The sequence below is a fragment of the Eleutherodactylus coqui genome, chromosome 13 (genome assembly GCF_035609145.1).
Source record: "Eleutherodactylus coqui strain aEleCoq1 chromosome 13, aEleCoq1.hap1, whole genome shotgun sequence".
In the NCBI taxonomy this organism is placed as follows: Eukaryota; Metazoa; Chordata; class Amphibia; order Anura; family Eleutherodactylidae; genus Eleutherodactylus; species Eleutherodactylus coqui.
Window position 1 is genome coordinate 55,779,825 of NC_089849.1, and position 144,179 is coordinate 55,924,003.

At 45.3% G+C, this 144,179-nt stretch overlaps 4 protein-coding genes across 6 annotated transcripts in view; 3 read left to right on the forward strand and 1 right to left on the reverse strand.

The window, feature by feature from the left end:
- Positions 1-6,679: 6,679 nt before the first annotated feature.
- Positions 6,680-35,507, reverse strand: ZNF341 (zinc finger protein 341). 2 transcript variants are annotated; one of them, XM_066587551.1, is made up of 16 exons: positions 35,437-35,507; positions 30,874-30,984; positions 29,569-29,753; positions 27,712-27,861; positions 25,631-25,876; positions 23,570-23,765; positions 23,278-23,362; positions 21,087-21,283; positions 20,816-21,006; positions 18,064-18,272; positions 15,583-15,679; positions 15,173-15,305; positions 12,595-12,706; positions 10,558-10,628; positions 10,066-10,253; positions 6,680-7,372 (listed from the first exon to the last, which is right to left on the reverse strand). In XM_066587551.1, exons 1-16 carry the CDS (start codon positions 35,465-35,467, stop codon positions 7,037-7,039), a joined length of 2,538 nt encoding a protein of 845 aa, XP_066443648.1. In that variant the 5' UTR covers positions 35,468-35,507; the 3' UTR covers positions 6,680-7,036. The 2 variants fall into 2 exon arrangements, with proteins under 2 accessions (XP_066443648.1, XP_066443647.1); XM_066587550.1 differs by having other exon boundaries at positions 27,712-27,864.
- Positions 35,508-35,816: 309 nt separating this feature from the next.
- On the forward strand, positions 35,817-43,911 carry PXMP4 (peroxisomal membrane protein 4). Its single transcript, XM_066587553.1, has 4 exons — positions 35,817-36,000; positions 38,919-38,981; positions 40,598-40,796; positions 42,060-43,911. The coding sequence occupies exons 1-4, from the start codon at positions 35,888-35,890 to the stop codon at positions 42,324-42,326; spliced, it is 642 nt and encodes a 213-aa protein (XP_066443650.1). The 5' UTR covers positions 35,817-35,887; the 3' UTR covers positions 42,327-43,911.
- An 8,255-nt stretch (positions 43,912-52,166) lies between these two features.
- On the forward strand, positions 52,167-68,294 carry E2F1 (E2F transcription factor 1). Its single transcript, XM_066588252.1, has 7 exons — positions 52,167-53,277; positions 59,742-59,832; positions 60,838-61,057; positions 61,274-61,426; positions 63,266-63,380; positions 63,978-64,185; positions 64,822-68,294. Exons 1-7 carry the CDS (start codon positions 53,038-53,040, stop codon positions 65,055-65,057), a joined length of 1,263 nt encoding a protein of 420 aa, XP_066444349.1. The 5' UTR covers positions 52,167-53,037; the 3' UTR covers positions 65,058-68,294.
- Positions 68,295-99,382: 31,088 nt separating this feature from the next.
- The window catches only part of NECAB3 (N-terminal EF-hand calcium binding protein 3), a 66,009-nt gene continuing 21,212 nt past the window's right edge, over positions 99,383-144,179 (forward strand). For both annotated transcript variants that reach the window (XM_066585840.1, XM_066585841.1), the window contains exons 1-5: positions 99,383-99,919; positions 108,927-108,951; positions 118,147-118,255; positions 119,520-119,545; positions 123,254-123,351. In XM_066585840.1, the coding sequence (XP_066441937.1) occupies positions 99,797-99,919; positions 108,927-108,951; positions 118,147-118,255; positions 119,520-119,545; positions 123,254-123,351 (381 nt within the window). In that variant the 5' untranslated portion in view covers positions 99,383-99,796. The remainder of the gene's footprint in view (positions 99,920-108,926; positions 108,952-118,146; positions 118,256-119,519; positions 119,546-123,253; positions 123,352-144,179) is intronic.

A 144,179-nucleotide genomic window follows, 5' to 3' on the forward strand; every position in this document is an offset into this window, starting at 1 on the left:
AGCCAGACTCCATACACAGACAGCCGTTTCGGGATGTTTGCCCCTCATCAGTGTGCAGTAGGTTTCTGGCTTGGCTATATGATACCCCTCCCGACCCACGTAATAGGCCTCTCACCAGTCAATCATTATTATAAAGACCTGTATAAAGGGTGGGACATTGGTTTGCGGGAAGGCTGACATCCAATAGGTGGCGCTGCAGAGGTATCCTTCTATCTTCCTTATTTGCATTTAGTAGATGGGAGTTACAGTTGCGAATTCCACTGCTGCCGTAATTTAACCTCTTCCTCTGGAGATTTCACAACAAATGTGGTGTCATGACATTTGTATAGTATATTCTCCCCCCGGGCAATGGGAAGTAATTGTCTCCTTTGTTGTAAGGATGCAGCAGACAAGTCGACAAGCATGGATCCTGACTGATGTGGTGCGGGAAGCTGACCTTTCTTTCCAGCCATCTTTAGTATGGAAAAGGTGAATGTGAGCCAACATGTCCCTTGGCACATGCTAGATGTTTCGGGCAAGGGAGTCAGTGTCACTGTCTATAGTGAAGTCCTGTGGTGAACAGGAGGGAAGCAACGTTTTCATTAAATTTGTGAGTAAATTCAGGGGTCGCCACGCAATTGGTACCCCCCCAATTTGATGTTATGGCGGCGAGACCTGTCTGAGGGCTACAGTTTCACCTTTCAGTTGTTGCACCTCTGCATCTAAATCACAATGTGCATCAATAAGAGTATTATGCAGAGCAGCAAGTCCCCCCATTTGTGTTTCAGCATGTTGAATTCTGGATCCAACCTTTGTAATTGCCGCATTTAACCACTCAACACTACAGGATATAAACGTATGTCCTGTGGATGGCGTGGGATCAGAAGTGAGCTTGTGTCATCCCGCAGCGGGAGTCGGCGATGACTGATAGCTGACCTCCCGATGCAACAGCGGGGATCGATAAAAACAATGATCCCTGCTGTTAAACCCCTATATGCCATGATCAATGTAGATCGCAGCATGTTAAGGGTTCACAGAAAGAGCACACTTTTAACCCGGAAATCGGACGAAAACCATGTCCATGTAGCCCCAGCCTTTGCCACCTGTAAGCGTGGCAGTTAGGGATCCAGCACTTTTCCCATTCAGGCTACTAGCACACGGACTATATTTCCATCCGATTTTTGGTCTGAAAATCAGACCACAATAGCCCCTATTCATTTGAATGGGCGTATGGATATTGTCTTTTTTTTTTTAATCACATGGAAAGTCCGAGTAAAAAGAAAAATCGCAGCAAATCCTTTTCTTGTCTGATTCTCGGATTCAGGGTGTCCGTGTGCTGTCTGATGCCAGTTGTTCCCGAGAATATCAAGCGCAACTGTAAAATCGTCTATGTGCAATAAGTGTATGGGTTTTCACATCACATTTGCATAGTGGAAGCCCCCGGGATATATTCTAACATAGAGCCCCATAATGTAGACCGATGACTCTTTACTGTATGGAATAGTGTAGACTGCGCTATCCCATGCAGAGGCAAGTAAACATCTATTTGGCTTTACACAGCCTGTGGACAACATGTGTGACTCATACTGCATCATATGTCAGAGACTTCTATCGGAGGTACTCATGGGGAAATACTCGGAAGGGAGACTAACTGGTATCGTTGCAGCACGGTCACCTTGTTGCATCATCATGTGACAAGGAAAAAGTCCTGCCAGGTGACTCATAAAGTAAGAGGAGGAAGAGGAAGTGTTCGGTTTCTAGTTTAGTTTAATATACTACTGGAAACAATGGAAACCAAGACTATGGACTGTGAAAGATGCTGAGAAAGCATTAGTCCATGTAATAAAGAGGTAAGGGAGAGCGGGCACGTGAACTAATGAGGGCACGCACATGGGATGTATTCTCCATAGCTACTCAGATGTGGACTATGTCCTACTCAGTAGATAAGAGTGTGATTGGATCTAAGTACATGATAGCAATCCTCCTTGTGCAATGTGTGTTACATATCTGGAACTACATGCCATATTATAGTATATAGAGTGGGGGGGCCATACCTCTATTACTCAGTGAAGGGCAACAAGATACCCATTGAGTCCAGCGGGCGCTAAGTAAAAGGTTCTTCTATCTAGATGGAATGATTAACGTTCAAAAAAATCACTCAAGCGAGCAATAATCGTTCAGTCTACGCGCGAGCCAACGGCAAACGAGAGTCATTCGCTTTTCATTCGTCGTTCATTTTCTACAAGCACAAATATCATTGTTGGCTCGTCTGCTTATCATTCAGTTTAAACAGCAATTGTTATACAGCGAATGTGAAAGACGGAATGATTCTCCTTCTAACGAGCCAACGATGTATCTGCCAGTATCAACAGGCTGCAAGAGTGCCAACGAGTTAAAGTTGGCATCACTGGCTCGTTCAAATAAGAATCGGCTCATCTAAAAGGACCATAAGCCTTTGTGGCCAGTGAGCGGGGCAGTTAGGGACCTGGGTACTTCTCCCACTGAGGCCTCATGTCCACAGGGAAATTCGGGCTCGCACGAATTCTCTATACAGAATCCCACAGCGGGTCCCTCCTATCCCGCAGACATGAGGCCAGAAAATCGATTATACCTCTCCGGACATTGCGGGTCTCTCCTCCGTCACAGACGGATCTTCTTTCTTCAGCCTGGCAGAAGTGCTGGGCGCGCCGGCAGCGCGGCGCGCATATTTTTTTCCTGAACTCCTGCTTTCCCACAGCACTGTGGGTGTGCAGCGGGATCGGATGGCTTCCATAGGCTTCAATGGAAGCCACGGAGCCGCCCGTGCGGGAAAATCACACGAAATTGAGCATGCTATGGGTGGTTTCCCACATGTGCGATCCATGCGCCAGGGAAAATGACATCTGCAGGTATTTAATTACCTGCGGGTGTCCAATGATTCCCTGTGGGCACGGATCACGCGTGCGGGACACCTGCGCGGATTTCTTAATTCCATTTTGCCCGTGGACATTGGGATTAAGGGTGTGATCATATCACTCTTAAACACTGTTTGCTATATGCACGGGGTATACTCTGGAAAAATCCATAGAACCCTAGCTGACCCACCCTATACCAAAGAGTGCCCTATCTGTATGCAGCAGGACGTACATGTCCATATATGTTTTTTTTCAGTTGTATGAATAGTGTAGTAGATTGTGCTATTCTATACAAAGCCATCTAATAAAACAAGAATAGTTTCTTTTTTTTTTCATGTAGGTCACTGTATGTGTATACGTAGGGTGCATTCACACGAACGTATATCGGCTCGGTTTTCACGCCGAGCCGATATACGTCGTCCTCATCTGCAGGGGGGGGGGGGGATGGAAGAGCCAGGAGCAGGAACTGAGCTCCCGCCTCCTCTCCGCCCCTCTGCACTATTTGCAAAGGGGAGAGGCGGGATGGGGGTGGGGCTAATTCTCAGAACTTAGCCATGCCCTGTCCCGCCTCCTTTCATTGCAAATAGTGCAGAGGGGTGGAGAGGAGGCAGAGAGGGGGGCGGGAGCTCAGTTTCAGCTCCTGGCTCTTCCATCCTCCCCCCCCCCCCCTGCAGATGAGGACGACGTATATTGGCTCTGCGTGAAAACTGAGCCGATATACGTTCGTGTGAATGCAGCCTTAGTCATACGTCAGAGCCTTCTATCAGAGGTAAAAATCAGGAAACACTCCTGAGTCACAAAATGTACCCCTGATGGAAGGTTCTGCCGTGATGTGAATTAGGCCTAAGCCTGCGATGCAGAACAAAATCACAGAAGCGAGAGAAGAAATGTACAAAGACATAACTCACAGAAAAGGAAGCAACGTATCAGGGGATGCATATTCAGCTTCCTTTTCTGTGAGTTATGCGATGCAGAACAGCATCAAATGAATATTAGCACATAGGGCAGGGAAGGGGTTAATGTTCTTGGTGGCCTAGGGCAGTGAAGGGGTCAATATCAATATATCTGGTGTGCTATGGCAGTAAAGGGATTAATGTTAGCATCCCTGGTGGTCTAGGGCAGTGAATGGGGTTAATGTCAATATTCCAGGTGAACTAGGTGCAACACAGTTTAAAGGTTTTTTCCAGCTCCGAATTATTGATGACTAGAGATGAGCGAACCTACTCGGCCACGAACCCTTTACGCCCGAATACCGCGATTTTCGAGTACTTCCGTACTCGGGCGAAAAGATTCGGGGGGCGCCGTGGGTGAGTGGGGGGTTGCAGCAGGGAGTGGGGAGGAGAGAGAAAGGGCTCCCCCCTGTTACCCCCCCGCGCCGCCACACCTCCCCCCGCCCCCGAATCTTTTCACCCGAGTACTGAAGTACTCGAAAATCGCGGCGCTCGATCGAGTAATTACTCGAAACGAGTAGGTTCGCTCATCTCTATTGATGACCTTTCCTCAGGACTGATTATCAACAGTTGATTGGTGGGAATCTACCACCCGTCCCCCAATAATCAGCTGATAGCCAGGCTGCTGCTATTATGTACAAAGCCAATGTGTTCCTGGAAACACAGGAGCTCCATACACCCTGCAGTGGTCGACTGGGGAATGGTATTGCAAACAAAGTTCCCAATCAGCCGAATGGGAACTTTGCCTGCAATATCAGCCGAGGCGACTGCACTGCGTATAGAGCAAGTAGAAAAACCTGCACCAGCTCGCCACCAGACCTTCATTATTATGTAAATGGCGCAGGAGTCCATCCCAGTTACTGGCAGAACTTCCAAACAGAAAACACAGGACCTTCCAGCACTCAACCTCAACATATGAGGATGGGAATCACCCGGCTTCTGTTCTCTGTCCAAAGTATCCAGATTTATTGTGATATCTCTTCACAACTTACTATATACCCATTTGTCAGACAGCCATTTCTCTAGACTCCCCTTTATATGGTTTAGAGGGGAACAAAACACTACCAGATCTTTCTGGCATCAACTTATCTCATGCAAGCATGGTTAAATGCACAATGTCATATCCTTCTTCAGACATCTGGTGGTGGTGAAGAACCAGGAGACTCCAACATGCATTACATAGGAGGGTACAGCCATCGTTAGGGTCAATAGGTGCTATAAATCAAGGAGATGGTGGTACCAAAAAGGCAGGAAGTATGCTCTGTGAAGGTTTCGGGAACAGAGGGATCTGACGGGCTCTGGTTGAACAACAGCGGAGAATGTAAATGTTAAAGTATATGGCAGATTTACAGGTTCTACTGCTTTTATCTCATATGGAGGGTACAGTGGAAGAGATTTTCATGTAAATAAAACTTTATCGGGAACCTGTCATCACTTTTGCATCCATAAAAGTGCCTAGACTGGTAAAACAGTGAAGTAATGTACTTTTCAGAACATATTTTGTTACACTTTTTGATTAATTCATAACTTTAGAAAGAAGTCTTGTGGGTGAAACAGACTACATCCCCTAATTACACCCCTCTCTGGTACTGTGATGTGGATGATGTAGGAGATGTAACATAGTATGTTAGGCTGAAGGAAGACAATGTCCATCTAGCTCAGCCTGTTTCCACCCCCCCTCCCCTTGTTGAGCCAAAGGAAGACAAAATAAAACCCAGTGGGGCAGAAGCCAATTTAGCCCGTTTAGGTAAAAAATTCTTTCCTGGCTCCATAATGGGAGACAGAAAAATCCCTGGATCAACGTTTTGAAAGTTCCTACCCAACTCCAAGACCCAGATCAACAATCCCGCTGGTCACCTAATGTCTATATCCTATGTCATAGCACTTTAGAAAGACATCTAGTCTCCTGGCAGAGAGTTCCACAGTCTCACTGCTCTTACAGTAAAGAATCCCCATCTGTGTTGGTGATGGAACCTGCTTTCCTGTAACCAAAGTGGATGCCCTCTTGTTACCGTCTCAGGCCTGTATATAAACAGATCATGGGAGAGATCCTTGTATTGTCCCCTCATGTATTTATACATAGTTATTTGGTCGCCCCTTAGCGGTCTTTATTCCAGGGTAAATAATCCTAATTTTGATAGCCTCCCTGGGTATTCCAGTCCTCCCATTACGTTTATTAGTTTAGTTGCCCTTCTTTGAACGCCCTCAAGTACTGCAACATCTTTCCTGAGCAGCGGTGACCAGAACTGTACATAGTATTCCATGTGAGGCCTGACAAGTGCCTTATATATGCACAGTTTAGTCTAGCGAGTCTGCCCACAAAAGGGCCAGATGAACAGCTCATGCACTGGTCTGGGATCTCTAGGCTCATGCATGGTCTCCTACATCCTCCATGGCAAAACGCCAGATAGGGGTGGCATTAGGGGAGATAGTTCGACCAGGAGAGCCGCAATGACACACAAAACCACTCGCTGGCAATTGCTATGCAACTTGGCAAAAGTTTAAGCCTTCTTTTTAAAGTTATGAATGTATCCAAAAGTTTAACATGTTTTGATTGGTATATGTGAATTATGGATGCAAAAGTGATGACGGGTTCCCTTCTAATGGGGATCAGTCACTATGAAGGACCCATTTAACTTAGTGCATGTAATAAACATCATAAGAAACAGGAGTCCAAAGGGGCTGCTGCTGAGCTTCCCCATATATAAGTCAATGAGGCAGCCCTGTTAGCTGATTGGCAAAAAGACCCCATATGCTCCATCCACAGCGCCCAACTAAGTGGTTCCACAAGACAAAGTAAATGAGGATGAAAACAACGATTTTGCTACATGAGGTCATTGTCCACATGGAGAAACATTCTTTGTAGAAATACATGTATGTTTAATAATTCATACAGACGCATAAAATACATCTACACATAAAGTGGACAAAAATATAAATAAAACTCCATATATACAGTATGTGCAGAAATACACTGTATAACCTTCTAGATCAGATAACACAAGCCGTTTGGCTCATTGGTTCCACGTTATGGCAGAAGAATGGTTCAGCGGGTAAGCATGGCACGGGTGGATAGAAGAAGCTGCGCTGCAGTGGAGTAGACGTCAAGTTAATGAATATTGCTTAAAGCAATCTCTTCCTTCCACACCCATTGCAAATGAGCCAGGATGGGGCAGCTCATTAGCCGTCCTATTGTCCTACCCTGTCATCTGGTCACTCTGGACTTTGTATATATATGGGCACTGCCAGCATTGAACATGAAGGGTCAGTGGCATTCTGCAGCTCAGCTAGTGTCACAGTAGTAGGGCTTGTAGTGTCTTGGCTGGAGGGCACTGCCAAGCTTTCCCTGGCAGCTGCAGATCCATCAACTACAATAGAAAGCACAGCATCAGTTTGCTGATAGTTCTCTTCAGTAGGACCCGTCTCATCGAGTTGCTCTCTACTGCTCTTCAACTCTGTCAATGTTGTCTCCTCCTCCTCCTCCTCCTCAGGACCAGTCTCGTCTTCATCTTGCTTCCCTCGTCCTCTCTTTCTTTGCCCCTTCCTGGCCTAAAAGGAAGAAATAAGAATGTAGAATAACCTGATGGTCCAGAAAATCCTAACATTTTATATACAGCACAAATAGCCCCAAAGTCCTAACAGTTCTTTAAAAAGTGGGCAATGGGACTACCATCCTCTTCCCAATGCAAACCGAAGCTCTTTTGTCACATGATCTATTACGTGTCCACAAAAATGGGATGGGGGAGCAGTCTGCTGCCAGGATGTGTTCATACACAAGCAGAATAAGGGTGCTTTTACACGGGTGGTTGTAAACGCATGATTTCTGTGCATTGCAAGATGTACAATAATTGTACGTTATAAGAACTAGAGATGAGCGAACGTGCTCGTTTGGAGCAATTACTCGAGCGAGTATCGCTTTTTTCGAGTAACTGCCTAATCGGGCGAAAAGATTCGGGGGTGAGCGGGAGGTTGCGGGGGTGAGAGAGAGCTCCCCCCCTGTTCTCCCCTTGCCCGAATCTTTTCGCCCAATTAGGCAGTTACTCGAAAAAAGCAATGCTCGTTCGTGTAATTGCCCTAAACGAGCACGTTCGCTCATCTCATAAGAACCCATAGTTTTCAATGTGTCTGTTTACATGTGCTATTTTTCTCTTGCAGCATCGCATAGGAAAATTGCAGCATGTCCTATTTACAGGCGATTCTGTTCAAGAACACCAATTCTTCCCTATGGGAGGTAAAAAAAATAGTAAATGCAAGTCTAATGCGAGCGTGATACGATTTGCTTTTTTACTATTGTAAGAAGATGCGATTTTCACAGGCGTTTTTCACATGCATGCAAATCGCAAGTGCTGCAATGCAATATGTCGCTCTTGCAAAATGCATCACACTCACATAAAGATCACGGGTTCGGAAGTGCGATAACACACTCACCCGTGTGAATGCACCCACAAGGAAACTACACAACGTCCAGCCCTTCCTGACTCTGAATGCATCTCTGAAAAGTCAGAGATTTTGGTACTAGAGGTAAAAAACAGCTAAGTTAGGAGGAACACAATACTGTCCGAGTCCAAGAAGAACCAGTATGGATTTAAGAGGAGCGATACAATATGTAGGAAGAACGCAACTTAAAATTACTGCAACACTTTTGGCACCAAGTCTCCGCTAAGTTCATAATTGTGGTTTTATCCTGTGTAATGTTGTGTAAGGATGTAGTGGGAGACTCGCTGATGAACCGCATCGCTGATTACATATATTCTGGCCTCAGTTCACTCAGAATGTTCATTTCCAAAGAGGAGAATATTTTATACATTGCTGCCGATCCATTTCCCTAAAAAGTACTGAACGGTTTTACTCTGAAATAGGGCGGCAGTGAGTTCTGCAGAGCCATGTATGGTATATACGCTGAACAGACAACTCATTACATGCATCAATCTAGCAGCACGTTGGACCTCCTTTGGCCTCTATCTATGCTATGGAACTATGAGTTGTGTGTTTTGGACACATTACTTGCCGCCCCAGCATTGTACCTGGCTGCATTTTGCTTGACTGTGTACAGCCCGCTTGTCAGAACGATTCTTGACATCCTCCGCTAACCCCTTCTGTTGACATTTTTTTTAATATCGAAAGGATCCTATTTTACTGGATGTTTTTCCTCAATCTCATTATGTAAACTCTCCACATTGCTGCTTGAGAAAATCCCAAAGTTTTTGAAACTTTGTCCGCATCTAGTCTAGCACCGATGACCAGGTCTTGTTTGACGATACTCAGATTGCTGGATTTTCCCGTGTAATGTGGATTCACACCAAAACTGATCCTCAGAAAACTTGTTCACTTGGTTTCATGCTGCACTTTGGAGTCACGGGTCTAATGTCCGTATAGAAAAGCTGCAACTATGAAAGGGTTAGGGGCTCTAACAAAGTGTCCATTCAGTGCATGTTTTACTTTATCTCTCTAATATATATATATGTCATTCATATTTTACAGTACTATTTTAAATATTTGTTCTGTAAAATATTTTGCTTAAAATAGTTATTCCAAAAATCTAATTCATAGAAAAAGTCCCAAACATTATCCACTATTTTGCATGACTTCCACCTAGAAATGTATTTTTTTTCATCTTCTCTACCTTCTCTGTGTCCCCTACAGTACTTCTGACCTATGTTATTGTAGATGGGCTGCTGCGCAGTGATTCATTTCTTGTTTCTCAGGCTTGCAGATCTTAACCCCCCTCCCCCCCTGTTTCACATGAGCACCAGTCAGTCTACTTCCCCTTCTGGCAGCCATAAATATAGTCCATAATAAATTATCCAGCAGATAGTTAATTGTACCACGGTGTCTAAAACAGTGAAGAGAAATAGCACAAGTCAATCCTCAAATGCAGTTTTCAGAGTTTTGCTGTATATTGGGGTTGTACTGCCCCAGCTCTGGTGCTTCATGGACCAAGCAGGGGAGAGGTATTTAGTACAGGCCGTTGTTCAGTGAATAGAGGATCACTATGTCCAGAATAAAAATTGTGGAAACAGCAGTGGGGGGACTGAGCATGTGTGTCCACCAGCACTCAGGTCAGTACTGTAGGTGGCCGTGCACATTGCTATACACTATGAACACCAGGTGGCATCATACTATGTTAGTCACACTGCGTGACACCGCTTGGTGGTTCTGCGACAGCAACAGAAAACAGCGCTGTGACGGAATCCCAAACATAGGTCTATCCCCAAAAAACGAGAAGCAATGGATCTGCTCACCTGTTCTTTCTCACTGTCTAGATGTAGTCGACACTTGTGTTCTTTTAGATACTTCTGACGGGTAAATCCTTTGCCACAGTTGGGGCAGCAGAACCTATAATTGCCCGTATGGCTCCGCTGATGTTCTATCATGTGGGCACGCCGACTGAATGACTTTGAGCAATATTGGCACTTGTGCATTTTCATTCCTGATGCAGAAACGGAGAAGAACAAGTACAAGCTGTAATTCCCCATGGGATAAACTAAACATTCACTGCACACCATAGGATGTGTTCATAGGTAAGTGACTGCATTGCTCAGGCTGGGTGACCCCGTACACTATACAATATGTATATGCATTCCAAGGCTAAAGTATACAACATAGCCTCTAAATATTACTAGTAAGGTGCAGGAAGCTGAGATTTAGGCAGCAGTCTGTATAGCCTTGCACCGAAGAGCTGATTTAGATATCCACATGCCACCTGATTCAGCAGCAGGTAAGTAAGTACTTACCTGAATGGGACAGAACGTGAGCCTTTAGCTTATCAGGGCGATTGAACTCCTTGTTGCATCCAGTGTGAGACCTGAGGAAAGTTATGCACCATAAGAGTTATTCTGTGACTTGATGCAACTTTTACAAAGAGGAGTGCAGTGGATATACAGGATGCGCTAGTGAAACCACAGGGACTCAATGAGCAATTAAACTTTCTGCAAGAAAAGTCGCAAGAAATTCAAATCTGCTGTGTTGCTTGCGATTGTCCAGTCACATCGCAACTACATTCATTTACATTGCATTTGAGCAGGCATGGCGACTTGGATCTTTGGCCACGCGACGTGTGCTGCCGCCATAGTTGCTGCGCAGCCCTGAGGCTAGAATGACACTCATGACCTATCCTCATCAATAGTTGATTGGTGTGGGTCCGCTGCTGTGGATCCCTACTGATCCTTCAGCCGCTATCAGTGCAGTGGGGCCGGACGTTCGCATCGGTGGCCAGGGCTGTAAGTGTAATAGATGGCTTCACTTCCGTTGAAATCACTGTGAGCGATGCCTCCTAGTATACTTCTGGCTCTGACCACAACGAGGAGCTGGAAGTGTAATAGCAGGCATCGCTCCCATTGATTTAAATGGGAGTGGAGACGGCTATTACACTTCTAGCCCTGACCACCGATGACGATGTCCATCCCGCTACACTGGCAGTGGGCCAGATGATCAGCAGACCCCCAACCGATAAACTATTGAAGACCTATCGTAAGGATGGGCCATCAAAATAAAAGTCCCAGAATGCCCCTTTAAATGAAATATCTCAGTGGACAGCTATGCTACGTATAGTTATCATTGTATTAGGATATTCTGCAGCTAGCATGTAGCACGGCCCGCCGAGGTCCATGCCGGACTTAATTAGACAGAGTCTTGCTCTGCTTGCCAGGCTTATGCCCTCACTGTGGGAGCCAACTGTATAGGATCTCTAGTGTGCTGACCCCCATACTGAAGACAGTAGCCAGGCTGCCATAGCAGGACGCTTTCTAGTGAAGTGCAGCGCTGACCTCGGCTGATCCATGCAGCAGGGTAATATCAATGTTCCCTAATAAAAGGATTCAGAAAAATTACCATATTGCAAAGTCCTGCACTAAATCTTTTTTTTTTTTTTTTGTGAAACTGAAGGAACGCTTTGAGTTTTGGGGAGGTCCTCCACTTCTGTGTTTTTGAGTCTGCAATTTCTCTTTGAGAATAACAGCATTATGTTTACACGAAACTTGTGAGGTCTGTGCAGACTCCGACTGGACCACCGGGGAACAGGTGAATCCTCCGATGGGCCTTGAGTCAGGGTAGGCCTCCCGCCCCCCGCCTGAGCTGCGAACAGGATCTGCACATATCGGGTGAATGGGAATCTACCAATTCTTGCCTGCTACATTTTCCATATACTTCAGTGGAAACGGGGCTACATGGGAACACAGCTACCTTTCTATTTCAGTATATGGAGAATGTAGCGAAGAGAAGTTTGTGAATCGGGATCACGTAATGTTTCCATGTAGCTGTACAGTGGGCCCAAGAATTCACTCTATTGTTGGGCTCTGGGAGCCCTCGTCTGACACTGGGTCTGTATACCTTGGCACTGAATGTACCCATGTGTGCCAAGCTGGTGTAGACGCTTACATCCTATATACGTAGAAGAACGATGGCAGCATAAATGGCGTAGTAATTTTCTTATACTTTTTATTCCTCCATCAAGACTGCAACGTTTCAACCCTCTTGGGGTCTTTGTCAAGCATTACATGCCGCTTACATCCTATACATTATAACATGTTCAAAAAAAAAAAAAAAACAAGACGACCCAAATGATGTAACTTTTTCCCCGCTGTCTTTTGGCAGCGAGTGTAAACCACGCAGTGAATGGACATGTAACTGCATATTTGCTGCGTTTATATGCACTCCCATTGTCTTTAATGGGTGATTTTGGTCGGTGAAGATGGACAAAAGTAGGACATCCCCTGTTTTTTTTTTCATAAGCGTAAAAGAAAAAAAAGAGCAAAGGAGAGGTAAATACATACGCAAAGGGGCACTTGTACTGTTTGTAGGGCTCATGGATCAGCATGTGTCTTTTCAGCTTGTCCTTGCGATTAAATGCAGACTCACATAGTAAACACCGGAATGGCTTTTCACCTGAAACAGCAAAGAAGAAGCTATACTGCTATAGAGGCGGGGGATAAAATAATAAATATATATTTACTCTTAGGAGTCATGTCAGATCTAGGACACTTGGATAATAATGACCATAGTCACAAAAAGGAGAAGTCAGTCCCGTCACACAGGCTGTATTGTAGCTAGAAGTTGAACAATCAGAATAAGTGCCTTGTGTGTGCGGATATAGAGAAAGTACCTATAAGTCACTGTTCCTTGGCCACAGTATATACACTCATTGTCAGAAAAAAAAGCAAAGCACCTAGGAGTTGTTGGAATCGGATGAAACTTTCTATGTGTGATGAAGGCTCTAGTACCCCGATGGCCTGCCTCTAGCTTGGATACAAGATGTGATACGGGCGGGCATGGAGGCTCTAGTACCATGTTGTACTGCCTCTAGCTTGGATACAAGATGTGATACGGACGGGCATGGAGACTCTAGTACCCTGCTGTACTGCCTCTAGCTTGGATACAAGATGTGATACGGGCGGGCATTGGGGCTCTACTATCCTGTTGTAGCGCCTCTAGCTTGGATACAAGATGTGATACAGGCGGGCATGAAGTCTCTAGTACCATGTTGTACTGCCTCTAGCTTGGACACAAGATGGGATACGGGCAGGCATGGAGGCTCTAGCACCCTGCTGTACTGCCTCTAGCTCGGATACAAGATATGATACAGATAGGCATGGAGGTTCTAGTATTCTGTTGTACCGCCACTAGCTTTGATGCAAAATGTGATACAGGTGGCCATGGAGGCTCTAGTACCCTGTTGTACTGCCTCTAGCTTCGATGCAAGATGTGATACAGGCGGGCATGGAGGCTCTAGTACCCTGTTGGGCTGAGTCTAGCCTGGATAAAAGATGTGATACGGGTGGGCATGGAGGCTCTAGTACCCTGCTGGGCCACCTCTAACATAGATACAAGATGTGATACGGGTGGGCATGGAGGCTCTGGTACCCTGCTGTACCGCCTCTAACATGGATACAAGATGTGATACGGGTGGGCATGGAGGCATACAGCTACCATATGGTATCCTGCAGCATATCGCTCCCCATTTGCAGTTACACAGCGTTTAGAACGTGCAAACTCATAGGCTGTCGAAATTGGCGTCCCAGATGATCTCATACATGTTCTATTGCTGATAAATCTGGTGACCGGGCCACCCACGGAAGTGTGACAATGTTGTGGAGACATTCCTGTGACCTCCTATTGTGTGCGCGGCTGAGCATTATCCTGCTAGAAAATGCCTCTTGGAAGCTGCCATGAGAGGAACACATGTGGCTGCAGGATGCCCTGAACATATCGCTGAGCTGTCATTGTCTCTCGTACCACTACTAGCGGTGACCGACTGTCATATGTGATGGCCCCCAGACCATCACACCAGTAGCGGTGGGCAGTGTGCTGCTCCACAGCAAAGGCAGAATTGAGGTGCTCACCCTAAGGTCTCCTGACACGAACATGGCCATTGTCAGTGCCCAAACTGTATTTGTTGCTGAAGACAACCTGGGTACACTCTGTAGCATCCAGTTTTGTTGTTCACGACACCACTGCAAATGGAGGCGATGGTGTCAAAGGCAGTACAAGTAATGGGTGCCATGAGACCAAATGTCCTTCAGCCAAGTGCCTGGAAATGGTCCCGACAGACACAGGGGCCTGTAGTGATGGTGCCAGCTGTCTCTGGATAGCTGACAACGAAACAGTTGGAGCTGCTCAAGCTTTTCGGAAGATCAGACGATCCTCTCTACTGGTGGTCTGTCAAGGGTGTCCTCAGCTCGGTCACCTTGTGTACCCTCACACATCCACTGGTCCCAACATCTCTTAAGGGGCTGTTTGTTAATACGACCATCCAGCTTCCTGCATTCCAATAATGTCCTCTCTCTCAGACTCTGGTAACGGGGTGAAATCTCTTCTCTGCATTGTAGAGGCGTCTAGTCGTCAACAAGCTCTACACAAGCAGAAGAAGAGGTCACCACACACGAGCAGCCTCCGAGAGCCTTTTATAGGCCAAGGGGGGGAACCACTTTTAGGGCCTCAGGTGGCAAGATTGTTCATCTAATCACCCAACTCTAATCATTTGTATATCTGCCTGAGATGTAACTGCATGCCTAGTTTTACAGCAAAACGACTTCTTCTTCTAGGGGCTTGAGTTTTATTTACAAAGAGTGTAAAAACTCTAGTGTAAAACTCTAATATAGAGAATCAGTTAAGGATTGTAGTAAAAGTTAGAACTATTTACTGCTGGCAGTTTTTACTAGGTTTGTGGCCACTATGCCACAATGCTATTGGCGCAGTATTGTAGATCTGGGTACACTGGGCAGTAGAGGCAATCACATACCACCTACAGATCCTGATGCAATGAGATACTATAGGTCGCACACTGTGTCCTTATAGGTTTTCTGCTATTAAAAATCCCAAATCCAAGTCTCTGATAATGACACATGACAGTACCTGAATGGATGTGACTGTGAAGTTTCAGGTAGTGTTCCCTTCTAAATAATTTCTTACAAATCTGACACTTGTAACGACCGCCTCCTCCGTGGGTGGGTAGGTGTCTCCTTAGGTATCGTTCACATGGAAACACCTGAAAACAAAAAAGTAAAGTAATAACCTTACCTTTCATTCTGGTAAAATGTTCACCAAGTGACTAGTTTATAATCAGCACCTACTTAATATTTTGTTGGGCTGGAAAGGAGTGGTGCTGCCCCTTTAAATATCACAAGCCCCCGTCATTTGCATCTTTCCCATGAGTGCCTGTCTCCGTGCTTTAGGGTATGTTCACACATAGTGAAATTAATTCCAAATTTCCGACAGATCACCCTATGCACCAGCACCCATACGAAGATGGCGGATATTCTTACCTTCTGACAATGCGGGCAGGGGTAGCTGTGCGTGGCGGTCTGCAGATGTTGCTCCAACGCCTCTGGGGTGGAGTATTTATTCATGCACTTCAAACATCTGAAATAAAAGGGAGGTGTATAGTCGTTAGATGTCCATCTAGGAAACAAGTTGTGGCAATCCCTCTACAAATACATACATTATATATAATGCTGAGCAATGCTGTTCTGCTAGATCACATGGAAAATATACTCTATATAGAAACATAGCCTGAGGCGGTACTACTACCAGGTAGGAAGAAAAAGAATCAAGAGGCTCACCTGTGCTAGGAACCCGCGCTTCACCGCTTATCGTCTATATGTACATGAGGACATATATAGTGAAACTATTCAAGTCTTTGGGGATTTGAACCCTCATAAGGGCTTAAAAGAAACCTGTCAGGTCCCTGTTGGTTCCCTAGTAGTAATGAGGGAACCGAACCAGTAGAACCCTGTTTGGGGGTCGAACTTTGCTAAAAGTTTGGTTTTGTAGGAACCTGAACAGAGCTTTCAGTGAAGTTGTACCCGAAACAGGATTCTACTGGTTTGGTTCGCTCAATACTGGTCCTGAACACTGGTGTATAACACTAAGAGCCACGGGAGCCCTGTAGAATAGTCTCCGATTGTTAGACAGGGCTTTATGCCTCTTAGTGTTATACACCAGTTTTATGGGTTTTAGTGAACTTCTGATTCAGTTCAAACTAATTTGGACAACTTTCTACAAAAGTTCGGCGAACCGGCTGAACCAAACTTTTTAAACACCATTTCCTAGCTTCAGGGAGTATGTTATAGCAACAGACACTGATTTCAGTAATCTGTCCCTCAAACAATCAGTTTAGAGCTTTTGTATTACTTGCTTTTGAAACAGTGTAACAATGGGCAGAGAGGAGTCCAATGTCGCACATTGAATTTTTGAGTTCTACCCTCTCTACCTGACCCACAGCCACTGATTGATAGGGCTCTCTGCATGGATATTAATTGTAAGAATCAGCCGTCGGAGGGCAGGAGAAGTGTGAAAATCTGAATATTAATGAGCCACATCAGACTCATCAATGCCCGGCGCTGCACTGTCTAAAAAGCAAGTTTTACAAAACTGCTGAACTGATCGGTGTAAGTGACAAACTGCTGAACTTAGCATGTTGTCACCATTCCCTTTATGCCCGCAGTTAGGGAGCCACTAAGAACCTTTCAGGTTCCTTTAAAAGGACTTTCTAGTGAAACTGACAAGGATAGGTCAACAATAGTTTATCGGCCGAGGTCCGCGCCACAATAACACAGAGGTCGGAGTGGTAGCCTCCACGCCGACCTCCTTGTAGTGGCTGGTGCATGTAACTGCAGGCACAGTTCTCATTGAAATCAATGGGAGCCGTGCCTGCAGTTACATGCACCGACCACTATAAGGAGGTCAGCGTAGAGGTTCCTGCTCCGACATCTGTGTATCTGTAGTGCAAGTCTCTGCACCGACCTCCTATCTAGTGACCAGCACTTGTAACTGCAGGCAGCACAGCTCTCATTGATTTCAATAAGAGCTGTGGCTGCAGTTACAAGCGCCGGCCCCTACATGGGAGTCAATGCGGAGGCTTCAGCTCCGACCTCTTTTGTGTTATTGCCGCGTTGACAGCATGCGCCAGCTCAGCTGATCGGTCTGGCTCCCGAGCCGATCAAATATTGATGACCTATCCTGATGATAGGTCATCAATAGTATTGCACTGGAAAACCCCTTTAAGACCCAAGTCATGTTAGGGTGCTTTTAGACAAGACGGCCGTTGGGGAGCTTAAGCATTTGACAGCGGTCCTAACGACCGGCGCTCCTGTGCTTTCACACCGGAGCGATACCGGTTCACTGAATGGATGCCGAGCGCCCGGAGATCTCTGTTCACTGTGAACAAGCAGCCATTTAAAGATGAACACCACACTGTTTATGGCGAGCGAGAAGCTGCTTAATAGTCGCTTTGTTTCGGTGAGCTTGACTAGCAACTACTAAGCAATTTCTGGCTCAGTAACCTGTTGGGTCCTGCTTCAGATAGGACGACTATCTCTGGAAATCGCTCATTTGAGTGATTTTTCGGCCAAAAGCTGGCCCATGTAAAAGTACTCCAGTGCTCTGTTCATATACCGCCCTTCTGTTTCATTATAGAAAAGAAGAACAGAAAGAAAACAGCTGCTGGATCATTCAAAATTACAGAACTCAGAAGACCCAATTGACAATAACGGGTTCTGTTATTTCACTGACCAGGCAGCTGGGCGCTATTTTATCTTGAATTTTAAAACGTAACCCCAGGATGGAACGAACTGAACAGAGACTAAGATATTAAAAATAGTTTTCACATTTGTAATGTAGATGAAACAACTCTTTTCCATTTTCTCCCTGCAGGTCTCTAAGCTCTGGCTCCCCCTAGTGGCGCTGGACAAACGTTTGCCTAAATGGCTTATTGTGTGTATTGTGTAATACATGATCTACTTTACTTGTACACAGCCATCTCCTTCTTGGGGGCGATGAGGGGCAGCAGGCTGTGAGAATACTGGTGCACGCCCATCTCATACAGAGAGGAGAAGTCTTTGTTACAGATGTGGCATCGATACGTCATCTCCTCCTGGTGAGTTTTGATGTGTTCCAAATATTGGTCAAGCTTCTGAGATGTGTGAACGCAGCCCTTGACCACACATTTGTACACCTGCAAAAACAGAACGATGACCAATGATATAATATAATAATCAGTACCATATTAGCTTATCATATACCACAGAATGAAGATTGTGGGAAACCGATGCCACAAACGGAGCAGATGCACATGGTCTCCTGCCGAAGTCAGTCTCCCGCAAATAGGAAGAACGCGCCGTTCAGCTATATATACTACATCATGTCTTCTATATATACCACATCGTGACCCGAATACTATCGGGTCTGCAAAAACTCCAATCAGACACAACAGGGGATGTACACAGTAGGCAGAGTGGAAAATGTAGGAAGCCATAGGGAGGGGCAGGGGGCATGTTGTGGGGGGGTTGGTGGATTAGGTCAGGAAATTTGGTATGCCTCTTTGAAGAGGTGCGTCTTTAAGGCATGTCTGAAGTTCCAGGCATCGGGGATTGTCCGAATATTTTGGGGTAGAGCGTTCCAGAGGATGGGTGCTGCTCTGATGAAGTCCTGGAGGTGAGCATGTGAGGTTCGTATTACAGGGGTGTTTAGTCTGAGTGTGTTAGCTGATCGGAGTATGCGGGCTGGGCCGTATACGAACAGGAGGGGAGCGATATATGGTGGCATGGCGCCATGGAGAGCATTGTGGGTGAGAGTGATGAGTTTGAATTGAGTTCTGTAGTGGATGGGAAGCCAGTACAGCGACTGGCATAGTGGAGAAGCGTCTGAGAAGCTTCTAGATAGGATGATGAGCCTAGCTACCACATTTAGTATGGGTTGAAGAGGGGAGAGTCTGGTGCGGAGAAGGCCAATGAACAGCGAGTTGCAGTAGTCGAGTCCGGAATGGATGAGCGCGACGACAAGTGTCTTTAGCGTGTATGTGGTCAGGAACGGACAGACGTTTTCAATGTTACTGAGGTGCAGGTGGCATGTTCAGGCCAGAGATTGGATATGGGGGGTAAAGGAGAGGTCTGAGTCCAGTGTGATGGTTATGATGGTGCCAGATACCGAGATGGAGATGTTGGGGAGGTCGGCTGGCAGAAGGCAGAAAGACAAGATGATCAGTTTTTGAGAGGTTAAGTCTAAGAAAAAAGGGAGGCCATGGTGTTAGAGACAGCAGATGGACAGTTGGTGATGTTTTGGAGGAATGATTCAGAGATGTCAAGGGAGGAGGTGTATGGCTGGGTATCATCAGCGTAGAGGTGATATTGGACGCCAAATCCGTGGAAAGTTCGTACGGTTGGGGCTGTGTAGAAAGAGAAGAGGAGGGGGCCGAGGACCGAGCCCTGGGGGACCCCAACAGCAAGGGGAAGCGGAGAGGAGATAGAGCCAGCGAAAGAGACACTGAAAGAGCCGTCAGAGAGGTAGGAGGAGAACCAGGAGAGAGCAGAGTCCTTTACACCAATAAAGTGGAGCATAGTGAGGAGATCATGGTCGACAGTGTCAAATGCAGCAGACAGGTCAAGGAGGATTAGTAGGGAGTAGTCACCTCTTGACTTTGCCGTCAGGAGATCGTTTGATACTTTTGTGAGGGCAGTTTCGATGGAGTCTAGAGGCCGGAAGCCAGACTGGAGGGGGTCGAGGAGAGAGTTATCAGAGAGAAAGTGTGTAAGGCAGGAGTAGACCAGGCGTTCTAGTAATTTGGAGATGAAGGGGAGGTTTGAGATGAGTCGGTAGTTGGCAGCGTCGCTTGGGTCAAGGGCCGGTTTCTTTAGCAGAGGAAATATGATGGAGTTCTTAAAAGAGGATGGGGAAATGCCTCAGGTTAGGGAAAGGTTGAAGACAGTGGTGAGGTGGGTAATAACAGCTAGGGAGAGGGACCGGAGAAGTTCTGAGAGTCGTTAGCGCAGGTGGTGGGGCGAGCGGCGGAAAGGAAGTTATCACCTATTATGGAACAACCCTTTAAACCAAACCTTTCTAACTACGCCAATTTTGCATCAAATTCAACTCATCACTTTCAATGGGAATTTGCGCTACAGTCTATACAGCATGGATCTTTTCCACATGTGGAATCCGTATGCAGGGAAAAAAAAAGTGAAAAGTCACTTCTTGATGCGGATTAAGCACGGAATCTGCCTCGGGAATTCCATACGCGGATTAGTCCATTGAAAAAAGGCTAAATCTACATGCAGATCAGCAACCAGTTATTTGCTCTGCTGCAGATTTCTATCACGGTTTTTAGAGGTGGACGTTATACGGAAAAAATCAGTGTCTGATTCCGCCGTGAAACTTAACCCTAACTGGATGCTCTTCGTTGCCCATTATGGTATCCAAGGTACTGGCTGGTTAACCCTTCATGACTGGATCATCTCTGTCAATGCCACTCTGCATGTATTGCCATAGAAAACACATCGACAAATTTCTAAAAACCCACGGGATCACTCACTAACAAATAATCTCCCGTGCCAACTACCTAGTATTCTCCCCTAGGCCATTCCAGACACAGCCTATGAATAAGTGGTACTGTTTCTGGAAGAGAGTAGCCATATGTTATAATCTTATACAACCCCTTAATAAAACAATGAGTGTGATGGATTGTTCCTGTATAAATGGAACCAAATATACGATCCCGGTTCTTACCTGTTCCTGTTTATGTTGAGTCATATGAGATTTAAGCTGGAAATAACTACTGAACTTGCCGCTGCAGAACTGGCAGTGGTAGGAGCTGTCAATCAGAACTCCTTGCTTGGCCTCTGATCCATCACAGGGTCCACTCTGAGAGGAGTCCATGTCCTGAGAAGACGCATCTTCAGGTGGGACCTGGCTGGAGACTGTCAAATATCATTATAGCAGAGAAAGAGTCCAGTGCTATGATCATTGCATGCCTGTATATCACATCCATTCCATTTACCTCCATTTTCAACACTTTCTTCTTCTGGCTGTGAAGGGTTAATCGGCACCACCTGTAAGGTCAAGGATCCTTGTGTGTTGGTGCTATTTGGAGCTCTTGGCCAGACCTTGTGCGTCTGCATATGTTTTTTGACATTGGACTTCTGTGCGAATGCCCGTCCACATACAACACACTGGAAAGGCTTCTCCCCAGTATGACTGCAAGAGGAAACAATAAAAAGAAGACATTTTACCAATTGCCATGTCATGTAAGGCTAGGCCAACATCTGCATTGGAGGCCTAGTTCCAACACTAAATCCCTGAGGAAATAGCGCACCATGCTGCTCTGTTTTGTCCAGGAAATACATAGCGGCATAATGGAAGCCAGATGGAACCCAATATAGTCAATGGGGTCTATTGGGCACCGTTCATTTCTGTCATAAGAAGGACCCGCCATTGGCTGCATGGAGTAAGAGTGCTTAACACAAGTGTGAAAAATATTCTAAAATGTTCATGTGAGTGAGGTGTAATATAATTCCGTCTGCTTTCTGGTCAGGGGAGGGGGGGGGGGGAACAACTAAAACGGAGAACTACAGAGAGCTTGTGGTTGTACATAGTACTGGTACTCAATAGAAGCAGAGAATGGGCAGCAGATTCTGTAAGGTGCCACTTCCTTGTCTACAACTATTGTATGAAGTGACATAGAGGGGGGCATCGTTTTTGCAACTTCTGCTAAACAGTAACGTGCAGCAGTAGTTGTTACTTTCTGTGGTGTTCAGCACATATCGGGGAAAATTTAGTAACAGCAGCATTTTAAATGTCAGTCTTAACCCTTTGCAATGCAATTTTGGATTTAGGGTTTCCTAGGGTGCTTTCTCTTTCTGCCATTATACAATGGCGCCATCTGCTGGCTAGAGCCAGTATTGCGGTATGGGACATGCTGCAGAGGCCCCCCAACAACAGAACGGCCAGTAATATACAGTAAGAATACCCTGCCGGACGTCTTCCGACATCGGAGCTGTACAGCCTTCAATTAGAATGTCTTCAGATGTCAGACAGTGGATTGGAAAGGGTTAATATGATTTACCCCCGGCGCATGATACACTTAATACAAAAAGAGGTGCATGTATCAGATACATCTTGGCTGCTCTGTGCACCTGCACAGAAATCCACACCAGGTCCAAACTGGCATATGTTCCTGGTATAATTTAAGCCAGTTTCTGGCCACACTCCCTCCCAACAAGCCCCACCTACTTTTTACAAAAGTCAAAGGCAATGGTAAAAGCCAAAAAGTTGGACATTTTTGCACAAATTCCCACTTACGCAAAAATGTGTGACTTCTTTACTCCAAAAACAAGGTTTATGAATACCCCCATAAATGTACGTTTCACTTTGATCTTCTCAATTTGAAACCCTCATAACTCTTGTTTAATGGCATTTATATACAAAAATGTGATAGTAATGGAAACAGAGACTCATTAAGTTTTGTTGCACAACATCAAAAATGTTTTCCACATCAGAGGTGATCAATGCGACCCCCTTTATCACTCGACACTAGAGATGAGCGAGTATACTCGCTAAGCACATTACTCGAGCGAGTAGTGCCTTAGCCGAGTATCTCCCCGCTCGTCTCTAAAGATTCGGGGGCCGGCGGCGGGCGGGGAGCGGCAGGGGAGAGCGGGAAGGAATGGAGGGGAGATCTCTCTCTCCCTCTCTCCCCCCCGCTCCCCGCCGCAACTCACCTGTCACCAGCGCTGGGCCCCCGAATCTTTAGAGACGAGCGGGGAGATACTCGGCTAAGGCACTACTCGCTCGAGTAATGTGCCTTAGGGAGTATACTCGCTCATCTCTACTCGACACACATCGAGCCTGTAGTCAAGTTCCTGCCATACACGATGTAGCGTATTGCGACTGACTGATGCAATGGCTTCTGGGATGCAACCTGGCCGATCAGGGTGGGCGGTAAGGGGGGCATATAGACTCTAACACCCCCCCAGAGAAAAAATAAATCCCAAGGCGTAAGGTCCGGGGATTTCCTGTTCTAGCTGCAGCAGAAGCCATATCTGTATGTGTCCAGGTACAAAATCCCCGGGATTGTTTCCCTCCGCCAGATTCTGACATTACATTTGTTAAATATAGATATATTTGAAATTCCCATTAAATAGCATTTAAAGTGATCTGAACTATTAAAGCTCCCGGGAAACAGGTCTTACCTTCTAATGTGTTGCTGGAGATCAAAGTTCTTCCCAAAGGCTTTATCGCAGAACGTACACTTCAGCTTAGGAGATTTCAGCTTCCCTAAATAAGAATGCAAACCAGAACGGGGGAAGTATATATGTGAAACACACTTGCATGCATGTATACTGTGAGTATATACAGTAGGTGCATTATGCATCAAAATTACAGACCACTAAAAGGGAACATAAAGTGCAGGGTCAAAAAAAACGTATTCTCCAATGCTGTTGAGCCATGGGCCGCCTGGCCGTCAGCAATGTAGTCACTCACCATTCTGACCACTGCTGTCCGTCTTTGGGTGGCGAGTCTTGTTGGGGATGGCCGGCTCCAGACTTCCCATATTTGTCCCATTGACGTCAGCGCAAGGTGAGCAGCTACTTGTAGTTTTTGATTTCAGCCCTTGTTTTCCTGGGCTGTATACTGGGGGAGTGTTATAAACTGTACTCTCAACACACTGGCTGGGAACCTGCAGATAGAATCAGCCAAGGAAATCATTACTTGCATACAATTATATACAATACAATTAATGCAATGGAGGACAAGGTACGGCTACAAACGGACCTAGATAAGCCGGGGGCTTGGGCAGAAAAATGGCAAATGAAGTTCAGTGTTGATAAATGTAAGGTTATGCACATGGGCAGGAGAAACGGATGTCACCAATATACACTAAATGGGGTACTGCTAGGGAAAAGTGATATGGAAAAGGACCTGGGGTACTAGTGGACTGTAGATTTAAGTGGAGTAACCAATGCCAGTCAGCTGCTGCAAAAGCTAATAGAATCTAGGGGTGCATTAAAAGAGGTATAGGGGTGAGGGACGAGAACATTATCCTCCCATTATATAAGGCACTAGTCAGGCCTCACATGGAATACTGCGCACAGTTCTGGTCACCGATGCTCAGGAAAGATGTTACAGTGCTGGAGGGGGTTCAAAGAAGGGCAACTAAACTGATACATGGAATGACGGGACTGGAATACCCAGAGAGGCTATCCAAACTGGGATTATTTACCCTGGAAAAAAGACGGCTAAGGGGCGACCAAATAACTATGTATAAATACATGAGGGGACGATACAAGGATCTCTTCCATGATCTGTTTACACCCAGGACTGCGACGGTAACAAGAGGACATCCACTACGTCTAGAAGAAAGCAGGTTTCATCGCCAACACAGAAAAGGGTTCTTTACTGTAAGAGCAGTGAGACTGTGGAACTCTGTCTGAGGACGTAGTGATGGCAAAATCCATAGAGGAGTTTAAAAGGGGACTTGATGTCTTTCTAGAGAGGAAGGATATTATAGGTTATAAATCTTAGGTTAATTGTTAATCCGGGTATACAGGCAGGTAGGAACTATTAGGGGTTGATCCAGGGATTAGACTGATTACCATTAGGGAGTTGGGAAGGAATTATTTCCCCAAAAGGGCTAATTGGCTTCCGCTCTTGGGTTTTTTTTGCCTTCCTCTGGATCAACAACACAGGAGGATAAACAGGCTGGACTAGATGGACATTGTCTTCATTCAGCCTTACATACTATGTTACTATGTTCCTCATCGCCCCTAATATCACATCCATCAGTCAGCCACATAGCCTGGGAGCAGCTCAGTCCCATGGAAATGAATGGGATTGAGCTACACTACTCAGCATAGCCACTATACAATGTACGGCGCTGTGCCCAGTATGGACTAAATTGACAGTGGTGATCCCCCAAGCATCGCTGTCACTTCAATCAACCGATCGGCAGGGATTTCCAGCAACGGAGCTCCTTTAATCAAATATTAATAACTTATCCTGAGCATAGCACATTTGGAAAAAAAAAGACTGCACTCTGACCGGCACTAATGTATAAAGTGGGACTTACTTGGTGTGGTGGTTCTATCCAAAATCAGACACACCATCACACTTCCAAATCTAGAGAAGCCTTGAACAACAACTAGAAATTATGATGTTAGCTTCCCTCATTCAAAACCAGGCACAGGAGGGTGCTGGGGAATATCCCAAGGGTCCAATAGGTCTTGGTTATATACAGTATCTATATCTAAATATAAAAACAAAAACGGTGCTTATACCGACCCCTGAGCTAGTGTGTATACCTTTTCTCTCTCCAGGGTCATCGGGTCCAACCCCCTACTAAATCATGGCATCAGCGGAGTCTTAGACTCCCTCTTTCTGCCACACTGGCATTGGAGGGAGGCAATACTCTGAAGTCCTAGTGAAATCCATTACTATTGCACTAGTCAATAAAGCCACTGGTGAGATTCTATTGACTTTATATCTAACGTGGCTGTTCTACCAGCGAGGGACTTTACCATAAAGGCTCTCCAGAACTGTACTTACCTCTATCTGGGTGTAGGGTGCCATACCCAAACCATGGATTTCCATGCCAGTGTTCCCTGGCATACTGATGGGAGAGCTGTAGACTTGCACCACAGTACTGCAGCTACCACTGTTTGCTTGGACTGGCACCCCCATAAGGTTCTGTCCCGGGCCTGCTGGGGCTGGCGGAGGTGGTGGATGCGGAGGTCGGGGAGGCAGAGAGGGCGCATGGAGATAAGCGCCACCAGTGTGCATGCTGAGGTTACTCTGTAAAAGACAAACGTATTGGATATGGGGATCAATCATTATTTCTTTCATCACAGATTACTATCAGAAGTCTCCAACAATATAGTATATGGGGTGTATGGAGCCGACACCCACCCGCAACAGAGAGAACTCAGATCATAGCTGTTAACTCTTTAAACGCCACTGTCAAGTCTGACAACGGCATTGAAATGTGCCGATCAATTGGGATTTAAATGTCCAGAACTGCTCTGCCGCAATAAGATGGCAGAGGTGCTGTCCGGGTGTCATAGCAGACAGGAGCCTTCTGAAGACCCCCAGAGCTGCCATGATTTTTAGCCTATTAAAACGTACCCGTGGCATGTCCTTAATAGGCAGCATGTTGAAAAACAGTATAATGCAATACCAGAGTATTGCATCATACTATATAAGTGATCAAACTATTGCAAGTTCCAGATCCCTATAAGGACTTTAAAAAAGTATAAATAAGTAAAAAAAAACAACCTAAAGTATTACAGAAATCTAAAATAAAATGGAAAAAAAAAAACTTTTCGCAGCTGTCGCATTAAAAAAAAAACAAAACAGAAAAAATGTAAAACTTGGTATCACTGCATCTGTAAAGGTCCACTTTATTAAAATATTGCATTATTAATCTTGCATAGTGAATGCTTCAAGAAATACAAATACGCAATGCCAGAACTGCGCATTTTTGGTCACCTCCAAGATCATGCAAATTATATGTCAAAATCTTCAAAACAAAAATTACAAACTCATGCCTGTACTTTATTTAAACGTAGCAAAGTAAAAAAAAAAAAAAACATTGCAAAAGATATTAAAATATAGCCGTGTATATGACGAAAAATAAAAGCAGCAAAAATAATTTTGGCAGGCCATGAACAAAAAAATAGGGGCATAAAACCACAACATGGGTAAAATTGCTAAAAAGCATCGGGTCGCCCAGCAAAAAAATCAGCCCTCACATAGCTCTTTCAACGGAAAAATAAAAAAAAGTTCTGGTGGGTTAAAATACTGCGACAGGAAGTAATTCTTTTTTAAAAAATGAAAAAAGAAGTTGTTTTTTTAAGTAGTGCTACATAAAAAAAAACTATACAAAGTTTGGTGTCACTGAAATCCTACTGAACCACAAAATACAGAAATGTCATTTTTACTGCACCATGAATGTTGTATTAACAGACCTCCCCAAAATGGTGTAACTGCCTTATTTTCCTGTTTTGCCCACTTTAAAAAATTTTTCCAATACATCACATGTTATGTTACATAGTATCATTGAAGAATACATCTCATTTCTCAAAAAACAAGCCCTCATGTAGATATAGAACCTGAGAATTTAAAAAAAGTTATAATTTTTTGAAAGTGGGAATACCAGAACTTGAGAATGTGAGCAGAACACAGGAGCATCGATAGCCATTGGTCATAAAATGGCTAAAATGGGTTATCCACCTAGAGGTAGGTCCTCTGCTCAAGACAATCCTTCAGAAGCAGAGGCGTAACTTGAAGCTTCTGGGCCCCAATGCAAAACCTGTAACAGGGCCCCCAACTATAATGCTTTATTCATAGTACTGGGCTCCCTATATGGAAAAGAGAGGCCTTATGGGCCCCCTAAGGCTCCTGGGCCGGGTGCAACCGCATCCCCTATAGTTACGCCTCTGTTCAGAAGCCAAAATGAAGAGCCGCTACAACCGGCTCTTCTTGCCCACCGGAGGACTCAGCGTGACCACACAATATGATCATCCACTGATTTCACTGATGAGTTACCATCCAGCAGTCGGCTTCAACAATCCGATCACTGTCAGCAAAGTGGCCTCACTGTTTAAAATTATTGGTCCGTTCTCTGTTACCTGCACAGGGGCTGGCGTGGGTGGCATGGGCTGATCCAGCGAGGTAAGTGCTGACATTGCAGAAAGCAGGACTTCATCATTCACCAAGACATTGCCTTGTACCAGAGTCTGGATGAGAGGTGACGGCGGAACTGCGATATAGGTGGATATCTGCTTAGAAGTGAATTAAAAAAAAATCTTCTGAAACATGTACCAGGAAGAAATGCATCAAAACCTGCGCCTATGAGATGTATAGGGCTGAACCCACAATGCCCAGAGCGTGGCCTTTACTTTAAAAACGACTTTTATGTAAAGAATTTTGGCTCTAAATTTTCACAAAGTTATCTATTTCCATTTGTAATACAATATTTCCATACAGTGCCTCTCAGTACACAGACAACACTTGACGCCTTGACTTTGGGCGGAAACTAAGCGACTAGTTAGAAAGTTCTTCCTCAGTGTAAACAGGCAGTCGTTTACAATTGAATGACTGCCTGTTCACAGTGAATGGAGGCGGGTGGTTGGAAGAGATCTCTGGTGCAATCGGCCTCCGTTCAATGAGCAGTTATTGCTCCTGTGTGAAAGCACAGGTATGATAGTCATTGGGGCGACTGTTGGGCGCTTATATGGAAAGCTTCTCTGGCCGCCAACTTCCATTCACTGTGAAGAGGCAGTCCTTCAGATGTGAACAACTGCCTGTTTACATTGAGCAAGAAGTTGCTCATTAGTCGTTTTATTTCAGTGAGCCGAAACAAAGCGTCTAGCATCTTCTAAGAGATTTCTTGCTCAGTATACTATCGGGTCTCTCTTTTAGACGGGACAACTATCACTTTTTTGAAAGTTTTTTTTTTTTCAGCCGATAGTTGTCCCGTGTAAATCCACTCTTAATCTTGTGCATTTTCTTCACATTTCTTGGTGTTAAACTATGAGCAACCTAAAACGAACCTGCACCCCCATCCTAATTACTAAAGGGGTACTCCTATCTAGGCCTGTTATGGCCAAGATGCCATTATCCCTCTGTATGTGGCAACTGAGGCTACAGAAACATCCGAGCAGGCTCTCTTACATTGTTCCTGTAACTTCTATACACAGTAAGTAAATGGGAGTTAGAAGAACAGCATAGCACAGCGAGCTCCATCATTTCCCTAACTCCCATACACTTCTATGGGAGCTATAGAAGAGCCTGAGACAGCCCGCTCAGCCGTTTCTGTACTCCCGACCACCTCTGGCCAGGTCGGGAGGATCAGATCTTGAGAGAGGTACAGGTCCCACCTCTGGGACTGGAACCTATCAAACTTTCATAGCATATCCTCTCTGAGATGGCAATACTAACACCCATTGTAAATAGGTACTAGTGATGAGCGAGCGTACTCGGTTCGGGTGTTTTTGCACTCGAGCACCGCTTTTTCCAAGTAACTGACTACTCGGACGAAAAGATTTGGGGGGCGCCGGGGGTGAGCGGGGGGTTGCAGAGGGGAGTGGGGGGGGGGGGGGGAGAGCTCGCCTTTGTTCCCTACTGCTATCCCCCGCTGCACCACGCCCCCCCCCGAATCTTTTCGTCCGAGTAGTGAGTTACTCGGAAAAAGCGGTGCTCGAGTGCAAAAACACCCGAACCGAGTAGATTCGCTCATCTCTAATAGGTACATAAAATCAGCCACATAGCCATGTACTTTTACCCAACTTTGTGGTAAGAGTTTGGAGAAGTTTCTGTTCCAACTTCACGATGCCCATGTGCACCAAGTAAGGTCCATGAAGACAAGGTGTGAGGACCATGGCATGAGGAAACTACTTGCTGGATAATATAATCTCATGTTTGCCTATAAACCCAATCTGATTCTCTGTCTGAAGGACAATCCTGAAGGCATCATATCTACTCACCTGTCTGTTAACGGGCGGCTGCTGTACAGAACTGACTGGTGGTGTATACACGCTGTGATTACCCAGGGAGACGGATGCCAGGGAAGGGGTATTGCCATGACACTGTTCCCGCTTGTGGATCATGAAAGCAGGCAAAGAGTTAAACTGCTTTTTGCACTTCCCGCACAGAAAAACATCTTCGTCATCTGCAACAAGAAGCAGCATTTTGGGATGATCTATCAGTATCCATCATGTATGTGTTTCATCACAATGTTACTCCTCTACAGATGTGATACAGATGGCCATGGAGGCTCTAGTACCCTGTTGTACCACCTCTAGCTTGGATACAAGATGTCATACAGGTGGGCATGGAGGCTCTAGTACCCTGTTGGGCCGTCTCTAGCTTGGATACAGGATGTGATACGGGCAGGAACACACGTGGCTGCAGGATGTCCTGAACATATCGTTGAGCTGTCACTGTTCCTTGTAAAGCTAGTAGGGGTGACCAACTGTCATATGTGACGGCCCCCCCAGACCATCACACCAGCAGGGAGCAGTGTGCCGCTCCACAGCAAAGGCAGGATTTTGGCGCTCACCCATGGGTCTCCAGCTGCAAAAACAGCAGTCGCCAGTGCCCAAACTAAACCTGGTTTCATAGCTGAAGACAACCAAGTTCCACTCTGTAGCATCCAGTTTCATCATTCACGAGACCTGGTCCTTCAGCGAAGCGCCTAGAAATGGTTCTAAAAGACAGAGGGGTCTGTAACGATGGTGGCACCTGTCTCTGGATGACGGCCAACAAAACAATAATAGCTGCTTGTGCTTGTCAGACGATCCTCTCTACTGGTGGTCTGTTGGGAGCGTCCTGAGCCCGGTCATCTTGTGTGACCTCACACATCCAACACCTCCTAACAGTGTTGACAGAACGGTCTGGGTGGTGGGCAATTGGTTAATATGACCAATCAGCTTCTTATAACATAGTATGTTAGGCTGAAGGAAGACCATGTCCATCTAGTTCAGCCTGTATTCCAATAATATGCCCCTCTCTAACTTTTTAACTGGATGAAATCTCTTCTTCGTGTCATAGAAGCGTCTAGTGGTAAACAAGCTCTACACAAGAGGTCACTGCACACAAGGAGCTTCCGAGAGACTTTTATAGGCCATGGGGGGAGGGGGGGGAACCACTTTTAAGGCCTCAGGTGACAAGACCGTTCATCTAATCACACAAAATGACAACTCCTTCTAGGTGTTTGATTTTTTTTTAACAAAGAGTGTGAATAAGGCGCAGCTTGAACCGCAAATAAAGCAAAAACACCATCATCATACCAAGTCCCTGGAGGGCTGCAGAGCTGCTGACATTCTGAGCTGTGGGGTCCGACACACCACCCTGTCCATCCAGCAGTGACTGAACAGCAAGGACGGTCTGGTTGTCCATGCCTAGAAAAGGGAAAAAAAGAAAGAAGAACAGGTCGGTGAGACTGAAACATCACATTAAAAAGTCAGACATTGCAACAATAGTGCCAGCCTTAGGTTAGATGGCATGATGGCACCCTTCCACCCCTCCCCCGCTTATGCATAACAAAAACTATATATATTGTACTAATAGGCACTATGTCTGTATTCTACTTGTGCAGAAAGCAACAAGATAGCAGCTTACCCAACACTAGAACAGCTCAGTGAATACGGTACCAGAACCAAGTTCAGTACATAAATACAGCACCAGAACAAAGCATCTATCAAATACAGCGCTAGAGCCAAGCTTATAATACAAATACAGCACAAGGAGCAGTAAGAACAGCAGGACAGCACAAACAACCCTCTCTCACTGCAAGGCATTTCCCCTTTGTACATTGTGACAGCTACCTTTTTATGGGTTTGGAAGGGTATCGTTTCTCCTTAGGGAGAGCACCTAGAAGGTGTGAAGAGACATATAAGGCCATCCATGCCCCTCTGGGTAATATGCAAATGGAGAGCTGGAATGCTGCCTATGGCCTTATAAGTCTTCTCACACCTTCTAGGTGCTCTCCTCAAAGGGGTTGTCCCTCGGCAGCAAGTGGGGGTATACACTTCTGTATGGCCATAATAATGCACTTTGTAATATACATCGTGCATTAATTATGAGCCATACAGAAGTTATTCACTTACCTGTTCCGTTGCTGGCGTCCTCGTCTCCATGGTGCCGTCTAATCTTCAGCGTCTAATCGCCCGATTAGACGCGCTTGCGCAGTCCGGTCTTCTCCCTTCTGAATGGGGCCGCTCGTGCCAGAGAGCGGCTCCTCGTCGCTCCGCCCCGTCACGTGTGCCGATTCCAGCCAGTCAGGAGGCTGGAATCGGCAATGGACCGCACAGAAGACCTGCGGTCCACCGAGGGTGAAGATCCCGGCGGCCATCTTCACAAGGTAAGTCAGAAGTCGCCGGAGCGCGGAGATTCGGGTAAGTACTGGACGGTTTGTTTTTTTTATGCCTGCATCGGGTTTGTCTCGCGCCGAACGGGGGGGCTATTGAAAAAAAAAAAAAAACCCGTTTCGGCGCGGGACAACCCCTATAAGGAGAAACGATACCCTTCTCGATGCACATCTATAGGCCTCTCACTGGACAATCCAGAAACCTCCTGCACACTGATGAGGAGCAATCACCCTGAAACAGCTGTCTGTGCATGGTTGGCTCTGGCTCATAATTCCCAGTCATTGTTACAAGGCTTGCTAAAAGGTCTAACATTGACTTGATGTTCACTTGGAATGTTTCCTTCCAATAGGTGGTGCTGTAGAGATATTGTTCCATCTTCTCATTTGCATATTTCACAGAGAAGCATGGATGGCTTTATAAGTCTCCTCGCACCTTCTAGGTGCTCTCCTTTGGGAGAAATGATACCCTTCTCAACCCACATCTATAGGTCTCTCATTGGACAATCCAGAAACCTACTGCACAGTGATGAGGGGCAATCACCCTGAAACAGCTGTCTGTGCATGGTTGGCTTTTGGGACGATCCTCTCTACTGATAGTTTGTCAAGAACGTACTGAACCCGGAAACCTGCATATTTATGCACAAAATGAATGTAATTTTGGGAATTCTTTTTTGCGTGCACAAATACACAGTGCATTTGCATAAACTCACCGCAGCGGGCAACATATGCAGGCATAAGCGGATTTCGGTCATGTAAATACACAAGACCCTACCACACAAGCTCTTAAGATGGGGACACAGACATCCCTATCACAGTTCCTGATAATGATCAGCTTATGTAGATGAATACAGATAGTAATGCCAGTGTCCTCCCTGTAGGTAGAGATGGTAAGGTCTCCAGGTGCTCATGTTATGCTGTGCTGATGCACTAGTAGCACAGAATAGTGAAAGCGAAAGCAGAGAGAAATCCAAACATCAAGATGCTGCCTGATAAGCATCAGATAGGGGGCTGCACTGTATGAAAGTGGATGCAATATAAAGAAGAGACCTCCAAAGTGTGCTAATCAGATGAGGAGGGTGGGATTGAAAAATGTGTTTTCACCAGTGCAGCCCTTTAAGGGTAGGTCCACAAGGGATGATTTTCCACTGTGGAAAATCTGTAACAAACCAAATGTCACATCCAACCCCCCTGTCTGAATCCAGCCTTAATAATAATTATAATAATAATAATCTTTATTTGTATAGCGCCAACTTATTCCGCAGCGCTTTAAGGGCTCATCACACGAGCACATTTAGTTTTGCTCTGTGATTGTGTAGCGTATTCACGGACCGGCACTCTGCGTATTCCTTGTGTACCTGGATGCATTTTTTTTTGGTGCGCATACTCTCTGCTTTTTGAATACATGAAAAAAAAAAAAAAAAAAACACCAAGCCCCCTGGATTTAAGGCATGGATACACAGTGAATACGCACGTATCATGCATGTTTGCACAATCCTATTGACTTCAATGGGCAATTTCAGTTCATAATACGGAATAGAATTGGACATGCTGCGGTTTTTCTTTTAAACCCATGTTAAAACACTGTTAAAGTAATCACTTAATTGAGGTGACACTCAAGGGGCATCACAGCCTTATCAATCAGGTGCGCCTATTTGATGCATTGGAGAAGAGTACTATGAGAAACACTCGAGTGATGCTTCCAAGCTCTTCTGTTCTATTGTTCCAATTCAAGAGGTTAGATTGTGTAACATCCCCATCAAGGTCAACAATTCAAAGTCTACAGCATGTGTGATACTTCTCTCTTAGGGGTTAATCAGACGGGCGTATATTTGTCCGGTTTTCACGCCCGGCTGATATATGCTGCCCCTCTCTGCAGGGGGAGGAGGCGGACCGGGGAGCAGTGCACTGAGCTCACGCCCCCTCTCTGCCCCTTACCACTGTTTGCAATGAGAGAGGGTGGGAGACGGGTAGAGCCGAGGGAATGACCAGAAAGCGGACATGCCGTGATTTTTTTCCTGCACCGCAATGCCGAAAGTTAAAAAAAAAATGATAATGGCTCCTGTATATGACCTCATTACAAGAATGGGGTTTACATTTGTGCTCACTGAGGTTCGGGCGGTTCCACAACTGCGTCGCGTTGTCCGGCCGGCGGTCCCATCGCAGATCTGGGTGAACATACTGGAAGAAAACGCATTGCATACAACGCTTTTTCTTCCGTCTAAAAGCCGGGCAGCTGGGTGGGCAGCGGGCACACCCTATTATAGTCAATGGGGTTCGTCAGGTGCGGATGGGTTCCATCTGGCGCCAGTACTGTTCGGCTGCGGGGACTCCCCGAACTAAGCAGGAAAGGGGAATCCCCAAGGCAGATGCATGACCCCCCTTATTATAACCCGCCTGATACCCTGCAGTGCGTGTCTTTCGTAGCCGCCCGCCTCGCTCTGCACACGGCACACACGACACGTCTGCATACAAGATCATTCAATATTACCACACCGCAATGCAAATACACGAGGAGTCAGCGCTGCGTAAACACGCCGTGTAAGGGGGCCCGCGGGCGCTGAAAACAAGTCTAATGTCCGCAAAAACAGCTGCTTCGTCATACGTGCGCGGCGCCTTATTCAGTCCGCGGGTCCGTTTATTTTCTGCGCTTTTCACGTTTCCTCCTAAAAAACTCAAACGCGCCAATTTTGTTTTTCCACATCAAAAAAAAAAGAGCGAACAGCATACGGACGCCATACATGCGCTGCCCAAAACACTGAAAGCCATGAGTTATTTTGCGCACTGTCCGTGTCTGCATGAAAAAACTCGCACGCGCATGTGACCACGTTGAGTAATACGGCGCTGTTTTATCCGTTTTTTGGAGTTTTTTTAAACGGACTACACGTGAATGAAAACCGCTGGCGCCGCAGCCTTGGGGGGCTTCACATCTGCAATTCTTTGCAGAAATACTCGCACTTTTTCTTCCGCAATCATGCGGCGCAGCTGAGCGGAGATCATTATAGTCTATGGGATCCGTTCGGCGCTGTTCGCGTCCGTTATATGACGGATCCATTCAGCCAGGGGGGATTCCACTTTCCAGCCCCCCAACCAGACGCAGATGTGAAAGCATCCCCAATGGCGGCCGCGGTTACAGATAACAGTCAGGATATATATATATCAGTGAGGCGTTAACAGACGCCATATACATTGTGCACTGAGGAGGGGGCGCCTGCATGGGGGACCCCCAGTAACCCCAGCATGGCCACCACATGCAGGGCAGCACCATTGTCCTCAGCGCTCTTCCAGCGGCCGCCTTCCCCCCCACACAGCAGCTTTTCCCGGAAGCCTGCTCCCCTCCGCTGCAGCCGCCCTCAGCTCTTCCCCAAGCTGCACCTCCCCCCCGCTCTAACACGAGCCGCACCGGCAGGACGCGGGTTTCAGGCCGGGCCAGCATTCTGCATGCACAGCAAAAAATATATCAATCAGTTTTATGTTTTTTTATCACCTTCAAATGCCTCAAATATTGCTTGCGCCATCTTGCAGGCTGCAGATGTCCTATGAGCAGCATTATGGGAAATGCGCCTAGGTGCAATACTGAACACGGCCAGCAGAGGGATGCAGTTTACACATAGAGAAGTAATAAAATGTCATGGACTACAAACACACACAGGGGGTCCTGCAGATGTAATTTGTACATGGCTGATGGTAACGGAGGCCGTACTAGGCAACCGAGATTTGGGGGTGAAATTTGTCATCACCGTTTTACAATATAGTGTACTCTGAATGTAATTTCCAATACATACAAAAAATCAGTGCACGTAATCTCTAAACGGAACCAAGCGCGCGAGGGCTTTTTGCTGCACGGAGATAATTTTTGGTTGCACCTGAACGCAGTGGAACGCAAGTGTTCTCTGAACCCGGAAGTGGCGAGGTACAGGTTGTCAGAAGCTGTGAGAATGGCAGGACCGGTGCTCCCGAGGTCTCTGCTCCGTGCACTCAACGAGCTACTCAGGAGGAAGAGATACCGGGCTCTGCTGGCCGTCATCAAAGGCTTCCGAAATGGAGCAGTGTGAGTGCTGACCTTATGCAGGGGAAGAGCAGGCATTATAGAGGGGGAGCAGCGGGGGGAGTGCTGACTTTATGCAGGGGGAGGAGGAGAGCAGGCATTATAGAGAGGGGCCAGCGGGTCAGTGCAGGCATTATACAGGGGGAAGAGGGGTCAGTGCAGGCGGTATACAGGGGGAGAGGGAGCAGCGGGTCAGTGCAGGCCTTATACGGGGGGAGAGGGAGCAGCAGGTCAGTGCAGGCGTTATACGGGGGGAGAGGGAGCAGCGGGTCAGTGCAGGCGTCATACGGGGGGAGAGGGAGCAGCGGGTCAGTGCAGGCGTCATACGGGGGGAGAGGGAGCAGCCGGTCAGTGCAGGCGTCATACGGGGGGAGAGGGAGCAGCGGGTCAGTGCAGGCGTCATATGGGGGGAGAGGGAGCAGCGGGTCAGTGCAGGCATTATAGGGAGTAGAGAGGGGGCAGCGGGTCAGTGCAGGCGTTATACGGGGGAGAGGGGGCAGCGGGTCAGTGCAGGTGTTATACGGGGGAGAGGGGGCAGTGGGTCAGTGCAGGCGTCATATGGGGGGAGAGGGAGCAGTGGGTCAGTGCAGGCGTTATACGGGGGAGAGGGAGCGGCGGGTCAGTGCAGGCGTTATACGGGGGAGAGGGAGCGGCGGGTCAGTGCAGGCGTTATACGGGGGAGAGGGAGCGGCGGGTCAGTGCAGGCGTTATACGGGGGAGAGGGAGCGGCGGGTCAGTGCAGGCGTTATACGGGGGAGAGGGAGCGGCGGGTCAGTGCAGGCGTTATACGGGGGAGAGGGAGCGGCGGGTCAGTGCAGGCGTTATACGGGGGAGAGGGAGCGGCGGGTCAGTGCAGGCGTTATACGGGGAGAGGGAGCAGCGGGTCAGTGCAGGCGTCATATGGGGGAGAGGGAGCAGCGGGTCAGTGCAGGCGTCATATGGGGGAGAGGGAGCGGCGGGTCAGTGCAGGCGTTATACGGGGGAGAGGGAGCGGCGGGTCAGTGCAGGCGTCATACGGGGGGAGAGGGAGCAGCGGGTCAGTGCAGGCGTCATACGGGGGGAGAGGGAGCGGCGGGTCAGTGCAGGCGTCATACGGGGGGAGAGGGAGCAGCGGGTCAGTGCAGGCGTCATACGGGGGGAGAGGGAGCAGCGGGTCAGTGCAGGCGTTATACGGGGGGAGAGGGAGCAGCGGGTCAGTGCAGGCGTTATACGGGGGAGAGGGAGTAGCAGGTCAGTGCAGGCGTCATACGGGGGGAGAGGGAGCAGCGGGTCAGTGCAGGCGTCATACGGGGGGAGAGGGAGCAGCGGGTCAGTGCAGGCGTCATACGGGGGGAGAGGGAGCAGCGGGTCAGTGCAGGCGTCATACGGGGGGAGAGGGAGCAGCGGGTCAGTGCAGGCGTCATACGGGGGGAGAGGGAGCAGCGGGTCAGTGCAGGCGTCATACGGGGGGAGAGGGAGCAGCGGGTCAGTGCAGGCGTCATACGGGGGGAGAGGGAGCAGCGGGTCAGTGCAGGCGTCATACGGGGGGAGAGGGAGCAGCGGGTCAGTGCAGGCGTCATGGGGGGAGAGGGGGCAGCGGGTCAGTGCAGGCGTTATACGGGGGAGAGGGGGCAGCGGGTCAGTGCAGGTGTTATACGGGGGAGAGGGGGCAGTGGGTCAGTGCAGGCGTCATATGGGGGGAGAGGGAGCAATGGGTCAGTGCAGGCGTTATACGGGGGAGAGGGAGCGGCGGGTCAGTGCAGGCGTTATACGGGGGAGAGGGAGCGGCGGGTCAGTGCAGGCGTTATACGGGGGAGAGGGAGCGGCGGGTCAGTGCAGGCGTTATACGGGGGAGAGGGAGCGGCGGGTCAGTGCAGGCGTTATACGGGGGAGAGGGAGCGGCGGGTCAGTGCAGGCGTTATACGGGGGAGAGGGAGCGGCGGGTCAGTGCAGGCGTTATACGGGGGAGAGGGAGCGGCGGGTCAGTGCAGGCGTTAAACGGGGGAGAGGGAGCGGCGGGTCAGTGCAGGCGTTATACGGGGGAGAGGGAGCGGCGGGTCAGTGCAGGCGTTATACGGGGGAGAGGGAGCGGCGGGTCAGTGCAGGCGTTATACGGGGGAGAGGGAGCGGCGGGTCAGTGCAGGCGTTATACGGGGGGAGGGAGCGGCGGGTCAGTGCAGGCGTTATACGCGGGAGAGGGAGCGGCGGGTCAGTGCAGGCGTTATACGGGGGAGAGGGAGCGGCGGGTCAGTGCAGGCGTTATACGGGGGAGAGGGAGCGGCGGGTCAGTGCAGGCGTTATACGGGGGAGAGGGAGCGGCGGGTCAGTGCAGGCGTTATACGGGGAGAGGGAGCAGCGGGTCAGTGCAGGCGTTATACGGGGGAGAGGGAGCGGCGGGTCAGTGCAGGCGTTATACGGGGAGAGGGAGCAGCGGGTCAGTGCAGGCTTCATATGGGGGGAGGGAGTGCTGGAATATCAGCAAGATTACTTTCCTCCAGTTGTGGTGAGCAGTGATCTTATAAACTGTGAGGAATGGAAACTATTCTAAAGCTTATACCTCTTTATTATATAGGGGGTGTTCCAGAGACGGGGGGACGGGGGGGGCGCCTTTTTTTTTTTCTTTAAAGTTCTTATCCATGCATTGGATAAGTGAAAACTAATAGATCAATGGGAGTTAACCACTGGGACCCCACAGATCCAGAGAATGGAGGGTGGGGATCTTTTTGCATCTACATAGTGTCTACTCTGATTTTTGAGGGGGTCACAGATAGGGGGCGCTCTTCTATGACATTTATAGGTCTTCATTTCAAAACTACACTCGGTGTGGAGAAGCAGAGGAGTCCCGCTCTGATGATTCGGTTCACTAGATGCAGCCTGGGTATGTTTTCAGTTGTCTTTATTAAATTATAATTAATCCACTTTTTTCTTATTTTTCTTTAAAGATATGGAGCAAAAATCCGGGCCCCCCACGCCCTGGTGATGACATTCCTGTTCAAGAGTGGAAGGTAACGTATTCTATACGTGCGATGGAGGGTAGAATGAGACAGGGCGGAATTAAAGGGCAGTGGGCAAAGCTTGTACAAATCCATCTAGGCACGTGGCCACATGGAGCAGTTGGGGGCTGACCAAGATGCATTGCGGTCCTGCACTGGAACCCAAAGTTAAACCTAGAATACAGCATCTGAGGCTCTTTTTTTAAAATTCTCTCCTCATGTCGCTGGCATAACTAGAGGGGGATGTGGTTACCCCTGGGCCCAGGCGCCTTTGGGGGCCCATAGGGCCTCTCTTCTCCATATAGGGAGCCCAGTACTATGACTAAACTATTATAGCTGATGGGCCCTGTTCCAGGTTTTGCATCGGTGCCCAGGAGCTTCACGTTACGCCTCTGCCTCATGTCTTATTAGCGGAGTATGCATAAAAGGGTATTGCATGAAGGGATGGCATATTGCTAGGATATGCCATTGTTCATGATCAGATGGGATCCCCACAGTCCTGGTAATGAAGTGGTGCAGCGCTGGTAGAGGGATTGCCTCCTTCTAAGTCTTCCTGCACAGCTCTGATCCCGGCCACAAGGCCGTGCAGGGAACTGCAGCCATCGCCACTCGCATGAATGAGGTTGTCCTGCAGTTCCCTGCTCAGCAGGTGGTCTGGGTGTCACCGTTTAGGGCAAAACAGTGGGCACAGTGGATCGTGGGGGTCCTAGAGGTTAGACCCCTGCTGATCCTAAAGGAATGCCATCACTTCATAAGATGGGAATACCCCTTATAAACGTATTGTGCCAGAATTGATTTTTATCACCCCTCCATAGGCGAGGTGATAAATGACTGATTGGTGGGAGTCTCACTCCTGAAACCTCACCTATTTTTGAGGACGGTGGTCTGTATTCCCCTCTCCTGCTCACTGCAGGATGACTGCACCCCCCGCAGTGAGGAGGGGATTGAATTGAGCGGTTGTCATGCACGTGTGGTGGCGCTCCATTCATTGCCGAAGATAGCCAATCGCTTGTACTTGGTTATTTCTATCACCCCTTATTGAAATGAATGGAGAGGCACTGTACACACGCGACCATCGCAACATTCAATCTCCGCTGTGGATGGATGGATGGATGCAGCAAGCCTGCAATCACGACAGGAGAAAGGGACACAGGATCGGTGGGGGTCTCTGCAGTGAGATCCCCCCCCCCCCCCCCAACCCACCAATCAGAATTGTATCACCTCTCCTGTAGATAGTCTATTTTGCGATACCCACTTAAGTTGTGCTCAGTAGTAACTCATAGACTTTCTATGGAGTGGCAGCCATGTGTTTGACCACCACTCCATACAAATGTACCATGTTGATGCAGGTAAAGGGAAATTGGGATTGAAGACCCTTGTTCTAGTGATCGGTGGGGGGTCCTACCATCAACTGTTTATAATGTTTCCCGTGGATAGGTGGTAAACGGTTACTGTAGGAAAACTCTTAATTCCCTTAAAGAGAAGCGGCCCCTTTTATAGGAGGATTCTGGGGGTATTGTGCCCTATTATGGTAAATGTAATGACTGCTGTGCTGTTTGAGTTAATAATTGTATAAGCTCATACTGTGAAGTCATTATATGGAGGCCGCTTCTTATTTGTGTCTCCAGTTTAAGAGAGAAGCTGCAAGCGATCCTGCAGGCGACCTTCACGCACTCGCGGAATCTGGCGTATTTCGTCTTCACCTATAAGAGTCTCTTGGCTGCTCAAGAGAAAATACATGGAAGCAAATGGCAATTCCACTCCTTCCTGGCGGCATGTGTAGGGGGGTGGCTGGTGTTCGGAGAGAATAACCACATCAATAGCCAGGTGAGGATACGCCGTTGTATAGGGGTGCATTCACATCCCATTTTAGATTAGGTTTCCGGGTTTCGTCTTGGGCCTTGGGCTTGTCTGAATCCTGTTTTTGGAACTATTGACTTTTATTGCCCAAACAGAGACAATAAGGAATCCGTTTGAGCAGCTTTCCATCATTTCCAATCCCTCATGAATGCAGCAGCCATGTTTTCTGTTCTACTTCTGCCTCTGTCGCTCATTACACGGGTTTATCGTTTTCTTGCATAAATCAATTAAAAACTCTCCCACAATTCAGCACCGCCGGGATTATCTGCTCTCGCCTCTATCTACAAGCCCACTCGGCCAATAACAAGTCTTATCCATCCTTATTACTCCTCTCACTCCCATCTGCAGGTCTTCTCTGATGCTGCACCCATTCTCTGGAATCCGCTACTCTGGACTTTTAGACTTTTTCCTAACATCCCCAGTTTTAAGTGTGCCTGAAGACCCTTTTCTTCACAGAGCCTATACCATAGTCCATTAGCCATAGATAACCTGACCTAGTCACAAGTATGTCCACTCTACCAAGTCCTCAACAAGCTCCCCTTGTCTCTTCACCCTGTACTGTATATTCCGGCCGGCTCAGATACTCGTTAGTGTATGCCAGCGTAAGGGGTGGTTCCCTGGGCACAGTTACCTATTATTCATTACTCCCGCTCCATTTAGAGGACTTGTACAAGGGACACTTGTTGGGTGCTTTAGTGTCCGACTGCCATCCCAGCGATTATCAGTTCTGTGCTTTCACACAGCAGCGGTAATCTTCACTGAATGGAGGCAGAGCCGGCCAGAGATCTCTTCCATCCACCACCTACATTCACAGTAAACAGGTAGTCGCTCATAGATGAACTGCCTGTTTAATCGGGCTGCTGGTTGCTTAGTTTTTAGCTCAGCGACGACGACAGGTGAGCGATTCTCTATCACTTGCCCTGTCGGGACCCGTATTTACCTGGGATGACAGCTACCTGAATAATCACTTAAACAAGCGACTAAATCCCCGTAGGTTGTGAGCTCTTATACACAGAGACACCATTCGTTTTGTCTTATTGGGAGCATTAACAACCACAGGGCTTATTTAGTCATATGTGATGGCTTGGCTCCAGGGCTCCCCCTGTAGGACCGTGCATGGTACGTCTGCAACAGATAGCTGATGTATTTCTCTGACCTGGACTACAACTGGACGAGTTATACTAATAAATGGCGGGTAATATTGTATTAACCCTTTTCGTTTCCTTGCAGATAAACATGTACCTGCTGTCTCGCGTCCTCTTCGGTCTCTCCAGACTTGCGGTTGAGAAAGGTTATATCGCTGAACCTAAACAGGACGTCTTTCCCTGGTTCGCCGCCTTGGTGTGGGGATTAGTGTTGTGGCTCTTTGAATACCACAGACACACTCTCCAGCCATCGTTACAGTCCTCCATGACTTACCTGTATGATGACAGCAACATCTGGCACGACATCTCCGACTTCTTGATATACAACAAATCGAAGCCGCCTGCAAAATAGCGCATTACCGTAGGCTCTCGGACTGCAAACAGCAAGGACTGGTCATGTGAATATTGGGGATTGTAGCAGTAGACCTCATTTGTTCTTGATTTACACTGATTTACTAAGATAGCATGGCATTGGTCCTATGTGCAGTAAAAGTCCTATAATCTGGCACGGTTGTGACTACAAGGTGCTGGATTATTGGAAATAATAAAGGGACATGATCAGGGTTCAGGTGCTAAAAACCTACAGGTGTAGGGTCTGAAAATAAGCCAGAAGAGATCCGGACAAGATATCCCGCATCCTCTCTGGTGTATCTCCAGGCCCTTCACTTGAGGTGTGATTCTTGTCTATGCCTTATTTTTGCTGCATGCCCTGTGGTAAAGGTATCTTTCTAGGAGGGCGATTATCGCCTTAAAAGTCGCTGGAAATGGTGATTTTTTTTGGGGGGGGGGGGGGGCGATAGTCGTTCTGTGTACTGAGACTAGTGCCTACTGAGCGAGGTCGATGTTTCAGCTCACTGAAACCTCACGACTTCTTGCTCAGTGCAAAGAGGAGTTGTTCAGTCTTTGAATGGAGGCGGACAGCCAGAAGAGATCTTCGCTACATCTCCATTCACTGAACGACTGTCGCTCCTCTGGGAATGGTGGTGGGCATGCTTTCCAGCTGTGGGTGGGCATGCTTGCTTTCCCCACTCTTTCTTCTGGATCAGTGCCATCTAACAATGTCTTGATAATCTGGTATTGAGATTACCTTTGGCCAATGTCAGGTTAGCAGAAAGTGCAGTGTTTCAGGTTCTACATAAATCAGCATTTGCCTTCTTTCCACACACACACGTCATTACTCACACATTCTGTTATTTAGATACAATACGGTTATAGAAAGTATCTACGCAGCTAAAGAATTCCCAACATGCATGCATCCGTATGGTCTGCTGTCAGAGAGGTATATAGTAATACCATGCACTTAAAGGGGGTTATTCCAAGATAGACTTTTATCGCCTATTCATGAGATGCGTGATAAGTCTGATCCGGAGATCAGAAGTCCTGTTTCTGCCTCTCCTCCTCACTGCGGTCATGTTGCACCCCCTGCAGCAAGGAGGAGATTGAATGGTGTGGCGGTCACACACGTGCGATGCTGCTCCATTCCGCTACAATGGGGCTGACGGAGATAGCTGAGTGCTTTTACTTATTAGTTATTTCTGTCAGCCCCATTGAAATGAATGTAGCAGTGCCGTGCATGCGCAACCGCCTCTCCATTCAGGGTGAGTGCAGTAAGCCTGCATGATGAGAAGGGGGGGGGGACCCCTGTTCTTGGGATTGGTGGGGACCCCACCATTCAGCCTTTTATTACCTATCCGATGCCTAGGTGAGAAGTCAGTCCTGGGAAAACCCTCTTAAGGAAATTTCTATGCATAATTTAATTTTTTGAGTAATCTGAATAATATAAAATGTTTCACTTGATTTTAATATGATTGATCTGTGAAGCCAATATGGCAGCCGGATTGGTAACGCGGTATCTTTGTACGGTTTCTATAACAGAATGTACTACAGCACACTTGTGGTATCTGTAATATACACTGCAAATGATTTTTGATTCTACTCCTCTAACCGTACAGTGTTTTTGTATTGCACTTGGCGTAGAGCTGGGGCTCAATAGCACTTTATGAGATTGTGTAATTGGGATGTAGCAGAACGGTTTCACTTGTCTCTAGTGCTCCGTGGAGCAGCATCGCTGTGCACTGGCCGGTGTGTAAAGGGGCTCTGCTCTTTGGAGAGAGCATTGCATTGACGCTATGACCATGCAGTCTCTTTATTTGACATGTAATGTTAATTAGAAAGTTTGTAGGAGTTTTCCAAGAGTTAAAAAATATATAAATATGGGCAGGGAATGGGTTAAAACTAAAGGGGGGGGGGGGGGAGAGAGAACTCACAAGCCATAATTACTACTCACATGGCTCATCCTCCCTCCTGCCTGGACTGGCACAGGCACTCCACTTCCCATCTGGAAAAAGCTACAGAGGTCGTAGGTCATTGATTGGCTAAGCAGTCACGTGCCCGATCAGCCATGAGTTTACCATGAGCGGCACATGACCGCTTCAATTCCTTCTGGTGCCGGGACTGCGGCTCCTGTGCTGGATTGGGAAAATGCTGAGTGGGGAGTACGGCTTAGTTGTTTGTTTTAACGCATTTCCTGCCCAAATATCTTCTTTCTTTTTTTTCTTTTTTTTTTAACTTCTTCTTAACTCCCAGAGAACCTTTTTAACTAGAAGTTGTTCTCCTATAAAAGGGGACTGAACACACCGCTGCAGGGAAGTAAGCCAAAACGAAAATATCGTTTTTAAAGGGCTATTTTACCCATTGAACTGTAGGAAACATCATAAATGTCTGAGGATGGAGCCCCAGTGATGGGATCACAATTCTATTAGGAGACGAGGGATTTATGGCAATTAAAGGGGTTGTCCTATTGTGAACTATTGATAGTCTATTGTTCGGCTCGGGAAGTAGTGTCTGCCGCCTAAGACCCATACTGGTCAGCTGTTCGCTAGGCCGCTGCACTCTAGCACTGAGCTGATTTCTGCAGGAAGTAGGCAGCCCTGTTATCACTGCAGTGGTCATGCTTGGTATTACAGGCAAAGTAATACGAAGTCTGACCACTACAGGAGGAACGGAGTTGTCTGCTTCCTATAGGAATCGGCTCAGTGCGAGAGTGCAGTGATGTTCTGTTCTAAGGCTTGGCCATCAGAAGTTTACAACTGGACAAACCCTTTGAGGAAACAAGAGTGTGCAAAATTTTCTGTTTCTAAAAACCTCCATAGACTAAAATGGATAGAGCAATATAAATGTTTAATACCATTAGTCATGGGTCTTGTCCCAATAGGGGGTCAGCAGGAACCCCATTCCCAGCAAGGCTCCATTTATCAGACATTTATGATGGACATTAAAGTTATTCCTTTTAAAGGGAACTTGTCATGTCAGAACAGCAACATCGACTATGTTGTTGTGCTGGTCTTGTAAGTGACTGAGTGAGGGGATGTAATTCCTCTACTCGCCTGATTCCAGTGGTGTCTGTCGGTGAAGATCACACTGAGCATGAAGAGATGACTCGTCTCTGAGTGACATGTACGCCACCTCCCACAGAAGTCTATGGGACATTCCCCGACTCCCCGTCACTTTCAGGAACGGCACCATCCTTTACTTTTAGGTTTTTATTGACACTAAAAAACATTCCATCTACTTCTGGACATGCTGGGGGTTGTAGTCTTACAACAGATGCATAGCCCCAGCTTGGGGACCACTGACATGGACGCTGTCACCACTTTTAGCTCAATGTGATAAATGTTAGTAATTTCCTGCTAAACCCAGTCTCAATATCGAATATCTACTGTAAGGCCCTGGAAAGAGACAATACTCTTCTTCCCTGCAGTTTTGGGTAGAAATGAATATTTCAGCGAACAGACTTGTTCCCACTAATGCTTTGGCTTCCGGTTTCCTTCTCTGCTATGGGAGCAGGAAAACGGAATCCACTGGCCGAACTGAACTGTGCTGAATGGTCCCCATTGACGATAATGGAATCCGAATGGATGGCCTTCCAGTATATCACAGGATGAAATGGTGTTCGGCCATAGAGTATCCGCATGGAACTGCAACACTGAAGCGAACGGGCCCTCCTGTGTGCATTGTAACTATTAATTCTTTTACTAAATCTTACTTCTATAATATTCCGTGTACTCTGTTCTTCATTTCATTATGTTCACGGTTTACTTATCCTATCTTTGTAGAAACTGCTAATATAGAGAGGGTGTCCCAAAAAGGTATATATACTTCAATATGAAAAATATGTGTAAAAGCTTTAGTACTAAATGATTACTGTAAGCCATGGTTGACTTCTGCACTCACATTGGGTGCGCAGTGGTCACCATTAACATCCCGACGCTTCTGATTTCGGCTACTTCACACACATTAGTTACAGTGTCCATAGGGATTGTTCTGCATGACACAAATGGCCAGTACAATGGATGCGTGAAGCATGGTGGGGGTACACCGACCCCGTACACTGCTCGGACCCCTGGATGACAGACCTCACCAGCACATGTAAACTGTTCCACCACCATATCCAAGGACTATTGCTATGCGACGCCTCCCACATATTTGCGCATATAGCACATGAAGTTGTAGGTGTCTAACTTATCATGAATGGGGGGGAGTGTAGGCGGTTCAGTCCCAAACTCGCATCACTATCGTCATTGTTCTTCACACACCTCAAATTTCCAATACGACTTCAAAATGGTCTTGGATTGCTCAACTGTCAAACCTGCCTCCGCCGTTTTATTTGATGGCCCCTTGGTAGCTTTAGTAATCTTACGACTACTGCCATCTTTAGAGACAACCTGATACTACGTATTGCCGCCATGATTCAGTTCAGCCAGATGTGGTAACTTGCCACTTGAAACAATGGAAACTCCAGGTGTGACCCGACAATTAGCAGGTAAGCCGCAGCAAGTGCCAACACCTGAAAGCTAAGGGATTTATCATGGCCGCTTTATCTGTGATGCTTATATGGGGATGACACTTTTTACTGGAGTATATACAATCTATCCATAAGCGGGCGGCTAAAGCAGTCGGTCAATCACTTTGCGTTAAGGGAGCTGATCACCTACTTTTAGCCCTATAACAGTGATGGCTAACTTTTTGCAGACCAAGTGCCCAAACTGCAACCCAAAACACACTTATTTATCGCAAAGTGCCAACACGTCAGGGGGCGGGGCTTATCATGATGTATCATTTACCTCCGTCGTTATAAAAGGGACAGGGCTGTTTTAAAATAGACCTGGTGAAGATTTTTTACTGCTTTTGAATGCGGATATGCTGCAGAATTTGCCACGGAAATCTTCGTTGAGGACAATTTACAGCATTTCCGCCTTGTATAAGCATATCCTAGCAGTGATAGTGACCCTCCTAGAGCGGCCCCAGCGCTGATAGTGACCCTTCCAGAGCAGCCCCAGTGGTAATAGTGACAACCCGTAGCGCGGCCCCAGTGGTAATGGTGCTCCCCCTCCCCCAGCAGCCCCCTGTAGCAATGGAGACACTCCTCGGCGGCCCCCTGTAGCAATGGAGACACTCCTTGGTGGCCCCCTGTAGCAATAGAGACACTCCTCGGCGGCCCCCTGTAGCAATGGAGGCAGCCCCCACAGCCGCCCCCTGTAGCAATGGAGACAACCCACAGCGGTCCCCAGCAGTAATTGTGCCCCCCTCAGATCCATATACTTACCCCCTCCTACTTGTGGAAGCACCGCTAGTAGCGCTGATCCCAGGCGCACACTGTGATGGCAGCCTGCTGCCAGATGCCTCCTCCCCCTGCTCTCACGGAACCTAAGAGGAGACAGTGCGCATCGGAATCAGCGCCGCCAGCAGCGCAGCTAAGTGAATACCGGCAGGGGAGCCACGGCCCCTGCCGGTATTCACTAACGTGGTGAGAGGCCGATGGCGATGCATGCCAACAGGAAGGGCTTTGCGTGCCACATCTGACACGCGATCCATAGGTTCGCCACCACTGCCCTATAAGCTGAGCTTATGAGCTGAAAATAGGTGACCCGTAGAATCCAGGGATACGTTTTATACTTGCCTTCCCCGGCATTCTTCCAGTGTCAGCTAAGTAGTGCGCCCATTCCAGTTTTATAGTGGGTGGACTACTTAGCAATAACAATCTGCATTTATCGGAAGATTCCAGCACTAACATTGGGGTATGGGGGGTGGGGTGGAGGGGGGAGGAAAAAAGGTAAAATTTACATCCCCCGAACTCCACAGGTCACCTATTCTCAGCCCATTAGCCGTGCTTACAGCGCTAAAAGTAGGAGGCAGAATCTCTTTGAGGATGTGGCTTTTTTTCTTTTTTCCATTTTTGTTTTTTGCCTCCCCACCTAAAAAAACAACACCTTTTATTTATCCATACACTTATGGGCATGGATCTACATATGGATCATACACATCTACTAGCTTGTGTTCATCTCATAATTTCTGTAATATACTTGTCTCAAATATCTTTTTACTGTAAATTAAATTTGAAGTCACAGCCACTAGGGGTCTCCCTTCCTGCTTCTCTGCAACCCACTCGCTGTCCTTGGGTACAGAACTTCAGTCATAACAAATGTTTCCATTGCAACAGGGGAAGGGCTATCTTCACAGGCAGACCCCCTGCACTTAGAGGCTGCAGGCTGACAGATCTGCAGACACTGTAATAATTATGATCTCCGCAATCTCTGCCTGTCTTGCTGTTACAGTGTGTGTCTGTGTACACATTGCACAAACATTATAGTGAGTTTACTAACCATTTGGCCAAAATATCTCTGAATGCCTGAATCATCTTGAGAAAGCTTTAACTAATTTCTAGTTTCTTTTTGAAGTAGTCGTTGGCAGTATTCCTTGACATGTACTTCTGACCGCTAGAGATCTTGAGAACTGCATCTCCAAATGCCCCTGTGAATGGAGAATGGAATAGGACTCACATGAGAACATCGTCCATGCGAATGCACTGTAGTTTCCATATACTGTGATGCACAAGGCTGCAGAAGACAAATGGTGCAAAATGTTTAATCAAACCCGATTGTAGAACTGATTGGCAGCACAAAATACAAGCATTTAAAGGGGTTGTCTCATGAAAGCAAGTGGGGTTCAGCACTTCTGTATGGCCATATTAATGCACTTTGTAATGTACATCGTGCATTAATTATGAGCCATACAGAAGTTATTCACTTACCTGCTCCGTTGCTAGCGTCCTCGTCGCCATGGATCCGTCTAATTTCGCTTTCTTCTGGCGTTTTTAGACACGCTTGCGCAGTCCGGTCTTCTCCCTGGTGAATGGGGCCGCTCGTGCCGGAGAGCTGGTCATCGTAGCTCCGCCCCGTCACGTGTGCCGATTCCAGCCAATCAGGAGGCTGGAATCGGCAATGGACCGCACAGAGCCCACGGTGCATCGTGGGTGAAGATCCCGGCGGCCATCTTGGTGAGGGAAGAAGTAGGAAGAAGGAAGACGTTGCAGAGTGGGGATTCGGTTAAGTAATATGTTTGTTTTTTTTTTAACACATCCATTGGGGTTATCCTGCGCCGAACGGGGGGGCCTATGGGGAAAAAAAAACCCATTTCGGTGCGAGACAACCCCTTTAAGTGAAAGTAAAACTTGTCCCCATAGCCTTTAACCCTTTCCAATCCTCTGTCTGATGTCTTCCTACATTCTGATTGAAGCTTGTACAGCTTCAATGTCAGAAGACATCTGACAGGGTATTCTTACCGTCTATTGCCAGCCACTCCGCTATCAGAGCCTCTCTGGCGCACACACACTGGCTTTAGCCAGCAGAGAAAGCCTTTTAGGAAACCCTGAATCTAAAATTGGAAAGGCTTAACTTCTTGAGTGTTCTCTTGCCTTCTTACACAATACAGTTTCTATAGAAGGGGTTGTACCAAAACCAACTTTTATCACTTATCCACGGGGTAGACGATAAAGAGTCTGAATGGTGGGGCTCTTGAGAATGGGGGGCTGTGTCCCTCTCCTCTCACTGTACTGCACCCCCCTCCAGTGAAGAGGAGGTTGAACACCGTAGTAGTTGTGCATGTGAGGTGTCGCTCCATCTATTTTCTATTGGACTGCTACAGACAGGTCTGACAGCTGGAGATTGCATACGTACGCCAGCGCTCCATTCGTTTCAACGGCCGCATCAGAAACTGCTGAGCACAGCAATCTGCCATTTAAATGCACAGAGCGGTGGTGCCAATGCCCGACCTCTGCTTCATTGATGTGGGACCATTTGGACCTCTGTTCTCAGGACTGCTGGTGGTCCCATTGGGTTTTCAGAATAATAAACATTGGTGGCAGTGGGGAATCATATAGATTAAAAAAACTAAACACAGTAATCCCCTCCCGCTGCCGTGCTGCTCTCCCTCTATAGCCTTCTAGTCGGTCTACAATGGTCACATGGTTGTTTACCCACATGACTGCTGTAGCCAATAGGAAGCCTGACAGGAATATTACTGATGACATCTCGTAAACCTGCTGGCAGCTTGTAGCCCATGTGATAGGCTAACGGGAGGTAACCGAGTCTTCTGGGCCGGTTACGTCAACTTTCAAATGCTGTGATGCCAGACTGCCAAAGCGGTGGTCATGTGCCACAGTTAGTATATTGATTTTATATAGTCTTAGGCACATGAGGAAAACCCCTTTAACCCTTTGCAATCCAATTTTGGATTCAGGGTTTCCTAGGGGGCTTTCTCTTTCTGCCATTATACAATGGTGCCATCTGCTGGCTAGAGCCAGTACTGCAGTATGTGACATGCTGGAGAGGCCCCCGAAAACATAGTAGCCAGTAATCTACAGTAAGAATATCCTGCCGGACGTCTTCTGACATCAGAAGCTGTACAGCCTTCAATCAGAATGTCTTCAGACGTCAGACAGTGGATTGGAAAGGGTTAACTATTTAAACCCACTTACATGTTGGTGCTCTACAAACATATAACTATTAGATATTATTTAAATAGGTAGGTAGATGATAGATATTTGATAGTTAGATCGATACTAGCTAGATAGGTGATAGATATTACATAGGTAGGTAGATCGATAATAGATCGATAGATATTTGATAGGTAGGTAGATATATGGATAGTATATAGGTAGCTAGATAAATATTAGATATATATTATATAAGGAAGGTATGTGGATGATAGATATTAGATACTCTATTGGTCAGTAGATATATATTGTATAGACAGATATGAGAGGGAGGGAGAGTTATAAAATAGAGAGAAGGATAAATATGAGGGAGAGAGTGATGAGATAGCAAAATCTTGGAGGAAGAGAGAGCGATCTATCTCACAGCTCTCTCCCTCATATCTATCCCTCACTCTTTCATACCTCTCATATCTATATGTCTACAATATCTACCTATCTATATAATCTATCTCATATCTATCTATACAATATCTACCTATGTATCTACTAATCTTTATAACTAGCTCCCTACATATCTATATAATTATCTTATATCTATCTATACAATATATATATATCTGCCTATATAATTAACTATATATGCAATATGTACCTGCCTATTTACTAACATATATCTACATAGCTATATAAATATCATCTCATATCCTATCCATAAAATATCTATCTACCTGCCTATCTATATACTATCTACCTATATTATAGCTATCTCCTATCCATCTATCTACCTCATATCTATGGTATCTATCAACAGTATTTATCTATCTCATATCTAGCTTCTCTCTAATATCTCCCTGATATCTAATATCTATCTATCTCATATTTACATCATATCTAATATCTATCTATATTCTATCTATGTCATATCTATGGTATCTATATCATATCATATCTATCTCTCTATGTCTATCAATCTTCTATCTTTATCATAGGTCCCTCTCTTCAATATTTAGCTATGAGATAGACAGACAGATACAGTCCATAGATCGATGTGTGTTTCTGCATCACTCCAGGAGCCTCTCCTATAACAGTCTCATTATAATGCACCGCCGCTCTAACTCTATGGAGCCTTCTCCGAGACAGCGAGCATCACTGCCCATTCATCGTCCCTCATACACTCTCAAACAAAACTGTGTTTTCCTGTCAGGAACCATAGGACCGCCCCCAGCCGTGCATGTAACCAATCACTGCACGTGTTTTGCCCCGTTCTCGTAACCTATTGGTCTTTGTACGCTTCAATCAAAGCCTACTTTCCCGCCCGCCCATTTCGAACGCTCGGTCAGCCAATCAGGCGCGTCTTCTCAGACCTCAGTAGCCAATAGCAAGTGAGTGATGACGCAGGCTAAAGTTTCGCGGCAAAAAAAGAATTGGCGCGCAAATGGGCGAGAACTGGGAGATCCGGGGATCAGCTGGGGGGCGACAACAATAGCCGCTCCAGGGACAACGGGCTCTGCACGGCCGCCTCCACCCCGGCTGGACACTGCGAGGGATCCGTGCCACCGAGGGACAGCGACGAGTCCGGCAGCTCTCTATGGACTGGGATGTATGTGGAACTGGCCTAAGAGTGCGAGAACTTCACTCACCAATGCGGCTCTGATCCGATCCCGCTTTGTAGCACTTGGAGTTCTGCACTGTAGGTGGACGTATCGATTAATTGGCTGCGATACTGGACTATTTGCTTTTTCCAATTGCCTTTGAATGGACCTGTACCTGCATAGAGCTGCACTATTCTCTGCGGACGGAGCTGCTCAGTAGGACCCTACAAAGGACTACAACCCCCATTATTTATGGAATCTCCCCAGATCATCTTTGTCGCTGAACGCAAATCCGAGCGTTCGCTGTTCTAGCCCTTTAAACATCCCCTTTATTGACCCCATCCATCCAGAGCTGTTGGCACGGTTGCAATCAATCGCTCTGTGCATTGGCCCGTTGTTTAGATTGTACATTGGATGGGAGGCCCCCCATTGTGTTGTCTCGTACCCCCGCCGTGGCGTCACCCCGCACGCAGAGACGCTGATGGTTCATTGGATCCGTTACGCTTTTATACGTTTCAGCTGGTGTTCTGCGCTTAATTTAGGGATTTGGTACTCGGGCGCCCGTGGTTTCCCCAACTGGTATGGATTCTGCCCGTTGACGGGTCGGTGGTTGGGTTGAGGTTTCTTCTGATGAAGCTTCCAGTTGGGGCCATGGGACGTGGACTTTCCGTAACACTGAGGGAATAACCCCTCTGATCATGTCCCAGGACTTTGGGGTGACTTATGGCTGCGTTGAAGGAGAATTAGGGACACTTTGGGAAACCGGTGGCACCATTCATGTGACGGAGCAGCAGATTGTCATTATATCCACACCAGATGTCCCCGGGGAGGCGCCCACAAACTCTGGACTCAGTGAGGCTGAGCTGATGCTGTTCACCACCCCGCAAGGATCCAGCCCAGTATGTGCCGGACAGAAGCCAACGCTCGGACGACCTCCGGTAATATATGCTTTTTATTTCTTGCACACTAGGGTCTTAAAGAGGACCACAACAAAACTCTGGGGGTCCCTTTTTAAATTTTCTGCACTTTTTAAAAACTTTTGACGTGTTAGTGACATGTGAAGTTTTGATTAGTGGGGGTCCGGCTGCTGAGACTCCCACTGATTGCTCAGATGAAGAGGCTGCAGCACTCGCCTCTTTGGGGGTCTTCACTGCCTGTTGTTCTCGCAGCTGAAATCAGACATAGTTGTCTATAGAAGTCTATGTGTCCATCTTCAGCCGATAAGCAATAAAGATTGGTGAAAGGGCAAAGTATTTAGGCGAGTGCTGCAACCCCTTCATTTGAGTGGGCAGTGAGGGTCTCGGCACCTGCAACCCCCACTATTAAAACTTTGACGTTGCTCTTGGAGCATTCCAATTGAAAGTAATGGGATGCGGAAATGGAGCGGATTCCTTGTCAAATCTGTGTGAAGATACCCGAAGTCTCTCAGCGCCGGCAAACGCCGCCATCTGTACTGCATCCGATAGCGTTTTTCAACGCACCCAATCATTGTGATGGATGAGGTGTGTTAAAAAGCGCAAAATGGAGCAGATGGCGCTCGAAAACCGCAACATTGGAAAACTCCACGTTTTATGCATGTCTGCGAGGCCATTGAAATCAATGGGAGCGTTATATGCCAATAGTTGCCCAAGAATCGCTCACTTGCCGGAGTGACTTGTTTGCAACTTTTTTTTCCTAGGCGGAAAATAAAAAAAAATCAGCCTGTATGAACAGGCAGCCGTTCATGTATAAACACCTGCCTGTTTACTCTGAATGGAGGGGGCGGCCGGAAGAGATCTCTACCGCACTCCGTCTCCATTCACTGAGTAATCATCACTCCTGTGCCTTTCGCACAGGAGCGAAGATTGTTGGGCCAGCTGTCGGGTGCGTAGGAGTCCGCCAGTCGTCCCCGCACAATAGTACAAGAAGCCTTAATGCCCTTCAGGGTGTCTTGGAGCCATAAGGTCGTATTCACAAAGGGCATTTTGTAAGTTTACACGTTTTTTTTTGCTGTTTACAGTCTGTATTTTATGCACGCGGTTTTGCCGCACCCCAACTACCCCGTGTATACGCACTGCACAGCCTGGATACTCTGCTGCTCCATGGCACTGGCCTTGGATCACCATCACTTTCTGTACTGGAGGCTCTTCCAAGTACATTGTAAACGTGGCATCATGATGATATGACGCCCTACACGCCCTGGGCTATGTCGCCCTGCCTGGCAGTGAATAGGGTTAATGTGACATTGCTGGGCACTTTCTTATCTAGGAGCGCCAGCACTAGACGAGTTAAAGGGTCAAGTTTACGACATGAGTAAGCGACACATTCTCCATCTTGTAATCTATTCCTGCATGTTGGGTAGTGTTACACTGAGGTGCCCGGGGCCCACAGCTAAAATTCATTCTAGGGGCCACCTGTACAGCTGCATGCAAATATTACCTATCTGATCCCCGTTCACAAACTCCTTGCTGTTGCCTGCTCCATATACTTCAATAGAAGGGTCTATTCTGCGTCTGGGCCTGTTCCTGCTGTACTCGATGCAGCCGCAGGAATTGGTAGACTCACTATCCCAATGCATGCAGATCTTGTACTTGGAGTCGGAGGCTGGGGGTCCAGCCCATCGGGGGATTCACCTGTCCCCCCTGTAGGCCAGTCCGAACCTGATAATAGGCCTTTAAAAGAAGTGTTGTCATAGGTGCACGTGAGTCTATTCAAGCCTTTGTTGAGGTGGCTTTGTTCTGTTTGAACCACAGTAAGTGAACTTGTATCTCTGGGGTCTTGGGTCTGTCTACGGGGTCTCTGTAGGCAAGAAGCGGATTCTCATGGTAATTGCTGCTGCCATTATCCTTCAAAGGAGTCTGTTTTAATGAAATCGCAGTGCAGATGGGTGAGGGGGTTTGCCGACTCTTTGATACTCTTATCTTGAGTATAAATCATTATCCGACCATTGGGGTCCCACTCCCAGCACCCCCACGGTCAGCTGTTTGGTTGAGTGTTGCAGCCTCTTTGGCCTCTGACATCGACTGGATGGTATTAAAAGGAACGGTCATAAACTGTTCCGGAGCCCAAAGGTGAGGGAATGGGGAGCTGTTACATACTCTCCGCTGCCCCGTTCCTGTGCTGCGTGCATGCAGGATAACTTCAGACCGCTCTGTGCATGCACTCCTATAGAGATGAATGGGAGGGCATGCGCCCAGAGCCGTCTGCAGAGTCCTGCTGTGTGCATGTAGGGACTTGGTGCAGGAATGGAGCATCCGGTGAGTATGAAGCACAGCTGATAGGTTCCCTTTAAGGTACAGTTCCAGACATGACCACTACACAATGTAGGGCGCTGTGCCTGGTATACAGCGGTGAGACCAGAGCACTCATAGGAGCGTTTGTCCCTTCAGACAGCTGATCTGCAGGGTGCCAATAGTTGGACCTCCATGAATATGAAGGGGATGACTTAAGGTCCATTTACACGCAAAGATGATCGCTCAAAATTTGTTCAAAAGTTAGAGAGATTGATAGTTTTAGCGATCATTTTGCGTAAACTGCTAATGGACACTAATGCCTGCTAGCAGCTTATTGCCTTCATTTGCATATAAATGAGCCTCCAGGATCTGTATGCAGAGAGCAGCAGGTGATCTGTTCTCTGCATACAGCTCTTTTGTTCTGCCATGGGGGTTCCAAGCTGAATACAATGTAATTCAGCGATGCCGTGGGGAACATGGCGTGAGGTCGCTGCTATCAGCTCTCCGGTCGAACTATGGATTTTATGCTAGCCTAAAAATCACAGTTCGGCTGAAAAGTAAACCATGATGGCATTTGCACACAACAATTAACACTCAAATTACATTGAGTGAATTATAGCGATAATTGTTGCGTGTAAACGGGCTTTGTATCCTTATACTGTATATGCTGGCATCGGCCCGGAGACGCGAGCGGCACAAAGCAACACTTATCTCCAGTATAATGCAGTTTTTACACGGTTGAGGAAATCGCACGAGATTTGCGCGTTTCGCAAAACACTAATCTCGCACGAATATGAACCGCATGGGGTCATACACAAGCGATTTCACTTGACGCCATTCACCTCAGAGGACTCGGTCCCTAGACTGGTGTGACACTGGAGGAAAGCAGCCATGTTTTTCTAATCCTGGTCCAGCCATCATCCAGAGCAGCATGAAAGCCATGGCGGCTGGCTGGGGCGTCTTCTCCTCTCCGGTCTGTGTAATGGGATGCATCTCCCTCTGGCAGCGAAATACTTGTTCCTCCACATCTAGGAGACGCTCCCTGCACGTACCCGACAGGTTGGTGGAAGACGCTCACCCACGCTCCTGCCCTGGGAAACCGGCATGGCGGAATGCACTGAGCAGATGTCACGAGGCGTGGCATCAGAATACACAATGTGCTTGTACGGCCATGTTGCTGCGGGTTGGATGTGCGATCCGCATCGATGTCACGGATTCAGCAAATCCACGTTCTGTTGCTCTTTAGGGCGCCTTCGCACGTGCGTATGCGTTTTTGCAGCACAAACAATGCTGTTTTTTTTTTTTTGCATGTGTATCCGTACATTTTTTCAACCACGGTATATTCATATGTGTGCAGCAAACAATGGCGCACTGCTTGAAATGACTAGAGTGGACTCACACGGCCGCAAGTGGGAAATGCTGCAGGGCTCCTGCAGCGTTTTTACAGCTGCCGTGACCCTGCGTCTGGCAGCGAATTGTACTGCATCTGACTGTGTACTCTTGCAGGCGGTCATTCGCAGCACTCTAAATTTCACGCGTAGCCAATGACGCGTATGTCTGTACCCAATGTAATTGCGTATGGGCTGCGGGTGTATACGCGACAATAGAGAACAGCGCGCTCTGTCACTTATATACGCTGCAAACTAGAACATGCTGTGCTTTAGTTTCCGCTCGCAGATTATGCTACTCCGACACACTAATATGCGTGGAATTGCGTAACCAATGCAAATGATTGCCTGCGGGCTACTGCATATCACATGAGCCCGTCCAATCCGCAATTCAAATGCGATCATGTGAGTCCGGCCCTTGTCGGAGTTCCAGATGTGTTCTTTTTCCAGTGGAATTCCGTAGTGTATTGCGCATTTCCTTGCGTATCGCGTGCACGTTTGTGCGCCCTCCATCGACTTCTGGGGGGACTCTTTGGTGGGCAAATGTGCAGAAAAGTAGAGTATGCGGCAGGGTCTTTTTATGCGTGACCGACGTGTGCGCAGAAGATGGAAATGTGAATTAACCCAATCAAATTGCTGGCTCCTATGCTCTGCGTAATGCGTGCGAATGCGCCTGTGCGAAGGAGCCCTCGCAATATATTGATGCACACGCAAATACGCATAGACTCATACGAAGCTAGCTTAAGGCCCCCTGCATACAGGAGGAAGTTCCGAGGTGGGATTTCCCGCAGAATTTCCGCCCGTGGCCGCTGTCATAGGATTGCATTAGAAAACGCAGTCCTATGCACACAGCCGCAATTCGTCCGCATGAAAACGCACGGAAAACAAACTGCAACATGTTTTATTATTTTCTGCAGAGACCCGCACAGAAACGTCAGGTAGTGACGGGCTGGCTCCGCTCTGCGCATGTGCCAGCTGGCGCATAGCAGAGATGGAAGACGCCGGGAGCGGGTGAGCCGCAGGTCTCTGCAGGGGCGCAGGACCGCAGTGGGATCCGACCTGGCCGTCTGCAGACGGCCTAATGCAGCACACTGCAAGTTTGGTATTGCACTAGATCTAGAATACTTACCTTCTGATTGGTTAGTCTTTTTTAGTACTTGTTCAGGGATAGGCAGCTGCATGCTGCGTGACCGAGAAAACGTCTGGGGCCCAATGAGTAGCCTACATGGGTCCTATTCATTCACAATAAAAGCGACAAATCCATCAAAGGGCCAACTCCATTGACTAGAATGGGTTGTTTTTACCAAAAAAATTGCATTGCCTGCTTCCTTTTTTTTTCCACGTAAATTTTGCAATCTGTGACCGAGGCGCCTACTGGAACCTCCAACACAGATGTGAACGATACTCAATTAATAATAATCTGTGTAGCGCCAACATATTCCGCAGCGCTTACATAGACGGGGGATACAGAAAGACAAAAGTACAAACATTACAGAACCACGGTTACATAGTAATCAGTTGATGGAAACAATAGGGGTGAGGGTCCTGCTCCAACGAACTTACATACTACAAGTAATGGGGTGATACAGAAGGTAAAGGGTCTGGAGATGTGCACAGTGTGGCGGAGATGTACACGGTATGGCGAGGTGGAGAGTGTGGGATGCTATGCACATAGACAATTGTCAGACATTTAGCCGTGTGATGGCTGAATCGGTATGACTGCAGGAGCGGTTTATGATGGCTAGCAGGGATTGCAGTCAGTAGGTCAGGGAGCATGTTATCAGGCGGAGTACAGAGGGGTTTGTTTAGGGAATGCGGTATGCCTCCCTGAAGAGGTGCGTTTTTAGAGCACGCCTGAAGTTCTGTGAGTCCTGGATTGCCCGGGTATCTTTTGGTAGTGCGTTCCAGAGGACCGGTGCTGCTCTGGAGAAGTCTTAACGGCGGGAATGAGAAGTTCGAATTAAAGGGGCGCTCAGTCTGGTTTCGTTAGCAGAGCGCCCGGGCTGGGTGATGGATTGAGATGAGGGAGGCGATATAGGGGGGCGCTGCACTGTGGAGGGCTTTGTGGATGAAGGCAGCGAGTTTAAATTGAATTCTGTATTTAACGGGCAGCCAGTGCAGTGACCGGCACAGGGCAGAGGCGTCTGAGTAGCGGAGGTTGAATCATTTCCTCGGCAGCTTGCCCACCTGGCATGCAGTAGTGTCTTCATGCCCCTTGTTATGAGGTAGTGTGTCTGGATAACCTCTATATAAGGGTACATTTACATGTAGCTGGAATGCTGTGCATTATCTGCCTCGGAGAATCCACTGCAAGATCCACATTACAATCCACACTACTTTCTATGGAAAGGCTGAAATCTGCTGCAGAGCTGTACCAGAAACTGTCAAAATAAGCGTAGATGCTGCGGATTTCACCAATGATTTTCCGCTGCGGACAATCCACAGCATTTCCACTACGTGTAATTGTACCCATTTAGATGCAACACATACAGCCATACCGAATAATGCCACAAGGGTCTCCCACTGGCACAGTGTTTGCTGCGCAGACTTTTGGTGTGTGCCGTCACAGGAATCAATACATGGGTATCCTACGTGGTGCAATAAATAAGGCAGCTGTCCCTTGCCCTGCAGTAGTTTCCACACCGCACCCTACTGCGCCATAGTACAGAGCCATAACGGACATCCATCTGTCATACAGCGACCCGCTGATGGCTGTCTTACTGCGTGCAACGTTTGCTTAGAAGGCCACTTGTATTCTTGCTGTATATATAACGTATCTTTGTCCCCTCCCCTATATTCCAGGTGAAGAGGAAGTTAGTTTTGGAAGCCGGACACAGAAATATCCCAGAAGGACCTCAGACTCCTCGTGGGAAGACAAGAAATCCTACCAGAGGTTTGCATATTTGATTATAGTGACCGGATGAGAGGCGATCAGCATTAACGTTTGAGCTTTGAACAATTACATTCTACTTTTATGCAATTCTTCCCTCTTGGTTGGGCCCAATGTCCATGGGTGGCATTGATGTGCGGAATCTGTGCAGGGCACCCGCACGGAAGATCTACAAATTAAGCCGCCCATACATGGGTGTCCACAAATTAAATAAAGCATGTGGACTTGATTTGCAGACCTTCTGGTCCCGAAGGGAAAAAACGAGAGCATGCTCAGTTTCAATGCGGATCCTGCACAGACGGCTTCTATTGAAGGCAATGGACGCTGTCCAATCCGTGGCTCGTCCATAATTTAAATTGGGGTGGGCCGTGGATTCCGCAGGAAAGCAGGAATTAAAAACAAAAACAAAAAAAACTCCACTGCGCATCTGTGGCGGTGGGCCGGCTGGCGCTTCTGCACACATCTGCAGTGAAGACCCAGACGGGTAAATAGAAGACCCACAGTCTCCTTGGCCGCAGGTAGGGTTGGATTCCGCTGCGGGCTCCCGCATGCGGAATGAGGTTCGCCCATGGATATGAAGCCTTAGACTGGTTTCAGAAGAGCATATTATAACCTATGCATGATACGGACCTGTAATACCAACGTGTTACAATTGGCATTACAATCGTATGTCACCAGTGTTTGATCTGGATTTGCCTCCTTATCGGTTTTCCTTCTACTGTACAAATACGGATCCGTATTTACCCAATGCAAAATAATAGCAATAAAGAGGCAAAATCAGACAAAAATAGGTCAAGCTGCGTTTTAAAGGAAAAAAAATAATAATAAAGACATGGCCATGTGACGCTCCATATTGCAAGACACGAACCAAATCCTTATAGTGCTCTTTATCCATCACCTTGCTACAGGATTGAGCTAAATACTGTGTCATGTGGAGAATTTATTTTCACTACCTCCATATTTAAGGAATTGTTCCTTTCCTCAAACGGTCACTTTTGCTTTGTCTAGGAGTGAAGTCTCCAGGAGAGAGGTCCCGTTATGAGACCTCTTTGAATCTGACAACCAAGAGGTTTCTGGAGCTGCTGAGCAAGTCCATCGATGGAGTGGTGGATCTCAACTGGGCCGCCCAGGTGCTGAATGTGCAGAAGAGAAGGATCTATGACATCACCAATGTGCTCGAAGGGATCCACCTCATCACCAAAAAGTCAAAAAACCACATTCAGTGGCTGTAAGTGATCGAAATGCCTGGCGATCACATATTAACACTATCTTAATAGTCTGTTCAGCTGTCTCTATAGTGCCAGTTCCTGAAAAGCATGGTTTTCCAATATGTTGATACTAGTGAGAGTTAATGTTTGCTGACATAGTCCATGGAGGTTTCATTACCAGATTGTTAAACATATGTCTTTGTACTACTTCTACAATGTTCTTCTTGCCCTTCCAGGGGGAACCGGTCAGTGGTGGAGTCCAGCAGTAGGTACCAGATGTTGGTGAAAGAGTGCCAGGATCTTGTGGCCAACGAGCAGCAGTTGGATGACTTGCTTCACATGTGCACCACCCAGCTGAAGCTGCTTACCGAGGAGTCGGAGAGCCAACAATATCCTTTACATACAGTTCAACCATAATTATGTCTCATGGAGACTTGGGGAGCTTGGCTACACAAAGGCAGAATTGTGAGTTATTATATGTTAAAAGGGGTCTTTCTGGAATAGCCCTTAGATTATACCACTCTCTACGTGTGACCAGTATGAAAATGTCCAACTGGGCTGCACTACGTTTCCTGCATTCCCATACAAGTGAATGGACATTAAGGGAACTGGGAAGCACAAGCTACACTGTTTCTGTAATCCCCTCTCATGTTTATGGGAGCCATGGAAATGGCATAGCGCAGTCACTGCACACAACTGGGATCAGTCTTTGAAATGGCTACTGGTCCCAGAGGTGGGACCCACATCTCCGACTTATACGGCATATCCTTTGAGTATGTTGTAAAAGTCTCAAATGAGAATATTTTTTAAGATTGACTATCAATTGATGGGAGACTGGAATCTGGGACCTCCACAATCAGCAGAGTAATAGTGGAGCGCAATACTGTTCGAAGGCTAGCTTCACACAGGGAAATTGCGACTTGGGCGTGAGAAAATGTGGCAAAAATCACATTTTGCTTTATCACAATTTCTGAGCGGCAGCGCTAGTTTTTTTTTTTTTTTTCCCCTTCTCAATAGGACTCTAATGTTGGGCGCAGCACAAGTTTGTTGCAATGTGCTAAAAAGGAGGCTCCATAGGGAAACCTGGGAGATAGAAAAAAAATTAAACACATTGCAGAAAAGTAGTGCATGCCGAGACTTTTCTTTTTTTTTTTTTGCTAGCGCAACGTCGCATAAGTGAAAACCTCATTAACGGGAAGGCAACCATTGTAAATCATTGGTTTTATAATCTGCTTTTCTTACTGACTCTTGCATCAGGCGAAACCAACAAAGTGGTGTTGTGTTTTCTGGACAACTTGTTGCCTGCATGTTAAACCTTTTTTTTTTTTTTTTTATCATAGATCCAAATCTGTAAAGTAAAAACAAAAAATTAAAAGTAGCCGAACTTTTCTGTCCTCACTGCTGGCAGTCCACGTGCAACAGCCCCGTGGTCGTCCTGGCCTTTGTTTTGGAAAGGCTACAAACCGCCGAAGCCAATCAGAGGCCATGTGGTCAGGTGATGTTCTCCTGGCGGCATGGCTACCAGATTCTGAGTGATGCCAGGAGAATTGCTTGTGATTGCTTTGGCTTCTGGCTGCAGCGGTCAGGTGATAACCATTCCAACACTTTGACCAGGAAGGCCAGAGGGCACTGGATTGCCAGGAAAGAGGAAAGTTAAGTAACTCTGTTATTATTTGAACAGATTTGGATCTATGTTTAAAAAAAAAAAATAAATAAATATATATATATATATATATATATATATATATATATATATATATATATATATATATATATATATATTTATTTATTTTCGCACAATGGAGAGGAGCTGATCCATGGACTTGTATGGGAGACTCTCCGAAGCATGCTCTGTGACCTGTGCAGGGGTCATTTTGCAGGGAGGTGGAGTAGTATATCTCATCCTGTACCTATTGGGAATGGTGGAACCTGTTATCTCTATATAGGTGTTACATATCAGTGTAATACTACCTGTGACGTTAGTGAGATGACCTGCAAAGTGTTCTCTACAAATCGGAGAATGTCGGCCTATTGGACTCTGTGGGCAGTTTGAAAAATGCACGATTTAAAAAAATAAACAAAAATATAGGTTATGACCAAAAATAAAAAATTACCAAGAATTCTTAAATGTTACAAATGTGACTTACAGATAAAATAGGTCATTTTCTGATGACCCATTCCCTTCAAGAGACTCTCTGTAAGCTTTAGTTTTCCTTAACGGACTTCACATTAGGATATGTGACTTGCCAGGACCTTCGTAGCATAGCCGACCCCTCAGAGCGCATGTTGATGGTGATTAAAGCTCCTCCAGAAACACAGATGCAAGTTTCCGATCCTACAGAGGTAAGTAGAATCGTCTCTTGATTTAAAAACTTGAGTAATATGGAAGGTGAAGTCCATTCCTTCCTAAAGCCACTTTCAGACAGCCATAGTGTAGGGACGGGGAGCTGTGCCTATTACAGCATAACTCCTAGTCCGTGGTGCCCAGTGGTCATCTAAGTTTGGTTGAATGGAAAAGTTTGTGTACCGTGACTGGTCTGAACACCAAATGCAGCTGCTGTTTGGAAGAAACCGATACCACAGCAGTTTGCTTGCTTTTCCACCCATTAGGAAGTTCTGAGTTGTACAGCCGGATCATAGCAATGCTCCAATCATAGGATGTATTCTCACAGCTCCGAGTAGAGACATAACGCAGAGTCAAAACAAACTTTTTAATAAAAAAAAAATCACAAGCCAAATTCAAGCTACATGAATGTGTCCTATTGTGTATAATTGTATGGAACTGTAATATGGGAACCATAGAAGTCCATGTTTGAAGGGGGGGGGGGGGTTATATAGATGTTGCCATACATGGTATGTAACTTAAAAATGATATTATTCTAGCATGGGTTTTTTTAAAATCTTTTTTTCCTCAAGTCTGTCCTTCTATTTGTTCTGCAGGGCCTGCAGATTTCTCTTAAAAGTACCCATGGACCCATTGATGTTTTCCTCTGTCCAGAGGACACTTCAGGGGTTTGCAGTCCTGTCAAAACCCCTACCAAAGCTTCTAGTTCTTCTGACAACTCGCCCAGCAAACAGAGCCTAGATGGGTCCACAGCTCTGGCATCTTCTCAGGATATCGGCATAGGGTTGCTTCCTTGTGACCAAGGTGAGGATCCAGCTATTCTGGGTTGGTGGGAGTATAATGTGGTAGCCTCGGTAATTAATCTGTAAATGCCCTGATCGACTGGTGTGCTATGGTGGAAGGGTGATTGATTTCACTATATGTAAAATCTCACAAGTCCAGATGGGGATTTGTAAAGGGTTGTCCACCTGTACTCTATTAATGACCTATCCTCAGGATGGGACATCAGTAGTTGATCTATAGGGTTCTACTCACTGGGATCCAAGCTAATTAGCCCAGTACACATTGCAGCAGCCCTGTCTTTAATGCAGGCACTGTTCCCACCAAGTTGGGTTGCTACAATATGGACAGAGCTATTGGCTTCCTATTCTGTACAGACAGCTGCCTGGAGAACAACTAATCTCCTAGATTTCCAAATGGTGGACCTTCACTGGTCAACTATTGATGACCTATTCTGAGAATAGGTCATTAATAGTGTAGAGGTGAACAACCCCCTTTAATAAGTTGGACTAGGTAAGTTTTAGACCTTCATCATCTCTTGAGAAGTTGCGCAGCATATGACCCTTCTGTGCACCGTTTATGCCAAAGAGTGTCTGTAACAACTTGTTCTATCTGTCTTCTTAACTTTCCATCAACTGACTACTGCGTATTGTATTTCAGAGTCGTTACTAACACCGGAGACAGATCTTCCCTTGGGTTACTCAACAGAAGACCTTCACCTGTCCCCTGTCACCGCTGCTGTCCTGCCCGATTTCCTTTCTGATGAGTTCATCAGTTTGTCTCCTCCCCTCTCTCATGAGTACCACTTTGGGCTGGAGAACAGCGAGGGTGTAAGCGAACTCTTTGACTGTGATTTTAGTGACCTGACATCTCTTGACTTGTGCAATGATTACTGAAACAGCCTGGTTCCTTTTTTACATTTAGCAACACAAGCACCAATTTCCTGCGTTAACATCTACCGCTCACACCATGTGATGTCTCCGTGAAAATTAATGCTTTCCCCCTAGTAATTGCTTAAACCTAATGAACAAGGAAATCAGCACTTATAGCAGGCGTTTCTGTAGGTGTGCACCAGTAGCAAATCATAGCACTTCGATTTGAGTTGCTGAAGACCTCAACAAGGACGTATGTGACACGGAGTCATGTTGATGAGTCTCGAATACATACCCCAAGACTGAAGTTGTGTTTTTATGTTTTTGGTTCTTAAAGACTTGCACAGAGCCGTCAAGCAACTGGAACATGCAGCTCTCGCTCCTTGAGCTTACACGGTGCTTTGCTGAATTATGACCTCCGTATAAACTGACCACCTGGTTATTAAGGGTGCTTGATGTCTTCCTGCTTTAATTGTCCCCCAGTGTCAGAGGTTCTGATTGTGTTGCATTGTAACTTATTTAATTATAAAGCTATTTTGTTAAGTCGGTAACAGAAGAGTTATACTTGCCCTTCACTCTAAGGCTGGAGACCAGCAAGAAGTTACAGATTTTTTTTTTTGGGTATAGCCACTTCTGTTGAGTTGGGTCAGGACTACTTGATCGATCAATTGGCTTGTGCCGTTTGGCAGCAGTACTCTTTGTCATATGAGAAGGGCAACTTGCCTATTGATTCAGATTGCCTGTAGTGTTACAATATGAACTCCGGCTTACTAGTGTATTTCGGGGTTGTGTGCTGTACGTGGAATTCCATGTACAACACATGGCCCCATTAGAGGCTATGGGGCTGGACACATGGATTTTTTTTTCACGCTGACCGACTGGTACGTATGAAAATACTGGTGGCATTTCTTGTCCGTTTCATTGATAAGAAATGGAACATGCCAATGCATGGTAATGTACTGTGTCCATGTATATCAGAAAGCACACAGTGCTGTCCGATGCGAGTTGCGCCCCAGTCTCTCTCACTTACAGCTAGTAAGCCTATGAAAGCATCTGCTTTCATTTCTGCGTATTCGGTCGTCTTCTAGCCCAAGTGACAATAGCTGACGGCTGTCTTGCCCCATATATGCGCTCAGCTGATCGTGCGTGTGTGCTAAACATAAAGAACAAAGAAATCTGCCGCCAGACAACTCTAGTAGTGGTTTATCTCCTCATACAACTGTCTGGCTCTTATCTACCCCTGGAATCAGTAGGCCCGGCCAGTATAAATCTATTGTATGGCCATCCTTAAGTCCCTTCTACGTGGGATGACTTTTGGGCGCTAAAGCGCCTGATCGCTGTGTCAGCAATAATGGCTTGGGAGCCATGATTGCTCAGTGAATGGAGGTGAGGTGGGCTGGAGATCGTTTTGGCCTACCCGCCTCCATTCGCACTACGCAGGCAGTTCATAGAAGAATGACTGCCTGTTTATACAGGCAGATCAACAATGATTTTATGATCTGCATGAAATTTCCTATCTGCGATTTATCATCCTTTCACTGCACAATTATAGTGCAAACTTCTCAAACTATTAAGCAGCGTGTAAAAGGGCCTTTAGCTTCTGTTTTACATCTCGCTTTGATTTTGTTCTAAAAGTTGCCCACCAACACAATGCTGTAGTTGTCTTACAACGAGCATCGTTGCCAACTGAACCCTGTTGACTTACACAGGGGATTCAAAAAGAATAGTACAAAAGTAAAGCCAATCATCATATGTGTATTGGCATGCAACAGCCAGAACGACATAAAAACTTAGGGTTGTATTTTTTTTTCAAGCCCACATCCAACATCTGGGAGGTGCAATACAAACTGAAGAGTTCTGGCAATGTCAATTCATGTATGAAGAAATCTGCTTTACTTCTGCACTTTGTTTCTCCTGGAGACTGTCGCTCTGATGGGATTGTATAACGCTGCAGGCAGCACTTTTTTGTATCCTGTCAAGCTATGGGAACTTCAACAGAGATGTGAAGCATTTACAGTTGTAGTTCTGTCATTGTGTGACCATATATTAAATTTTTTTTTTCGAGACCCAAGTGTTATAGCAGCCCATCTGATTACTTGAAAACGATCCCTGAAATCTGATGGCTATGGATAACGCCAACCGTTTTTTTTTTGTTTTTTTTCTCCAATTGAGGTCCCAAAAAAAAAAAAAACCCCTGTCGGAAGAAATCTTGGTCCAGTCCTGAGGATACTTTCTTGCTGTACAGACAAAGGTGAAGGTGCAAGATATCCTGCACTTAACTATCCTCTAGATGAACTATAACAGTATTTATGTGCGTGTTTCTACCCTCCGTCCCCCTGGTCCTTGTTTAGAGTACACTTTGCCGTGGATGTTCGCTTAGAACAGACGTGCCGATGTGTTTGGTAAATACCTGAGCTTAAGTTATCTGTACATTTTTTTGTTTTTCTTTATAAAAAAAAATTCAGCTGGTTTTTGCGGCTCCTGTGTGAGAAAAGTAAGTTATATAAAATTGTATAATGGCGTGAAATGTTTGTTGGGGAGGTGGCGTTCCGTGTTCTTCTGTAAACTGATACTGCCATCCATTCTTAGATGTCCAAAGTCGTTGAATAGAGCAGAAATAAAGTTTTGTCTTTTTACACGTTTGCACTAGGAATTCTGTAAAGTTCTGGAAAGTAGCATTGAGGTGAGTGAAGTTTCATCTAGCTGGACTGTGGGGTGCTGGCGTCTTGTACTAGATGGTCATGACTTGCCTGTTTCATGACCTTTTAGATGGCTGGCTGTGATCATAGAGCTTGTAGAGTATGATCCAATGCCTGTTGCTTGATAGTTGTCCAAACTGATGTAAATTTTATCCAGTTTCTAACCCCATTTGGCCTTCGTGCTGTAGTAATTTTTTTTTTTTTTTTTGATCGCCAAAATTGCACCTAGGACCTGTGTTTTGTGGGAGGAGTTCTATTAATGGCAACATTTTGGGGGGGAAATATAATATATTGAAGAAAAAAGATTTATATTTTTTATTTGGAGGGGGGAGAATCAGTTCTGCAATTTTTATTTTTATTTTTTTTTGTGGATGGCTTACATCATCCAGCATGCGATAGAACGTTGCTTTTTTTTTTCCCAAGAAGGTTTTTTTATTAAAACTATACATAATATAGCTATTCCTGTAATGACCCAAACTATCAAATGAAGCACTGTAAACAAATTGTATAGGTTTGATATCGCTGTAATCTTACTGACCCACAGAATAAAGTTAACATGTCAGTTTGTTTACTTTTTGTTTTTAATCTTAAGTAATTTTTACATCTGATCTCCCTTAGTTCTTACTAGACCTACAGTCGTAATCAAAAGTGTTCAAAACCCATTAGAAATTAGGTTTATTTGCCAAATTTACAAACTTTTAGCTGTTTTTTGGAAACTATTTTAAATAGCCCGATACAACTAATATAGCAAGTGGTTTCTCTAAATTCAACACAATGTTACTTTTAACGACTACTGTAGTCTCAGGATTATTCAACCCACTGAGTAGAATCCTTCACAACGGTACATATTTACAAATTGGATGTCTCAAGCACACCTGATGCAACTAATCAGCTTCATTAGTTGTATCAGGTGTGCTTGAGCTAAGACTGGCTAGGGCTTTGTTGACTGACTGACTGAAGTTTGATTAGATGTTAGCCATATTTCTAAGTCAAGAAAGCAGTCCAAAACTGTGAGGAGATTCTTGCCTTGCACAAACAAGGAAAAGGCACTAAATGTTCCTAGAGATAGTTGGAAGCATTGTTCAGAAGTTAGAGTTTCTGTTACTTCCTCAAACTTTTTATAAATAACAAGTTGTACAGTTAAAGCTATATGTAATGAAGTGAGCTACTTCAATATGTTGCCTTTCAGTGTTCCGCATCCTGTCCCAGGATGCTCCACCGACTCGGTTTTCCTGCCTACTGTGGTGATTGGTACATTGCCGATTTAATTCTGGCCAGGGCAATGTATGCCACTTCACTGTAGGCCTTGGCTGCAACTTGGTGAACTCCTCCAGAAAGTATGGCAGATACACAGTCCTGATGCTGAGACTTACAAGCCGTCGGGATACATTTGGGGTTGGAGCAGAAGCGCTGTTCTGACCCCTGTGCCTTCAATGGGAGCTGCGCTTGCAATTACGAGTGTTGGCCGCTGCACAGGGGTCAGAGCAGTGCTTTCACTCCGACCCCGGTGGATTCTGGCAGCTGTTTCCTGGATAACCCCTTTAATTCTGATGGCAATTTCACATCAGAATCCTCATTTAGATATGTGGGTTCTCATCCATTTAGATATGTGGGTTTCTGCTACAGCAGATTCTCCTTCAACTTCCACTCTGTCAAAGGACCCTAAGGGGTTAGTGTGATGCCGACCTGGTGATTGGATATCACGGGGTTCTACCACCATAGTAAGCGATATTATATCACTAGAACATGCCATCGATTCCTGATCATTCAGTGGTTCCTTGCACAATGGCTCTCTACCAACTAATGTGCTACACAGCTCAACTCACTTGAATGAGGCTGAGCAATACTAGCAAACTAACGGCCAAGGGTGGCGCTGTCTGAGGAGAAAAAGGCAGATGCAATGGAGATTGTGTCCAAATATATGGGAATGCCGAGAATCCGTATCTCGGACCAGATCACCCTATTTCTTCCTATCGGTCTGTCTGGAAGGCTGATCTAATACACCCTGGTCAATAAGGCCTATACCATCATTCTTCTCTACAAGGGCTGCTGCCCATACTAAAAAGATTGACTGCAACGACTGAGCGATTCAGAAAGTAATTACATCCAACTTATTTTTAGATCTCGATTCCTTTTCAGTCTTGATTGGGAAATGAGTGGTTTGCATTTGCACAATAGATGGGATCCTGCTTGGAAAGGAAAAACAATGGCTGCAATTAATGGAACGCACATTGGAAGCTGTGAGGTTCTATATATTCCTCTGCCACTATGTTAAAAGGGAAACAAAAGCTTAGAAAAGAGCAAAGTGTTATTATCCCCCAGTGTGTTAAATCAATGTTATACTGTTGTAAGTGTGTAAAATGCCTCAAATTGGCTTTATTGGTCTTTTAGCAGTAGTAATTCTGTAGATTGCTGTGCAACTTTTTATAGTGAGGTCCGGTTTCAGAAACTTTAGTTGGCCATATATTTCCCATGTAGTAGTATATGGCGGTCATTCAAATGAGAGCAGATGTTTGCTGCAGCTACCTGCCCTGGCTTATAGAAGTGTATGCAACACTCCTATGTAATGACTATATGCCCTAATGGTGTATATGTCTGCTGAAGCCATCCCCCCCCCAACTCACATTATACTGGCCTGTGTAAATAAATACTCGGGCTAGGGGATAGCTTGGGGGGGTCCTATGTTACCCTCACGGTGGGTAACCCCCCCCCCCCCCCCCCCCCCCCCCCCTTCCCAGTGATCGGGAGCCTGGATGGCATGCTGCTTGTGCAAGTGCATCAGTGCTCCATTCACTTTCAGTGGGACTGCTGAGATACCAGAGTAGTACTCACTCAACTAGTTCCATCGGTGTCATTTAGATGAATGGAGCGCTTACCGTCCGTATGCGGCCAGAGCGATGTTACTGTAGGGATCCCCGCAGTAACAGGAGAGCGGAACCCAGGAGTTCTGTTCTCAAGATCGCTGTGGGTGCCAGCGGTGAGGCCTCCACTGCTTGGCAAGTTAGCCACCAGCCTAAGATGAGAAATTCAGAGTTAATGTGCTGCCTCAGTCCGTCATCGCCGCACATCCCTGTGCTTCACATCATCAAAAATAACTGTACTGAACAAGGTCATTCACATTATGTCGCTCCATAGGAGGGTTTGCATACTTAAACATTACACCATACCTCTTGTAATCCTTCTTAAAGTGACAGTAACCAAATGTCCTCTTCATTCCCTGGTGAAACGCATCGGATCATACATTCCCTCTAGGGGACATCAGCAAGGCACATGGCTATCTGGGCCTTCTCTAATCATTTTCCTATACCTGTTTTCACTTTTTTCCAGCCCGACTCCTCCACTCTATAGGAACTACATCCTTTCCACACAGGACACCCAACATCATAGATGTCCTTTTGCAGTGATTGTCACACGTGGCTTCGCATCCACACTGACACCCTCTATCAGGTGCCTTGCTGCCCCATAACAACAATCATTAATATCATACATTGTATAACATACATTATCTTAAACAATTAAGCAAACAAATTACTTGTTACATAGGTCCTTGTTCTTCTCCCCCCCCCCCCCCCCCTGACCAGTTATCCCTTTGTTAAGGACTGTGCATCTATTGTGTTTCCCTGAAAGTAGGTCATACCCCGATATAAAGACCTACCCTGGCTTTCAGGGGAGGCTTAAAATATAAGACCTCCTCTGAAAATAATACTTAGTTTGGCCTCCATTTGACGTACATGTAAGTGGGTGCCTTAGCTAACCTGTCTCAAAAAAAAAATTCACCTGGTCTGCGGTGTCCCATTGGTCTCCGGCGGTGCTGTGGCAAACTGCAGAGTCCTCTCCATTTGCTATCTCAGATGAGCCAATCACAGTCATTCAGTGATGTCATTCATCAGGACGCCGTGGACCAGGTGAGTATAAGTCCCCTTTCCAGCTAAAATAAGACACTGTGCCTCTTTTGGGGCAAAAATTAATATTAGACAGTGTCTTATTTTTTGGAATATGCTGCATCAGTCCGGGTGATTGGAACACTTACTTCGGCCTCTCCATGTTCCTTGGTCTTGTGCGTGGGCAGGGCTCCATCTTTGATACCACCGCCTTGCTGCTGGAAAAGTGAAGGAGACTGACTTCCCCTCTCCACACACTCTGTGGGGTCCTTCACCCCATTGGTTTGGTCATTCCTTTCTCTGGCCATGCCTCTTCATCTTTAGCCCCTGAGTCATCAGGGCCTCTCCTGGTTTCTGTTCCTTCAATCCCCAGGCGATCTTCAGCATGGGGAAACTGCAGCTCTACTGCACAGTCTCTCTGCCACTTTAAAGGTTGCAGCTGCTCTACCCTGCCTTGTGCTGCTGCATCACTGATGTGGCACAGTTCAGAACTTTTATATTGCCTCTGAGGCACCTCGAAGTTTCTCGGCACCCCTGAAGGTGTGGGACTCAGCCCTGAGTTCAGTGTGGGCAAGCATTGTAATGTTCTGGTGGATCATGCGCCTGCATTCCTGCCTCTGTATCTCTGTGATATTTATTCTGTTCAGCAGCAGGCAGCTACATCTAAAGTGGAAGCTATACTTTATTTTTCTGGTCTAAGTTTAAAGCTGAAAGATTGTGTGATCATGAAATCTTTCTTCGACTTCTATGACCTCTTCCGCTAACTCAGAGGCTTCTGTATCAGCTGATGTTGGTGTATCTGAAGATAATCTTTTCAAGAAGTACAATGTAGCTACACTAAGGTAGTAATGAAAATTACTGAAACCAAGAAAGACTTAGTTTCAAAAGAAGCCAAGTGCCAATTCCACAGAGTAGCGAAACCCAGCAGCCCTATGCAAGTCATTTGTGTTGGCGGTTCCTATTGCCAAAGTGCTATATGTGTGGCTTAATCAATTAAAAGGAATCTGTCACCTATTTTTGGTCCTAAAACCTAAGCTTCTAGGCTAAAAGTAGGTGAGCCGCTGAGGCCGGAGATGTATTATACTTGCCTACCCCATCGTTCCCCTGGTCACACCGCTAAAAGCTGTTGCTCAATGCGCTGCTAAGTAGTCCCCCTGATCTAGTTTTATAATAAGCGGACTCAATGCACGGAGTGGCGTCTTTCAGTGCTGACATCGGAGGAACAATGGGGGAGGTAAGTATAACTTACATCCCCCAGACTCAGCAGGTCACCTACTTTAAGCCCATTCTCTTAGCTTAAAGGGCTAAAAGTAGATGGCAGGGTCTCTTTACGCTGCAATGTACAAGAGGGGGTGGTTTAAGAAGATCTGGTTGATCAAGGTTTCTCAACTTCATCGCTTAAGTATCCCGGTGCAGGTCATGAGTTGGGGATATGCTATAGAGAACACCTATGACAGTGTCTGAGGCACTGACCACTATATTACCTGTATCATACTAAGCAAATCCTGAAACCATGACTCTGTGGGGGACTTGAGATGACTCTGCCAAAAAAATCCCTAAAAAAATCTACCATAAGGACCGAGTTCCGACGCTATGATTATTTTTCTAATTGGAGAAAGGTGAAAGTGCCCTTCCTGTTTTAGGATAAACTTCTGTCCTGGGACCGGCAGGGTCAGGGGTGTATATTACATGCACTTGTTCTCTGCTGTCTATCTGATCTGCCGGTTCTAGTCCTGGTTTTTGGCATTCCAAAGAGGTTACTGCAATTTTTTTGTCTAGCTTATGCACACTGTGCACTGATCTCTGATTGGCTAACGCTACTCACGTAAGCCGCAGTGGCCAATCAGAGCAGGTGCAGTCTAACACTATCAATGCACTATGAGGATCAAATAGTCTGTAGATTGCTGCGGGTATTTTGGACAGCTGACCCAAAACCGTCAGATTGGGCAGACTATAGGGAATACAGCTCCGACTCCTCCAATCCTGGGATAGAATTTTGTCCTAAAACCATGGGAGGGGAAGGTCCTTTTAAAGATGGTTTTCAGAGAACACCCTGTCACGACTACAGACAAATGGCTCCTAGAGGTATTAAAGGGGTTATCAAGGCAGTGCCCATCACGATACACTAAAGTAAAGGGGAAGTGCTGCTCCAACCCCTGTGTAGTGCCCGGCGCTCACTTAAATCAGTGGGAGCTGTGCCTTCAATTACAAGCGTGGCTTTCATTTATTTCAATGAGAGCTGTGCCTGAAACTCCAAGCGCCGGCCACTACACCGGGGCTTCCGATCCCGGGTGTAGCCTGTGAGCACTGCCCAGACAACCCCTCTAAGTTATTTAAGAATTCCGATGTTTCTCCCAGGGTTTCTTCTCCAATGGAAAGTGCGCATATATGTCCCTGTTCGGCCTCTAATTCAATAGTGGGGGTTGTTTTTTTTTTTTTTGGCTGGGGTACGGAAAAAAATGACTTCCAGCCCCATAATATTGAATGAGGCGGCATACACTACTGAGTTTAACGCAGACACGGACTTCGTGAAAACAAAAATGATAAATCGCATGCACTGTTGTCTGTATCACGGAGGAGAATTAGGACATCCAAGTGCATGTTGATATGCGGGCCGTCCGTGTTTTGGAGCGCACACGGAGAGCTGTGCACATGGTGTCTAATCTGAGTTGCGCCCGGGTCTCTTGAGCACACTTCAAGTGTGTCCGAGTCCTTAACAAAACTATTGTGCCCTTCTTGTCAAATAGGGACATCACCCCGAAAATGATAACCCTATGTCGGAATTTTTCCCTAAAGTCACCCTGGTAATGATCTATTCCCTAGATCTGTAGATGTCAATCATTAAGAAAGTGGAGGAACAAGTAGTAGACAGCTTGGACCAGTAGTAGCTGCTAGATCACCCATCGGATGGATTGCAGCTCGTTTACAGCGGGCGTAACATGTAGCGGCTGGACAAACATGATCCTCCATGCCAGCATAGTGCCAATCTAGTGTTGGCAGTGGTGTATGGTCCATATGCAGGTGACGGACTTCCTTTAAGTTTAGAACTATGCCATCATTTTTGTCTAAAGTCTCCCACTTCTTAAAACTCAGGGTCGGTCATCAATAACAAATTGGTGGGGGGCCACCACATGGGACACCCAGGAATTAGCTGTTTCCCAAGGATGGTTTCTTTGTGTCCTGAACTGTTTTGCTGCAGGAATCGCACAGCTCCGTACATTGTGCAGTGGCCTGAGTTAGTATTGCAGGCTGAGTGCTACTGAACTGAATGGGGTTCCGCCTGCAATACCCATCCTGGCCACTGTGTTATGTACCGAGCTGTCTGCTTTCTGTTGCAAAAACACTCAGCACACAAATACAGACGTGGGGGTCTTGCTAATCGCCATACATTGTGTATAGGCAGAGTCTTCATACGCATCCCCACTCTGAAACAGAGCCGAAATTTAAAAAAAGTAAGTCACAGTGCGCATGTCCATGTGCGTGTGATATGTGGGCATGCGCAGTGCACATACAGCCATACGCGCTCTCTGCTGCCAGAGGGTATGTTTGCAAGATGGGTAAAAAGCAACGTGGAGACTTGGCACGGATTACGCAAATTACCCTTTGGTGCTGCTGTAGATGTATTCAAAATGTATTCTTACCTATAATTTATTCAAGGAGATGTGGAGTGGATTTATAAGAGTGGCTTCCATTCTGGCCTTATCCTGGGCATGGATATGGGCTCAATAACGTGAGATGCCGCCTGCGGACCTGTAGAAAGGGAAAATTGCAGAAAAGAACAAGTTTTGACTTTAAAGTTTCATTTGTTGAAAACTCTAAATTACATGATGGTAATATTAGTTATCACCAGCAGGGGGAAGCACAGCTTCAGCGGTTTTACTATTATCCACATACACTCACTTTTTTCCCTCTAACACTACCAGCTAAAGGGTTATTCCCATCTTATAAAGTGATGATATGCCATCACTTTATGATCCGTCGGTGTCCGGCTTCTATTACACCTATCGCCCTGGTAAGGGCATCCATGCGCCACAATGACGTTCCGCCGTCAAGCATGTACTGCATCCTGAATGCCAAATACATCAACCCCAACACATTTCCTCTCTTGGGTTATTCAAAGGCTTCATCTGGGTATTTCAAATGCATATCTAATAAAGGCAATCAGGGATTCCAACCAGAAAGGATGTAATACCCGACCCCGGTGATAAGTGACATCCAGATACAAGCGGTATAATGACCAAACCGTGATTCTACCCGCTTTGGTAATTAGCTGCCTGCTTATATTTTTTTCCCCCCTTTTCTTGATGCTAAAGATGACAAGATTTGATATTTCATGTTTGGGTGGTTTTAATCTACTATGTAGTATATTCTTATCCTATATAGTAGATTTATTTGTGGCAGTGATTAACATTTTCCCAGCAGCACTGCGACTGCCAACTGTGCAGGGATGTGGAGCTGGCACTTGGGGAGGGAAGGATGCCATTATGCAGGGAAAAACAGTTAAACCGGTATCCTGGGTACAGACTAAGGCCTCATGTCCACTCAAAAAACACAATCCGCGCAGAATCTGCCGCGGATTTGCTTTAAGTGGCATTTTTTTGCATGCAGATATCCGCACACATTGCTATCAATGTGATAGCAATGTTGCCGATCCGCGCGGAATCCGCAGCAAATGGAGCATGCCGCGTTTTTTCTCCCGCGCGTGAAAAACGCAATTCTTTTAAAATGCCATCCGCGGGTGCAAAAATCAATTTAATGGACCCGCGGATGGCAATAATTCCCTATGGGTAAAATCCGCTGCGGAATCCGCAATTCCATTTACCCAGTGGACATGAGGCCTAAGGCTTTATTCACACGGCTGTTGTGATTTTCAGCTGCTTCCATCGCGGCTGCATTGCATGAACAGGAGGCAGCCACATCTTCCGTTTTAACACCCATTAAGACGGCCGGGCTGCGGCGTGTATACATCGCAGCTTGGAATACCGTCGGGCAGGGGGAGAGAACTGTGTGAACAGCCCCGAGCATTTGGTCCCCTTAATCCACTACTGCTGCCATTACTTTACAAAGTAGGATAACTCTCCTAATCGCTATGGATTAGTCATGAGTGAGCATTGCCCTTAGCGAGTACCTGCCCGCTCGAGAGAAAAGGTTCGGGTGCCGGCGGCGGGTGGGGAGATCTCTCCCCCCCCCCCCCCCCCCCCGCTACCCCTTGCTGACTGCCGCAACTCACCGCTCCCCCGCACCGGCACCCGAACCTTTTCTTTCGAGCAGGCAGGTACTCGCTAAGGGCAATGCTCGCTCGAGCGATTGCCCTTAGCGAGTATGCTCGCTCATCTCTACTAAGGATGCCTTCACACGTGCGATCGCGATATCGCTGCGTTTTTTAAACGCAAATGTCAATGGGACTTTCTAATGTTAAAAACGCATCGCACAAAAATCGCAAAGCACAAACTTGCGATTTTTGTGCGATGTGTTTCTAACATTAGAAAGTCCTTTTGACATTCGCGTTAAAAAAACGGAACGATATCGCGATCGCACGTGTGAAGGCATCCTAACAAGGACTGACCGTGGATCATTTTTAGGATTGCCCAGTCCATTAGTAAGCGGTGATGTTGTGATGGCGCAGTAGTGACAGATGGAGGCCAAAGCAAAACTTTGCATCAATGAACAACTTTTACTGAAACCTCAGTATGTAGAATATGCTGTGTATTACATGGCACTGCGGGAGGGCCTGAGAACCTGAACCGTGCATCATAACATTACAGATCAGAAACCAAGGTTTAGTACGGTGTTAGCCAGTAGAGCAAAGTGTGATTGTTCTCAGTAAGAGAAACCAAGTAATCTTGTAGATATGATACGTTTTAATGGCTAACAAAAATACATGATGTTAATGCCAGCAAGCTTTTGGGCGAGATCTCCCTGAAAGCTTGCTGTAACATCATGCATTTTTGTTGACCATTAAAAGGTATCATATCTACAAGATGACTTGGTTTCTCTTACTGAGAACAACCACACATATCAGAAACCAAAACACACAATAAACCGTAAATATCTTTATTATTACAAAATGTATCAGAATTATTTTAAAAACAAACATTCAAATAAATTACAAAGCCACCGCCCCCAGTTTCCCAATGGGGAGAGGACAGTGATGTTTAACTACACATTAGTATATCAAAGTGCTAACGACCACTTGTTCATTAGTCCGTGAGTGAGTGTGTTACATGCTCTGCCCCTGATCACATAACACTGATGTCATCATAAGTCCTATAAAGCCTAAAGCATGCACAACCTGACAGCAGCCATGTGGTGACACTTCCTATGGTGATGTCACCGTTATGTGATCAGTCACATGACAATCACGTCATCACAGGTGCTTGACTTTATTAAAAATCTGTAGAGCCGGACGCATATTAACATCTTCATCAGCGCTTCTGCCCTATTCAGCAATTCCAGCAACCTGATTGGTTGTTTGGGTTGGCTGATTCAACCTGATTGGTTGTTTGGGATTTGCTGATTCAACCTGATTGGTTGTTTGGGTTGGCTAATTCACAAGTGCTGATGAAGATGTTCATATGCGAGCCGGACAGCAGCCGCGTGCCGACAGGACCTGTGATGATGTCACGGACATCGGATCAATCACCGGCTCTTAGGTCTGCCCCCATGATGGTGATGTCATCACAGATCCTAATCCAGCAGAGGCCGATAAACAATGTATATAGCAGAGCCATGTGTGCTGCAGTGCGTCATGTGCATGTAGCAGAGCCGTGTGTGTTACGGGCATGTGGCAGAGCCATATGAGCTGTTGTCTACCACACGCACGTAGCAGAGCCATGTGTGCTGCTCTGTGTCACGCACATGTAGCAGAGCCATGTGTGCTATGTGTCACGCGCATGTAGCAAAGCCATGCGTGCTGCTATGTGTCACGCGCATGTAGCAGAGCCGTGTGTGCTGCTGTGTCACGCGCATGTAGCAGAGCCGTGTGTGCTGCTGTGTGTCACGCGCATGTAGCAGAGCCGTGTGTGCTGCTGTGTGTCACGCGCATGTAGCAGAGCCGTGTGTGCTGCTCTGTGTCATGTCCATGCAGCAAAGTCGTCTGTGTTCCTATACGTCACGTGCATGTAGCAGAGGCGTGTGTACTTCTATGTGGCATGTGCATGTAGAAAAACCGTGTGTGTTGCTGTGTCACGCGCATGTAGCAGAGCTAAGTGTTCTGCTCTGTGTCACGCACATGTAGCAGAGCCGTGTATGCTGCTATGTGTCACTCGCATGTAGCAAAGCCATGTGTGTTGCTGTGTCACGCGCATGTAGCAAAGCCGTCTGTGCTGCTGTGTGTCACATGCATGTAGCAGAGAGTTGTGTGTGATGCGCATGTAGCAGAGCTGTATGTGCTGTGTGTCACGTGCATGTAGCAGAGCTGTAAGTGCTGTGTCACGCGCATGTAGCAGAGCTGTATGTGCTGTGTGTCACGTGCATGTAGCAGAGCTGTAAGTGCTGTGTCACGCGCATGTAGCAGAGCTGTATGTGCTGTGTCACGCGCATGTAGCAGAACTGTATGTGCTGTGTGTCACACATGTAGCAGAGCTGTGTGTGCTGTGTCATGCATATGTAGCAGAGCTGTGTGCTGTGTCATGCGCATGTAGCAGAGCTGTGTGCTGTGTGTCACACGCATGTATCAGCTGTGTTTGCTGTGTGTGTTTGACGCGCATGTAGCAGAGCTGTGTGTGTGTGTGTGTCACCTGCATGTAAGCAATAACAGTGACGTCATCACAGGTCCTAAAACAGCAGCCGTATGCTTACAACTCCAATCCCTTTCATTATATTATATCAGTCAGTGGCGCATTGCCAGTACCAGAAACACTGGCACTGTAATTTCCTAATAATTACTAGTAGCTATTATAAATGTGGCTGTCGCATGCATAAAAGAGGCACTGTGTATCCCAAAATGTGTTTGATGGCTGCACTAAAGCGACACCAGAATGTACCCACAGCCAAATCCATGCGAGCCCCACATACACATCGCTTGCCCACATGAATACATCCCACTGCATGCAGGTAAGCTAGTAGTATTAGATATTAGCGAGAAGCTATCATAAACATGCTTGTCGCATGCAAGTGAAGGCATCACATCCATCCAAACAGCCCAAAGGATTTATTTCCTCTAGTTTCCACCTCTTGTATATTATATAGACTAGTAGACTGAAGTGCATGCCCACAAACAAATCCAAGTAAGGGCTCCTGCTCACGGACGGATATTTGCTGCGGAATCTGCGGCGGGTGTCCACACTGTGGATATGCAGCAAATAGAGCCCACAGCATGCTATGGGAAATCAATTACGGTTTCTGCAAGCAGAGGAAAAAAAAATTAAAAATCGCAGAATGCTCCATTTTTCCACACAGACGGCTTCCAGTAAAGTCGAAGGAAGCTCTCTGATCGGCGGCCCTTCCGCAATGACGTACAGGTCGTGGATTCTGCGTCATCGTCTGGCAAGTAAAAGCAAGAGTTTGAAAAAAATCCGTACTGCGCATATCTGACGGCTCACCGTGCGGACCATCCGCAGTACAGATGGAAAACTGAAGGCACAGGTATGCGCGGATGCGGCTGCTCCCAGGGCCGGATTCGGCATGCGGAATCTGGCCCTGCTGTGTGTATATATATTATATATGACCCCACATAGCATATATATGTTGTCTGCTAGCAGAGATTATCCCGATAATCTATATACCAAATAGCAGCATTATAACACACTGCCAGGATACAATTCCATCAGCAGACACTGGTGGTTCAGTTCAGGCTGCTCTCACACCTGCGTCAGGGATCATTTCAGGGTTTCCGGTTCTTTGCTCCAGTTTTGGAGGAGAAAAACTTAAATAAAACTGAAAAAACATCCGTTTTTCCCCCCCATTGATTTCAATGTAGTTTCAAACACAAGGCTTCCATTTCTTACCATTCCATCAGGTTTCCGTTTTTTTGGGCAGGAAAATAGCGCAGTCTTCAGCATTGTTTTCCCACCCAAAAGCTTGACGGACGTTGCTGCAAAAATACGAGGCGGTGATTTATTGATGCCATGTTGTACAATACTGATGCCAAACTAAAGGCTCAGTGCCTCATTTTATGTGGCCCGCCGGGATAGACTGCGTCGGAGTGGAAGCCACTACTCCGACCCCTGTGTAGTGGCCGGCATGTGTAATTGTAGGTGCAGCTCTCAGTGAAATCAATGGTAGCTGCGCCTACAATTACAAGTGCCGTTCCCATTTATTTCAGTGGGAGCTGTGCCTGCAATTATGACTGCCGACCACTGTGTACCCCAGCGGGTACTGCCTGTACTCATCCTACCTGCAGTGCAAGGTGAGAGGTCAGCGGTCATAGACTCACCGCTGAATGTAGGGATGCTGCCTGGCCAGAGGCCGATATTGGAGTTGCTATTGGCCTCTGGCCAGGAAGCATCTCTGGGACCACTATGGGGGTCATTATTACTATGGGGGCGACTATTTACTACTGCAGCCACTATAAGAGTTACTATTACTTCTGGGACCACTAGGGGGCACTATCACAACTGTGGCTATTATGGGGGCACTGTTACTATTACGGCTACTGTGTGGACACTTACTACTGAGACCACTATGGTGGTCACTATTACTGTTGCCACTATGGGGGTCATTATTACTACTGGGGCCACTATGGGGGTCATAATTAGGGCTTGTTCACACTGGCATGAGCAGCACATATTTCAGTCATAAAATTACACTGCATGTTTATACGACTAAAAAATCGCTTGCACCCACGGTTTTCGGTGCATTTTTGTGTTGCGCAAACACGCTGCATATTTGCGCATGCAAAAAATAATGGGTTCGTTAAAATGGTGCACAAATATGCAGGAAATACACAGATTCACTGCGTAATTGCGCCCGGCCATTCACTTCAATGGCTTATGCATAATATGCGCAGAACAATTGTGTGCATAATACGCCGCACATATACGCTCATGTGAATGAGGCCTTACTGTAGAATTGGCAAGCTTACAGGGGTTCTGTCATTAAAAAAAAAAATTCTATAGCTACCTATTCCTCTCCAGGCAGCCTCCTTACCAGATCTTCTCACTGATCTTCTCCTGGCTCCTCCAGTCCTTTGATCACGTCATCTCCAGATGGCTGGATCATCTTCTTCCTGTGACAGAGCATACATTGCCAGCATTCTCCTTCCAGCAGGTCAGTGTACCCAGGCACCAGTGACGTAGTGTTCACTGCCTAGCAGAGAATGCCGAATCCTCGACAGCCTGCTTTAGCGTGATTGCACATGCGCAAAGTCTCGCCGCTAGTGTTTCATATACTATATCATGCTTTCGCGCTAAAGTAGGCTGCTGAGATTTCGGCATTCCCTGCTAGGCAGTGAACGCTACATCACTGGTGCCTGGGTACGCTGACCTGCTGGAAGGAGAATGCTGGCAATGTATGCTCTGTCACAGGAAGAAGAGGATCCGGCCGTCTGGAGGTGAGATGATTGGAGGAGCCAGGAGAAGATGTGGTAAGTAGACTGACGGGGGAGGAATAGGTAAGTATTGATTTTTTTTTTTTTTTCGAATGACAAAACTCCTTTAAAGCTGATGTGACCATTGGTGAAAATGAGTTTGACCCCCCCTGTTGTGCAATCTCATGTCTTTGAGTCTGTCGGTAATAATGGCATTACATATTAGTAGCATTTTTTAAAAAGTGATAGCAACTAAATATTTACTGGCATCCAAAATGCTATTTATTATGCATGGCATAGCATATCAGTCTATACACCATTTTTCAGTTTCTGTAACGTGACAGCAGGAAGACACATGTGAACGCAGGACTTCTCCATATATATGCCCAAACTAGTTAGACTTTAGCAATTGAATTTTCAATAGATGCAACCAAAGCTCTAAATATACAGTAGTAGCTTCTGGTACTCTCCTTTAGCCTGGCAGCTGCTGGGATTCTGCATCCAGCCTCCTGCGTGCAGAAGCCCTGTCTGGTATAGTGCTGTCCATGGCTTTATCACTGTGCCTTACTGCGCCATAACCACTGTAATAAACATATAACAATTACACCATCCTATTAACTATGCAAAGCCTGGCACTAAAAATGTCACCATATTTAACACCATTCAGTAGCATTAATCCTCTCGGGTGGTCCTATAAGGTCCAAGACCCCCACACTGACCAGAGATTTTGCACATAAGAAAAGCAGAGGAAAGTGCACTCATGATTTCTACCAGTAACCGCCTTTGCAGTTACAGGCCTTTCCATAGCGCTCAGTCTAAAGAATCGGCTCCTGATCGGCTGGTCTGGCCAGCTCCGCTCCCTTTCGCTCACAGGGTATTGAGCTCGGTATGAGTCTATTGGCAGCATACTCTCACGGCTGACTTCGGACGGTGCTCTTGGCAATCAAATCAGCTCGCGGCTCTCGCAATCAGCAGCAGTAGACAGAGAGTACTCACAGAAACTTTTTCGGTGTCTCATATTCTTGCAGAGGCCTCTCTCACTATTCAGGCCAGAAGACTGCTGGCTGCCACGCACTCAAATCTTAAGCTGCATCACACCACTTCCAGGCTAGATGAAACTTCTCCGTGGCCTGTGCCACTTTAATTGACTGACCAGATAGGACTCTGCTCTGCTCTTTTTCTGCTGCATCACAATCTGAGGCCTCACTTTATAAGTTTGTCTCTCAGCCAATCAGCATAGAGCTTCAGGTCCATGGCATCAGAGCAGAGCTCAGTTAAATCATGTGATCTCCCTAGAAGGTCCTTACACATAGATACAATTTTAACCATGTTAAAGCAGGTGTCTCAATTGGGTTAACTCCTTACTAGAGATGAGCGAGCACGCTCTGATAAGGCAGTTACTCGAGTGAGCATAGCTCTTCTCGAGTAACTGCATTCTCGTCCGAGCAGGCTTGAGGGGCGAGAGAGATCTCTCTCACTCTCCCCCGCACTACCCTACGCCACCCCTGCCCTTGCCACCCCCCGAGCCTGCTCGGACGAGAATGCATTTACTCGCGAAGAGCGATGCTCATTCGACTAACTGCCTTATCCGAGCGTGCTTGCTCATCTCTCTACTCCTTACACATTTTCAGATTGATACGATAGAATTCTGTTCATGTAAAGGAATTATTACTCCAACTCAGTATGAGCTTCACAGCTATGTCCAACTTTAATTATGGCACTATATGTTTTAGCAAGGCCTGGCATCTGGAAATCTGTGTTCAGCTATATCTATTTAGTATTCTTGTGTCATCCATTACTGGTTTTCAAGATTTGGATATCCTCTGTATATGAAATTTTAGGGAGGGATCATTATATGCTAATAGTGCTAAATGATGCCATCACTTTGCAGTCACGTCCTATAGGTCTGGTCGAGCTGGCTTTATATATCTTAGATATTCAGCTAGCTGGATGAGAGAATAACTCAGGGCCAGGGTGCTGTCATTGTAGCATTAGAATTTCTTTACAAGACACCTTATAAGAACATCCGTCACAGCAGAGTAACATCCTTTAACATTGAAGCATACTCTGTCATATCTCAGAAACTCCAGCTCCTGGCGCCAATGCCAACTACTGTCTAGAGAAGATATATTATCCAGTCCTTTTGGTGCCAGTTATGTAAATGATTCAATTCTAATTTCAGTCCCCAAAAGCGTCCATCTTTTGTTACAATGAACATCCTGTAACGACATAATAGGATATGATGAATACACTCATTGTTAAAAAATCAGGCGCTTAGAAGTTGTTGGAATCAGATGAAACTTTCTCTGTGTGATTGTAACATTGATATAAGTGATTACAGTATCAGAGCAAAAGAAGAATTTATTGCAGGAAACTGAACACTTGGAGAGGCTATAGTGTCCTATTGTACCACCTCTAGCTTGGATACAAGATGTGATACAGGTGGGCATGGAGGCTCTAGTACCCTGTTGTACCGCCTCTAGCTTGGATACAAGATGTGATACGGGTGGGCATGGAGGCTCTAGTACCCTGTTGTACCGCCTCTAGCTTGGATGCAAGATGTGATACTGGCAGGCATGGAGGCTCTAGTACCCTGTTGGCCCGCCTCTAGCTTGGATACAAGATATGATACAGGCGGGCATGGAGGCTCTAGTACCCTGTTGTACCGCCTCTAGCTTGGATGCAAGATGTGATACGGCTGGGCATGGAGGCTTTAGTACCCTGTTGTACCGCCTCTAGCTTGGATACAAGATGTGATACGGGTGGGCATGGAGGCTCTAGTACCCTGCTGTACCGCCTCTAGCTTGGATACAAGATGTGATACCGGTGGGCATGGAGGCTCTAGTACCCTGTTGTACGGCCTCTAGCTTGGATACAAGATGTGATACAGGTGGGCATGGAGATTCTAGTACCCTGTTGGGCTATCTCTAGCTTGGATACAAGATGTGATGTCCCAGATGGTCCCATACATGTTCTATTGGTGATAAATCTGGCAACCAGACAGGCTACGGAAGTGTGGCAATGTTGTGGAGACATTCCTGTGACCCCCTTGTGTGTGCGACAGAGCATTATACTGCTGCCTCTTGGAAGCTGTGTTATGAGAGGCAACACATGTGGCTCTAGGATGTCCTAAACATATCGCTGAGCTGTCACTGTCCCTTGTACCACTATTATGGATGACTGACTGTCATAAGTAAATGGCCCCCCATATTATCACACCAGTAGTGGGGGCAGTGTGCAAACAGAGGCGACAATGGGTGGGTGTCAAACGCTGTACATATAATGGGCTTTGTAAGGCCAAGTGTCCTTCAGCCAAGCTCCTAGAATTGGTTCCAATATACATAGGGGCCTGTAATGATGGTGCCATCTGTGTCTGGATGGCAGACAAAGAAACATCCGCTAGTCCCAACACCTCCTAAAAGTTTGGTTAGAATGGCCATGGGGTCATCAATACAACCATCCAGCTTCTCGCATTTCAATAATGAGTCTTCTCTCAAATTCTGTTAGCTGGGCGAAATCTCTTCGATTGCATCATAGAGGCGTCTAGTGGTCAACAAGCTCTACAGAAGAGGAGGAAGAGGTCACTACACACAAGGAGCCGCCGAGAGCCTTTCATAGGCCAAGGGGAGAACCACTTTTAGGGCCTCAGATGACAAGACCGTTCATCTAATCCCCCACAACGCTCATAATTTGCATATCTGCCTGAGATGGAACTGCAGGACGAGTTTTAGAGCAAATAACTCCTTCTAGGGGCTTGATTTTTTTTTTTTTTTTTTACAAAGTGTATAACTGATATATAAGGGTCTACTTTACCCAATTTTCAAAACAAATACTCCTTCAATAATTCACATATCTGTACCAATATGCATGTTTACCACTTTTTAGCCCAAACCATACTGAAAGCCAGAATTCACCTCAGTTTTTTTTCACATATATCCATATTTCATTGTTTAATATCTGTTTTTTTTTAACTACATATAAAACTTACGGGGGTTGTCTGCTCTCTTATTTGGAAGAAAGGGTACCATCAGCTGATTGCCTGGCCCGCAGTCAGTAGCTGTCAGCACAGGAAGTTCATGCGCCGGCTTCACTCCAGCACTTCCTGCTTCTCTGTTGGTCAGAACATCACATCCAAACCTGATAAAGAGAGGAGCAAGAAGGGGAATAGCAGCGCGGCTCTTGCATTGATTTCAACGTCAGTGAAGCCTGCGCGCGCACTTTCTCCCCTGTCAGCTTATGACAACATCAGGGGCGTAACTGTAGAGGATGCAGAGGATGCGGTTGCACCCGGGCCCAGGAGCCTTAGGGCGCCCATAAGGCCTCTCTTCTCCATATAGGGAACCCAGTACTATGAGTAAAGCATTATAGTTGGGGGCCCTGTTAAAAGTTTTGCATCGGGGCCCGGGAGCTTCACGTTACGCCTCTGGACAACATAAATCCCGGTGGACTACGATCAGCTGTTGCACAGGAGGTCATGAGCGGCAGGCCCTCATCCATCAACTACTGATGACCTATCCAGAGGATAAGTTATTAGGGAAAAAGGGGGCAGAAAGTCCCTTTAAAGAAGCACTGCTTGAAAACTTTTGTCTTTGCCCTTATTGATAAAATATGTTCCTCAAAGAATGAAGGCAACACTGAAGCATCTATAATCCCAAGTCAATTAAACTTCAAGGATATCAGGCTGTTTATCCACTTGGCATCTGAATAGCAGTTTTACATTGTTTTTAGGGTGCTTTTTATGTGCATAATAAAGGTAACCTGTCATGTCCTTTGTAATGTCCTCACTGTGGGCAGCATAAACTTGTGACAGACATGCTGATGTCACTTATGGAGTAATGTGCAGTGTTTTTTTAAGAACTTACAGCTTGTTCCTGCAGCTTCCAGCAAGAGATGAGTGCAGTTTATGGGGTGCTTTTAGCTCCGCCTACCCTTGTGATTGGCAGGTAATTGTCATAAAACCATCAATTAGAATGTATGGCAAGGATCAGCAGCATCTTATTGAATAAATTGGACTCATCTCTTGCAGGAAGCTGCAGGGACAACCTGTAAGTTCTTAAAAACTACAGCACATTCCCCCATAAGTAACAGACTGCTGAAATCAGCATGTGTGTCACTACTTTTATGCTGTCCTTAGTGACAAAAGCATAAAAGACATGACAGGTTCCCTTTAATTGCACATCATAAACACTTAGAAACTCCATATAAACACAGTAAAGCTGCGATTTAGGGTGCGTTCACACGAGCGTAGGCGTATTTACGTTCGCACGTGCGCAGCGTATAATCGCCCGAGAGAACGTTTTTCACCGATCACGACCAGAGCTAGAAAGCGTATTTTCGTTTGTTCCTACTTTTCAAACGGTCTTTTCGGCCATCGAATATGCGTTGGCGCGTATTTCGGTCGCATATGTTCCGTTTTTTTTCGGGTTGCCGTTTTTACGCGCCGTAAAATCGCCCATGTGAACGAATACATTCGAAACCATTGCCTCAGATGGTCACGTATATACGTTTGGTCGCAAAAACGCGCCGTTTATGCGCTCGTCTGCCCGCACCCTTATACGCCAAGTGGGAACAGAGCCCAAGTCTGGAGAGAGCCCAGGAAGACAGCCCGAAAAAGGGATTGGTTTTGCAGGTGGGGGCCACAGATAATTCCTCACTCCTCGAGATCCAATGTGTGATTTAAGCGTTGCTTTAATTTATTTGTGCAATGTACATCAGGTAAAGGGGAGTGTTGAAGTAATCACTTAATTTAGGTGATACTCAAAGGGTATTGTAGCCTTATCAGTCAGGTATGCCTAATTATACGTATACAGACGATGCATTGGAAAAGAGAACAATGAGAAACAATACTTGTATGTTTCTAGCAATTCTTCTGTTTTATTGTTCTAATGCAAGCGCGTTGCAACCCCCATAAAGTTAACAAATCAAAGTCTACATCACGTCTAATACTTCTCCCTTAGCAAATCATTGCAAAGGTTAATTATGACAAAGCTGCATGCTTAGCCCGTGATAACCTGTTAGTAAAAAATTTACTATAATGTGTGCCTTTTGAACACATACTTCTTGCTGTGGAATTGGCACAAAAATTATGCACACAGCACTACTGCGTAAAATATCATTTAAAACTTTCACAGTAGCGCAAGCAATTCTCTTACCAGGTGCTCTATTGCTAAGTCATCAGCTCCGCTCCAGTCTACCATTATCTCATGTGACACGCTGTCTGACTATACGAATCCTGTAGCAGCTGGTGTGTGGACCAGAAATCAGTCTCTTTATACATTCTTATTATACTCATATTGAGCGTCTCATAGGCTAAGATAGAGAAACTAATGACCCGCCCACACAGCTATAGGATTTGAAGAGATAGAGTGCGGGTCCCATTATATAATGGTGGACCAGAAGGAACTGTTAACCTGGCAGTAAAGTGCCTGGCACGAAAATTCTCTGCCCTGCCTTTAACCTCATGTACTTAACAAATGTGGCAAAGCTACACACGTCTTCCCAGAGTGCTTCTATACTAACTTTTTTTCATTAGCTTGAGTTGGAGTAGGACTGGCAGTGATGCCATGTCTGCTGTTATGGCATCAAGTGATGCAAGATGGCATTGAATGCTACATTTTTATAGTCATTGTTTGGTTTGCAGTGATCCCTCATTGAGCAGCTACTACATGGTAGAGGTAAGGTTTCATGTACATGGATGGCAGAGCCATACTACTGAACTGGTACTCCATGTGCCACCATATGGTGCAACTGAAAAACACCACATTAAGGAGCTTTTTTTAAAAAAATACATTGAGACGATATGCACAAACATAACTTCTGTTTTGCTGTGCTGAAAAACTTTGCTTTGCCCAAAGACACAATGTAGGCCAAGCATCAGACATGAGATGAAGCAGGCTTCACATATTTCAATGGCTCATATACAGTGAGGCACTTTATTAGAGACCCCCATCAAGTAGTGTATCAGCCCTTCTTTGGCCTTCAGAACTGCAGCAATTCACCATGGCAAAGGTTCCATTAGGTGTTGTAATTATTCTGCAGATGTATCGGCCCAGGTGGACAGGAAGCTTCTTGTAGTTGTCACAGATTAGATGGAGGTATATACATGTTCTGAACAGCTGATAGGAAGGGTTCATTAATTCATGCTGCTTGTGCCAAATTCTGACCCATTCTATCAGCGTGGAGCAATAGAAATCTGGAATCATCTGACCAGGTGACGTTTTTCCACTTCCAGTGATGCAATTTTTTTTAGCACTTTCGCACATTAGAGTCTTGTCTTTCTGTTTCTCTTAGATAACAATGGTGCTAGGACTAGTTATCTGTTGTTATAGCCCAGCCATGTTAAGGAATGACGAATTGTGTGTTCAGACAAGTTAGTTGGAGCAGCAGAATTTGGCTGCAAACTGCCTGCCTGTGCACTGCCTGGTCATCGGAATGGTTCTTGACATCCTCCTCTGACTCCTTTCATTGACAAGTTGTTTAAGTTGTGACAATGTGGCAAATGTCAGCTAATGGGTATTGCCATCTTCCTGGGTAAGATAGTTGGCACACAATAATAAATTTACTCCCAGACCATGGATTATGTTCAAAGATGGCTCCTGCCAGCTTAATTATGTTTCACAGCAAACATTTCACACATAAAGGGGCCTAAACAAAAGTCCTACTCCTGTCTGAACACCAGCTAGTAGCGTTCTTCTCCAAACCAGAGCCAAGCCCTACTGTCTACATGACAAAAATATCTTTGCAAGGTGCACCTATTACCTGGATGTACCTTCACCACTGCTTTCCTCCCTGTTTCCCTGCCACAGACAGGACTTCTGGCACATCCAAAAACCTTTGGAATTGTGTCACCCCAAGGCCTCCTGTTGTGTTTAATCCAGCCGAACTGACGAAGAGGCTCAACCCTGAAACGCGTATTTACTTTCTGGTTCTCTATGTTGTTAAATAAAAATGAAGTGCTTTCACTATCGCATCTTGAACCTTTAGCTTTCAACTAGCTTAGAGTGTTGTGCCTTCACCACCAGTATTTTATCACATTCTCTTTCACATCGCTCCTTCTCCAGGTCAGGAACCTGTATGGAGAGGGCTCATTTCTCTGTAAGGGTACTTTTACATGGGCACATTCACACAGGAGCGATGGTCGTTCAGTGAGTGGAGGCGGAGCGCGCCGGAGATCTCTTTCCGCCACCCACTTCCATTCACAGTGAACAGGCAGTCATTCTGAGATGAACGACTGCCTGTTGACACTGAGAAGTCACTCATGAGCAGAAGCAACTAGCGACTAATGAGCAATTTCTCGTTCAGTATCCTGTCGGGTCCCATTTTTACACAAGACGACTCTCGCTGGAAATCATTGGCCCATGTAAAAGTACCCATACAGAGCTGCTGATTAAAATCATTAGGTGGCCCAAATGCAGGCAACACCCTTTCCCTGCCAAAGACTCCTCTTTACTCCTCATAAATCTGCTACTACAGTGGTCACTCTGCCACAAGGTCCACAGGATCCACTTTTTCTGGATGTTTTTCTTTGATCAGACCACTCTCAATATGCTCTCTGCAATGTTCCAAGCAAAAACCCCACAGGTATTATTGTATCTTGATGCCACCGGAAGCTAGGGGTTTGACAAGAGGAACACCCCTGTCACACCACTAGCTCCCGATTGGGTCAAGAACCTAAGGTCCTGGAAGGAGTTAAAGTGGATGGAGAAGCGGCGTGTGTTAGCTGCCACTCACCTGCAGCATGTAAGCGGCTGTCCCCCCGGGCTTCCAGCTGTCCTCCTCATTCTGCTGTCTGTGGCGCGGTGTCTGTAACGCTGACTCCCCTGCCGCTGTTGCCTGGCTGCTCTCGTAATGCCGTAGGAGGCACAGGTCAGGTAGTCTTGTCTCCGCTGCTTGCTTCTTGCCTCTGCTGCTGTTGGACGGCATCTTTTACTTGATGAAGCCCTGCTGCTGTGTTCTTGCAGATGCTGACCGGGGGAAAGGAAAGTGAGAGGGAAGGGGAGGGCCCTTAGCGGCCCAGTGGCATACACGCTTGACGTCCCTGTGACCTACCTAATGGCGACCCCGCTCTGCGATGTAAAACAGAGCGGGGTGTCTTCTTCTGGCCAGCTGGCAGGGAGGCTCTTTCACCTGACCAATAGCGCAGCTCCAGCGGGGGCGGCGAAGGAACTCAGATGCATGCCTCCATGCATTGCTGCAGGGTGCCTTCTTCTGGGCAGGCGGCGGGGAGGGGGTTTCAGCAGGGCCAATGCGCCCCTCCAGCGGGGGTCGGCAAGTAACCCAGGTGCACAGTTCCCTAGATTGCAGTTGCAGCTTGAGCGTAGTGGTCTGCGAGGACCTGCAGCCCATCCAGCTCTGCAACAAATCAGGTCCAGGGGGCGTCACCCTCCTGTCAATCTTGACTCCACCAGTTCTTCTTGGTGGCGTCAAGATACAATAATACCAACCCCACAAGGTTGGCAGTGTATGAAATCCTGGCTCTGGCTAGTCTAAGACCGATGACCAAGCCTTGTTGAAAGCTGCTCAGATCTCTAGATTTTCACATTCTAAAGTAGATTCACACTGAAACTCATCCACAGAAAATTTGCTCTCTTGATTTTATGCTGCCCCCCGAGGTCACGGGTCTAATTTCCAAACAGGGAAGCTCCAATCATGAAAGGGTCAGTTTGTCTAATAAAGTGGTCATTATGTGTATGGTGAAGGGTGTCTAAACTTTTTAAAAACTATTTAAATGTCATAGTAGCATGTCAGCAGTTTTTATGGGGGAGGTACTGAGACCCTCACTGATCTCTAAAATGAATGGGCAGAAGCTCTTGTCTGAGTACTGTGCATTTGGCTATTTCCATCACTGCTTGGAGTGGTGTACAGGCTCCATAGAAAAGCTATGGAATCTGTACACCGCTTTCAATGACAGCTGAATGGATTGTAATAAACTAAGTAAAATGTCTATGCAAATATGTGCTTCTCTTCTACACCACTAACACAGCTGCCTGCTAAAGTGCTGACTAACTACTCTCTCTCCCCCCCTCCACCGTGTTACTCAAGATAGCGCATTCCTCGTCCAGGAATTCCAAGATGATGACGTGATCTCCTAGAGGAAGAGACCCATATAAGGCAATACCCAATCAGCTACAGATTCGTACTTCATGACGTATTAATTATGCATACCGTCTATAAAACCTCATGCAGCTTGATTAGAATAAAGGAAGTATCATTCAGCTGAACAGCACGGGTAACTGCGATTCTTCGAGTGCATGCGCAGGCCAAGGATCTCCTAATTAAGAAGGGGGCAGATATTCATTGGGTACTCTAACACTCTCAGCTGAGCACTTCTGCCTATTTGTTTAGTGACTCAGCCCCCTTATCCCAATTGATTAAAACTTCTGCCATGCCATTATGATGTTTCAAAAGTTTATAAAAAGAGTTATAGCCTCCTTGAAGTCATCTAAATATATGCAGTGCAATACAGTGAAATATTCAATTGGCCCAAAAATACCATACCAAAATAATCATGGTGTCCCCATGACTCCACTTGTAATTACACTAAACTCCAAGTCAAACTTCAAAGTGTATTTTTTGTGAAGTGCTGCAGTGTTTCAGAATAAAACACCCACAAGGGCATCCGGTATTCCCAATCACGCTGCTCGAGGTTCAGGCAGCACAAACCTAATGACAGAATCCCTTTGAGCATAACGAAAGGGCAACAGTAATGCTGGCATAGACTCACATTTATGTAGCGTTCTTACTTATTTAATCCCACAGATGTAAAGTTCAAAATTTTTGGGTTAACAGAAGGTTATTCGGCTTTCTTATCATTATGACACAATACATCACTAATGGAGAACATCTCATTTCTCCACTATTAGGGAGATGCCAGAGACTGAAGCATGTGCTCAAACAGCCCGTTTCCTTACAAAAGGGTTTTGTGTTATTGTACTATTTTTCTATTGTACTAAGATTCTCTTTAGGAGATCAGTATTGTTATCGCCATCGTTTTCTTCCACTTTCTGAATCTTTTCCCATTGTATAAGACTGATAACTGTATTTACCTGTGTTCCACAAAGATTGAATTCAAAGCTGATTGAAAAGTATGGAACAAAAATCTCGGTCATGGCAATAGCAGAAAATGGAAGTTTAACTCTTGAAAATCATTCACCTTGTTCTCTCTTAATGCTATTCTCAGCGTTTTCTAGAGAAATGGAGCGATTTAAAAAAGCGAACAAGCAATGTCGAAAGTTCACTTCCTAGCCTGCATGGACTGATTAAGTAAACCTACATACTTTATATAGTAGATAATGTAAAATAGCTTGAAAAATAATCATAAATACTAGTGTCTACAAGCCCATAAAGTTCTATATACTCTACTACTATACAGTCTGATGAAGAAACAAAAAACATTCCTTGACACCAACATCCATGAATGAAAGAGTGAAAGACAGGATAAATTAACCTGACTTCTCTCTTATTTGGTATGTGTCCAGCAAAAAAAAAAAAAGACGTGTTTCGAGGCAACAACCCTCTTCCTCAGTATATGCTGGAGGGAACGCAAATGCACGTTAGAGAACTTAGTTGGGTGCCTAGTTGTAGTGACCCAGTACTTCATCCTGTTGATGCACCATGTCACAGCCAGGCCTCAATTGATCACTCTAACGAGATTGTGAGTGTGGAGTCACCAGACTACAGATGGATTTGTAACTAGCTTTCACGGGATCCTGCCACATGCAGACTGAAAGCACAAATCACCCCCTGATCCGGCCTAACGCACTCCAGCAGGCTACAATGCTGCTTACATACACACGCTGCCACCACTAGCCGTTAAGGGAAGCTGGGACCCAGACTATGAATTATGAGCACAATCTTCAGAGTTTATGGTTCATTTTAAAACTGACAAGGCTTGACTAATAAATTGCAGATTTATTAAAAAAGATGTGTATATATATATATACAGTATATATTATATGGACAAACGTATTTGGACACTGCATGTTTTTCAGAAAAAGTGCTTTATTATTCTATTCAGTAACGCGTCAGCCCTCCTCCTGCTTGTATTACAGCAGCAGCACATCGAGGCATACTTTCCACAAGTTTTCTGTAAGTCTGGGCAGGAATAGCTCGCCATTCCTCATGCAAGGCTGTGGGAAGAGATTGTTGTGAGCATGGGCATGGGTGGCAGTGTCATACCTGTCGCTACAGTCCGTCCCACAAGTGCTCGATCAGATGAATGAATAGTTATTACAGAATGAGCAGCTTTTTATTTTACCCATGCCTCTCCCAGCATACCCTTCTGCAAACTCAGTAATTGCCTACGACCTGAAGGTTGCAAGTTTGTTCCCCACATGATTCAGGTAGCTGGACCAAGGTTGACTCAGTCTTCCATCCTTCCGAGGTCGGTAAAATGAGAACCCAGCTTGGTGGGGGGTAATAAGTAATAATTACCTGAAAGCGCTGCGGAATAAGTTGGTGCTACACAAATACCAAGATTTATTTATTTTTTTATTTGCATATTTGCTGATTTTCTGCAGTGTCCAAATACTTTTGTCCATATATATATATATATATATATATATATATATATGCATATATATATGTTTACACACACACACACATATATATATATATATATATATATATATATATATATATATATATATATATATAAATGTTGTTACATGGGAGTATAACGGTATACAGGCATACACAACACGCGGCCTATATGATATGACAATGCACTGCTTTTAATCACTAGACAAACTATATACTGTAGTCATCAAGTGCTACTAGCTCTGGAATCCCCGGGAACATCCATGGAAATATTGAAGGTGTATATCTTGTTGAGGGTCTTGGGGATGATAATTGCATGTCATGGTGCCATGCAGAACAGCATGCAGCGGCACATGGAGTGTCTACGGCTTTGTAGTTTGGAAGCTCGGAAACGTCTTCGTACAGCTTCCTCCTGAGCATGGGGCCTCACAGTTCGAAAATACAAAATGGATTTGTGGGACTTGTTTTTCTATACAGTGCAACTATCCATCTGCTTGTAGCGTATAAGAACTTCTGTGACTCCAATGTCTTCCCATCTGCTGCGGATGGTGACAGCTATACTTACACTATTTAGCTGCTTCTCTATTACGACATGTTTTTTCCGTGTCTCATTTCTGTAAACCAGATTACCATAGCGTCTATTATATTTGCAGCTTATTAGCTGCGGACACACGTCTAGGGCATTTTCTGGCATCGGGCTACATAATGATGCTAGGATTTGTCATATATATCCAAAGCTGAAAATCCTTTTAATCAACGTGGAAAGGTTTGTTTTTTGGCATCTAATGAATAGTGAATGTTATCTAGATTGCTATATCCAATGATTACCTTCTGCTATAAAGAGATTTTGTATAAAGTTGGACAAGTTAATCTTCTATATTTGATTAGTTGGGTTCGACCTTTGGAATCAGCATGATGAAGTGGTTGTAGCGCCATGAGCCACCTGGGAACAGCAGGTTGTCCATACAAGTGGCTATGTTTGGTACTGCAGTTTGTCCAAACGTAAAGCCATCAGCAGTAAAGTCCCGAAGAACCACTTTTAAAGAGTTATTCAGGACACTAAAATTGATAGTAGATAGAGATGAGCGAACGTACTCGTTACGAGTACTTACGAACCCGAGTACCGCCATTTTCGAGTACTGCAGTACTCGGGCGTAAAGATTCGGGGGGCGCCGTGGCGGCACGGGGGGTAGCAGTGGGGAGTGGGGGGGAGAGGGAGAGAGAGAGGGCTCCCCCCTGTTCCCCGCTGCTCCCCCCCGCACCGCCGCGCCTCTCCCCGCCCCCCGGCGCCCCCCGAATCTTTACGCTCGAGTACTGAAGTACTCGAAAATGGCGGTACTCGGGTGCGTAAGTACTCGTTACGAGTACGTTCGCTCATCTCTAATAGTAGATTAATATAAATTTTAAGGTCCTGGATAATGCTTTATAAGTCATGAAGTGAGTTATGTAAGAAGGTCCATAGGTTACCAGTGACCAGGTATGTCAAATTGTAGAGTTCAAACTCTGTACACCCAAATGCCTGATTTTGAGGGTGGTCACATAATTGGCATGTTCAAAATGGGGGTATCCTTTCGGTAAATCTCCTGAAGGACTGGCCATAGTGTGATGTCAGTACAGGGAGTGGGTGCAGAAAAGCTTTAGTTGTCACAGACCTGTCACAGGTCCACGCAGAAGGACAACACCAAGTGAAGACCGCCAAATTGTGCAACTGTAGCAAAAATCCATGCAGTGGTTGGAGCCACCCTACGAAAAATTGTAAACTGATTGCTTGCAGCTAGGTTGTATTCTTGGACCCCTATACAATGTGTTCCATTAACCTGATTTCCCTGCCGCAATGACTAACCTGATGTACTGCTAGATGCAACTGGACTCATGAATGAAGTTGTGTTTAGTGGCAATTTCCAATTCTGTATGGGGCAAAGTAATAATCATCAATGTATGCATTAGCATTTTAGAGAAAGGGCCCACTGTACTGTGATTTCAGAGCACCACAGAGGTACAACCCCTGGAGTCATGGTTTGGTGGGCAATCAGTTATGACAGCTGGACTGAGTTGGTAATTGTTGAAGGCACAATGACCGCCTACTAGTATGTGGATAGGGGGGTACACACTGTTGTTATAATCTTCATGACCACTATCCAAAATGGTATATTCCAAAAGGATAATGCCCGTCCATGTATTCCAGCTTTGACATGGATTTGCCTGCATGGTCCCCAGATTTATCCACATAAGAGCATGCCTGGGACACCATAGGTAGACGCATTATATCACATGGCCACCTACCACATACTGTACAACAACTGACTCACAACTCATGCACGCTGGAGAGGCATACCCCAACAAGATATTCAAACACTTGTTGATTCCTTGCCTGCAAGGATCCAAGAGTTTACCGATGCTCATGGTGGGCACTTCTTACTGACACCTGTACCGATTATAAACTGTCTCATTCATTCCAGTTTGCGGTCATTTATCCTGGGTATGACGCTGTACATATCTACCATCCATGGGCGTAACTATAGAGGATGCAGGGGATGCGGTTGCACCCGGGCCCAGGAGCCTTAGGGGGCCCATAAGGCCTCTCTTCTCCATATAGGGAACCCAGTACTATGAGTAAAGCATTATAGTTGGGGGCCCTGTTACAAGTTTTGCATCGGGGCCCGGGAGCTTCAAGTTACACCTCTGCTACCATCCATCATTAAATTCCACCAGCTCCTTCTGGGTGTAACACTTTCAATTTACACCAGTTCAACGAAATCTTATAGAGTGTTGATCTGAAAGAAGGGAAACAGTTGATTAAGAAAAATGCCAATTTTCCTCAGATTTGTTGGGAAAAATGTAGAGATGCGGCTCATTGATATAAAATCACATAATAAAAGGTACCGTGTGAGGCCATGTCCACGCTAAGACACGTTTCAGAAGTGACTGCTTCCTTGATTACAGCTTCCAGAACAACAGATTACCCCTCCTTAAAATCAAATCACGGACCAATCATTGGCTTTACCTTATAATCACCTGTATAGATTCACTTTCACATTCAAATGGCATAAAACAACCATATCATCAGCAAATATAGAGCTAATCATTTTTGGACTTCATACCGGTAGGCTGCCGTGTTCTGCTCCTAATTTCAATATCCAATATGCTTCTTCGCTGAGAACAAATTTTCTCCAGTCTCCTTCCCCGGAGAGTTTTTCAGCCCTTTGATGCCACTAAATCTTAGTATTTAAGGAGCTAGCATGACATTCCACTAAATGTTTGGCGACTCCCGAGGTATTTTTATAATTTTTTTCAATATTGTACACATGCTCCATATCCTGGATTTCAGCTTACAGATCGTACATAAACTACATTGCAACTAGTGCAAAACGCATTGTATACAATGTTCTTGGTATCACGATTAATAAATGACTTAATAGGGAAATTGATAGTGCCATCTGCAATTTGAAATTCTTGTATTTTTACAGCATACCTGCATACACCACAGCATATGGTACCGCAAGTGAAAAAAAAACTTTTTGGGATAACCAACATTTAGTACTGCTATTGGCTGAAAACTAGCCAGGAGAAAGAGTGATTTCACATCTGCACTGGGGATTCCTCTTTCTGCTCCGCTCAGAGAGCAGGAAAGGGGAACCCTCCCGGCGGAATGGTTACATCTCTGGATGGAACTGAACAGCAGCGGGCAGACCCCATTGACTATAACTGATTTCCCTAATAAGGTCTATGAACGTGATTTTCTAAATTGGACAACCCTTATAATTCAAAGTATTATGAACTGGCATCTAGCTACACTAGAATGAAACTCACCCTAGTTCATGGGCTTTCTACCGGGCTACTCAACCTAGTTCATGGGCTTTCTACCGGGCTACTCACCCTAGTTCATGGGCTTTCTACCGGGCTACTCACCCTAGTTCATGGGCTTTCTACTGGGCTACTCACCCTAGTTCATGGGCTTTCTACCGGGCTACTCACCCTAGTTCATGGGCTTTCTCAACTTTTCTAAGCCACTTGCTATAATAAAATACATGACTTACCTCCAAGGCAATGATCACACAGTGTAGAACCTATTGAAGGCATAGCACAAGGACAGTTGAAGTGCCATGCTCGAAACGCGTAAGAAACATTTTACATCTCTCTGATATGTTATTTTATCTTTAGATTGAAATAAAGTTAGATTGAGTTTTCAGCCCTGAACACAAGTTTTTTGTATAGTACTCCTGATATGTACCCCTTGGGTTGAGAACCTAAGCACACACAGGTGTGTGCCATGAAGTGCACGTTCGATTAGCATAATTTCATCCACAAGGTAAATGTCTGCTTGCTGATGCTTAACGTCATCACAAGTGCAAATTTAATTGACTTTGAGCAGGCTAAAGCAGAAAATGGTGCTCTGCTGCAAGGAAAAATACAAAGAAATGCCACTAATTAATAGTTGGGGCGATATGAAAGTAACTGTAGTTTATACCCCTATTACAAATGCCTAGGGGAACCCATGTGTATAACAATCCACATAAATGCCAAAATTATACTTGCACCTTATTCTTCATCCAAATGCATAAGCTGCAATATCTTGTTTTCTGCTTAATGCATCGCATCTTCATTATCATTTTCTTATATAGAGATAGGAAGTAACACAAGCTTCTGGTTGGTTTACAAATCTCTAAAAGGAAATAGATCAGCCAATGAGAACGAAGAGGCTGGAGTCTATAGCTCAAAGGGAAGAAGAGACTCAGAACCAGGAGCATCCTGCATCCCAAGTAATAATGAGAAGACTGCAGTGAAGACAGTGACTCCTGCACTGTGAGGGTTATTCTCCATCTGCCTAGCAATAAGAAACCCTATTGTCTCTACATTACATTGTCTTCTATGTAGCAGATCAGCCTCAACAAGCCTGGAAACTGCTTCTGCATTCTGGAGACCGCATCTACTTTTAGTGCATAGCTGCATCTCAAGCTCCAACTCTTCTTCATTTCTGATCAACAGGACCAAGATCTCAACTCTATATCAGACCATCTCATAGTACCTGCTTTTATCATTGAAGTCCCCAGGGCTGCTACTCTCTAATTTTCAAGACTGTCCCATAAACTGCATCTTCAAGCTGCTCCTTAAACATTGGACATACTTGTTCAAGACTGTTCCTTGACTGCATTGTCATTGGGAAGCAACCGCATTAAGATGATGTCTTGTACTGAGCTGATCACTATGTGTCTACTGTCTGCCAAACAATTCCAGAAGGACAAACCCATCAAAGCCCCTCCACAGCTCATCATAGACCAGGATCTGTCTATATTCAGGGATGTAAGTGTCGTCGCCTATGTCTGTATGTGCATATCATAGCATGTTTGTATTATAGAGTACATTGTCCTTGTATTAGCTGCAACCTAGATATATCGCTTATACAATAAGCATCCATGGAGATGACCAACATTCAGTCCCACTTTGGCAGTGCAGAGGTTAACCCCCTCTTGCCTGCTCCTTCCTCGCAGCCTTCTGTTAGAGATGTGCTTATAATCCTCCGAGATAATTACCTTCTGCTTATACCAATGTCATGTTTGCAGAAATGGCTGCTAATTAGGAAACGTATGGTAATTTTCAAGCTACACATAGGATCGCTGCAGACTTATACTACATAGAGGAGAATATACATGTAATTACAAGAGAAGAACATGGAAAATCATTCCTAAATTACATTTCTGAAATCATTATTACATGTTAGCGCCAAGAGGTTCCGCAGCAAGTGACATATTTGTCCATATAAGTCCCTGTCCCAAGTAGAGCTCATGTTCTAATTTTGATAAATGAGGAATCCATATACAGTTTATATAAAATGCCTAATACTCAAAGCTTGAGAATTCATGTAAGGCTGCGAATAACGGCAAAGTCACCATTCTTCTATATCACAAGCTGAGATAGAAGATGTTGTATAATGGGTGTCCTCACGTGGTGGAACTATTATACAATACATGTGCCAAAGGACCTATATGAACACTTGTGGTTTTCTTTCCGTGACTAATACAATAGTGACTGCAGAGGGTCCCAAAAAGCTATTTTTGACTCCTTGATCTTAGAGTTTCTTTATTTTGTTAGTCTGAGAAAGAAAACCAGCCACCACTGTGTTCTCGGCATGTCAAAAACATTGTAGCTAGGTTTTCATCCGGACTAAAGACTCAGTTTGCTGTCTAGTCCTATACATAAATGTCCTTGCCAAGGCAAAGTGACTTCTTTGTGTCCCCCACCCCAATTCCAGGGCACAGACCCCGTCACACAACTGAGTTAAAACCTCTCTACAAAGTTTGACCCACCCAAATAGCTCCCCATACCTCAGCTTCTTAAAAGGGTTGTACCAAGATGGACTTTTATCACCTATACATAAGATAGGTGATGAAAGTCTGAGACCCCAAGAATGGGGGTCTCGTATCCCCATCCCTTTTTCACTGTGAATTTGCTGCACCCCCGCAGTCAGGAGGAGACTTGAATGGAGCTTTGGCCGCGGTACTGCTCCATTCATGTCAATGGAGCAAATAGAGATAGTCGAGCACTTTGTACTCGGCTATTTCCGTCAACCCCGTTGAAATGACTGAAGCGGCAGCTACGCATGTGCGTTCAGTGCTCCATTTAATCTGATGTCATTGCGGGTGGGAGAAACGACCCCACAGTGACGTGAAGAGGGGGACAAGGAATCCCTGATGTTGGATTGGCGGGGATCTCAGCGGTGATGTAATGGGGTAATGAAGTCTATTTGTATGGTTATATTAGTCATATATAGTTATTGGGATAAGGATTTCTTTAATAAATGTACGGGCAGGACGAGAGATCTTGGTGTGACCATGAGTTCCTCTAAGATATCACCCAGTTAAAAGGTGGCTTCTTGCGGGCTTTTGTTGGACTCGGAAGTTGTTACGTAGAGTGACATAGGAAGATGCTAGAGAAGTTACAGGTTTGGCACAACAGGGTTATGCCCAAAGAGGTGGCTATTAGAAATGAGCGAGCACGCTCGGATAAAGCAGTTACTCGAGCGAGCATCGCTCTTCTCAAGTAACTGCTTACTGGTCTGAGCAGGCTGGGGGGGGGGGGGTGGCGGTGGGCGGGGGGAGAGTAAGAATGAGAGAGATCTCTCTCTCCCCCTCGCTAACCCCTGCTGCACCCCCGAGCCTGCTCGGACCAGTAAGCAGTTACTCAAGAAGAGCGATGCTCGCTCGAGTAACTGCTTTATCCAAGCGTGCTCACTCATCTCTAGTGGCTATAGTTGCTGCATCCTGGTTACTGAAAGAAAACTGCCATCAGGAAACGCTGCCTAGTTCCGCTGGCCAAAAGAGACACGTGGTTTGCCAAAACCCATGTTGACATTGGCGTTCTCCTCTCACCCATCACTTTTTGTGCTACGCATCCACCAACTGAAGCCTAAGTCTGGCCGGTTAGCATTGAAGACTGCTGTTCAGAGCACGAATCAGTGCAAGAAGTAGTCTGTTACGGTATGCCCTATAAGCACCACGTTGCATGTACCCTACTGTGAGAAGGGATAAAACCCTTTGAAAGCTGTGGGACAGTTGCCATTATACCCATGTTCCACCACATGCTGTCCTCACTATCACCCCTGCCCCGCCTAATGAGACCCCCACTGATCAGACTTTTATTACCTATCTTAGGTGCTAAAGGTCTATCTTGGTACAATCTCTTTAGAACCCCATCAATGTTGATTCCAGTAACAGACTTTGAATGTTCTTAGGAGCTAATAATATTAAGAGACGTTGTTGGTCTGATCTTTCCAGAAAATGTGTGACCCTTTGTATGAGTCACTTTGGTTACTTCTCTGTATGCATTTGCTCTATTATCAAGGCAAGTGCCTGAACTAAGAAGATTTTGGAGATGTAGAAAAGCAATTCAAGGGGTTATCTCAAGAAATCAACTGATCCTCTACCCAGAGGACAGAGAATAAGTCTCTGATTGGTGGGGTCCAACTACTAGGACTCTCATGATCATAAGAATGGGTGTTCTGTGTTCCCCATAAGGATGGAGTGGCGGCCAAGCATGCGTGCTGCCTCTCCATTCATCCCTATAGGACTGCAGAAGAGAAGTTGAGGAGAGCGCTCTCCAAAATTGTCCTGTAGATAGAGCAAACGTTGATACCACAAGAACAAGTTATTCCCTAAAAATGCTGGAACTCAGTATCTCCCGCAGTCCTATTGAAATGAATCAAGTAGCGGTGTTCATGTGCTACTACTACTATATTCATGCAGGGATGTGCTAAACCCCTGTTCTCAGGATCAGTGGGGGTCTGAGTGGTTGGATCCCCATTGAGCAGCTAGTTTTCCCTGTGGATAGGGGATAACTTGTTCTCATAGTATAACCACTTTAAGCCAATGAGCCAATGTAGTCCGACATGTCAGTCATAACATCAATCCTCATCATAATCGTAATTACTGGATTTGTCATTTTATTGCATAAGCACACCAGTCCTACCCAGAGAAGCCTTCAACCACTGTGTCATTTCATAGGCTATCAGTTTTACTACGGTATGTGTGAGTTTATTTAGGGTTTATTCACATCAGGGTTGCCCTCTCAAAAGCATGTGAAACACTGATCATTAATTTTGTTGCCTTACTAGAGACACATATTAGAGATTCCATTTAAATACACATCTGAGAATCCTTGCAGATCCGTAATGTATAGGTACTAGCGACCATCTACTATATGCATTGACAGAAGCATGAAACCTGAAGCAAACAAAGCAACAAATAAAATATATTATAAAGGACAATTCAAAATATGCGTCACGCTTGTTTAGTCTTGACAAGGGAAACCGACTCACTAATTTAGGAAAAGGGGACAAGGACACTCTGAATGACATGTAGAGTAGAGGGGTAACTGGGTAGCTAGATGTGCGAGGCAATACAACTGATGGTGGTAGAGACGTAGATGACACCTGAGAATTTTCCCTGCTCTGCCCTGACTGAATTTGGTAAATAAGCAGTGCACCTGCCCTGAGAAGGGCGGTCTCACTTCTTTGAACCTCACTTACTTCCCTAGATATTAAATGAAGGAGAGGGAATATATGAGGACCAGGCAGAACAGAATACTCAAACAAGCAGATGTTGGAGTTCAAAAGCGTTAAGTACAAAGTCTAAAAAAAGAAGGCACTACACAAAACGCTTAGAAGTGCAATGTGAAGAAACCCAGCTAAGGAGCGAGACCAGTACACAAATGTATTACCGGCATCCTCAGTAAAGAGGAGCTGGAATAAGTACCCTAAACAAGCCCCTGATAACCTGACCGAGACAACAGACAGCTCAACTAGCCTATCAGTGCTAAAACGGAACAGAGAGATTTCCCCCTCAGCAACAAATGCCACTGCGCATGCACCATCAAGTGGTCCGGTGCTGATGCAGTGTTGTGACACCGGACACATGCATGCGCATCGGCTCTAGCAACACCATGACACTATGTCTTTCAATTTGATTAGCCATGGTTCTTAAAGAGTTTGATTTAAAAAAGCCACTTTAAAATAACATATACAGCACTTATTTAGGCCATCCATTAACCCTTTTCAATCCACTGTCTGACGTCTGAAGACATTATGATTTAAGGCTGTACAGCTCCGATGTTGGAAGACGTCCGTCGGGGTTCTCTTACTGTATATTGCCAGCCTCTCTGCTGTCGGAGCCTATCCAACGTGTCACCTCATGCAGTACTGGCTTTAGCCAGCATATAGCGCCATTGTATAACAGCAGAAAAAGAGTAAGCCCCCTAGGAAAACCAGGATACAAATTGGATTGGAAAGGGTTAATGAACTAGAATGGAGAATGGCTATGAAGAGCATCGCTCTCGCTAGAAGACCTGACATGTCTTTGCTTCGCACGGACAGTCCATTGATTTCAACGGGCACCCTGTAATTCTTCATTTCCTCTATAATGGCACAGCAGGTGGATTGCACACTTGTTTCTCGGTCCCCCAGCTGTATTTAGCTGGCAGGGCACTCCGAGATCGGCTTATTGCTAATGTAACAAAAAGGAATTGTCCAAAGTAAGAAAGATATGCAATGTATTTCTGTATATTGTTTGCTGGTGCTGCCTTTTCTAAGAATGCCATTTCCATGTCCTGCGTTAGCGTTTGCCCTTGTCCTGCTTCTCTTATGGGAAGAACTTTGATTTGAAGGACAACCGTGTAATCAACAGGTTTTTACAGCTCTGGTAATGGAGATGTTGATTAGCGTATCATAAGGAGGGAATGGATAGGGCTAGACAGCCAGCGCCGTGCTTGCAGACACATATCAATGCCATCATCTATAGAACATAGTGTGCAGCTTATTGCAGATGCTACATTATTATATAGTGCAGATTGGGATCTTGATTAATCCTAATTAACCTACAAAAATGTAAAAAAGCTGTCATACTTACTGATATACTGATACAAAGGTACAAGCGCCGGAATAAAGACTACTTCCCAGCAGCATGCAGAACAGGCAAACTGCTATATGGAGGAGGTAGCTGGGATGCAAAATACTGATGAACAAGTGCTCATACACCTGCCATATATTGGGGGGCTGCTTAGTATTATACTTGCACATACAGGGGGTGGACAAAAATATGGAAACACAGTACGAAATGCATGGGATTTTAATCATTAGTACTGAACTGCCCTCTTGATTCCTGCTTGGCTGAGAGCTTTCCCACCAAATTTGTGTTTATTTCACCTCTTGCCCTGCTCTGGCTGGTTTTGGGAGCCAGCTGGTAAGAGCAGCTAAGTGGCTTAAACCAATGGAACCTTGTTGCACTGGCAGATGTTCTCTTCTGCCCTGTTACAGATTTTGCATTGGGGCCCAGAAGCTTTAAGTTGCATCTCTGCCTGGCAGTATCTGTGTCATATTACCTCCACTTAAGTTACATGGGATTATAAATCACATCATAGAATGGTAGAGTTCGAAGGGACCTCCAGGGTCATCAGGTCCAAACCCCTGCTCAATGCAGGATCACTTAATTATCCCAGGCAGATGTCTTTCCAGCCTTCGTTTAAAATAAAAATGCAACTCACCTAATGGAAACCTAAGGGTGACACGGTTCCTAAGGTTTGTGGATGTGCCAGAAGTCCTGAAAAAATGAGGATATGAGGGGCTGAGGATTGCATTCGGTATGGTAAGGGATGCCGGCAGGGTGATTCAGTACATAGGCAGGAGATGGTTATAGTAACGCTTGAAAGATATCAATAACTAATGGAGTTAAGTAGTAGTAACAAAGCCCTCCCTGAGACCTATGTACCTACCTCCTTCTTGTCTGCAGAGCGCTGCTGCTCCTTTGTTTGACGATGCTGCGGATGCACACACTGACAGAAGTGTGTGCACCTGGACCCCTCCCCTGCAGAACCAATGAGGAGAGGTCAGGGGAGGAGGATCCCGAGTGCATACACTGACATCAGTATGTGCGCCTGTAACAGCGCTGCTGTTTGATTATCTGTCTGGTAATCACCTTCATGGTGCCCCTGTGCCCCCTGGCTCCTGGATGCCAATTTGCAGAGAGCAAAATCCTCAGCAGTGTAATAGCAAATCTGCATTAAAAGACGCATGTAAGACGTGGATTTCGCGCCGGATTTCTCAGTGGTGTAAAATGATTCTCTGTGTAAATCCACCCATAAACGAATATGGGTTAATACTTTATTTGAAAGGTGGTTTTGTCCACGCTGCAGATATTTACATCTTCCAGTTTGCAGCCTTTTAAGTGCAGCTGCTGCCATTGATGTTCCGCTCATCCATTTATTATGAACCTGTAGTTTTTACGCTTCCTGGAGGCATTTTGGATTCTGCTGTTCAAGCACTGGAGACACTAAAACCAATGTATTTAACTTCTTTGTTCTATTACATCCTGTGGGAATCAATTTGAAACACAGTGCTTGTTTTCTGAGCAAATGTATCATGAAATATCATCCATTATATAAATGGAATCACTTTGTTTTCTTCTACTATAAGACTCGCAAGAAAGTTGTTATATACCGTTTCTGCATCCATAGCAGAGGCGGAACTTGAAGCTTCTGGGCCCCAATGCAAAACCTGTAAGAGGGCCCCAACTATAATGCTTTATTCATAGTACTGGGTTCCCTATATGGAGAGGAGAGGCCTTATGGGCCCCCTAAGGGTCCTGGGCTCGGGTCAAACGCAGCCCCTGCACCCCCTATAGGACCTGCCTTAGAAAGAAGACACATCCATACTAATGTTATAAATGTGAAGGTACCTCCGACTGTCTGTCTGTTTGTTACCTTTTCACAGCTAACCCACTGAAGCGATTTTGATGAAATTTTGGCAGGGACATAGCTTCATCCTGAGGAAGGACATAGGCTACGTTTTATTCCCAAAATGTATAGAGTTCTTTAGGGAGTGCAACAAGACAGATTTATTTGGTGATGCACAGGTGCACCTTTGCTCCTCCGCCAGCGCCACACTGTGCACCGAGGCGGAGGGGTAGGGAGTGCATATCATAAGCTGTGCCTACACAAACGGGCAGATACGTGAGGGCAGATGTCGTTGCAGCACATATGCGATTATTAAGTGCAGCGGAGTGGAGGGGAAGGGGGTGCACATCATGATCTAGGCCTCCCCAAACGGTCAGACACATGAGGGCAGACGACGTTGCCGCACCTATGCGATTATTAAGCTAGCAGAGACACCTGGTGTTGCTTGGGATTAAAACTTGAACGAAAGACACATTAACATGGATTGACATTTTAAAGAAAATCTGTTTGCCCATAGCAACCAGTCACAGCGCAGCTTTTATTTTAACTCAACGGTATAACAAATAGCAACCAATCATAGCGCAGCTTTTATTTTACTGCAGCTGTGTAGGAAATGAAAGCTGAGCTCTGGCAACCAATCACAGCGCAGCTTTCATTTTACATTGCTGTTGCATTCCTTTCATTATTTCAACTTTTTACGTTTCAATATACAGCAAAGAAGGGAGATGGAACAGGAAAACACAAATTAGATAAAAAAATACAAATTCCATGCGGACGAAGTCGCGGGTAACAAGCTGGTACACTAATACATGCTCATAAACGTGCTGGAATAATGTGTGTAAAGGAACGCTTGTGCCTTACAAAGTCCAGCAGCAACTGAGCAGGAGGAAAGTGGCTGGGGGAAGAAGAATACAGTATAATGTCAGTATATGGTATATACCAGGGGCATAACTATAGAGGATGCAGGGGATGCGGTTGCACCCGGGCCCAGGAGCCTTGTGGGCCTCATAAGGCCTCTCTTCTCCATATAGGGAGCCCAGTACTATGAATAAAGCATTATAGTTGGGGGCCCCGTTCCTGGTTTTTGCATTGGGGACCAGGAGCTTCAAGTTACGCCTCTGGTATATACCATGGAGTCGTGCTTCTTAGGGTGTAAAGCTGGCCATATACATTAGATAGAAGTAGGTTGATGATTGAACAATCATCTTGTTTCGCAGATGCAGCCAAACACATTTTAGTCCATATGGGTCATTAAAGTTGTTCAAACTGGCCATACAAGTTCACTGACTCCGGGCGATGAATGAACCATCTTTCTTAAAACGTTCTTTTAAATGAAGATTATTCATGGATGATGGTTCATTCCCGAAAAAATCTATTGCCATACTATTGGATGAAAAATTCAAGTGCTGTCTGTCATCAATCACTAAAACCATGGCTCATTGTTAAATTTCACATGGAGGAACGTCATTTTAGTTGAAATTTCCATTTCCATCAACTTTAGTCTAATATATAGCACCTTAAAGGGCTTGTCCAGTTGTAAATATTGATGGCCTATCTTCGGAATAGGCCGTCAATAGTAGATGAACAACGGTCCAATACCTGGGACCCCCGCTGATCAACTGTTCAAAAGGCTGGTGCTCTTATGCACTGAGTGGGGAAACAGACAGCTCCATTCTCACTGTACTGGCAGGGGTTGGTATTACAGGAACAATTCTCAATGGAAACATTATCTGTAATACGAAGTCTGGCCACTGCAGTGGGAACAGAGCTGTCTGCTTTTTACAGAAATCAGCTCAATGCACTGCTCCAGTGAACAGATAATTATCAGAGGGGGGATCACATGGTGGAACCCTACTGATCTATTGTTGATGAATTGAATATTATCTATCCTGCAGATGGGCCATCAATACTTTACAGCTGGATTTGCCCTTTAAGGGTAACCATCAGTCATGTATTACAGCAGTGAGAGAAGGGTTAGGCACAGAATGCAAATGTCAATAATATTGGACGGAATAGACATCCATAGTGGAGTTTTGTATAGTGAGATATCTTGTAATTGAAGCCATCTTTCTCTTTCTTCCCTTCACAGATATTCCGGAGAGCAGACAAAAATGGTGAGTAATGAATGTATATGAACAGAAGGGTCCTGGAAATGATTATTCATTGTGTTTCCATCCCTACGCATGTATTGTGAAGCAGAGATGTGTTGCCAAATTTGACAATATCTGGTCCTATTGGCTGAAAACCCAACTAACAGATAATATGAAGTGTGATACATGCTCCATTAATGCAGTCACAGCCCTACTGTGGGTATGGGAGAAGGCACCTTAGTGTGGGTCTGTTGGGCACTTGGTGCTCTTCGGTTGTGTACGTGGTTGTGTGCTCCATGATAGTATCATACATTAGACACCTCTTAGTAGCCTTCTTAACTATTTCACATACTGTATTATGACTAATGTACTTTGGGGTACCGTATTTTGTATATAATCTCACTAATACCCAGAGAAACAACCAAGCAGATGGCATACTTTCACCTATAGCACCCCCTGGCTAAAAAGTTTCAAGTACCAGGAGGGGTATAACTCTGAGAAGGATGAAGTGAGAATAGTTAATTTAGAAGTTGGCTTCAGAAGTCCTCCAAAGACATATGTTGTACCCAGATACTTACGGCCATGGCGGTGATATAGCAGATTCGGTTCTATGATACGGAGAGGTCACACAAGTTGGGCCAATCAGGAGCCAAAACACAGAGCAGTCATACAGGGTACAAGGGAGCCTAGCTAGGGTAGCAACCTTATAAGTCGCACTGAAGCCAGGATAACAGGGATTTAAATATTGTGCCCCATTTCTCTAATGGTCGTGCCACCATGCTCGCTGTCTGCTACTTCTGCAGGCCCTGGCACATGTACAGTGGCTGGATGATACATTGTGCTGTACAAGCTGATTCTTGGTCTGCGACCAGGTTTCCATCTAGTTCTTTTATTGTCCTTATTAAAATTGCACAATTAAAGCTTATATGTTAAATATATTTTCTGCATGTAGAGTGGAGGGAACACAAGAAATATCTACCGCATTGCCATAGTGGTTGATGTTATCTGTATTTCAGGGGCAGAAGCACTTGTTTACCCTGCAGCGTCCCGTAGGGTGACCCCAGACACAGGGCATATGTTGAGGAGCTGAGTGGGGAAGATGGACACTGGTCATGGTGCACTTACCATACTCCTTTCCGGAGGGGCGCACGTAACCTTGGCCAGGGCAGCGCTGGCCTCTTCCAGGCACCCCTTGGAAAGGGATGCCCAATAACTTTGCGAACAGGTATAGGGGTTGTCAAGGGTGATGCCACCTTTCCATAACCCACCGGAAAGACCCTTGGTGGTAAATAATTGAGCCGCAGACTGGAGTAATGCACCTCAGGTCCTTGGGAATGGTCAGGGCTTGGCAAAACTTTACTTTGCATAAACAATGGGTGAAAGGCACAGTTTACACAGAACGGACATGAAGGAAAACAGCAATATTGCAATACCTCTACACGGTGATACCTAGGCACAGAACGGCCGTGTAGGAACAGCAGGATTAAAGGACCTCTACGCAGTGATCCCAAGGCACAGGACGGCCTTGTAACAACAGCAAGATTAAAGTACCTCTGCAAGGAGATTTAGCCTTAACTCACCACGAACATGCTCATGCTTTCTCTTTTGGAGCTCACTACTCCACGGTCACTGGCATACAGATAGTCGGGAACCGCTCTTCCTCCTCCATTTTTCACCACATGGGAGTTGAAGCTACCCTCATGTGGCTGGCATTCTCAATGGAACTCCCAGAATCGAAGAACCAAAAGCCCCAGACACACCCAAAGTACTCATATTTATATCTTCACTCACACCACGTGACAAGACAAATTGATACATTGCAAGCATTTCCCAGTCTCTTGCAAACACTTAACTCCTCATTTGCTGCAGCTGTGCAATACACATAACAGAATGACAAGACACTTTTGCACAGCGCACCTACATAAGACACTACATGTATGACACTTGTGGAAGGGCCAGCAACATAGACTTCTGGCCACTATAACCTCATTCCCAATTCTTGACCCATATGGTATGATCGGTGTGCCCCTTCCTTTATTTGATTGTTGTAGTAGATGTCAATAGATTATGTAGGCTCATGTTAGCAGTTTGGGAGGGGAATGAAGCCAACATGACCAGTGTACCAACTCAACAGCTGTCAAGTGCGATATCAGTTCGAGGAACTCGGCCCAATATCACACTTGTAAGCCTGTGATTTTCAAGCACGTAAAAAATGCATGTAAAAAACGCATCTTGGTCCAATAGTAAAAATAGAAAATCGCACTCGCATGAAAAACTCGCATTTACATGTTATGTGAATTTTTTTCGCTCCCATAGTCGATAATTGGGGATTTTTGAACAGAATCGCTAAAAAATTGGACATGCTACGAATTTTTTTATCTCATAGAGGCGAGAGGAAAATCAATCATGTAAATACATCCTTTTAAAATAACGGGTTCCTTGCGATTTCTTGCAACGCACAGAAATTATGCATAAAATTTGCTCATGTATATATACCCTAAGAAGGACTTACTGTGCAGGAGAGATATGAGGTGAATGTGGTATTGTGAGAAAAAGCGAGTTGTAGCTGTCCATGCTTCTTGTTCTAGATAGCAAGGAGAACAGATGGCTCTATAGACAATCTCAGCAAGAGACCAGTGCGCTGGCACGGCCCTAATAAACCCAGGAAATGCCAGTCATGCCGAATGTTCCCTGTTGTGAACCTTTCTGTATCCTCCTGCTATTAGTCCTGTGTACATAACTCTTTCTATGCCTGATGATTAGATACTAGTGGAAACTGGATAAGGGGCGACAGACAGTATTAGTAGGAATATAGAATACAGATGTCATCAGGAGGAGAATACGGGTCACAAGAGGAACTGCACTAGAGCTCATTCATGAATGTTAACCCTTTCCAATCCACTGTCTGACGTCTTAAGACATTATTATTTCAGTTCCGATGTTGGAAGATAGCTGTCCATCGGGGTTCTCTTACTGTATATTGCCAGCCTCTCTGCTGTCGGAGCCTATCCAATGTGTCACCTCATGCAGTACTGGCTTTAGCCAGCATATAGCGCCGTTGTATAACAGCAGAAAGAGTAAACCCCCTAGGAAAACCAGGATACAAATTGGATTGGAAAGGGTTAAACGGACAGAGTCATCACCTTTGAGCCCGAAAAACTAAGTTATGGGGTTTAGAGGTGAGGGAATGGGGAGTCCAGGGAGGTATCTGTTATACTCAATGAAATCTATGGCAGATGCACACACAGAAAGAGTCAAGCTGCTGGCACGCACTGAGTTCACGGGAACACAGTGCTGAAAGGGGGCACTTGGTAAGTATGAAACATCTCCGGACTACCCATTTCCTAACCTTTGAGCCCCATAACTTAGTTTATACAGCTCAACTGACTGACCGCTTAGAGGAACATTCAGGTCCAAAAATTGGCCCTTGTAAAAGGACCTTTAAAGGTTAAAGGGACACAGTCATCGCCTTTGAGCCATATAAAAGGACCAACTATCAGCTGACAAACGAGTAAACGCTTGTTCATTGGCTGAATACTCAGCTTCAACAAGCATACAAATGTTCGCTGACCAGCATTACATTAGTCCATGTGATTAGGGAGATGTACAGCTGACCTATAGGGACAAACAATCATAGCAGCAATCGTTCATCCCCATAAGCCGAATTTCAACTTGTGTAAAAAAATGAAATGAGCACCGATTGACATGTGAGTTAGATGGGACTGAGGACTTGATTTGTCTAAAAGGATCTTAAAGGGACTCTACCAGAATTAACTTTTATCACCTATCCATTGGATAGGTGATAAAAGTGTTATCGGCAATAGTCGCACTGCTGAGACCCCAGCAAGTATGCTATGTCTATCAGACCTATTGAAATAGATGGAGCAATGGCCATTCAATGTGATGTCACTGTGGGTGAGTGAAGCATTACCGAAGTGACAAAAAGAGTGGGACAGGTGCTCACATTCTTGGGATCGTGGCAGTTTCAGCGGTGCCCCCACCATCAGACTTTTATCAGCTTTTCTATGGGTTGGGCAATAAAAGTTACATCTGGAACATTCCGTTTAAGAGTCACATTATGGTTTCAGAGCAGAAGTTCAGAGAGAAGATCTTAAAAGGGGTTGTCCAGTAATTCCACAAAATGGTAACAGTCCATGACACCTCTAAGAATGCCATCCTAGGACAGTTGAGTGCAATTGAATCTTGCACTGAGCAGGGGGTTGGACCTGATGACCCTGAAGGTTCCTTCCAACTCTATGATTCAACTGTAGACTGGGGTTGTGCTGGTCAGGGCCTAATGCCACACTGTTTGTTCTTGTTGTTTTGACATTGGACTCCTCCACCCGCTCATGGCACCACCTCCTTTCCCCTCCAATCTAGGGATATGGTCATTAATTCTGGGATTGGTCTTTCACCAGCTACACAGACGGTGGCTAGTTTTGTGGAATTCCTGGACAACCCCTTCAAAGAAAACCAGTCAGCTCTCCTGACAAGTCTGTTTTAGTAAATACTTCCCCATGAAATAACAATTCTGGAGCATCTTTTTTACATCTCCATGTTGTGCTGTTCCTGTTAGTCCTCCTGAAAACGTACAAATAGCCATTTGGGCATTACTGATCACTTTTCCCATATGGTGTGACCCTACACTGTATGTTATTAGACAGTGTCAAAGTGTGTGGCAATAGGCCGCTTGTAATGCTTCACTTTTCCTGTGGAGGTGCTGCAGAGGAATTAAACACTTGCTGCCAGGATCTTCCAGAGATTACAATTGATTGATGGGAGTCTCAGTAGCGGGACATCCTGCAATCAGTTTATTTTTGGTGGACTAGTTCTTTAATAAGCATCTATATCAAGCAAAATCAATTTCTGTTATAGACAGTTGGGCAACTCCTGGTGGCTGAGACTTGTTTTTTTTTACTGGGGAGTTTATCTTGTCCTCAGTGACCTGTACTGACATTGTTCTAAATATGTTTCATCCTACATAGGCATGCTGCAACTTATTAAAGAAAAGTTATGTAAATATACAGTATACGGTACACACCTTCTCCACCCCACTATCACATAATCCACCCTGCAAATTTATTGTCATCCTTGGCCTAATTTCACTTGCCGTGTACAATGTTGGAGACACTGTATACATCCATCTAGAATGCAGTTAAAGGGGTTGCCCAGTTGTATACTACTGATGGCTTATATTCAAGTTATATTATCAATTATAGATTGATTAGATTAGATGTTTGCTGGGCCAGTGTGCTCATGCACTGCTTTCTGCAGGAAGCATACAGCTCCGTTCCCACTGGAGTGGCTAGGCTTGCTATTGTGGGCATTGATGTTGATGGAAACTTGGCCTGCAATGCCAAGCCTGGCCACTACAGTGGGACCGGAGCTGTATGCTTCCTGCATAAATTAGCTCAGTGCACAAGCGCACCGGTACAGGGAACAGCTGATTGCCGGGGATGCCGGCAATAGACCATCACTGATCTACTATTGATGACCTATTCTAAAGATCACTTTTGAGGGAACCTGTCGCCAACTATGAGAAGTATAAACTACCCGGTCCTACCAGAAGTAATTTGAAATCTGAGCAAGAATCAAAAGTAGTATTAATTTACATATGGTAATACTTAGTGGGGCTCCTTTGGCCCTAATGACACCGGATACGCTCTATGGTATACTTTTTACTTACGCAGAAAGGAAAAAGGCATTCCCTAGGCATCCTCTACACCAGGTATATCCATCTGATTTGAAGATGGAATAACATGATTTGTCGCTCCATAGAATGTTCTTCCATTGCTCAACTGTCTCTTGATGATGCTCCTTGCATCCTTGTTGATGGAATGATGCATTGCGCTTCATGATGGATGGCTTGTGTGCAACAACATAACTCGTATATCTAATAACGTGCCGTTCCCATAGCAAACTATGGCTGACACCTCCAAGGCTCTGCATCTTATATACATGGTTTAGGACACAGGACATGCTAATAAGACATGATCCATTCTACCGATAGAGGTGTCCAAATACTGTAGGATAGTGTAAGTTGTGGTGCTCATAGGGTAGGTCCCATTGTGTCTAGGGACATACCTTTTGTACTTATCTGGCTCACCATTCCTGTGCTGTCACTCATGAAAGTTGGCTTTTGGGGATTCATCTCTGCAAATGCAGTACACGAGAGGAGGCCGGCTGTTGCAGGTGAGACCACAGGGTACTCAAGGTAGTTGTCACGGGTGCCTCTGTGATCTCTCCCCAACAATGGCAGAATGTGCCCCAGCTCAGTTGCGCGCTGTGCAAAATGAACAGGCAGATGTAAACGATAGTGAACAGTCATATCGATATTGTCACATGACGCCAGTACCTCTTTCCAAGTGAAACAGTTACTCATTGCTAAATAAAAGAGTCCACAGACAAAGATAGTTTTCAAAACTGGAGATACATGGTTTTCTTTCCTCACAGAATCCAACTTTGATTTTTCCAAGAACACAGCAAATGGACAGTTTCAGACACTGGCATACATTTCTAGTATCATTTTCTGGTGTAAATTATTCATAAATGTGATGGTCCAGTTCAGCCACGCCTCCTCCTGACATGGTGGGTCAACATACAACTCTTGCCTTTCCTTGTCGGCTAATTACTCTTCTTGTTTTGGTCCTAGCAGGAGCCATCACTCTAAGCTTCAGTCCCTAGAGGGGAGATATCCCATGACAAATGTGAAGCATTTGCATTTACATATCCCAGAAGCAAAATTGCTGACACGTCCTTCTCCACCAACTACATCTCTGCAGATGCCTCAGTTTTCTAGACTCTGCCCCACCAACTACTCCTAAACTCCCATGAGACCACGCACAACACACAAGTTAGGTGAGACAGAGTTGCCACAACACAGCTTCTTAGCACTTATACAGAACACAAGTACACACAAGACAGTTTACACAAAGTGGACCTACAGCTACTCTAAAGAAGCCCCAACTCTGGGCCCCTACAGTTCCACTCTACTTAAAGTAAGCCAACCCAGGCATTCTCTGAAAACAGAGGGAAAGGTCCAGAGATGGAATTCCCAAGTGTACTACCCCATTATCTAAGACCTCTAACTATCTAGTAAAGAGAGTATCTACTGACTTCAATAAAGAGTGAGCTGAAGATTACAGAGACGTCACTAGCCCAGACTTGTGATTGTATGGGTGAACCACAATGAACTCCCCCTTTTCTAGACTCTACTACCCAACTACTCCTAAATTCCCATGAGACCACGCACAACACACAAGTTAGAAGAGACAGAGTTGCCACAACATAGCTTGCTAGCACTTACACAGAACACAAGTACATACAAGACAGTTTATACAAAACAGACCTACAGCTACTCTAAAAATACCCCAACTATGGGCCACTACACAGACTATGTGCGCGTACTCCCATAGAGTACAGTGTGTGCAGCACAGACTGCAGTGATGAGTCCGCTGTGCACACACACCAATGTTGTATATTTTAGTGTATACATAGCCTGCAGAGATGAGTCTGCTGCTGTGTCTGTGTGTCAACTTACATGGGTGACATCGTCAGAACGGCCAGGCGACCAACTATACAAAGCATATGCCAGACTCTTAAAGACCTGTGCTATAAGAACCATAACTTAGTTTCTGGTGCTCATAGGTGGTAACAGGTTCCCTTTAGGGCTGCCCCATAATTCTTTGTTGAAGAAGAGCTAACGGATATATTTAATTTTAGTAACGTGTTTTGGGGATGGACTAGCCCCTTCATCAGAAAACAGTACTATCTGTGTACATGCTGATAAGTCCTTGGCTTTGACCATAAAAATTTGACAAAGAACAATGACATGTCACAGTTATTCTATATAGCCCCCTTGGATATCAATGCCCTTCTGACTAGAGTGTTGCAATTTCCTCAACCCATCCAGATAGAATTCCTTTAGTTGGGTGGCAAATCAGGTCAGACGCAAATGTGGTTCCCTTGAGGTGTTTCTTTAGATTAATAAACAGATGTTAGTCCAAGGGTGCAAGATCAAGTGAATAAGGAGAATGATCCAGCACCTCAAAGCCCAGATCAGCCAGTATTCTCTGGGTGATGGCTTCTGTATGGGAAGAGACGTTGTCATGCAAAATCATGATAACTTGGGTCAACTTTCCATGCCTTTTTGACTTCACTGCCTGCTTTAGTTTATCCAAAAGTGTTATGTAATACACAGACATGATAGTAGACCTCTTTGGAAGGTAGTCCACAAGCAGTATCCTTCCTTTATCCCCTAAGACAGACGCCATCACCTTGGATGACATTTTCTGCACTCTGAACTTCTTTGGACGCGGAAAATCACTGTATCTCCATGCTTTTGACGGCTCGTTTCACTCAAGATTATACATAAAAAAATCCATGTCTCATCCATTCTCACCAGTCAAAACAGGAAAGCATAACCATCCTGGTGAAAACGCTGCAGAATTCCCCGGAAGGCGTGCACTTGGGCACGCTTTTGATCTGCTGACAAACATTTTGGGTCCCACTAGAAAGCCACTTTCCTCATGCCCAGATGAGTGTGCATTATGGACCCTACTTTTTCTGTGTAAAGCTTTAGAGACCCGTCTATCATCTTAGAAATTCGCCAGTCTTCCAGAATCATAGATGGCATCTATGGTTTTTTGGAACAGTTACCATTGGAGGTCTCCCGGAACAGTCTGTTGAAGTGTTCGGTTCAAAAATTTGGCAAGCCATTTTTTCATTGTGAAGTATGAAAGGCACATGTCACATGATGTTTGTATCATGTCATTGTGAATGTTTTTGGCCAACATCCCTTTCGGAACTTCCATCACTGCTCTGCTCTTCTTTGCAGTGAAATCTGCCGCAGACACTGCCATGTTGTCTTCAAACCTGCGTAATAAGAATGGCCCAAAAATCATGCTAAAATTTGCTCACAATGTATTGAAGAGATTGACCTTTCACTGAAGTGAAAACAAATGAAGATTGCAAAGCCAAGGACTTATCAACACTCCCTACTATGGATTGTTCAAGTTTTCATCTTACAATCACCAATGACTCTATATACCAGCATAGCTGGATTTCGCAAAAATGGCTATAGTTTTATGAAAATCAAGTCAAAAAATGACTAATGCAAATATAGCCTTTAGGCTAGTGTAGAAGTGATGAAAATGTGTGGGAGAGGATAGATGTGGCTAAATGAATCATTTCTTTGTATTAATTGTATATCTCCTATAGATGACGGTAAACTGTCCTTTGAGGAATTCCAGAGCTATTTTTCTGATGGGGTCCTGAATGAGGAGGAGCTGAAAAAAATGTTCATCCGGATAGACAGCCATCAAACCAAGTAAGTTATGGAAACATGAACATGGCGAGTTTATTTATTTGGTTGCTATCTGTGGAGTTGTATATCTGTAAATGGAGTTGACAAGTAGTCGGGGGGATTGACATATTGGCGGAAATTAAAACCAGCATTTCAAACACCAATCTTAATATTATTTTCCCATTTTCATGATATGTCTAATATATGAAGAGGCGCACACCCCTGCCACAGCAGTTTTGTCAAATGTTAACGCCCCCCAGCTTCTGATTGGCTGGGGGCGTGTTTAATCCAGAGAGTCGGCACTGGGAACACGTGACAGTAGAGCTGGCGGGCAGGATGCCTGCCTGATAGAGCCGGTGGGCGGGACGCTTGCCTGCCTGACCGAGCTGACGGCCGGTATGCATGACAGCAGAGCCGGCACCTGGGACGCAGTGAGCGCAGTAAGTAAGTAGGGTGGGGGGGGGGTTAATGTTATTACTAGGAGAGAGGGGTTAACAGTCGGGGCCGCAATTACAGCCGGGGCAGCAATATGGAGCCGCAATTACAGCCAGGGCCGCTATTACAGCCGGGACCACAATCAGGGGCCACTATTTCAGCTGGGGCCACAATCGGGAGTCGCAATAGGGTGTCTCTATTACAGCCGGGGCCGCAATAGGGGGCGGCTATTGCAGCCAGGGCCACACCATGGCCACATCCCTTACCACACCCCCTAGCCACAACCACACCCCCTTTAGTAGGGGTGCCGCGCCGTAAAAAAATTTCCCAGGGGTGCCCCAAGGCTGAAAAGGCTGGGAAACACTGGTCTAAGGCACTACATCTGCTTTGAGTGAGCATCACTGACCAGTCAGATCACCATGTAGTCTCTTAGGCTAATGATGCATACCATGTACAGTGTACATCAGGTAGTCAGAGAAGTGGTTCGGCCATCTTTGTTTCTCCAGGCCTGGAGGGTGGCTTTAACAATCAACAGTCAGTTAGCACTTAATTAATTTGCAAGCTGCACCGATTTGGAACTCATGGCCTCATTACCGATGCTTTTGGAACACGTTGTGGCCACTTTGTCACACCCCACAGAGGCCACTATAATGAAATATAAGTAATAAGCCATTACAGAATGTTGGACCAAAACACAGCAAAGGGTTAATAGGTGAAGATGCACTGTGGGGGTAAAACGCATATAATGAAACAGACTAAGACTTTTTCTTGCTAAGGAATACATTTTATTTTGCAAAACTTTCAATTTAATTAGATGAAAATCCTAATCATTACTTTTTGTTCTTCTCTGCAGTAACATGGACACAGAGCTGCTATGTGGTAAGCTGATTTATTTGCTTTTCTTCCCTTTTGGCCCCTAGTGAGTAGAGATTAGATGGTAGAGATGAGCAAGCGTACTCACTAAGGGCAAATACTCGACCGAGTATTGCCTTTAGCGAGTACCTGCCCACTCGTCACTAAAGATTTGGGTGCCGGTGGGGGTGAGCGGTGGGTTGCGGGAGTGAGCAGGGGGGAGAGAGATCTCTCCCCCGTTCCTCCCCGCTCTCCCCCGCCGCTCCTCGCCCCCCGCCGGCACCTGAATCTTTTGAGACAAGCGGGCATGTACTCGCTAAAGGCAATACTCGCTCGAGTATTTGTCCTTAGTGAGTACGCTCGCTCATCTCTATTGGATGGCCATGTGGCTGCCTAATCTCCTTTAGGGCAAGTTCACATATCACAGAAAATATCAGTGAAAAATTCCACACCATGTGCAGATTTTGATGCTGTCTTCGCTATGAAGCTCACTCACTACATTGCAGTGAATGAATTCTGCTGTGAAAATTCGTGACACTTCCACCATCAAAATCTACACTATTCCTCTATTCCACTGTGGAATTTTTCTGCTGTAATTGGAGACAGTCCTGAGACAGTCCTGGGTCCTCACTCTGAACCTTACTCCATTTAGCATTTGTTTTTCCTAATACTGTGATCAGTGGTCGGGCTTCTCCACCTCACAGGGTCACTACTGTAGAAGGAAACTTCTGAAAAGTCGGATGTTTCTTCATCCTCAAACTGGGACTTCTCTAACATCACTCATGATAACGTATTTGTGTTCTCTGTCTTCAACAGATACTGGATAGTGAAATTGTACTTGGCCAACTGGGCCACCCAATGTTGTCCCGGTGCTCCCAATTTAGCTGTGTCTAGATGTGCTAACGGATTGTTATTAGTTTGAACTTGTATTTCGGCCCCTAAGACAAATACTCTACAAGTTTTTCAGTCATTGCCCAGGCTAAGACAAGCAGTTCCAATTTAAAGGAGCTATTTTAGACAATTATTTATTCATGTCTCTCCTGTATTTGCGCTACCACTGCTCCTAGGCTTGAGAGGCTGCCATTGGTATACAGTAAGAAAGGCTGATTGAAATCCACGTATACAAAGATAAGAAAGATGGTCAGAGACTTTCAACACTCAAAATGTGTTTTCTTGAGTCTTACTCCATGAGATGAATCAAATTTTGAATGACTCCTAAATTCAGCATGTGGGTTAACAGGTTCTTCACCTCTTGGTACAGTTTTGGTGGTATCAGGCTTTATCTCAGAAGGGAGCCATATCTGATGAATGGAGTTGGTGCAGCCAAAGTCTTCGGCATACACTGTTTGGAGCTTTACTATCACTGTGCATAACCAGCAGATGATACATTACATGGTCTCCGCTCTTATGGGACCATCATTTGTTGGTATGTTCTGATTCTCCGTGTGCTGCCTCGGGTTTCCATTATGTGCTTGCTGATTCTAAGATCCAGCATCCTTGTTGTATCTGATCTAGCAGAATTTCATCAAACACATAACCCTATAGCACCTCTCCTGGGGAATGTTGATTTAATGAATTGCGTGACTCCTTTCAACCCATTCAGTGTTGTTGAAGAGAAATGCTGCTCTGAAGTCACAACGAGGACGAAGTTATATCAGAAGCTCTTACAATTTATGCAGTTTTTATGTAACTTATTCCATGCGTTCTCATCCAGCATGATGAACATAGAGATTCTCTTTAATATACGGGCCATTTCTGTGGTCAGATTTAAGATTCAAGTTTTTAATTACAATAATTGTCAACAAAAATCAAGCACAGAGAAGGAGTTGCTGGAACGGAATGAAGCTTTCTCTGTGTGATTGTAACATTGATATAAGTGATTACAATATCAGAGCAAAAGGAGAATTTATTGAGAAAAACTTAACCCTTGAAGGGAGGCTCTAATACCCTGTTGTACTGCCTCTAGCTTGGATACAAGATGTAATACGGACAGGCATGGAGGCTGTAGTACCCTGTTGTACTGCCTCTAGCTTGGATACAAGATGTGATACAGGCGGGTATAGTAGTTTTAGTACCCTGTTGTACTGCCACTAGCTTGGATACAAGATGTGATACGGGCGGGCATGGAGGTTCTAGTACCCTGTTGTACCGCCTCTAGCTTGGATACAAGATGTCATACAGGTCGGCATAGAGGCTCTAGTACCATGTTGTACCACCTCTAGCTTGGATACAAGATGCATCTTTGACCATGGGCAGATTGTTGGTGCCCAGAGGTGGGGTGCCAGTATTTCTGAAACAGTCGCACTTTTTGGCCGTTTCTAAACCACGGTATCTAGAGTGTAGCAAGACTGGTTGAACCATGGGGAGACATCTGAAGATCATACAGCAGCAGGCCACATGTGGTTGATCCTAGAGGCCAGCATTGGGTGAAATATCTGATATCATGCCACAGTGGACCAATTGACCCAATAATGCAACAACAGAGGAATATGACAAATTTCCACAATAACCATGTGGTGTATTTTGCGTTGACCGTGATTCAACAGCTGAAGACCGACAAGGGTGCCACTAATGACGTCATGACCAACAATACCGTACCTCACATGGGCCCAGGAAAGACATCAATGAACCTTGGACACATGGCAAAAGGTTGCCTGGAATGATGAATCCCATTTCATGCTGAACTAATATGGATGGCCAGGTCCGCATCTGGTGTAAAAACCATGAAATTGTATCTCATGGGTGCACCATTGGTGTTCAACAGGCTGCTGATGGTGGTGTCCTAGTCTGGGGAACTTTTTCCTGTCATGGCCTAGGACTGTTGGTCATCGTAGCACAATTCTTGAATGGTGAATGCTATAAGAACCTGTTAGTTGACCATCTACACCCATATCTTCAGGAAGTCTTCCCTAACCACTAACTAGTGGTTGAAAAAACATGACAATGAATTCTCCACACTGCTTTTGCTCCCAAATTCACTAGACTGTAACCCAATTGCACGTTTGGGATATTCTGGAAAGGGCTGTGAGATCTGCTCGCCCCATCCACAAAATGTGCACCATGTAATAGAGCTGCTATAGCAGGCATCAGTCGATTTAAGTATAGATGGTGCTCACCACCTTGTGAAATCTGTGCCCTGACGTCTGAAAGCCGTGATCACCTAAAAAGGTGGAACAACCCGCTATTGAGTAGGTGTTCCTAAGGCTATTTTCACACAGCTGAGTAAAATATTGAGCCATGAAATTCGGCCCGATATCACGCTTATGCACGTGTGATGTCCCTGCGGATGCGAGGCGTTTTTGTGTCAAAAACGCCTCCCATCACTTCAATACAATTCCAGTCCTCCGGCTTGGCTATAAGGTTTGGCAAGTGTTACCCATTGTTTTCAATGGGAAAACTCGCGTCACATTCGCATGCACATTGCACGCCTTGCAATGTGTTTTCCGGCCCCACTGAAAACAATGGGGATTGCGTTCCAAGGGAACGGCCAAGGATAGGATGTGTGATGCAGGAAAAAAAATCACTCATGTATATGACCCCATTCAAAAGAATAGGGTGTATATTCGTGCAGGTTTTGTGCGTCTCGTCTCGGCCACTTTCTTGGCCTAATACAATGATCATTTAGTGGAAAGGGATGTAACTGCTTTAGTATACAAGTAAGATAAGGTTGGATATGGTCTTTGATGTAATACCCCTAAGATTTATGTCACATGGACGGTAACTTGTGTATTTCAGACTATTTCTCTGAATATCTGGGAGAATACAAGAATGTTCTCGCTGCCCTGCAGAATCTGAATGTGACTATATTGACAGCCATGGATAAAACCAAAATGGTGAGTAAACAGACTTACAAATTATTATTTCCATCCTGGCACGAAGCGCTATTCATTGGGAATGAATGGAAAAATTGACATCTCTAAAAATATCTTTTTGGTACTAATGATTCACTTCATAACTGGATATAGCTTGGAATTGAATAGGTTGTTTGGTCCTATGTTGGTCGTAAGCTGGGCTTGCCTTACTTATGTCAGCATGTGTTATTCTTTCCATCACGCATATTCCCAGTCAGCCTCACAGTCTAGAAAAATGAGTTGTAAAGTGATTTTACAGAAACTGTTTCCAAGAGTAGGAGGTGAGTGTGCGCATTATGTGTTTTAGTGCACGTATGGGACCAAATTTCTTTCTGGTGAATACAGTAGATACAACTACTTTATTTTTGGTTTCGGTCATGGGGTGTGTGACGTGAGCCTTGTTGGCACTGCTGAATGTCTCAGAGGACTCATGCAGGGAGCCATAACACATAGCCATTAGTCATTGTAGTATGCTATTTTCCAAACTGTAGGAGTGTTTATTGCAGGCAGTTGTGCCCAGTAGCTTATTAATAGAGTATCCATAAACTATCCTAATGCAAAGGCAGAGGAGTCACTTGAAGCTGCTGGGTCCCATTGCAGACCCCACAACAACAACCCCAATTCCAACAAAGTTGGGACACTGTGGAAAATGTAAATGTAAGGAAAAAAAGAATGCAATGATTTTGAAATCTCCTATAATCATATTTTATCCACAATAGAACAGAGAAGACATATCAGAAAGTGAGACATATTTCCATTTCATTAAAAAAATTACTGATGGCAGCGACACATCTCACAAAAGTTGGGACAAGGGTAAAAAGGCTGGAAAAGTGGCAGTAATGCAAGACAACTGGAAGATCAATTTCCTACTAAGTCAAATGACTGTATAGGAAGAGCATGTTAGAGAGGCAGAGTTTCTCAGAAGCAAAGATGGCCAGAGGTTCACCAATCTGTCAAAAATTGTGTCTAAAAATTGTGGAACAATTTCAGAAAAATGTTCCTCAATGTAAAATGGCAAACACTTTGACTATCCCACCATCTACAGTACAATATCATCAAAAGATTCTGAGAATCTCCAAAAATTTATGTGCACAAGGGACAAGGCCGACAGACAATATTTGATGCTCAAAATCTCTGGGCACTGCATTAAAAACAGGCATGATTCTGTAATACAAATCATTACATGGGCTCAGGAATACTTCCAGAAATCACTGTCTGTGAACACATCGCTGTTCCATTCACAAATGCAAGTTAAAGCTGCATCATGCAAAGAAGAAGCCATGTATTAACACGATCCAGAAATGCAGACGTCTTCTCTGGGCCAAAGCGAATATAAAATGGACTGAGGCAAAATAGAAAACAGTTCTGCGGTCAGATGAATCAAGATTTGAAATCGTTTTTCAAATCACGGACTCTGTGTCCTGCGGACTCGAGAGGAGAAAGACCATCCAGCTTGTCATCAGTACACAGTTCAAACGTCTGCACCTCTGATGGTATGGGGTTGCATTAGTCTCTATGGCATGGGCAGCGTAAACATCCTGAAAGGCACTATCAATGCTGAGCAGTATATAGAGGCTTTAGAATAGCATATGCTCCCATCCAGACAGCGTGTCTTTCGGGGAAGGCCTTGCATATGTCAGTAAGAGAATACTAAACCACATACCTCATTCATCACAACAACATGGCTTCACAGAAGAAGAGTCCAGGACCTGAACTGCCTGCCTGCAGTCTGGATTTTTCAGCAATAGTAAACATTTGGTGCATTATGTAACAAAAAATCCAGAAGAGAGACTTTAGGGGTCTCAAAGGCTCCAGGGCAACTGGACTCTGTGCACCCTCTATAGTTATGCCCCTGGCCAAAGGCCCTGTCCTTATTTTAGAATTAGCATTAGTGAATAGCATGAAACTGCAGACCCAATATCGCTAGGGGAACTTTTTTCCTTTCGCCATCAACCCATTCTAAAAGATAAGCAGCAACATTGACCCGATTTGTCCATATGAAAAACATGTTATAAAAAGGCAGAACAAGAACAGTAGGGAGTATTCCCGGCGTATAAGGTGACAGTTGGGGGGTCGTCTTATACGCCCCGTCGCCTTATACACCGGTATATATTTTTATTGTAACACATTTCTGGATGAATTGCAGGGAAGGGCTTATATATTTAAGCCCTTCCCGACAATTCATCCCGCGCACGCCGGCAGCCCATTGCTTTCAGTGGAACCTGCTCTATTGCTGGCTCCATTGAATTCAATGGGCAAACATCGTTCTTCTCTGCCACAGCTGTTACAGCTGTGGCAGGGAAGAATGATTTGTCTTCTATATGTTCTCAATGGGGTCGGCGCTGCTGCCGCCGGCCCCATTGAGCGCATATAGAGAAGAGAACAGGAATCGCAGATCGCAGATAGGTGCGATCTGCGATTTCTATGGCCTAAGAAGGACCGTTGGGGTTCTTGAAGCCTAAAATCACTCCTAACACTCTCCCTATAGCAGCTCCGGCATCAACAACACTTTCCCTAAACTATGTCAGAATGCATCTGAGGTGAGCCGCGGGAGGGGCAGATTTTTATACTCGGGTGACACCTGATCTCGCCAGCCACTCACTGCAGGGGGGTGGTATGGGGCTTGAACGTTGCAGGGGGAAGTTGTAATGCCTTCCCTGTCTTTCTATTGGCCAGAAAAGCGCGCAAATTTGTCAGGGAAGAAAATGAAAGTAACTCGAACATCACGTGGTGCTCGTTACGAGTAACGAGCATCTCGAACACCCTAATACTCGAACGAGTATCAAGCTCGGACGAGTACGTTCGCTCATCTCTAATTATGAACTCTTGTCATATATGTTGTTATGAGCTACATGTTACAGGTATGAGCTACAACAACTATCCGCTATTCCGATCACTGGTCATCTTTACTTGAAGTGGAGGGTGGCTACAAAACGTCTCTCTCTCTCTCTTGCTCTCTTTCTGGAGTACCTTTCATTTCTGAGAACTATATAATGCTCCATTTCCCCCATGGTGGTGCTGCAGCAGAGTAGAACACTTTCACTCAGTTTTCTCTTCTGATTGCTATGTGCTTTGTCTTTTGGGGGACACTTTTAACAAAAAACAATTATCCAAAGTAGACAAGAACTCCGCATGTGTTGAACATGTATACCAACATATAGGGGCAGATTCATTGGAAATATGCCAATTGGTTGGTGCAAATTCTGCCAGAAAGCTGTGTTAAATGATTTGCACCACATTTATCATGACACTTTCGGACACTATTTATGATGATTCATCCGGCAAAGGATGTGGTTTTGTGAAAAAGGGGCAGGGCCTAAATGTGAAATTGTGCATTAAAATTACACTAAATTTTAGTGCAGTTTTGTCATCAACTAAGCCAACTACTAGGTGGTATAAAGTTAGATTAGTCACTAAAGATTTGACAGAGTTAACATTCAGCGCAGTCACTGTAATAAATCTGGCACATTTTAAGACTGTCTAGTCCAAGTTTGCACTGACTACCTCTTAGGCCTCTCTCACACAAGCGCTTTTTACCTTTTGAACGCCGCGTTAATCACAATGTAACGCTCCCATTGAAATCAATGGGGCCTCGCAGACTGCCAGATTGGAGCCAGGAAGGATTTTTTTTTCCCCCTTAAATGAGGAAAATTGGCTTCTACCTCATTGGGCTATTTTTTTAAGCCTTCCTTTGGATCAACATTGGGGGGTAATAGGCTGAACTGGATGGACATATATCTTTTTTCAGCCATAAGGCCTATTTACATGCAACGATTTTATTATTCAAAACTTAGGTTACGTGTAAATGCAAAGCCATTGTGCACTATTCATTCACTCATCGTTTATCGTTGAGTTGCAGCCTACTTAAAAATGGTCATTAGTTCCTTTGCGTCTCGCTTTATTTAAATGGCATTTGTTCAGTCTTTGAAAGACTGAACAACTTGAGGGGAGGGGTGTTTGCCTGGAATAAACACAATGACTACTTGTTTGCTCAGCAGCAGGAGACAATGGATTATCTTCACACTAATTAAAGCCCTGCTGACCAGATATTCCTTGCATAAACACCCACGCACAAGAGCAAACAACATATACAGTGTTTACCTTAGCTAATGAGAGAAATGGAGAGGATTTCACAGGATTATCTGTACATTTAAATGCTCAGCATTTCTATACAAAAAAGCTGATCATTCCTTCAGTCCTTCGTTCGTTTGAATGATAATCGTTGTGTGTACATGGAGCTTTACATACTATGTAAGGCAGGGTTTCCCAACTCCGGTCCTCAAGGCACCCCAACAGGTCATGTTTTCAGGATTTCCTCAGTATTGCACAGGTGATGTAATTCTTGTGAATGTCTCAGACATTGCCACGGGTGTTCTTACTATAGGATATCCTGTTGGGGTGCCTTGAGGACCGGAGTTGGGAAACACTGATGTAGAGGGATGTAACAGGACTTCAACTTACATTATTTTTACAGGGATGTAATGCTGAAAAACATCCTTCCATTAGACAGTTACTGTATTTCAGACTGGGGAGCTATAATCTAAGTCTTTACACCTTATTACTTCTTATTTTAACCATAAAGGTTATGTTCCAGTCCTATACTAGTCAGTAATGCAGCCATATTTGTAGGATAGCCCGACCTACTAATGATATCTGGTTTTCAATGAAGCGTAACCCTGGACTTTAATTTCTGGACCCAGATAGATTCTTAATACAGCCAAGTACACGAGCTCCGTGCTCAAGAACTGAGAAGTAATTGTTATTAATCACGTTAATCCAACCACCACTGTGAAGGAAACATCAATTCTTATAATTTCTTCTCGGAGATATGCGCTTATAGACTTCGAAGAGGAAATGAAGACGCAAAGACGTCTCCAAGGGTTTTATCGTAATGCCAAAGAGTAGAAAAATATTAATCAAATTTTATAGCTTTGCTGTACCTTCTCGACTTGGGAAAAATCCTGTGGATTAATATTTCATAAAGTTTAAGTCTATCCAACGATGGACGCAATTTGTGATAATTCCCAGGAAATGATCTGTTGCGCGGTCCCCTGACTTCTACTTCATCTGCTCTCCTAATTGCGGACCGTTGTAATGAAATGATTTGGGGAGTAAAGTATATAATACACCCACACAGTGTCAGGCTGAGGCGGAGAAGCCGAAGACTGACACAATTTTGTAGCAATGTGGCAGTTTGAAGCTATACATTAGTTATAACACAAAGACATGTTATTTTCAGCCTAGCAACACGACCTGGAATGTTCTCCTCTAGAGAAAGGGGGGACATCGCGCAGGTCTATAGAACAAAGCCAAGAGACGGTAGAAAGAGAGTTAGCTAGGGACGGGATGAAGACTTGCTTGTTAGTGTGTTTGCAAAAGTTCATAGTCCACCCGTCCTGCCGGCTAATGTAGTAGCTTTTTAATATCTACCAGATTGATCGAGGCTGATGATTAGCATGACTCATCGTGGATCAACTTTGTTGCAGGCTAGCACTCTGAAAGGGAATGCATCATCAGGAAATGACCTATTGCTTAAAACAAGTTTTTATGTTAGACTTTTTTTTTTATTTTAGGTGATTTAAAAAAAATAAATAAAAAAAATCATTACGGTATGTATTCAATTTTCACTCTGGCCAATACATCTGATATTAAGATGATATTTCCTATTTTGTAGAGCAGTCATCTCATTATCATCACAGGCAGGATTACAATGAAGGGGGCGCCTAGATATAGATAACACAGGAGCCACCATTCTCAATAGGTGATGTCCCAGCTCACCTCCTCCCCCTCCCTGCACAATGACCTCTGCATAAATCACACAGCACGCCCACAACACTCTCCCATAAAAGGTCAATGATTCTCCTTCTATCTATGATTAATGAAGTTGCTGTAGAGAGCAGGAAGCGTCAGACTATTACTAGGCGTAGCGACAGATTGGATTGATTGTAGCAGTGAGTTTCAGCATGTACATGTGATCGTGGCAGCCAATCACTACTGTTTGGAGTTGTATACTGCAAAGGTCAGTGATTGGCTGCAGTATATAGAACGTTACCGCTGCAGTCAATAGACGTAAAACTGGCAAAGAGGACAGGAGTGGCAGTGCTGGACTAGCGCAGCAACAGAGTGGTGACTATACCTAAGGCCGGTGGCACACGAACAGATTTGCATTGCGTAAACAGCAGTCAGCATCCGCAGCAAATGCGGTTTGTTACATGCTATATAAAAGCTAATTTTCCTACAATCTTGCAGAATCGAATTGTGATTTCCAAGAGTGGAGGAAAAATTGGTGCATGCTCTATTTTCTTGCGGATTCCGTACAGATGGCTTCCATTGAAGTCAATGGAAACCGTCCGACTCGCGGCCCTTGGAAAGGTCGCGGATTCCACGTCATCGCCAAGTGACGGAGTGGGGAAAAAAAAGATCAGTACTGCACATGTCTGACGGCGAGCAGTCCAGACCATCCACAGTACAGATAAATTCAGGTACGCGCGGACGCTGGGAACAAGGTCACATCCCACTGCAGGCTCCCGCATACGGAATCCGACCAGTTCGTTTGCCGCCGACCTTAAGGAGCAATGATCTGCTGAATAATCACTCTAAAGAGCTAATGTATTATATTGATTAAAACATTTCCTACCGTTCTGTGTCTACAGCTCCTTTGCAGACCTAAGTGTCTCCATTTTAACCCATTTAGGACCAGCCACAGTAAATTTACGGCAGCTGGTCCTGGGCTTAGAGCACCGCCAATAGTAAAATTATGCGCCCTTTAAACCAAAACCATACATACTATATATCAAAACGTCCGAAACAAATAGAGGAACCCATTCCCATACTTTATTTTAGTGTAAATATAAAAATAATTTTTAAAAAAATTATAAATGTTAAAAAAACGATTTTTTTTAGCTTTTTCCCCCCAATAAAACTAAAAAACGGAAAAAAAGTCAGTATAAAAGATATAAAAAAATAGTCCTATATGTCACGGAAAAAAAACGCTGCAAAAATTATTTTGGTAGCTAAAGGAAATAAAAATAGAGCAGTAAAACCGCCACTTGGGTAAAATCCCTAAAAAGTGTCTGGTCCTTAGGCCTTAGTCAGACGGGCGTTTTTTGCCGCGATTTGCGCATGCGCATGCGTCCGGCGATTTTATAAAACTATTGCTTTGCAATGGTATCGGACACATGAGCGCTTTTTATGCGCTCGTCCGATAAATTATAGAACAGAAATCGCAGATCACACCTATCTGGGATCTGCGATTCCTGTTCTCTTCTCTATATGCGCTCAATGGGGCCGGCGGCAGCAGCGCTGACCCCATTGAGAACATATAGAAGACAAATCATTCTTCTCTGCCACAGCTGTAACAGCTGTGGCAGAGAAGAACGATGTTTGCCCATTGAATTCAATGGAGCCGGCAATACAGCCACCTCCATTGAAAGCAATGGGCTGCCGGCGTGCACGGGATGAATTGTCGGGAAGGGCTTAAATATATAAGCCCTTCCCTGCAATATATCCTAAAATGTGTTAAAATAAAAAATATATATATACTCACCTGCTCCCGGCAGCCGGAGTTCCGTGCGGCCGGCCTGCAGTGGGTGTGAAGGGGGTGTGAGTCAGACCTGCCCCCTGATTGGCTCAGCGCTGAGCCAATCAGGGGGCAGGTCTGACTCACACCCCCTTCACACCCACTGCAGGTCGGCCGCGCGGAACTCCGGCTGCCGGGAGCAGGTAAGTATATATATATTTTTTATTTTAACACTTTTCTGGATGAATTGCAGGGAAGGGCTTATATATTTAAGCCCTTCCCGACAATTCATCCCGCGCACGCCGGCAGCCCATTGCTTTCAATGGAGGCGGCTGTATTGCCGGCTCCATTGAATGCAATGCGCTGGACAGCTCCGGCCCGTTTCTAATGAAACGCGGCTAGGAGCAGATTTTCGGGCGATTTTCGGGCACCGGTCACGCCATTTGCGGATGCGCATCCGTCATGCGATCCACAAATCGCGCGAAAAAACGCCCGTCTGACTAAGGCCTTAAGGTACAAAACAGCTTGGTCCTTAAGGGGTTAACACATTAGAAACTCTACAGCCATACTGCAGCTGAAGTGTATCAGACGTCAGTAGAAAGTATACCACGGAGAGTATCTGATATCATTAGGGCCAAAGGAGCCCCACTAAGTATTAACATATGGAAATAAATACCACTTTTGATTCTTGCTCAGGGGTCCAATTACTTTTGGTAGGATGGTGTATATTTGGTTTTTATTACGCCGGAGGACAGGTGTTGCTGCAGTATAACAAAGTACGCTTCCTATTAATATTGTATAGCCCTTATAAGTGGTTATTGCTGTCCATTTCTCTGGCTGCGTTATCTCTGGAGATACCAAGTCTAAGAACCCAAGTAATATCATCCTGTCCGCATCTATTTGTACCTGATGAGCTCGATTATTTATTGTCACCAGCTCAGACTATGGGATGTAGGGTCTATGGGCCGGCGCTGTGCAGAGTCACTTCTTTTATCGCACTCGGCCTTTTAATGAGCCGCACTGGGCTCCCCGCTGTGTCCATATATTAATGCACCCGTAGTGAGTGTCTGCATAAAGGGCTGCAAAATATAGGTCACTAGCAACATACAGCAAAGTGTGCACGCAGCAGTACTACACCAAGGGTGTTTGACGGCTTGACTGATAAATGACTGTTGCCAACCTTATTTAGGATGAAAGCCAAGTTAAGCAGGAGAGATATTCAGAGTGACACATTATGTACATTGCACTTACTTGAAGGAGAATTGCTGTACCTTCCAAGTGTCCCTACTTTAAAGGGATTGACCCTGCTTTGAACCCAAATCTCTCGGTCCTTCTTTGATACTTAGAGATTTTTTTGAGATTCAAAACAATATTTTTTACAGCCATCATATGGTATGAAGAAAAAGTCATACTTACCTTCTTCAGCGGCTCCCCATGCAGGGCTGGAGCTCCGGTCCCTGCAACACTGTATCCAGAAAAAGCCAGCTATGGCCACATATTATTCATGATGCACGTGACCACTCGGCCAATCACAGGCCACAGCAGCCATTGCAGAATCGCTGCTGAAGTCTATGATTGATTGAGTGGTCATGTGCAGAATCAATGGCACGGGACCACAGATGGCTTCTTCTGGGTTCAGCGGTGATCGAAAACTGGGGAGGAGCCAATAAAGAAGGGGAGTATGTCTTTTTTCATTCTTTTACAACATTCTACATCTGTAAAAAAAATGAGTCCCAGAAAACCCTTTTAAAGAGAACTTAGCTCTTGTAACATGTCTGTTTTAGTAGATACTTGCTTCCGGCATAAAATAACAATTTTGGAGTATCTTTTCTTAGAACTCACATTCCATTCGTCTTGAAAGTGGCTGAATACATTGACAACTGCTCCATTCTTTTGGCACCAGTGCTCACATTCTGGGTGCCATGATGCCAGGAGTTTAGGACGGTGATGCTGATTGGCCACAAAGGTTACCTGACTTCAACTGTAAACACAGTCCAGGAGAGTCGTGGGAGACGTCATGCTGCTTAACGGGAGGAGAAGAAAAGAATAGTTTTTTTATGTTGTTTTAGGTCATGGCCATTGTTTAAAAACTTTTTTTTTTAAGTGGAACAACCCAATTTAAACTCACAGGGCACCTCACTTACCTGGGGTACCAGGGTCTGGTACTCTCTGATCACAACAGCAGTATTTCCCAGAGCTTTGTTGATCCCATAGTACAGTCTATATGTCAATGTAGCAGTCCGAAATTGCCCTAATACTCCAGGGACACTTCTAGTTAAGAGGTTTTCATAGGTCCTGCATTGCCACGCAAGGGCACAGTCCATGCAGATAAAGATGACTGGGCAGCGGGTACTACCCAACAGAATCTCAGGATGAACAGCTCTATGGCTCACTTACCTAACTCCACTGCTACAGACGAGGTAGTTGATGTTGATGCAGTCCAGTAACAACGCCCAGTTCAGACATATGCATGGTAAGGAGATGCGGTTCATAGTTGCAGGTGGTTCATATCAACCACCTTCCTACATGTTAGCTTTAGTCTCAGGCAGCTGGCATGGTGGCATCTTCGTCTTTTAATAATCTTTGGTAAATTTATACATTCACTGAAATATTCCTTGTGATAAGGATAATGATGTCAAGAACGTGTGTCAAGAAGTGTGATCTGCTGTCAAGTTTTGAGAACAATACCTTGTAACTTTTGTTCAAGAGGAGAATGTCATGTCTCGGATGTCTAGACAGATCCTGGCATTTTTAAGTTTCCAATAAAGGAATAAAACTTAAAGATCTACTTCTATAAAAGGTGCATTTATCCACCCATGAAGAACACCACCAAGGCTATGCGGCTAATACAGGGAGATTATGGCATTGTGTTCTATAGTGATAAGTTTGTACGTCTTTGACAACGCTGTTGGAAAATGATGAAAATGTTGCTCAAGTCTAAAATGGGAATTTGACCATGACCCTGACTTTTTATTTCTGTTTACTAAATGGTCTGCCCAGACCTCTGCTGCCTTCAGTTTCTGAAGTAGCTGTCATTCTCAGCCATCATAACAGGCATTTCAGATCTTGTTCTGCACCCAGTTACACATAGTAGCATCTTTCCATCACGCTTTCAATTTCCTTGCCAGCCAAGCACAGTCAGAGAAACCCCCCTCCCTCCCTCCCTCAAAGACTCTGTAAAGCAATGGACACCGAAGAACGTTGTCCAACAGTATCCATTTGGAAGGAAGTAGTTAATTTCTTCTCCTACTAATATATATGACTAGAAACTTAGAATATAATTTCAGAAAAGAAAACTTAAAGTTTTGTTGCACACCCTGAGACATGTATCTGTAAGGGGGGTAGGGTTTATTGTTGTTTAATGATAGTGTTATGTTGCATTAATTGTAACAGTACTCTCTTTTTAAGAAGAGGTGGGAACAGAGGAACAGAGCTGAGCTGGAAGTAGTTGAGAGAGGTGCTTGGTGCAGGACAGAGGTTGAATCAGGAGTCTCTCCTGGTGTACTGCAGTGTCGAAGATTTAGTCTTAAGGACGGTTCCCTCCGGGAGAAAGAGATACAGCCATTGAAAAGCTTGTAGAGTCTGTAGAGGGCATCTAAACTGTGGACAGAGAAAAAGGGGAATCTTTTCTGGTTTGTGCTACAGGGCTGTGGGAATTGTCTTATGGGCAGTTTTTCTCTGATGAACAGAAAAAGGAGTGTTGGGTAGTGAAGACAGTGCAAGTGGTTCCCCTGTTCCCTCCCCTCGAATGACGCTGAACCCACACCAGCGGGCCTGAAAGAGAGTCATCAGGGCGTGGTGTTGTTACCAGTATCCTGCACTAATGAACCTAAAGACTGTTTAGTGAGACAATTATCAGGCCCGAACTCTGATTAACAATTGTTCATACGGACTCTTGGACTTTATTGACCGACTGAGATATCTCGAATTACCCATTCACAAGTTACTATTTACCAGTTTTACAGTTAATGAAGTGTTGTTTGTTCAGCGATGGCGACTCCTGCACCCTATTTCCATCAGACTGACAACGACCCGGAAAACCAAGAAAGCCCCAAACCCGCTGCCGGCGATCCCTTACATACCCTTAACAACCTTTGTAGAAATTTGCTTTAAAGGAGTTTTCCAGGACTTCAGAAAAAAAATTGGATAGCCGTGGATTTGTGTAAAATCAAGAAATAAGTAATACTCCTTTAGCGGCTCTCCATCCACGTCTCCATTGCTCCGAAGCCAGAAGAAGCCAGCTGCGGTTACGTGCCATTCATTTTGCACATCACTGCTCAGCCAATCACAGACTTCAGCTGTTACATGCCATTAATAGCAGAATAAAGCCTGTGATTGGCTGAGCAGTTAAATGTGCAATGAACGGCATGTGATCGCAATCGGGTTCGTAGCAGCAGAGACTGGAGCACTAGTCCTGGACGGGAACCACTGAAGGAGGTGAGTATTGCTTGATTCTTTATTTTACATGGTTCCATGGCCATAGAGTTTTTGTCTTACAACTCAGAAAACCTTTTTAAGATATTCTGCAAAAGCTTTAAGCATATTAAATATCCTTTTGGTGATTAGGAGGGGGGGGGGGCTGCAATTTTCAGCGGTGGACTAACAATAATTGTATTTTTATTAATTTACTACAGTAAAATGAGCCGAGTCACTTATTAGCATCCGGTTTATTCTGCCCTCTACTGTTTTTGAAACAGCACAATTATCCTAAAATTCATCTTAATTAAATGGTCCAGCACCTGATGAGCCATGTGAGGTCATATTATTACGGCTTGTTCCCTAAATAATAGGCTATGTCTTTTCTTTATAGCTGTTCGGTTGTATTGTATTCCAGCCTTTCGGTGTGTTACTAAGGTTTATGTTGTCCAAATTATCCCTCTGTGAATTCAATGTGAACATTTAATGAGAATGACCTAGTATCCGATTCCATTCAACGACTGTGATAGTCACTGCTTAGAGAATTGGAAGTAGATGTGTGGCTAATCCATAAAGATGACCGCCAAATGCTAATGTAATTGGTTATGCATTGAAATGCTGCAGTGATTGTGAGAAATGAGAGCAGTGGACAAGGGATGGCTGAAAAAGCATTGAGATGGATATTACTGGGGCACAAGAGGTTATATACTATATTGGCCTACCGTGCGGTTGCGGTAGGGTCATGGACCACATCTCAGGTCAGGCTCATTACCCTTCCCCATATAAAGACTAAATTCTCTTCATTACAGCTTTAGCAAACAAGAGAAGAGACCCATCTGGACGATCACATACTACAAGCAAGAGAAGGTCTTTCTTTATTGTGATAGATGGTGTGCGGGAGAGGATTAGTACCAGAAGGGAGCCATGTTATAATTTTTGGAAGGTTGCTTCATCTTCTCTATGTACACCCTTGATGGGCATAGCAGAAATGTTGACCCTAATACAAGCTGTAATGCTCATATGGTACCAGACATAGAAAGTACTGATATAATACTAGTCATAATGTCATTCAATGGCAGTCATGATACGGATGAGATTCCCAACAACACAATACAATTTACATACTACATCTACATTAGCATCTACATATCCCACGAGAGGCTGCATTCATGTAACTTCTTTTTCCTGCCATAAGGGATATGCATGGGAATGGTCAACAACGATGACAGTCAATGACTAACCATTCCAGTGACTAGAAGTTGGGCAATGTCACTGTTATTGTCACATCTGGTATGAACAGAAAGAACAACTGGACGACCAGCTTTAGGACCAAAAAGTCTAAAGGGCTAGTGATCATCCAAGTTTATCCGGATGAACTAAAAGTACAGTTATTTCGTAAGATGAGGCTAGAAAGTGAGAAATTGGTGATCTAGTATACTAAAACTGCCTGAACCGGACCAAACCTTGCAGTTGAGCACCCATCCTTAAAATGGCAACCCCACTGCAGAAGAGAGACCGGAAACAAGTCTGAAACTTACTAGCAACACCAGACACCGAACAATACCTATTTCTGGTTTTCTAGTCCCTTTTTCCTGTTTTTCCATTGGCTCTTTTTCTAGCGCATTTTCTAGATTGTTACTTAGCCCTGATTGTCTTCTTAAATTTGGCTTTTTACAACGTTTTTTCATTCACCTCATGGTCCTATATTGTGTTCGGTTGTTGATGCTCTTCTAGTTTTACTTAGATCGGGTCCAATCCTGGAATCTACTATTCTATTGCAGTGCAGACCATACATCAAGGGTGGAGATCATGGCTTTTGTAGACACTTTATCTCACTGATGTTTTGCTTCACCTTTCATGTGCAGAAAGACCACAACTGTAACTCTGGCCTAATAGTGTCCTGATTCCTTCTTCTCAGTCCTTCACATCCTGCTGGGTAAATCGAATCCAGAAGGACTGCATATTGGCTACAGGAATGTATTACCCTGGTTAATGATTTCCTTTACCTAAAACATGGAAATTCATGTTTGACTAAGCTTGTCTGCAATCTTTTGCTCCAATTTATATTTGGGGTTGTCTTGAGAGCTCAGTTTAGAGGTGCTCCCCCATAGGGTCCTGATTCTGAAGAGCTGCTTTGCTCATCCTTGTGCTTCCAGAACTATTACACAGTGAAAGAGTTATTACCATCTACTAAAACCCTTTATAACCCCCTATAACTATAATCTTGTGTGAGTATGAAAGCCCAGTCAAGGAGCAATCCATGTTTTGCATCCATGGATCCCTATGGCTACAGCGTGGAGTTGTTAGTAAGAGCTTGGAAAATGAAATAACCTTATATTGGAGGATGTGGAATATTGTAATTGAAGGTATAGTTGTTGTAGTGCTGGCTGCACTATTTGATCGCACCTTTGGTGGATGCTCCCCATCATTTGGTGCTCAATGCCAATAGGTGCCTCTTTCCTGTCACTGTAAAAGTTTACTTAGGAGTCATTTGTCAGAAATCCTGCTGTGTTTCCTGTCATTGCAGAAGTTCCCATAGCTGTTGTCTGTTGGGAATCCCTCAGTGTTTAATGTTTTCTTCTTCTCTTCTGTTACAATATTTCCTGTGGTATAGGGACTGTTTGGCCAACAGTGAGGTGTTTCCCCCAGCTGGCCAATCAGTTATAGTGGAAGTGTATTCTGGACCCACCTCTTCGTGGTTGCTGGTTATTTTCCTACCTGAGGTGTTTGGTTGGGCAGCAGTTGTGATTCTTTTATTGTTGGGTTAATTCACTTTTGCCTAGCTCTATTACATATATAGATAGCATTTCCATTTACTGTATATCCTTTCCTATCCTCCAACCGGGGACAGGCTACATCCTCTAGGTTTGAGATGTGGGGGGTGTCCTTATCAGGATGATCACCCTACTTTGAGTTGGTTAGGGAGAGAGTTCACACTCTTATATTGGTGTTTCTCACATGTTGGTAACGTTCGTGAGAGTGGCTGTACTTGCCCTCCGCACGAACATAACAATAGTATATCATGTTTATCTTGTCACACTAGTATCTTTATTGATTCAGTAAATCTAGAAATGGCAACTATCTATCTATCTAGTTATCTACCTCATATCTATCTATCTCATAGCTATGTATCTCATAACTATCTATCTCATATCTATCTATCTATCTATCTATCTATCTCATATCTATCTATCTATCTATCTATCTATCTATCTATCTATCTATCTATCTATCCATCCTAGTGCAGGCTAGATTGAATACCCCTCCCTTCCGTATCATACCTCTAGTTGACTTATTAACTATGAATGAGGTTTATAAGTCCAGAAGAGCTGTCTCAGCTGTGATCTCGGCAGGACTTCCACTGCTGCAGGTTTATATTAGCATCTCAGGGACATTATAAAGCAGCCCACAGTGAATGGCATGAAATTTCACAAATCCATTAGGACAAAGCCTGAGACGCGGATAGGAGAGACTTTCCGTGTTTATACTAATGCTAAATACAGTAAAAAATTAATTGAAGCAGCAATTTAAGAAATTTGTGCCTCAAGTGGGATTTTCTTTTTAGTAATTAAGCCATTGGTGTCCCCTAGGAGAGAATCAAGTAGCTGCTCTATAATACAGGGCTATTTAGGAAAGTTCCTCCAGCTACATACATATAATTGCACTGTGTTCTAGTTCATTAAAATCCTTGGGATAACATTTTTGCTTCCTTTATAACTGATTTGCATAATGTATATAGTGTCTTCAGATACGTTGTAGTAGGAACAAAGCTTGCTTTGAAATTCGCTGATATCTAACTTCATTATAACTTCAATATACAATATATGCAGCGTCCCGTAGGGTGACCCCAGACACATGGCATGTGCTGAGGAGCTGGGAAGGCAAGATGCTGGCTTGCCACGGCAGCACTTACCCGCTCTCTCCCGGAGGGACGCACACAGCCAAGGCCAGGGCAACGCTGGGCCTCTACCGGACACCCCCAGCATGGGGATGCCCAATAAACATTAGGACAGGTGAAGGGATTGTCATAGGTGGTGCCAACGTTCCAGCACCCACCAGCATGAACATCAGCGGGGAAATAATTGAGCCTAAGACCGTGATAGAGTACCTCAGGACCCTGGGAACAGTCAGGGCCTGGAATAACTTTACTCAACGCAACTGAAGAAATACACAAGGCACAATTGGGAGTGTAGGAATGACAATGAAAGTGTAGGAAAAATTAGCAGATTTGACCAGTAGTACCTCCACACGGTGATCCAGACTTCAGATCACCCATAGGTGACAGACAAAATGGTGTACCTGTATGCGATAATCCAGACTTCAGACGGCCGTGTAGGAAAACATAGACTTAGACAGTACCTCTGTACTGGGCCATGATAAGTACTCACTTATGGTTGCTTTCACTCTGCTTAGGTAGGGTTCACTCCTTTCTCCTCACATGTACATCCAAACTGGGAAAACCTCTGTTATTCTTCCATGCTTCACTACATGAGGGCTGAAGGTGCCCCCATGCAGCTGGACCTCCTGACTCCAGAAGACGTGGAACTCTTTTCCCGCCCTCATCCACTCACATTTATTTTATAAACACACTCATACCACGTGACAGGACATAAATTGATACATTTACAGACAGTCAGTTCTCACTTTGTAGACATTAACCCACCATTTACTGCAGCTGTGCAATACACATAATGCCCCCTCTCCACGTCCGAGGTGGAATATCGCTAGCAATATCCCTCTGCGGGGGGGGGGGGGGGGGGGGGGGAAGCCCTGACAGGTCTCCGAGTTGAGCCTATATAATAGATAGGCTCACTGCTGATAATCGTGGCAATCGCAGCATGCTGCGATTAAAATCCTGCGAGTGGAGAATCGCTATGATTCTCCGCTCCTGGATGCTGGCGCTGCGCTTTCCATAGCAACCCTATGAAAAGCTTTGCAGAGCCCTTGGACAGGCAGCCTAACAGAATGACAAGGCAGTTTTGCACGGGGCATCTACATAAGACATACATGTCTGACATTATGGAGGGACAAGGAAAGCATACGTATATACTAAGTCTAAGAAATGGTGTACCTACAAGACAGTGCAGAAGAACTGATCATCAGTTTAGGCAGGTGTAGGAGCTAGTAAAAGAAAGTTATAGGGAAGTGCCCACTCTGCAGACGGGGACGAACGGGCTGTCATGGCGTCACAGATTGTCATCACCACCACCACCACATGGCCGTTAGTCACAGAAGTTGTTGATTACAGAAGGGCTGCACCCGGTTTCCTCACCATGGTGCAGTTGGGTTATAATCACACTGGCAAGTGCAATTTCAGTCATTGAAAAATTGACTGATTTCACTGCGACTGAAATCAGAAGGTGCCTCAATGGACCTGATTTAAAACTCCCATTGAAGTTGATTGGTGCGTGAAAAAATAGAACGCACATGCATGCTATGCGACAGTACATTTGTTTTTTTTACACACCCCTTACTTAAAATGTGTGATTCTGCTCCAAGAATCTCACCAGAATAGGTCATGCTGAATACAATTGCACATGTGAATACAACTTATGGGGTAAATGTATTAAGTCCAGGATTTCAATTGCTGGTCCTATTAATATTTTTGCCAGTGCACAATGCACCTAATACGTTAAGAGGCATATCTTGGCTCCTCCGTGCGCCTATGCAGTAATGTACTCCAGATCTAATCTGACATTCATTTCTGGTATTATATGCGCCACTTTCTGGATTATACATAAATGTGTTGGTCCAAGGTGGTCACGCCCCCTCCTAACATGACACTGCCCACATTTGTAGGTGTCAGTACAAACTGTAAAACGTCTTGAATTTTTGTGCAAATCCCAAACGGGACACTCTGAAAATGTCGATCCCACGGCTCAAACCTAACCAAAATCTCTAACTGTCACCTGATGAAATTTGGAAGAATGAGAAGATATAAGGAAAGAGCTAGGCTGAAAATATGAAATACAGTACCAGCTAAGAACGAGGAGTGAGAGAAACAAGCTGTAGGGACAGACTGACAATAGAAAGAAATAGTCCTAAAACAAAACACTCAAAGGAATGCTCAGATGCATAAGGCAAAGTTACACCAAGCCCAGTCTGAGAATTGGACTGAAAGACAAGTGGATTACACAAGTATCCAGATCAAGGAACCAGCCGGAGGTCAGGACACACAGATCGAGGAACATGCCAGAGGTCAGGACACACAGATCAAGGAACAAGCCGGAGGTCAGGACACACAGATCAAGGAACAAGCCGGAGGTCAGGACACACAGATCAAAGAACAAGCCAGAGGTCAGGACACACAGATCAAGGAACAAGTCGGAGGTCAGGGCACACAGATCGAAGAACAAGCCGTAGGCCCGAACAGACAGCAGAAGAAACAAGCCGGAGGTCAGGACACACAGAAGAAGGAATAAGTCAGAGTTCAGGACACACAGAAAAAAGAACAAGCCGGAAGTCAGGACACATTGATCGAAGAACAAGCCGGAGGTCAGGACACACAGATCAAGGAACAAGCCGGAGGTCAGGACACACAGATCAAAGAACAAGCCGGAGGTCAAGACACACAGATCAAGGAACAAGCCGGAGGTCAGGACACACAGATCAAGGAACAAGCCGGAGGTCAGGACACACAGATCAAGGAACAAGCCGGAGGTCAGGACACACAGATCAAGGAACAAGCCGGAGGTCAGGACACACAGATCAAGGAAGAAGCCGGAGGTCAAGACACACAGATCAAGGAAGAAGCCGGAGGTCAGGACACACAGATCAAGGAACAAGCCGGAGGTCAGGACACACAGATCAAGGAACAAGCCGGAGGTCAGGACACACAGATCAAGGAACAAGCCGGAGGTCAGGACACACAGATCAAGGAACAAGTCGGAGGTCAGGACACACAGATCAAGGAACAAGTCGGAGGTCAGGACACACAGATCGAAGAACAAGCTGGAGGTCAGGACACACAGATTAGGTTCATCATGGTATAACAGACCAGTGGTTCCGGCAGGCAGCAGACAGAAGTGCGGTCAGTATAACAAACCAAGGTCATGAGTGGAGAATGCAACATAGTCAGGAACCGTATAATCAGAACACACTAGTCAGTGCCTTAAGTTAGACCAAAAGACCGCCAACTCAGGTATCCTCCATAGCGCCAGGTGTGTTAATATAGTGTGTTAAAAAGGTAGCACATCCATCCTGGTTGCCTCTTGCTACATTGAGTCCATATACCCCGCAGTGCTGCATTTTAGTTTCCAATAGCGTTTGTATTTTGTAGCGCAGAAAATTGCTGGTGTTGTTATAAAAATAGCACTTTTCTTTATCTGTGCTGAACAAAGCCCGGCTCTCTACAGCGATAAACAGGCTGCAAGTTGGGGCAGGCACATTTTTTTGACAGCAGCAAATTATCTTTTGATTCCAAAGGAACTTGTTATGGCCGAGCTATATTGTGAAGCTTGTGATGTGACGAAAGGCGCAGACAGTCTTAAATGTTGGCCATGGCAATGGACATGACTTTTGTCATTACCTGTGATGCTTTCTGTCATTTGGTCTTGGAAATCTGACATTTGTAGCTCTATCTGCAAATACATGAAAGCGAGCATCCAGGCATACTCATGCTGCCACATTGTGGTCCTGGCTTATTGTCCCGTGTACATTCACTAAACAGTATGGTGGAGATTTAGAAAAACTAATTCTGGAAAAGTGGAATATGTGCTGATAGGGGAGTTTAGGACAATAGAGAAGAACAAATAATCCTTTAATTAAACAACTCACAAGAATATAAATTAACCCTTTCCAATCCAAATTGTATCCTGGTTTTCCTAGGGGGCTTACTCTTTTTTTGACGTTATACAATGGCGCTATCTGCTGGCTAAAGCCAGTACTGCATGAGGTGACACGTTGGATAGGCTCCAACAGCAGAGAGGCTGGCAATATACAGTAAGAGAACCCCGACGGACGTCTTCCAACATCGGAGTTGTACAGCCTTAAATCATAATGTCTTCAGAGGTCAGACAGTGGATTGGAAAAGGTTAATATATACATTATATGTTTGTACAGATATGTATTGTTAATGCTTGCATTGTATCGTGCCAACAGAGACTAAACGTGTCATACACCGAACCATTAGGACCACATAGTCAGCAATGGGTTTGTCCACCTTTTCAGTTCATTATGGCTTTCAAACAGATTTCACAAGGTGGCGAACATCCTCCATACTCAACTTGACCCATGCCCATTGCAGCAGCTCTATGAGTTGGTGCACATGTTAAGGATAAATGGGAGCAGATCCCACAGCATATCCCATGATCAATGGGGTTATAGTCCGTTGAGTTTGGGGGCCAAAGCAGTGTGGAGAATTCATTGTTGTGTTTCTCCTACCACTCCCTAGCAATCTGAGTATTGTCCTGTTTAAAGATGGCACTATGGTTGGAGAAGACTTCCTAAAGATAGGGGTGCAGATGGTCAGCTAACAGGTACCATTCACCATTCAAGGATTGTGGTATGATGACTAATGGTCTTAGGCCATGTCAGGAAAATGTTCCCCAGACCATGACACCACCACCGCATATTGACATGTGCTGTTCTCGTCTGAAAATCGGACAAGAATAGGACATTCTGCAATTTTTTTTTACTCCAACTATGAGTCAGAGTAAAAAGAAAAATGCCCGTGTGCATACACCCAATCAAATGAATGGGTGTTATTTCCATACTGGTCTGAAAATCAGACGGAAAAAAGCCCATCTACATGCACCCTTCAAACTACTATGGAACACTAAAACGTGAAATTCCCCATCTCATATGATACATATTCTTCATAGATTGCAGTGCTTCTTCATTTGTTTGCTTCATCTCAATAGTACTTCTATCTTAT

What these genes read in the sequence shown, in the direction of transcription:
- PXMP4 (XM_066587553.1), top strand. Translation starts at nt 35,888, where the DNA reads ATGGCAGGACCGGTGCTCCCGAGGTCTCTGCTCCGTGCACTCAACGAG. An exon ending in TTCCTGTTCAAGAGTGGAAG is followed by an intron (nt 38,982 to 40,597) that starts GTAACGTATTCT and finishes TTGTGTCTCCAG; the next exon opens with TTTAAGAGAGAAGCTGCAAG. An exon ending in ATAACCACATCAATAGCCAG is followed by an intron (nt 40,797 to 42,059) that starts GTGAGGATACGC and finishes GTTTCCTTGCAG; the next exon opens with ATAAACATGTACCTGCTGTC.
- ZNF341 (XM_066587550.1), bottom strand. Translation starts at nt 35,467, where the DNA reads ATGGCGCAAGCAATATTTGAGGCATTTGAAG. An exon ending in CCACGCCAGCCCCTGTGCAG is followed by an intron (nt 25,877 to 27,711) that starts GTAACAGAGAAC and finishes TGTCTTTTACAG; the next exon opens with AGTAACCTCAGCATGCACAC. An exon ending in CAGTACAAGTGCCCCTTTGC is followed by an intron (nt 10,629 to 12,594) that starts GTATGTATTTAC and finishes AACTTTCCTCAG; the next exon opens with GTCTCACACTGGATGCAACA.
- E2F1 (XM_066588252.1), top strand. Translation starts at nt 53,038, where the DNA reads ATGTCCCAGGACTTTGGGGTGACTTATGGCTGCGTTGAAGGAGAATTA. An exon ending in CAACGCTCGGACGACCTCCG is followed by an intron (nt 53,278 to 59,741) that starts GTAATATATGCT and finishes CCTATATTCCAG; the next exon opens with GTGAAGAGGAAGTTAGTTTT. An exon ending in GAGGAGTCGGAGAGCCAACA is followed by an intron (nt 61,427 to 63,265) that starts ATATCCTTTACA and finishes AACGGACTTCAC; the next exon opens with ATTAGGATATGTGACTTGCC.